This window comes from Nelusetta ayraudi, unplaced genomic scaffold (assembly GCF_046127955.1).
Source record: "Nelusetta ayraudi isolate G7.1 ecotype Tasmania unplaced genomic scaffold, CSIRO-AGI_Nayr_v1 ptg000017l, whole genome shotgun sequence".
NCBI lineage: Eukaryota > Metazoa > Chordata > Actinopteri > Tetraodontiformes > Monacanthidae > Nelusetta > Nelusetta ayraudi.
In genome coordinates this window covers 2,884,083-3,013,930 of record NW_027466067.1, presented here as the reverse complement: position 1 = coordinate 3,013,930, position 129,848 = coordinate 2,884,083, and the positions used below count along the sequence as shown (strand labels likewise).

The following is a 129,848-nucleotide window of genomic DNA, read 5'->3' as shown; positions in this document are numbered from 1 at the left end:
TGCTTGTTTTTTCACTACCCTGCAGATGTATTTCCAGATTCGAGATGAGCTGCATATGATATATCTATTTATTGTTTGACATTCTTCAGTATTGGGAACGTCTGCTGCCATCAGGCCGCGGTGCTATTTTCGCAGCCGTTTGAAGAATTTCAACTCTTAAAATGGCATTGTGTTGAAGAAAATGTTAGACACACAGGAAATGGCATGTTTTGGCATAGGGCGGACTTCCTGTCCCGGGAGGAGCTCTCTGACAACACTGATAGATGAAAGTCCATTGACAAAAAAAAAATAAAAAGACAAAAAAATCACAAAGTGATGCCCTGCTGGGCTGCATTCAAAACAGCCGCCCGACGACAACATGAAACATGTGCACCTGAGGAGATCCATCAGCCGCTCCGCGCACGGCGGCGGGGTTGGGAGTGCGTTTGTCTTTGTTAAATCAATAATCTCACTGTGACAGGCAGCCAGCCTGCATCTCCTGTCACTTTTTATTTAAATCTCTCAAACATTTCTATTAATGCCTCCCATACACACACACACACACATGCCGCAGCACAGCGCATCATCTGTCTGGCTTTTCTGTCCGAGTCGATTCCTCAGACCGTCAGCGTCGGACGTTCCTACTGGCCCCGTCCTGCTCTAACGAGACTCTTCATTACGTTGCGGTAAAACTTGATTAGCAGCACTGGAGCTCCCTCTCCGCCTAATGGATGCCTCGGCCGCCTCGCAACCATCCGTCTGACTTATTTGTCGCACGCCGTTCATTAGTCACAGAGCAAATAATGAAAAACGTCCCCGCTTCTTGTGCCGCATCATTGTTCATTTGTCTTTCGGCCGTCCTTCAAAGGTGGACGAGATGGCAGGAGCTTAAAAGGCACTGAGACGCCGGCGACTCAGTCAGTCAGTCAGTGTTAAATTATTCATGTGGCTTCAGACGTCTGGTGAGGAAACGGCTCACTGTCCTCTGAAACACACACACACACACCCACACACACACACACACACACACACACACACACACACACACACACACGCACACCTGTCTCTCTATCTCTCTGAGGTCTCACTGACGGACTTCTGTTCCCCTTCAATTCTTTTGTCCGGATTCAAATCCGTCCGTGCAGAGGGACTAAGACTGAGCGCAACCCGACCTTAAGCTTCATTCTGCTGAACTGAAACTCCGCATACCTACAATGTGACAAGGCTTAGAGAAAAAGTGAAGAGCGACCGAAATGTTCCCACTTTCAAGAAGTGAAGAAAAAAATGACTTCAAATATTTTGTTTCAAAAGAGGATTCTGAGGTTTCTGGGTCAGTTGAGACTCAATAAAGTCCTTGAATACAAAACATTACACACGAAACAACACTGCAGTACCACTCATTGTCATCAACTGGGGACAGTTTTCAAACTAGGCTGTGTTACCTTGAAGTTTTCAGATGAATATTTTCTCAGGCTGAAAAACTTCTAAATCAAATTGTAAACGTCTCCTGTGATTGAAAATCATTTTCACCTGTTCAGCCTCCGTTCATTTAATCTTCATTTAATCTTTGAGTCCTTTTTCCTGCCACTGACAGGTGTTGCAATTAAAAGTGCTAGGATCATAGTTTAACTTGGCCACTTTCTTTTTAATTGGAGTAATACTTAGCCGGGAGGATCTAGACCGGTGTACTTAGCACTGAAGGTGATTTCCTGGGGCTGAAAAGACTTCAATTCAATCATCAATTTCACACCTTCATAAATAATGAATAATTGAAGTCACTTTTAGTTTTTCTCCCTAAATATACAATATCTCTTGGTCAAGAAACCCCTGCATAACATTTTCATCGTTGGAAGAAAGTGACATTATCGTAACGCAAGCTCAGAGAGGATGAAGCCCTCTACTTGACAACACAGGTACTACAGGAGAGGACCATGCCACCTGACAATACATTTAAAAAGTTTTTCTTTTAAAGTACCTGTAAATTGCAACATAGTCAGACAGACAACTTTTTTGCCACTGCAACACTTTTACATGTTATTGATATCAAGGATTTCTTCTCTGCTCTTGGTGAAACATGTTTTTCATCACTTTGAAACGTCATGGATTCTGCCCAACCCTTTCACCAGCAAATTGGGTTGAGTGCTTTCATTTTGTGCTTCCCTTAAAGAAAACCAACAAGATTAGGAGAGAAAAGGAGATTTCTAAAAAACACTACTCAGAGAAAAATACCGTAATCCCTTTAATCTTGCAGGACCTTCGTCTCCACGGACGTGAAAGCTGCTCAGCGAGGCAAACTCTTTTCTTTATTTTTTTACCCCCCTCTGGTCAAAAATCTTCTGGCCTGCACTCACTGTGATGAGAAGAAAGAAGGGCTGGTGGTAGTGAATTAGCTGAGAAAATCTGTGATGAATCTTGAACGTGAACCTGAGCTCGGCAGCGCTCTTCCTCTGACGAGCCGCCATGAATCATGTTAACACTTTATTTTAGGCAGCAGGTTCGGTCTCCATGTCGTCCATCATCTTTAGCTCATTTTAAAGCCATCCATCTCTTTCAGCAGCTTTCTCTCCGTCAGGGATCAGCCTTTTCCCTCCCATTCATATGTATGTATTTTAAATTACACCAACAGGCTGCCACCCTCCTTTTGTTTTGCTGTTCTTCTCCTTGTCCACTATCCATCTGTTCCCTTCCTCTATCATCAGCCTCCTACCCTCCTCTGTATTTACATTTTCCATCTTCTTTTTTTTACACACTGTTGATGTGTCTTACATACATTAACATGCTAATTTTGGAAGGGAGGGGTTAATCCATGTGAACCCCCTCAACGTTTTTCACACTGCACACTGACAGAAAACTGCCCGTGATGAGGCACGTGTCACACGACCAGACGCACGCAGACATATATGTTGGTGTGTATGAAAGTGTGTGTGCATGGGTGAATGAGAGGCCAATGTAAAGTGCTTTGGGCTATTGTGAAGGTGCTGGAAAGCGCTATATAAGTGCAGTCAATTTACCATTTACCACGTAGAAAATAATAATATAGAGAGATTTTAAAAAGTGCTTTTTGAGCTCCTCATGACATGTCGCCATGATCTCTGCAAACAAAGTCTGTTAGTTAATCTATATTTGAATAAGAGGCACAAAAAGAACAAACAAAAAATAATTTCTTCTTGTATTTTCTCCTTTCAAATATGTGTTTAACATTCACAAGATAGAAGATGAATTAGTTGAACTGCCTGGCTCTTCTGAGTTTTTTATACAGTTAGAAGCCTGGATGTATCATTTTAGTCTACACAACAATATTCAAGTATATCTTTATATGGAAATAGTGTTCTGGGTTTGGCACAAAAAAATATATATATATTTGAAAAACTGTCTGCAACGAGCTACTCCATATTAAGTAACTGAGTCAACTTCGATCAAACTCAATTGTCCAAAATCGAAGTTGTTGCCGCAGGAACTGCAGTTTGACCAAAATCGAAGGCCTCCTCTGCAGGAGGAAGTGGCTCCAATTTGATGCGGCAGCCACTGAAGTGTGACGTGCACCTCCCCTGTGTGTCACCGCCTCCCTCCATCCCCTCCTGGGAGGTTACAGCAGTGACGTTTTAATGAGCTTCATGTACACACAGCAGCCAGATGCCAGCGGAGGGCCATTAGCTCATATCACAAGGAGACCACCACCCCTTTCCACAAATTAGCAAAAGCCATTACCCCCCACCCCCCAACCCAACACACACACACACACACACACACACACACACACACACACACACACACCTCCCCCCTTTGTCTCTTCCAGTCAGCGCACTCGACCTGACAGGAGTGAAGTCAGAGTCAATGTTTTCTCTCTCCAGAGTGAATGTGTACATTGTTGGTCCCGTCTCTGTTTTAAGGTGGACTTTGAGTCAATATTAAGACTGATTCAAAGTCCAAGCAGAAAAAAATCTGAATAGAATTAAAAACAAACAAGCGGGTGAGACATAAAGTGGCCACTCAGGGCCCTCAGGGGTCCTAACGGCAATTTTTTTGGAATGTTATAAATAAATAAATAAATAAATGAAGGAAGGAAGTAAATTATTCAGCTGTGGCACATTCTGGTTGTTGAAAAAAAGAGGAAGATTCCATTTAAAGTCCTGAATGTGGAATCCAAAGAGGTCCTCACTCAAGCAGCGCAATTATGAGGCCACGCAAAGGTTTTATGCAACTTAAAAACATCTCATTACAAAGTGACTGCTGCATAATTAGCACTATTTGAATTTTAGGGGCATTAAAGTGTCCAGATTGTGTCCTGTTCATCTCTTCTTCATCGTTAATAAGCGATAAGATGAAAATGAACTGCAAACAGTGTTTTTGCATTACAGGATTAAATATTATACTCAATAATCTAATGGGCCACTAAATAGCTACTCCAAGTTTTACTACATATTCAGCAATAAACAGTGATAGAAGCTCTTTAAGCCCAGGATGATGTACTTAGCAGCTTTAGTATGTGCTGTGACAGCTGATTTATTAGGCTCCACATTCAACCATTAAACCACCCTTTACAGTTTAATTAAAACTATTAGACAAGTCATAAAATTTTTTTAAAAAATTAAGTCAAGTGGATGGCAAAAGGGGAGTAGAGTGGTGTGGTGGGTGTGTAAGCTAAATCCATTTAAACCATTTTGAAATGTGTAACTTTTTGTTAAATAAATGCTAATAACATTTGCGTCATCTGAATTTTGCATTTTAAGAAACAAAGCATTTTACTCTCAATTAATTCAGTTTCAGAGAAAGCAAGCAGGGCGGAGCCAGGGGGCGCCGACTGCCTTAAAGTTTTGATAAAGAACACAGTTTTAATGGAAGCCAAGTTGAGATGGAGAATCAAATGAAGCAGTGCCTGTCCTCCCTGTAACAGTCGCAGTGACGCACACGTCCACCTTTTTCTGAGAAAAGACAAAAATCCAAATTTCATTTTTTTGCGACGATGTGTTGTCATACACAAGAAGTATTTTTGCGCGCCTCAGCCATTCTGTGTTGTCACAAACGCAGTATTTATTGAATAAACTTAAAGGGAAATTCTTGTAAGAAAACATTCTTAACACATGTAACTGCACCAGAATATGATTGTGCAGCTTATGAGACATCATTTTCATATTTGGCAGCTGAGAAATGGAGAATCTTGATTGCATTCCCAAAACTGCAGTTAATGAGCAAAAAAATAAATAAAAGGTTTCAATTTTTTTTGGGCTTGGCAGATGTTTTGTGTTATTTCCTCCAAAGGGCTCTGATGATGTTGCTTCATGTTCCGCTAATGATGCTGGTTCTTTTAGATTTTGCTTTTGCGTTTTGTACATAGTTTTATTTTATTTTTTATTTATCAACGGAGAATGACTGTTTATTTATTACAACGTTTAAAAGAAATAACTTGTACCTACATTTATCTGAGTGTTTCTGAGAACATAAAACCATTAGATTTAATAAAGCAAGACAAAGTATCAAACTTGAACAGTATTTGAGAAGAAACCTCACAATCTCTTTAATGTTTTTCCTTTTTCTTTTCTCGCAGTTGTAAATTTACATGTTGTATTTGTTGGATTAAAAAAAGACCCTGTCCATCCACTTGGCCCCACCATTTCCCCATTTTCCAAGGGATGAATACAGAACTTAATCCCTGCGTTCATATTCAACATGTAAATCGGCAGCCTGGCACCACCTCGGCGCCTCCTACATCCGTCTGCGGCGCTGCTCCGCGCCTCGCTGGGCAAGCGTCGCGCCACAACCTCCTAAATTCCCAGTGGGGGACTTCACGGTGTCCTGGCTGTCAGGCAGGGACAAGGCAGAAGTGTCTGGAGTGTTCCTTTGGGGGGTCAGGAGAAGGTGGGCATTAAAACAAACACATATTTTATTAATTGGGGGAGTCTTTTAGTGATCTTTATTAATCATTCAGACTGCACGTTTCACTGCAGCCGCTGTCAGTTTGGGGTTTGGTGTCAGGAGGGGCGGGAGGCTGTTACAGTAATTAACATGACTGACTTTGACCATGAGATCTTTTGTCCGTCGCTTCCGGCTTTAAAGCAGAAAAGAAAACTGAACTTGAAAAAAACTGTTAAAGATTACCAGCATCGTCTGCGGTTTCATACTTAATGACACAGCCATTAACCAAAACCTGCTGCTCACAGTTTGTTGGGAGGATAATGTGCTGCATTTAAAGCAAGGCAGATGGCGGCGGACAAAAAGCATCAATGCAGACAAATAAATTGCCCCGTTTAAATTTGATATTCAGGTAATCTGACTTCATCTCGACCAGTTTGCACATTCTCCTCTGGCTCCCGCCGTCGACAATTCATTTTCTCCCACAGAGCAGGGAGCGCGAAGCGACTCTTTGGATTTCCATTTATTCCCACTGTGGTATTGGACCATTTTCTGAACGCTGCAGAGATGAAAATGTGTGAAATTTCTAGCAAATCATCAGTTTGTGAAATTCTCAGAGAAGTGCCAACAAACATTTTCCTGCTCCACTCCCCCCCCCCCATTCAGACGTTTGGTTTGAACTTCAGCATGTCAGTAATATCTGTATGCCTCAGTGCACTGACTCGCTGGTAATTCATTTGCAAAGGTGGAGGTTCGTATTTTCCTTGGAGTGTTGTTCTCTGTCTCTTCCCACTGCTGGACCACTGACCCTGGGAGCGACGTCACTATAGCAAATGAAACTTCCCCAAACCCGACTGAAGCACTTTGAATGATTAAAAAACACAAAACACAAACCACTATTTCACTCCTAATGAAACTTAATGTTGTTACAGGAAGCTCAGATGAAATGAAATGACATAAAAAGGCCTTCAGTGTTTTGAGAAAGTGTAAACCAGGATGGACAGGAGCCACACAATCGTTCAGTTTATTGTGTTTTAACAAAAAGCTCCTGCTTCGGTGGGGTCCTCCCGGGAGGAATCCCCAGCAGGGGTCAAGAGGCTAACGGGATTAGCCGCTAGTTGGGAACTGTCACTCTGCAAATGAGTGAATGTATTTCGACGTACCTGACAGCAGACATGTGATTGATGATTTTCGGCCGGCCCTTTTAATTCCCGATGAAGATTGACTGTGAAAGCGGAGCTTGGACGGGTGTTTGCAGAGGGAACTTCTGGTGCTTCTTGGCGTTTTAATAGCTTTGAAATGCTCAGAATTTGCATCACAATCTGCTAACTGGCCAATGTTTTCTTTATTCACACAAGTCACACAAATGACCACCTGACTGCCTCCCTTTGCTGGTAGGGCAAAAATATAAAATTTGTCTGGCGGTGAAATTCACCATTGCTGGAGGTATTCTGCAGCAGAAGGTTCCTCCAATTGCTGCCCTTTATTTAAGAAAAGGGTTTGACTTTGTGTCAAGCTCTTCTTTTCACTCACTGGACAGATCTTTTGACAGAGGACAGGAATGCTTTGACAGGTTCAGTCACCTCCCTCCAGGTTCCTGTTGCACCACGACTGACAGAGAAAGTAAAATCATTTTTCTAACCTCAGTTTCACCCAAATTTATTCAATCTCTGCCTTGGAAAAGTTTCCCCCCCACATTCCCTTTGTCCACGAGGTCAACAAGATGTGCCGCACATAGTAACAATCATTGTCCTGGGCTGCGGAGTGCTGCTCATTACCAACCGGAAACAGTCGGAAACGTGCTGTCAGTTTATTTGATTGGCATTTATGAACACACAGGCGTGTCTATGATCACATTGCGGTTTTATGCTGTGTTCTTGGACCCAGAGTGCATTTGTAACACCGAGGTGATTTATATGCCCATCCACACACACATTAACTCCCGTTGCATGAGTGATACCCATTGTTGAGTTCTTTAAGATGGGAGATGTGCAGGCTTTTCTTGAATCAAGATTCAGTGAGTTGGATTCCATCATGGAATAAGAAAGTAGTTTCATTGCTGTTTGGCTTCATCACGATTCTTGATTCATAACAGTCAAAGTTTTTATTCCCTCTTTTGAGATTGTGATTATCTGCATCTGAAGACATAACAGGATGGTCCTGTGATGCTGTCACATTTATCTCATGTGTAAAGATACATTAAGAATCAGAATCAGCTGATCGTTCAATTGGCTGATTGATCAAGTTTGTACACACAAACGAAGACGATAGATAAAGAAAAAGTGTAAGCATAGAAAAACAAAACATGTTAATAAACTCAGAGTTGTTATCATTTTGCCTTCTTGTGGAGTCATTAATTTCATGCCAATTTTTTTTTAAGATCAAAACAGTTACATTGGGTTTATTGAAACGCTTCTCCAAACTCTTTAATGTGGCAGGTATGGAAAAAAAAAAAAATGGCAGCAGGAGATCCGAGCCCTCACTGTTTAATGAACACCATTAGAGGTGACTCACACAGCAATGTTCACAGGCCAACTCGTCGTGTCTCTGTGCCCTTTCATGTGTGGCTCACCTTCACCACGTCTTTCTTGGGGAACAAGCTAATTTCAACGTTCCAACACCGGAACCAAAAGGCATCTGGAATTTAATTTGAAATGCAACGACAGGGTGAGCAAATGTGCACGTTTTGGCCTTGATAGATCAGTAACTGATGCGCTCGCTCCATCTGATGCTGCCAGGCGGTCGGATCAATGCCTCCAGATAATGGACCCTAATGGGCGCCGCCCCCTGAGAGCCATCCACCAGGAGACTTTGCCACTCAACACACTCCGTGCGTGTGTGTTTTTTTTGGTGACATAAACTCTGTCACGATTTAATCAGCATGTTTGACCGACGGGGCCGCGGCACGGCCGTATTAATCAGAGTAAGGTTACACTGACGACCATCTGCACGCAGAGAGAGAGGGACTGAGGTCCTCACCTCCGTCACCCCATACAGGAAATCAATACACACTCTCCTGGTTGGACAGAGTGCGTGTGAGTGTGTTTAATCCTCAGACCTCTTCACTGAGGGAAAATGTAAGAGAATCTGCATTCAAGTGAAACAAACAAAAACAACAACAACAAAAACAAGAAGCATGATGTTAAGACTGTGCTGCAACAATGTCTTGATCCACTGAAATGCCCAGAAGACGGTGAGTGTTTTCTGCCTTCATTGCAGGGGAATGCAGAGATTTTTAACAACATATTCAAAATATCACAAAGTCAAACCTCATTTACGTTCCAAGGTGATTCCCCTGGAATTACTGCAGGGGTTGTTTGCCTCCACAACACTCTGTAACATGTAATCATAATCTAATTAGAGGTTTCACACTCTGTGTAACATTGTCAAGGCTCAGTGCGGCACTTGAACTGGATGTTGTTTTTGAACCAGAATGACTTTAAACCTTGGAAATGTTCAAACATTTTCAAGGTTTAAAATCCTTTGTGTCTGTTCCATGCTCTATTTTTCTATTCATGCTTTCACTTTATTGTGTCTTTGGCTCCATTGTTCATTTGCACTGAGTTTTCAGCAGACAGCGCATGACTCTGACAAAGCTCCCTCACCTAGCCCGCTCCTCTTTTATGTCAGTCTGTCACCGTCCCCACCTGAAGTTTGCCTTGAATAGACTTTATGTAAAACGTAAAGGTTGGACAAACACAAAGTGCGCCAGGAAGCAGTCGTGCTGTGAAACCCAATCACTCTGCCTCGCTTGCAGTGACTTTCCCGCTCCTCGTCTCTCCATGGAACTCTTCCGTTCTGGTTTGTGTACACTGAGTGCATTTGTAGCATCACTCTGGTCATCATGTGTCCGGCAAATCAGTGAAGTTGCCAGATTGACCACAACTGATAACCTTCCAAAGAGAACATTTGAAAGCATAAATAAAAGCAAGCTGACCATGGGGACGCACACACAATATAAAACCACTTAAAATGCTCCCTGTTGTTCGGTGGCAAGCTGGAGGATTTCAGCGTTGGAATCGATCCACCCGCCGTACAAACACGGAGACCTCTAGAAAACCTGGTGACCTTCAGTCTGGCATAGAGCTGTCAGCAACAAACATGAAGGAAGCCTCTGCGCTAAACCTTCCTGGCACCAAGGCCACAGGTGGGTGGATTTACACATATGCTCTGAATGCATGGGTGAAACTCTTTTACTTCATTTTGCAACTCTCTTCTCTCTTAAGACTTTATTTTTTTGGGTGCCACACACACACACGCACACACACACACACACACACGGAAAGCTGAGCCAAAAGTGACTCCAGCAGCTGTTTAATTAAATTGCTTCAGAATTAGTCAGGACAACTTCGCTGACTGCGCAGCAGAAGGCGATTCACCAGTCGCAATTTCAAACTAAAACCCACGGAACTGAGGATTTGTTATTTTAATCAAAGGCAGTTTCATTTCACAGCTCTTTCAGAGGAGCCAAAGTTGTCTTCAGAATCCAAAAAAGTAAGCGACTGAAAGTGCAGGTTGGCAGGAAGAACTCGAAACTGATCAATATTTAGCAGCAACAAAGAGGCACTCAAGGTTTTGGACGACTTACACATCTGGCAGCCTCCTTGACAGAGTAGAGGGAGAAATTTGACAAGTCATCGGGATTGTGGCCAAATGCAAATTCCACTTAGCCTGATTGTAAGGCAATGCCAAAAAAAAGGTGCACAGAAAAGTATTATGGCTGGGTTATTGGTAACAACATGAGGTATTTCACTTGGTGCAAACAGAGGAAGTTTATGGCGTACAGCGGAACAAACTGGGGATACCATGGACATCCACCACTGTGAATAAAGCAAATACAATACAATACAAAGCTAACAGTTTGTGAAATGAGATGACACCAACACCTAAAGAAACGTCTGTTTTACTGGCTTTTCATTGCATCTTTCAAAAAAATATTTTCTAACAACACCACGGATTAACAAAGACCACAAGCTGTAGAGTATGATGAGCAGAGACTTCATGGTTCCTGTTACGGGACACCTGCATTATAAAAACTGGCACATCTGTGTGTTGCAGCCAGGCCTGTAGACGAGGCCGACAGACGGTTCAGGCGGTGATGAAGTGCGTTAAAGCTTCTCTGGGGACCACGAGGACGACGTGTTTATGAAGACGTAGCAGCGCATCCCCCTGCTCCGGTGGCCAGTTCACAACACGCTGACACAGCAGGGAGCTGAGGCAGCGGGACTGCTGGTGGGTTTGGAGCGAGGACGTATTCAATCAGCAGGATTCAGCGTCTCTTCAGCACGGACGGTATTACAGTCAGAAAGGATGGAAAATAGAGAAAAATGGGATTTGCAGGTTTCCTCGTGGGCTTGGGCTCAAGTGAACAGGAGAGATTGTCTTTGTGTGACTGATGAGGCACATCTGTGTGTTTTGGAGGGGAAACTATCCTCGGCTGTTTCAGTGAAACAAATGTGTAGCAATGTGCACACCAGCAACAAAAATGATAGAAACTAAAGACCTGTGTCCATGGCGGGATGACCTGTGGGTTGGATGTCATGTTTCCCATATGCCTGTGATGATTTATTGCTCTATATGGGAGACGGACTTTATTTAGACCTCCTGTCTGTCGCACTGCAGGCCAGTCAGATCACTTTATTGGTAGTGGTGAAAATTTGGAATGCCCATCAGCAAAATGTGGATATGGATCTGTCTGAAGATCTGTGTCCTGCACTGAGCACTCTCTGTCTCCTCTGGGACCCTCATATATTTGCACATTGAGGAGGGATATGAAGGTTCTAACACGACCCTCGCTGCTGTTTTTGTTGCCAGTGACCATTGATCAAGAGATGATGATGATAATGATGATGATGATGAGTTTGTTTTTTTCCTGTTTGAGGAAATGAAGCTATCATTAGCATCAAACGACTTCCATCCACAGATATTCCCTGAAATCAGAGAGGAAGAGGAACCAATAAACCAGGAGCAGGAGGAGACACTGTGACGTTAACTGGCTCCATATAGTCAAATTTCTTTGGCCTGAAGTCTAATAAGCAACTGCGCTGGTCAAATAACAACAACATTTAAAAAAAAAAAAATCATATTTATTCATCACTATTCATACGTCTCATTTTGATTGTATACACGCATGAATGATTTACTGTCTTGGTCTTATAGGGTTCCCTCCTGAACGAGCCTCCGTTCCTCCACAAGGCTGTTTGTAAGAACAACATGTGCAAGCAAATAAGCACCCAGTCAAATCACAGTGGTGATTTCAAATTAATGTCCTCACTTATTTTCTCATTTTGTTTCTTCTGTTACTTGTCAGTGCAAGCTGTATTTTGTGTGTGTGTGTGTGTGTGTGTGTGTGTGTGTGTGTGTGTGGGGGGGGGGGGGTGAAGAAATACAGAAAATTGTCTTCCATCCTCCACACTCCAGCTTAATTGCATGTCTGCTCTTCCAGCTCTTTGCAGAATGCGGTCTTAATTCTGGCCGTGTTTTTGTTTGTGGTTTTCTGGCATCTCGCGGAGGATTTGGATTTTTTTTTTTTTCTTTTATACTTGGAAGTGAGTTGGACAAGTCCACTTTCACTGATGTCTTTTACTCATTCAAAACAGTTGCCTCTGAAAGGAGTGAACTGCAATGGGCTGCCCATAACTAGCTACACGGTGGTGGAATCTGCCCTGTGGGAAACAAAGGTCCGAAGCTTCACTGGATCTTTCAAAGTTTGTACGTGACAAATCTGTATTTCAGCTGATACGTCCTGTCTCAGTCTCTGACCTGACTTATTATTGAAGTAGGATGTGATTGCAAACAATACTGATCCACTGCCAACCCTCTTAGTTGGAGCCAGGTTGGACGGCTGACGGCCTCCGCGGTGACAGCTCCGGCCCCGGGCTGAGAGAGCCTCTCAGGTTTCTTTGCAGGCTTTTAGCCCGCATTAACATCGGCTGTATTGATTCTGTGAGTCTCGGACTGAGAGCAACAGATGGACGCAGCCTTGAGGGAGAGCACAGGTCCGGCCTTCCGGCATAGGAGATGCATGAGATGATGAGGTGGCACGGGGGACATAATGTCAGTCGTTGGCATGATGAAGGACTGTAAAGATATGCCATCGGAAATAAATTGTCAATGGATAGTAACTATTCATGCAGGCATTCAATGCATGGAAACTCAGACGATAGTTTTGATCTTTATGAAATTAAGTGAAGAGTTTTCATTATCCTGCAGAGACGCATATTCGGGTTCTGTGCATTACGCGGGTCTAACATTGATTTAAAGGCAAAATACTAACGGGAACTCAGTTTCTGTGGTGCGCTAATGTGTCACACGCAGTTTTCTTAATGCGTACAGACTGCTGGATGACAAATCAGAGTGGCCTGCCCGGCTGCAGTTAGCAGGGGCAGATGCTGAGGCTGAGGCTATGGATTGGTTTTCAAACTCAGAGTCTCCAGACCACCACTCGCTGCAAAATGATTTATTGTCGTTGATGTTCAGTGCAGCTGGCAGTGGTTTACATAAGATGGCCTGCTACGTTTTTTATTTTTCATTTTTTGGCTGAAAGGAAGAATGAGTGAGAACGCACCAGCATTGTCGAGGTGATGTTGTGCATAAAAACAATTTTTTTTCCCCTGGTACTGACACTCTGATGAAGACGGCTGCCAAAAGCTTCTTACATAATAAAGGTGTTGCACAGTTGCTGTTTTATTTTGTGTTTTGTTTTTATTTTATTTGCACTCAGTGGGAGAAAAACTCACCACACACACACACACACACACACATACATATTGATAGGATTTTGTCCATCATACTCATTTCAACCTATGACACGACATAACCTCTATTTAACTGAACTATAACCCCAATTAAAATAATATGAATAACCTTTTTGTCTGACTGCTCTTAGACAAACCAGTCAGCTAATTTTAAAGTTAAAACCACACTAAAAAGACTGAAAGAAGCCTTATCGGTGGTGTGCTTGTTTTGTTTTTTTACTTCAGTGTGACAGCGGAGGCCAATTTGTTCCACAGTCAGGGGAAGGATTCAACAGTGGCTCAAGGCAAGAATTTATCTTGTTGACAGAGTGAAGCTTAAGGAGTCCGTGGTCCAGCCTCACCGGACCGAGAGGCGTCTCTTCGATTCGGTCCCTGCACTCTCCTGCTACCAGCTTTAAGTCTGCCTATGCCTTGAAAAATGGGGATTGGCCATTGAACACAACGCAGAGCCAGTCAGATTTCGAAGTGAACACTCTTGACTCCTGCCATTCACAGTGACTTTCCACTTTTTGTTTTGCTACATGTCCTTATCTCAATCTTAAAATGACTCCGATGGATGAAAAATCTAATTTGTTAATGTGAATCAAATTGATTTATCCATTACGCCAAAAAGAAAAAGAAAAAGAAAATAAATAAAACAAAATAAAACACAACAGTACCAATACAAAAAATATCTAAAAATTCTAATCTAATAACAAAAATAATGGATTGAATTTCCACCACTAACCAGAAGCTACTTTTAAAGGAAATGAGCTGCAGTCACTCCAATATGATCACAATTTAGTTCTGCTCTCATTATACCAAGCAGAGATCAAAACACTCACAGGGGCAGTTATTTTCCTGCATGGTACAATGAAACAGCAGCCTTTTAATGACATTGATATGATACAGTCTTACACTGTTTCATTTCAGTGCGCGTACTGGCCTTGATGAACCTCACTAGGTAAACCTGACACCCCCTAGTGCACACACACACACACACACACACACACAAGTGACAGAAATGACATATGACAGTCTGTGGATGATTTGTGGACACTGCTGCCTGACTTGTGTGCATGTGGATCTCAAATGAAAATGAATCGGACACCAGGGAGCACAGCAGGCTGACGGTTGAGTGATGTCTCTCTGTGTCTATTTAAGTGTGTGTGTGTGTGTGGGTGTGTGTGGGTGTGTGTGTGTAGGTGGGTGTGTGTGTGCATGTGTCTGTGTGTGTGTCTGACAGGGCTAATGGGATAAGCTGGTAAGCCTGTCTGGGGAAACCAAATATCCAAAGAAGACCCAGTGAACTGAGCAGTTTTTTAAGGTAGTTATGCAAATTATACACCTATTTATGACTGTTATCATGATGCTTCAGTCATTATTGTTTGGCAGATAATGCTGTCATAGCATTAACTTCTTAATATGAGGCATTCGGGTCTTCCACAAAAAAAATATCTTAAATAATTGTTTCCCAAACAGGGAAGATGCTGTTGCCTGAATCATGTCTACTATTGTCCAACATTTTGGAAAGAAGTGGCAAATAGTTTCATTACATATTGTGTGTCCTATTAGTTAGTTAGCATACCAACCTAAATCAATATCATATGTAAGTGAATTTTGGTGAAAACATTATATTATTTATGAAAAAGCACAGCTGTAAAATCAACATATATGTGTGTGTGTGTGTGTGTGTGTGTGTGTGTGTGCGCGCGCGTGTTGGAATGATATCATGGTTTCATATATTCAGTGTTTTGGAAGTTGAGACACGGACAGTCGGTAAATGGAAGTCCTGGGAGGCTCAGGTGGGGTTCGGCTCAGAGGAGTAAAAGGCCCTCACATCAAACAGCAGTGAAAAAGGAGAAGTGGGCAAATTCCTGGAAGACAACCAAAGGAATTAATATGAGACCTTTCACGGCCACCACTCAGCTGATTGGATGTCGTCTGGAACATCATTTAACTTGATTCCATGTGACCTGATCTGAAAGAAGCACAGATAGGCAGCATTCGGTGACACCCGCCTCCCCGACTCTGCCTATCAAGTTATGTTTTTGTCTTTTCATACAATTAATGACGCTGTGTACGACTCCGGGCAAATGAAACCTCATTATTTAGCAATCTGAACACGAGTTATTTCTAGTATTGACAATGTGAGCTGACTCACAGCACCGCAAACCAGTTATTTCCTGATCATACTGGAGCAGTGCCGATGTTTTCCTCCGTCTTTGAATCTTTTTAATTGGTGGCACTTTAAATGCGGCCTGTGTTGCTCCGATGACCCCACGGTGAAATATGAAATAATAAAACCTCATCATAGACAACGATGCTGTCTGTCTGACTTGGTTCACTGCTATCGGGCCATTTCAATTTCCGCAGCAGGTTCAGTTGATGATTATTTATGTTGAACCAATACAGGGTCAGTCAAACAGTCAAAGATGTGAGTGAATTGTCTTCAAGACATTTTACATTTCTGTTTATATTTTAAGGAGTGATGCAACTAAATCAATCAGTAGTTCATGAAATGACATGCAAAATCTTTGCACTTTGTAGATATTCAATGTGTTTTAAATTGTCATAGCTAATTGCCCTCCAATTTCATTATATGTGTACTGCATGCATTTTGTATTTGTGTATGTTGGCCACGTTTCTTGTTTTACCAGTCTGTTATCTTGTCCTCTTGGCCAAATCATTCCTGAAAAAAGAGGGTTTTAACTCAATAGTTGGTGAAACTCAATGGTTAATGAAATTCTTGCATTGGAAATTGAAAATTGGAACTATATTAAACACAAAACAAAAAAACAACAAGCACAATAGAGTAATTTCATTCTTACGAAATTGCTCTATACATAAATTAAGAAATAAATATCCTTTGAGAGCGTTGGACATTTAACAATCCTGTCTATACAATCCCATTGTTATCAATAATTAATTAGTTTTGTGACTGCTTTTTTTTTTTTTTTTTTTTTTTTCAATCTTTCTCTCTTTCTTTCTTTCTTTCTATAAAAAACAGAACATTAGTCTCCATTATGAAGGCTGTAGGTGTGACATCTTAGTTCATCTCCATGCAGGCTTTAATTGGAGGGCCCTCTGTGGCCGCTGGTCCCCGGGGAGCAGCAGCACCTGCCGCCTCGCTGCTTCACGTCCAGCCGAGCAGCGCGCCCACAACAAAGGGAGGCGCAAAACCACCGCCGCTCCATCTGACGACGGACACGCTGCATCAAGTTCCAATGGGGGAGGGGTGAATTGGTCGGAAAGCAATCCTTCAAAATAAAAGCCTTTCGTTCTAATCACAATTGGGTTCACCCACGGCATTGCCAGCACAAATATGACATGTGTGTATGTATTACCTGAGAACTGAGCTATGTCAAACCTTTGATCCTGGCCTGGAGGATGTAGTGTACCTTCATTCTGAGAAAGGAGATAAAACAGAATGCAGAGCTGACGATAAACAACTGCTTACAGTTGCAAGCAAAATAAAAATGAGGCAATCAATGTCCTACATGATGAGAAACCACTGTGATGGTGCTTATGAGCTTTAATCTACTCAGTGTTTGTTCTGTTTCTCATACAGGGCCCAGCTAATCCAATACAGTACAAATATTGATTTGAAAATCCTAAATTGATTTACTCAGGATATATCCACCCCTTCTGAACACAGGGGGAAATCTGATTATCAGTTTTACAGAGCTACAGAACCGGTTTAAAAAGAGCTCAAAGTACTGGTTGCACAGTGAGTGTTTCAAAGTGACACATAATGGGTACTTTATGACCAGCTTGACCGCGACCTTTTGTCTCATTAGTGCAATTCACAGGCCCTTTTTTCCAGACGTTGCAAAGACACTGAAGCAATCACTTGAGAGTCAGTCTACATCAGCCCTACCAAAAAAAAAAAGCAGTTTCAGAACAGCTTCTGTGCAGCCTCCTCACTTCCAACCGGCTCACTGATGCACCATGATGCTGTGGTTACAACCTGTGGTTACAACCCATATAACCTCATGATTATCATGCAGTTCTCTCCTTATTGGGGGAATTTGAGGCTCCTACTTGTCGATTGACCGCGACATTTTGTCTCATTAGTTCAATTCACAGGCCCTTTTTTTTTCCAGACGTTGCAAGTGTGAATAGCATTTATCTAACCTCAGTGACATTATGTGCTGCATCAAGCCTGCATCCAAAATGTTTACTTTACAGCTTGTGCTACTTTAAAGGCCCAATGGAAATTGAAAGTGTTCTACATGCATAAAATTCAGTTTTATGGAAGTTACTTAGATATATACAACTGTAAACAACTATTGTTGTTGTTTTTTCTACTTATTTTCATAAAGGGCGTGTCTAGTTATTGCCCAGAACATGGATCTGCTTTGGGTTTTTCACAATTTTACTTAGATAACTCAATCAGTGATGTAGTGCAGGGTGTACACAGCACTTATTACCCACTTATTTTTCAGTCAGCATTGAGTAAACCTGCTTTTTATAAAAGGACATGAACAAAGAGCACACCTACTTCTCAAGAGACCAATACACCACTGACTCAGATGCTATTAAAAATGTGCAACTTCCTTTTTTGCATTAGGAATCTGTTAAGATAAGCCTTAGTGGATGAATCAATGATTTCAGAGCTTCCTTGTTGCCCCTTAAGAAGTTTTATAGGCAAGTGCATATACCGGAAGTGCAAGCGAGGTGCTTTTCCGCAGCTTGTCTAGCGGTGAGGAGGGACCAGAAGGTGATCGAAAGAAAGCGGGGATGCAGCAGAGGAGAGGAGGAAACTAGAGAGGGAGGGAGGGATAGGAGCTGAATGCGGTTCGAACCGAAAATCTCACACGTCGCACGGGAAAAAGGAGAGGAAGCGCAGGACACCCGGACGAGAAGGCGAAGGAAGGGGAAGGAGGGCTGACAGAAAGCAGCTCGGGCTTCACTAACGGCGTCGGTCCCGCCGACGTATCCGAGAGCATCACCCCGTTTCCTGCGCAGCATCCGCGGCTCTTCGTCGCCACCACCACCACCACTACCGCCACCATAAACGCCGGAAGGGACAAGGACCATCCGCGTCTGAGCGAGGTAAACAAAACCAAGCACCTTTCACCAGAACACCTCCTCTATCCTCTGCCGGGAATTCGACGTTTCACCCATCAGTCGTGAAATACACGCTGGTGATGGTTCTCTGGCGCGGGCGAGTCTCGGTTGTTTTCCTCGGGCAAAACGGCGGCTGTGATGCGAACTCGGGGTCCCGGTTATTTTAACGCGACATCGCACAAGTTTAGCTGGAAAACGAGAACGGGCTGCCCGGGGAGTAACTTCGCAATGGAAACCCGGTTATTTTACATCCCCCGCACCCGAAGGTGGTTCACCTCCTCACGCGTCGCACCTCGGAGCCTCCCGGAGGAACGCTCGGTTTCCGAGTGGACCGTGAGAACAGTGTTTCCCACCTTTCGGAACACTTCGGCGTGACCTTCAAACAACAAGAAGAGGTGGCGGCTGCTAAAAGCTCTGCTTCGTGCTGGAAGCAGCTCAGGATACTGTGGTAGCGGAGGGATGCGGAGTCGTTGCTCAGGTTCCGCGTCGAGTCGCTGAAGCCAATGCGAGGAACCTGAAGCAGCCGGAGAACTATTTTCTGAGAGAAAGAGGGCCTGAAGATTGCCGCTGTGGTTGTCTTGTACAGTGACACATCGGCGGAACTAGTCTGAACGATTATACTGCCAATGGTTTGGAGATGAAATCCTCCAGTAACCAACTGTCTGGTAGACAAACACATACTGTTGTTATGTTATCACACACACAATAGTTTATTAATTAATAGAACATAGGCTGTTTACTTGCTGCTGGTTAAATGAGGAGGTTTAAGTCGCTTTGTGTGACTTGTTGAAGTTGTTGTCATGTACTGTTTGACTACTGACAAGTCCCTCGTTATTAATGTTCATAACGGGTTAGACATTAAGATGCTCACTCCTTCTAGCCTATGGCAGCTGGCTGGTACTACTATTTGTATTATCAAATCCCCTCCATGGGACCCAATGATTTCACAACAAATACAGATAGACGTGTAAACTGAGAATACAACAGAACAGACAGACTTAAATTCTCTTAAATGGAAACAAAGAGAATGTTTATCAGGGGAGAACATTCCCAGGGGGTTGGTAACATTAAGGACCACTTGTATTTATCTGCTCAAAGTTTTCTTGGCCCCCTTATGAACAGTACAAACACACTGAAGCAATCGCTTGAGAGTCAGTCTACATCAGCCCTACCAACAACAAAAAAAAGAAGCAGTTTCAGAACAGCTTCTGTGCAGCAGATTCCCTCCTCACTTCCAACCGGCTCACTGATGCACCGTGATGCTGTGGTTACAACCCATATAACCTGATGATTATCATGCAGTTCTCCCCTTATTGGGGGAACTTGAGGCTCCTAGCAGTGAATATCTCCACTTCTAAAGATGTATTTCTCAACTTCCCCCTGCTGTGGCAGCGCTGCACTCAGAGGTCCACAGCAATCTTGCCAGGTTACATTCAAGCCCGGAGTGCTGACCATTTTCAAGCCAGACAATAACTGCAGTTGATGATACTGTTCTTTTTCTGATAGAAAAGTTATTTCTAAAATACTGCAAGTAAGCTTCACCCTTTAAAGGCACAGCTGAGTGTTGGTAGAGCAGGCATCGAAGTGATGATCGATGGGTTGGCGGTTCAAAACCCAGCTCCAACTGTCCACATGCTGAAGTGTCCTTGGGCAAGACACTGAACCCTAATTGCTCCCAATGGGACGAGGCATCACCTTGCATGGCAGCAGCCACCCATTGGTATATGAATGTGTGTGTGAATGGGTGAATGTAAAGAGCTTTGGGGTACCTGAAGGTGCTGAAGTGCTGAAGTGCAGTCCATTTACCATTTCCTCTGGAACAGTGGAGGAATCGTTGTCACTGATGTTAGGAAGTTTTCCAAAGACAGGTACTGGAATTTCATCACGGTGAGCAACAGGACGACTAGCTGATTCAAGATCAGGGTACTTGAGGCTGCTTTGGTTCTTTCCGGTGATCCCAGTCACATCAATAGTGCAGAAGTAGCAGTCAGTGACATGGATTGTCAGCTCCCTCCAAACCATGGGAATTCCAAACTTCAGACAGACTTCATGACTTGCATACTGTGTGTGGCGCCCAAACTTTATCTTGGTCACCAAATGTATTACCAAAATAAGCACGGTAAGCTTTAGGAAGCTTATTTAATGCTTTATGAAACTTGTGACTAGATTCCTGTGAGGAACAATGGTGTATTCACTGCAGATGTAGCAGAATATGTCAGGCTTATTTTGCAAGATCTTATAGTCAAAGCCATTTCATTCACTTGTAATATTAAAAAAAAAAAAAAAAAAGTTATAAGTTGACTCAAGCAAAATCTTCAGATTTCGTTGATTGCAAGAGATATCGAAGAATTTTGCATCATTTGACGACAAAATACCCGTACATGTAAATAAAAATGTCCAAAAACAAATACATAGCTTAGTTCAGAAAGTTGACCTGACTGAGCAAAACCAATGTCATTTTTGGATTCAGCACATCAAAATTATCCTAAATCAGCTAAAAAACAAAACAAAACATAAACAATAAATTTGTTGTTGACCAGTGTAATGAGTGCTTGAGAAAAGTTGCCAATATTGGTTCTTATAAAGTTTCTGAGGTTTTGCTGACAGAACTTCACTGAATGTTTCCACACTGAAGGAAATAGAGGGTATTAAAGCGCCATTTAACTTCCTTGAGTTGATTGCCTTGATCATTTCATGAGACACTTCTCTTGAAATAAAGAATCTGTGCAGCTACAATAGCTTTCAGCCTCCGAAGCGCCTTCTACTCCCACAGCTTTTACATCTACGCAGCTGTCTTTGCTGCTCCGCGTCTCCATATCAAGGCTGCCATCGATCTCTCAGTTTAAATGGAGCAGAGTCCTTCTGTGGTACGCAAGATGTGCTTTGAGCTGCAGTGGAACAGTAAAGCCTTTTCTCTCTCTCTGGAGAAGGTCCATGTCAGTGTGCCCAGCTCGCTCAACTGCCCTTTGTTCTCTAACAAGGGGTGAGAGCAGAGAGGTCAATCCCCTCCATCTCAGAGAGATGTGAACCCCAGAATCCTGCCGTGACCTCCATGCTTCTTCTGACAGATGTGGAGATATGTTGCTGGCAGGAAAAAGCGGAGTCCTGTGCCGCTCAGGGAAGTCCGTTGGGGGGAAAGTGCCTTTGCGTGAATTCCCAACATGAGTTTTACAATGAAAGTACAATAATTTAATTGTGGCAGTCTTTCAATGATGCCTGTGGGATTTAAAAGGCAAATTCAGGTTTTTAGGAAATCAGGGACCGGGATGGTTGCTGATTTAACTTACTGGGTGTTCACCTTGTGTGGCTTTAAATGGTACAAAATGTGGTCTACGTACCATCCATTTGTTGTTGCATTACCTAAAAATACCCAAATATCAGAATCATGTTATCATTTTTTAAAATTTGCTGCTCGTCCTAGCAATGTCTCATCACAACAAAACCTTTGTGTCACATCTCCACCAACCCCAGAGTCAATGTGCTGCATGCATCACTAGAGGATACTTGTTGTCTCAGCTTTCAGATAGATGAATATTTAATTGGCCTGATTGCTTGAAAGCTTTTGCTTCCACTGTCTTGTTTTTGCTCTTTTGGCTTATTACTTTTTTTTATTTATCTGCAAACACACAAACACACACAAGCCGGCATAAGCTGACACCGAGGCAAACATTTAGAGGCTGGGACACAATACATGGTGATATTTGCACTTTGAAACAAACCAGAACAGCATCGTGATTACTGTTACAGTTGTTTGTTTGTTTTTATTTCTGGACAAACAAGTAGTAACAAGATGCTCTCTGGTGTCAGAGGGTGTCCCTGGCATCACATTAAATATAATAATGAAAAGCAAAATCAATGAAATAAACAAATCCAAATGCTGAGAATTTTGTTGTGTTGCTAAGTGTGGACAACTCCTGGAATTTGCTGCCACATAGCAGCTCTCCAACAGCTAAATCAAAGCTCAGCCAAGCGCTGTGCTGTAGAACACGTTCCTCACACTGCAAACAGCAGCTCAGTGCTGCTAGGCTGTCACAGCGACAGTGTCACAGTGACAACTTACGGAATACACAGTTTAACACATAAGTGTTGGACTGTTAACACAGGTGGAGCGCCATCAATCAAATGTTGACACTTAAATACTTAAACATGAACATTTCCTTTTGGGAATCAACTATGGTTTCACAAAAGAATGAACAGACCAGAACACAAACACGTTCAAATGTCGAACATAACAACAACTGCTCTCTGATGTGTGTCCCACAATTTTACTTATCATGGAAAAAAAAATTCCAGACAGCTTTAACCATAACTTGAACTTTTCCCATAGGTTTATGTTACTACCCTTTCTAAAATGTCTTAAGCGTATGTCCTTCTCTGCTCAGAGAAAGATAAACTTCTGTTTCCCAGCTTGGCTGTTTTACAGACTCATGTACCTGTAAATTCATGAAGCATTAAGGTTTCAGCTGAATGTCCACATCAGGGATACTGTTAGGTTTTCCATACTTCCTCGGCATACATACGTTAACACATAATCCCCAAAACTTTGCTGAAGTTTGCACAGTTCAGTGTGCATAGTTTGCGTTAGTCCATATCTTTGCTGCATCAGATGACTTGCTTTCAGAATGTTTTGCAGACGTTTTCTATAGCCGTCATATAATATGTAGGAGCACGGCTGGAAGATGCGTTACAGAAATGTGCTGTGGTGACAACAGCAGCCACAAAGGGACCAAGTATACTTGCCTGGCTGGAGAGAAGTTAAGAGTGAGGAGTTTTCCAGTTGTAGAAGAAATTAATAGAAGTTGATAGCATAAGTGAGAAAGTGACAGTCGTCAACTTGACTGACTAACTGCTTTCTCCTTTAAAAGATACCACTGTTGATGGTTGTTATTGTTGTAGTTGTTTTAATCAATTGCATAAAATGTTGCTAGGTGTGTTGTGAGCTACAGTTGAACTTAAAAGTGTAATATTGTTTGTATATTGCACCTGTTTTAATACCAGAACAGTTCTTTCTTCAGGATGTAGCTGTGAGCCTCAACCAATCGCTTGTTGAAATCATCATTCATCGAAATCCAAAAATCCTGGCAAATCAAAAAAGCTGCCACTTTGTCTCGGTTTACCCCAGGCTAAGGGAAATACGAGCAAAGGTCTGGAACAAGTTCAATCCTCAGGGAAGTGAAAAAACTCTGGTGCACATTTTCATCCTCCTCAGTCGTGACAACACAGTTTGGCGGATCTGTTTCACTGTGATCGTGAGGCTCAAATTTCCATCCGTTAATGGCGCCGCTCAAGTCACTGATATCAATCTAAGAACTCTAATGTTTCCTTGAGAGTTGCCTCTTGGTTCTGCATGATATTTATCTTGTGTAGGGCTTCTGTATTTTCAAGTTGTACTTGCTTTACAGGCTAGTGTTAAGATCATTTTTCTTATCTTAGATAAGATGGTCTTCTGGATCCTCTGACCCTCTGACTCATTATTCAAAGCCTTATTATCATTTTTTTTTAATCCAATTGGTATATCTATATATTTTTTTCTCAAGAGTTATGTCTGCAATTCCATGATCGTGGAAAACCTGACCTCTCTGACATTTCCATATTTGATAATTAACATTGCCGACATCCATCCACCCACCCATGCATTCACCCTTTATTATGGCCTTTATTCATATTATAGCTTTTATATATGCATTCACACCTACATACAGTGTAGAGTTGACAATCCACCTAAAGTGCATGTTTTTGGACTGTGGAAAGAAGCCGGAGTATCTAGAGCGAACCTACACAGACACAGGGTGAACGCGCTAACTCCACCCAGAATGGCCTGTGGATCAAATCCAAAGCCTTCAAGCTGTGAGACGACAGTGCTGAACACTGCATAAATAAGAAAAAAAAAAACACAGAAAAATAGCAGAGAAAGAATGAAACCAACATGTCCTCTGCACTCATGGAATCCCTCCAGCTGTATCCCCTCCGATCTCCTTAAGTACTTTGTCTGATCAGCGGGTTACAGACAGAGTTCAGGGGTGATATATGGTGATCAAAGCTCGTTGCACCAGGCAGAAGGCCTCTGGCCATGTGTCTGTTGTTTGCAAGCAGAGATGTCAAGGTGGAACTGCTAAAGAAGACAAAATTGACATAGGGAGATTAATCGTTTCTCCCCTACAGGTTTTCGCAGGCCTAATTGTGCCCTGACTGCCAATAGGCAGTTGGACTGGGTGACGTTCAGACACCCAGTCTCTTCAATTTCTCCATGAAAATGCAGCTGCAGTGTGAAGCCTTTGCTATTTGAGTCGTGCTCGCACGGCGAGCGACTGTCTCGTCCGTGAGCCAACACTGTCTGACCTGAAATCTTTAATAACTCCACTTTATGTAAATATAGCCGCCCACGCCGGAGCCACACAGGCACTGAGCTAGATTAAAGCGAGGCGCCAAAGTGCCACCATGAGTGCAAGTATTGGATTCGAAAACCTCCACGCAACACTGAGCCAACGTCAGTGTCGCTCGTCCGTGGTGTTTGCTTCCAACGGCCCTCATCTAATTTCTCACTGCTGTGTCCACTGTGATAAAGTGAGATCAAATGTGGCGTTTTAATCGGCTGCTTTACAGTTTCTGTAGCTAAATCCCCCCAAAAAAGATTGTTCGGTAAGCAATATTCGTTTTTAACCATTTCATAAAAATCAGTACCTACGCTGTCTCAATGTAGAGCATTTTACAAAATGCTTTAATGGGTGTGCAATGTGCCATAATTTTTGGCCTGGTCTTTGACAACGCAATACATAACCTTTCAAGTGTTCCAACGCAGTATCCAGGCACCGGCCCATTTGGTGGTTTAAAAACAGATGATAAAATAGTAAAAAGCCATTCTAAAGTGGACAGGGAGCCAGTGGAGGATGTGTGGAGTAAACCGCATCGTCTGCAAATCTCTTTGTCTCGAGGTAAAACAGAACAAAGACAACAGACAAAACTCATCCACGCTTGGCTGAAGAATCTGAATTTTACATCAGAATTGCAAGTGACTGACTGACTGACTGTCGCACCTCTTCTCGTCTCAGTCCGTCTTGGTTGTGTCCACAGTGACAGATGAGCAGGGACACCATTACCACAGCTCTGCGGGGACCAAAGCGGCGCCGCTGCCTTGGCTCTGGTGGTCACGGTGTCTGCGTTGAACTCTCAGGAGAGCCTCTGAGCCTCCAGATGGAAAAGGTTCGGAGGAACTGGTCTTTTTTTCCCCCCTGCTGAGTGACACGGGGGATGAGATTGGCAGGATGGAGGAAAGTCCACAGTGGGAATATAGAATTTTCCCCCTGTGTGGTATTTAACCCTATATCAATAAAAGAGCTGCTGTTTCTTGCATGCGCACATTCATGTGTGTGTTAATGAGACGCCTCTATAATTTCTTTAAAGGAGTGATTAAACACACAGAAAATTAATTACTGGAAAATGAAAATCACATGAATAAGTGGCAACACACGCCGTCCACGGACATGCTGTGTACGGAGTGACAATGAGTCAGAGGGGCAGAACACAAAATTGGTTTTCATTCCAGCGTTGCGCTGTCTTCAAGGGAGTGTTTACTTTGGTTAATGGGGAGGAGGTGCAGTGGTCTGAACGTGACAGCGTCAAATAACTAGAAGCACTTCTTGCTTGCTCTGTAGGCGCTAATATAAGGTAATGTTAGCTTTCATTTAATACACTAATCTAATGTACTGGTTATTAAAGGTATAGTTTGTTCAAAATTGAAGTGCCATCCTTTTATTTGGTGTCAGTCGAGGCTCGGGGTAGCATTTTCTAAGAGATATACTGTAAAACCTTTGAGGATTTAATGTTGGCTAAGAATTCCAACAATAACCTCATAGAATAGAATAACGTTTTTGTCACTGTGCGTCTGTGCAGTGCCATATCAGTGCAAAATAAAAACAAGCCTGGATAGAACTGTTGCACAACAATGAGTAATAACTACATGGATGAATAATAAAAAGGAAAAGAAACATTTCACCTATTGCCATGGTGCTTGATATATCGATCAAATCATGTTTTGTTTTGTTTTTGTTTGTTTTTATACCAAAGTTCCCGCTGCATCTTCTGAGCTGGGGCTGGACAGACTTCCATTTGGACTAAACTATCGCTTTAAGTAAAAGGCCCGAGAGGAAACACAAAGACACTGTCATCCGTTCATGGCTTTGACTGCATGAACTGACCAGGCCAGGCAGGAGGTCAGTGATAACTACAGAGAAGCTGTGTTAATAGCTGAGGTCAGGAGTCACACTGCCCACGCTGCAAGAGGGACCTAACACTGTGTACTATGCACGCACACGCGCCATGTCCTTCCTCCAGGGTCGACGTAGGAAAACAGTGTGAGAAAAATAGTTCCACAATAATTGTCCAAGTATTTCTTCGTTGGTTTTAAATGAGTGTTGATTGACTTTCATAATTGAAAAATTCCAGTACAACAGAAGTCTTACAATAATGGTGTCATTTTTATTGATTTAGGAGAGCTAATGTGTTCCTGTAATGGACCAATAGGTTTAACACCAGGTCCAGGTATTTAACTACCTGCAGAACCTCTGGTTATTTGAGTCATGCGCAGCGAGCAATTAGTTCTTTCCCATTTAAATGTCAACCTGAAGTCAGGCTTGCGTATATCACCACTCCCCTGAGGTTCCACTCACATTTCCCTGTTCAGATACAGATTAAGCGTCGTCCATGGCACTAAATGGAAATACATTGCTGCTAGCGCTGACAAAGCACTGCTGTAAAAGCAAACTTTACCTGGCGAGTGGCAGTAACAGCGGTAGGAAATAAAGGTGGTTTGTTGTGTTTGCGCCGTTAAAAAAAAAACAACGGCAAAACGCTGTAAGTAAAATGGGATATTAAACACTTAATGTGTGATGGGCTTTCAGCCCGGCGCTAAAGCGATGGAGTGGCGATTAGTGCGCGAGCGCCACTTCGCGCGCATCTCTCGCTGTCGTGTTAATGGCACTTCAGTGAACGGATCTCCGCCCGGCAGAGGACAAAAAAGGGAGCCGCGATTGTTCCCTGATGATCAGAGGAACACACTCACGCAGAGAATAGACGCTTTTCTTTGCGCCCTGATGGAGTCAGTCACGATGTGCATGAAGTCACCCGCCTCTCAGGATCCACTCTCGGGGGGTGGGGGGACTCGTGGCACAGGCCTGTCGGAGGCTGATCTCTCAGAACAATGTTTTGACACTCCTCGCTCCCCTTGTTTTCACTCTTTGCTTGGTTTAGCACCGGCCTCCTGGTGATGGCTAATATCTTTGCCGTCAATTAAAGTTACATCAGTCATGTCGATTCACGTCTACGAGTCCCAAGTGGTGGCAGATACAGAGGTTTCCTCTGGAATGACGTTACCCTAAAGTGTGACAAGTTTAGCTCTGTGCCAGCTTTCTGAATTGATGCATCACTGTAAGGTGTTTTCTAGAAGCTTTGCTTTTGCTTGTCGTGATCCAGTGGAATGAACCCCTGAGTTCAGAGGAAACACAGGGGAAGTGATGTGCTGTGGCTAATGCGCTGATGATGACCAACAGGTTAGTACAATTGCTAGGGCAAAGCAGTTACGTAGAGGTGTTGGGGGCGGAGCCTGGAAACAATTTGAAAGACAAACTAAGTAAGGAAAAAAAAGTTCAAAAAAATGTTTTTTGAAACAGGGATTTTGTGAACATTAAGAAATCGACAGAAAGGGGAAATAAAGCTGAAGCAGGTCTCAAGCTGCTTTTTGCGGGCTGTCACACTGCCTTTTAAAGGGACTGCAGAAAAAATGTGGCAAGCCATCGTATCAGAAAACCTGCGAAGGTAGACGTTAGAAAAAAGAAAGAAGAAAGAGAAAGGATTAGAAAGATGAGGGCATTTAAAATCTAGAAACACGTCCAGCAAAACACGGCGTTCTTCATTGGAAACAGGCAGAGGAGGAGTCCCTGCTTCCTCCCTCTGACGCAGAATTTAAGCATTCGCACAGAGGCAGAATCCCCTGGGTGAGGTCAGCCGCACACTCGACCTCACCGACATTTGCTCTGAATGCTAAAGAATCCTTGGAGTCGTACTTTTCAAAGGTCACGTCTATCTTTTCTGACTTTCAAAAGTGCGACTCCACATGAGCGCCAGACAGGGGAGCTCGACCTCCGGCGGCCCCGCGGAACATTGCTAAACTCGTAATACAAGCACATCTCTGAGGCGAAAGTGCTGACCACTGCACCCACATGCACCAGCGTTAAATCCAACCGACCTAGTCAATTACGTAGTAGCGTGAGCTGGAGCTGTCAATCAGCAGAAACAGACTGAGTGTGTTTCTGCTGTGTGAAGTCACCCTCAGGAAGGGACCAGGAAGCAAGTCCAGCTTCAACCTCGGTCACAACGTTTTTCGAGTCAGCCTTTTATGTCACTTTTTATTTGCGGTTTAATTATTTACCATGCCTATGTGTGTGTGTGTGTGTGTGTGTGTGTGTGTGTGTGTGTGTGTGGTCGACAGGAAGTGCGTGCTGCATTAGCAGCTGTCCATACATCCCTGCAGCCTTGGGCAGTCCTCCTCTCTGGCAGAAGAAGAGAAAGGTGCATTGTGGATGGAGAGAGTGTGTCTCTCTGTTTAATTGCGAACGTGGGAAGCCATTTTGACCTTTACTGCATCTGTCTTTGTGTCCTCTTAAAGCCTCAGAGTCGCATTTTGACTGACGAGCACAAATGGCAGCAAAAAGAAAAGCTGGAACCGGAAACCTCATGTTTTGGGTGGGTTTTTTTTCAGTTCAAGTGAATATTTGGAAAGAGAGAACCAACCTGGGTTTGAAAAATTCTTGCAGACGTCCTAACTTTGGAACTTTTAAAAAAATTAATATTGGGAATTACCTTTAATTTGAAAACTTGCAAATTAGCCTGAAAAGAGGAATGTAAATGTATTATTGGAGTGTTAATAAAAAGTAACTAAAAATAAATAAATAAATGCTAGCTGGTAGATCTCTATCTATTGACAAGGACATTTACTATGGTGCTGTTTCTCCTGCACTCTACTAGCCAGTGTACTGTTTTCACCTGTGATTGGATGTCCTAGTCAGAAATATGAAATAACTTTAAAAGTGACATTTTTTTTATTAGTTTTCCTGAATCTATGTAGTATACGTTTAAATTTTTCTCATTATTATACACGTCCCTCTCACATTAAGTTTCTATAATAGGTTTCTAAAAAGTTTCTGTAAATTTAAAGATTTTCCGTCTCTTTAGTAGATTCTGAGCAAACTGGGTGATGGGGAGATGCCACCTTTTTAAGGCTTTTCTCTCCACCAAACAAAGTGTTATTAACCTTTTATCGACAGTGGAGGAGATGAAGAGCAGGGGTCAGTTTGCATCAAACACACCTGCTGCTGATGACCTTCCCGTTGCGCCCTGCTGTGTTTCCGCCTCCTACACACAAACAGAGACGGCAGACAGAGGGGTAGACAGTGAAATGACAAAAAACAAAAAACAAAATCCAGCTTAGTTGGAGGGAGCCTCAACCTCCGGGGAGGTCAGCGCAGATTCAATCTGCTATCAGAGAGAAATGCTCAGGCAGTTTGACAGGAATACAGATGGGAAACAGGTCTGTTTTTTTTTATTTATTTCTTGCCAGAAATGTTTCCGCAGAAACCCCCAAGTCCAGAAAAGTCCAAAGTGTTTATTTTTCTTGAAGGGCCTGCAAGTTGCATCATTTTTCTGGTGATCAATGTCTGATAAATGATGTATCAATAATAGGTTTATTTCATGCCTGAGGTTGAATAATATACTGCAACTGTATAATGAAAGTGTGTAATATGATGTAAAATGACGCCATGCTAGTTAATTTATTTATCAACAGTAATGAAAGGTATTTAAACAAATACAGTGTATCTTGTCATATTCCTTAATAGTGTTTTGGTAAACAAGCGGTGTGATTTTTGCCCGATCTCCCCGTCACAGCCGTTAATGTTCGGACCATCTTTCCTATTGTTGCACAGAGAAGCCGATCCGTCCTGCCTCCCGTGGCGCTCATGAACAGTTGCGGCTTGTTTGCTTCAGTCCTACGGAGAAGACGTTGACGCTCCCAGGCGGCCACAGCCGCGACGAGACTGGTTTGAATGCGTTAGCGCTCTTTAGAGGACGTCCGCGGGTCTGATGTCAGGGTGCCGTGCGTTTAGAATGAACGCGGATGCCGTCAAAAGGCTGTGACGCAACAGTAATGAAACATTTTTCGTGGATTCCCTCACTCGTCCTCCTGATGACCGTCCGCGGTTACAATCACCATACTGCAGAGATTAGAAAGCGTTGCATTAGTATGCACCACAGTGAAGGCAGTGAAAGAACAAGAGTTTTCACCACCCTGAAGACTCCTTGGAGAGAATGCTAAGAGACACTTATGATGAAAAGCTTTTAACAAACAAGCCAAACATCTTGGCACTGATAGTGACTTTGCGGTTTTGTTTTTATTTCCAACTTCACCTTTTAACGTCCGTCAAACCTTGCAGCAAACATCAACCTTGGAATTTAGCTCATCCGTCTTGCCAACCTCCAATGGACAGTGTTTTTGTATTAAGATGCTAATAGAAGTTGTAAGCAGTGTCTGCTGCTCTAAAGATTAGCGTGGATGCTGCTGCAGTGGCAGTGGTATTAATACAGTTTTAAATAACCGAAAGGAGATTGTGTGTTCTGCGGAATAGAGAATTAGCTGTCTGAATTTTTTTGTTTGTTTTTTTACCCCCTGGTGTCTGACAACAGCTTGATCAGCTGTGAACTGAGCGTGAATGCAAAGAACTCTCACAATTTCCTGGTTTGCTGCCTCCTCTCCTCCTCTCTTCTCTGCAAAAAGAAGCTTTGCCCAAATACTTTTTCTCGCCACAAAATTCATCAGTGAAAAAATACCTCCTGGCATCTCCTGGAAACGTCTGCTGCACAGGAAGTTACAGCGACAATCAGCAGAATCCCGGCAGCGTGCGCTCATCTGTCACAATTTCTCGACTTCCGTCGGAAGGAACTTGACGATCGAGCCTGTAATTTTCCCTCCCGCTCTTGTTTTTGCCTCTCCCATTCAGGTGCTTGCTGTGGATAAGGTGTCGTTGCGCTGTGATCCGATTTTGCTGCAGACGATGGAGCGTTTGCTGTGTCTGCTGTTCTTGAGCTCGCTCATCCTACAGGAAGCCGTCGGTAAGTTCCTCCATCGCACGCACAGATCAGATCAGATCAGATCTCAGAAGATGCATCCATCACAACAACCAGTACACGCTCACATCAATGGCTATCCATCATCACCGGCCTTTGGACCTGACTTTTTATGGCTATCTTTATGGTTGGAATATGCATATTGGTCAGAATAGAAAAGAATAAAATGCCTTTATTAATCCCACATTGGGGGAATTTGCAAAATTATGTCAACAATATAGTGCAAAGACAAGGAAAGTTATATTAATCAAAAAGAAAGAAAGAAAGAAAATATTTAAGAAAGAAAGGAAAAACATATTTACATCTTATGGACAGTTGGGTTATTACAAAACATATTAGAAAGAAGAAGAGCTCATTCAATCCTACCCCTCCTTTTTCATAGCACTTCCTAATACATCAGTTTACTTCCTGTATTTATATTATACTGCTGGCCAATCAGAAGAAAATATGCAATAACAGAGTCGACTGGTTGTTCGTAGCAATTTCATTGTTTAAGGTTGTTGCTCAAGTACATATAAACCGTGTAACTATTAAAAATAGATAAATAATAGGTACACAATACTTAATGCATAACATACACAGTCACATAATACGTAGTAATACACAATGAACAGATTGATATGGACATTTCGTACTGCCATGAGGAGTAAAAGGCTTCAAGATGTTAATAACAAACACTTTGGTTCAGAATTGTTCTTCCTTATACTTTGTGTCCTAAACTGACTCATGCTAGCACAATGTTTAAGGTCTTTGCTCAATCCATTCCCTACTTCAGTTCAGGGGTTGATCCACGCACACGGCTACTCCTCCTGCAGCTGTTTTACAACTGCAATTAACTACAAGTGATTTTCATAATTACAGAAAATATAATGAAATGGCTGTTGGTTTTTTGGCTGGTGGAATTGCCTCGGCACACATCGCACAGCTCGCACGACGGCGCGCGCGCGCACAAATAAGCAAGCCAAATACAAAACGCATTTGCGGCATTTGGTTGTGCGCACGGCGGCGCATTAACTAGCTCAGCGTGACGCCAGTAGCAAACGGTAAAAGACGCGTGACGACTAGCAAACACGCACAGATAGACATTTAAAATCTTTGCTACGTGCGCCTGCCTCTTCGCCGGCGTTCGAGTTTGCGGAGCGCTTCAGTCGCCGGGGCAACGCCAGCGGCATCGGGGAGAGGAGGGGATCATTCATTTTATCCTTAATCTACAGAGTTCGGATTAACTGGCGGTTTCTGCAGTCCACTCACAGCCATTGTTAGTCTACACACTGTTTGTTGTAGATCTTTATCTGGTCCTGCTTTACAGTACCACAATTGTGACCATGGCCAAGTGGTATAGCATCCAACTTCAGACTGAGGGTCCTGGGTTTGATTCATACCAATGTGCTTATCTCCAAGCCTGTATAAATCCAAACAGATTGTCTTAGAAGGGGCGCCCGACGTAAACTAGGATTTGCTTTGCCTTATTGAGAGAGAAAAAGGTGATAGACTTTCCCAATGTAACTAATTACAGCATAACAAATAAAATTACTTTGCTTTTTCAATTAGTACTTTAAACCACTGGCATGGGCAAGAGATCATCATCATCATCATCATCATCATCATCATCATCATCATCATCATCATCACTTTATCAGTCAGTCGAGTCAAAGATGTTTGCATGTGGACAAACTGAGTGAATGGAATGTGTAGGTGCAGTTTATCTGGGCGGCTGGTGGTGGAGGACATTTAAAGCCTGATTAAAATTTCATGATTGTTGTTTCAGACAGTGGGGGACAGAAGGGATTGAGTGTTCCCACAGAATTCCATTTTCTCTTTTCTTCCTCCCAGAATGCACCCATGTGATAAATGATAGATGGTGACGGGGCGAAACGCTCGTTTGTTTGAATTAATAAGATTTCCCAGCGCGTTGAAATGTGTCGCTGCATCTTGTTCCCTCTTCACACGCAATCAGAAAAAAAAAGTGTTGTTTTTTTTTTTTTTTCATTATTTCATTAATTATGTGCATACAGACGCGGGACAATGAGGTTTTGTTTTGTTTTGCTTTGACAAAGCAATGTTTTGATGCAGCACACAAATTTGGTTCCACTAAAAAGAAAAGCATTTTGAACTGAAACTCATTTCAAACTGTGGCTGCTGCCTTTTGAAAATCACATTTTAGGCAGAGTGTACAAACAAGCGCTGCCCGAGTCCCTGCAAACACAAAACAAACATCCAGGTAACTTAATATATACAATCAGAAAGTTTGCAAGCAAAAATGTTGTTTTTTTTAGGCGTCCACTGGTCCTTTGTTAAACCACAGCTGGACCATGATGTCGATATTGCATGAATACAGAAAAAAGGTCTGGTGGGGTTTTGTTAGGACTGCACTGTTAACAGCGAAAAAGCTGAGAGAAAAATATATAAATGGCACACACACATGCATGGGAGACAACGCAAGCACACACACGCATTTGACTGAGACACTTTGTGTGGATTTTGATATTTAAACCCACTCCAGCTTTAACACGACTGTAATGTCTGTTGTCCACCTCAAGTTTAAAATGTTGGATGGTTTCTTTTGCAGGTGGAGATGTGTGTGTTTCAGGCCACGACAGTGGGCCGCTGTTTGAGGAGCAGCCGAGCAGCGTCATTTACCCAGAAGGCCTGATTGAGGGGAAGGTGACCCTCAGCTGCCAGGCCAGAGCCAGTCCAGCGGCCTCCTATAGGTGTGTGACATGCACGCACACTCGCCTACACACACACACACACACACACACGCACACGCACCAACAATACAGTACCTGTACCAACCCAAACACCCACAGCAACTAATCTACTCCAGTAGTTGTAAGACAGATAATATTCAACTTGGTGTAAAACACGTTTTAGAGAGCTTGAGTCTTTGCTTCTGATTCCATTGCTGTTAGTTGCAACAACGCAATGAGTTCCTAATAAGAAGTAGCGAGCTTGTGTTGTTACAACGTAAGAACCTTGAGTGGTTACAAAGACAAGGTGGTTACAAAGATGTCTCACCTTTTCAATTTGTCCGCTTGGAGATGAGTTTAGAAGTTGAGAAGTATATGCCTCCATTTCTTCTTTTTCTTTTTCTCTTGAGTTTGTTTACATCAAGCAAGAGTTTAATTATCATACTTTGTGTCTTCTTCTCTGTTTTTGGTGCATTTTTGTGGGAGTGTTATAGTGCCACCTTCAGGCCTGGCATATTTACTACTTTTTCAGTGGTTTAATGTGGATAAACTGATTTCTCAATGCAATCTTTTTTTTTTTCCTCTTTCTCAGATGCTTCTGAGAAAGACTCAATAGGGTCTTTCTCAGAAGGGCATGTGCATTATATGACATTGATGTACAGTATGTCTCCAGCCATTACCTTTCTGAAAACCAAGGTAGTGACAGAACAAAGTAGAGCTGCTGCAGTGCGTCAAGCTTTATGGAACAGAGAAGGAAGCTTGCAGACGAGGGTACTGCGACTGTGATAAAGTGCGATAAACGTTGCTCTGCGTCGCCCACCCGGATCTGTTCTCCGCCCGCAGGTGGCTGGTGAACGGCACAGAGATCCCGCTGGGCATGGACCCACGCTACACCCTGGTCGCAGGCAGCCTGGTGATCAGCAACCCTCAGTCCGCTCGAGACACAGGCTCCTACCAGTGCCTGGCCATCAACCGCTGCGGCACCATCATCAGCCGAGCCGCCAACATCAAGTTTGGCTGTGAGTGTGATGAGGGAGCAAACTGCAGCGGAGATAAATCATCATTTACGGCGACTCCTGGCAGCTGCAGCGAGCTCACCACGATCCGTGCGTCGCCCGTTCTCTGCGCTGATCTCCAAACTTTGTGTTTCTCTTGTACGCAGATCTGGATGATTTCCCTACGGACAGCAGGAGTCCTTCGACAGCTTACGAAGGAGCGGGAACTTTCTTGGCCTGTCAGCCTCCTCCGCATTACCCAGGTGGGGGGAACTCCGCTACGCCTCCCCCATCTAAGAAAAACTTAAAACAGGTGATTAAAAAGCTAACCGGTGTTTCCGTCTGCAGCGCTGTCCTACCGCTGGTTCCTCAACGAGTTCCCCAACTTCCTCAAGAGGAGCGACGGCCGCTGGTTCGTATCGCAGGCGACGGGGAACTTGTACGTGGCCAAGGCGGAGCCCAACGACACGGGTAGCTACTTCTGCTTCACCACCATCAGCATGGACATCAGCACCAAGAGCACCTTCAGCCGAGCCAACCAACTCACCGTGCTGCCCAACGGTAGGGGGGCGTTGGAGGAGTCGCTGCATTTTCCCCCAGACGAGCCACTGAGAGACGGAAACGTCAACACAAGTTCATTTGGAAAGTTTAACTTTGAATTGGTTTTTGTTTTGTTTTTCCAGCCAATCCCAGGAAGTCAGCGCCCAGCATCAAGGTGCGCTTCCCGGCCGAGACGTACGCTCTGGCGGGTCACACGGCGCAGCTGGAGTGCTTCGCCTATGGAAAGTATGTTTCTCCCTTCGAGATCATTTAAATAATAGCTTCAGCGAGATAATGAAGCCTGAGAGGCTGCGCGCCGCTCTGCTTTAATGAGGTGTCCAAATGCTGTTTGCTTTCACTCGTCTTTCTTTCTCCCTGAATTCTCTTATTGCATCTTAACGGCATCTCTGAAACCTGGTCTGCGTCTCAAATGCCTTTCGCCTCTTCCTTCCTCGGCTTTTCTGTGTCGTAGCCCCGTCCCTAAACTGAGGTGGAGGAAGGTGGACGGTTTGATGCCCACCAAGGCCGGCCCCAGTGCCCAGAGTCCCACTTTGGTGCTGCCGGATCTCTCCTTCGATGACGAGGGCGTTTACGAGTGCGAGGCCTACAACTCGGAGGGAAGTGACACGTACCAGGGTCGCATCGTCGTGCAAGGTGGGCCGCTTTCATTTTTTCTCAGACACATAAGGCCAGAGCCACAAAGAATGGATTGCGCTCGTTAATAAGGCCGTGATTTACGAGGACATTGCGATATGCCCCACTCGAGCCGAAACCAAAACAAACCGTTGCAGTCACAAAGAAAATATGCAAACCTCACACAGAAAGACCATCCCCAAACTTCCGCTTACAGACAAACAGAAAATAGCATGTTGAGACTCCAAGCTGCACTGATTTACAAGGCAGGCTGCATGAATTTGGGTTTCTGTATTAGTGAGTTACAACGCAGTTTGAAATTCTGCAGCTGATTGGAAAGAATGCTTGAAAAATAAGTCAGGCAGCCTCGTGTGTTTTCCACGTTTGCTCTCCTGACTGTTTGTCTCCGCATGTGAACATCCTACTGGTTTCTAATCGCCTTATTTTCTTTCTGTACTCTTTTCTCCTGGGAACCCGCAGCTCAGCCGGAGTGGTTGCAGGTGATGAGCGACTCCGAAGTGGAGATCAGCTCAGAGCAGCACTGGAGCTGCATCGCTGCCGGCAAACCCAGACCCACCATACGCTGGCTACGCAACGGGCAGCCGCTCACCACACAGGTGACACCACGCACGCACACACACACACACACTGCTGCATTCATGAACCTCCTGAAAACAAGTATTGGTCCAAATGTACCTTGCATTTTTTTTATTCTGCTCACTTGGCTTGGAATTCCACTTGTCACGGCCACCATTTAAACTCACAATCTAAATCCAAATCTAAAAACCTCCTCAGGACCGGGTGGAGGTGAGCGGCTCCCGTCTGAAGATCAGTAGCCTGGCCCTGGTGGATTCTGGGATGTACCAGTGTGTGGCTGAGAACAAACATGGCACCGTCTACTCCACAGCTGAGCTCCGAGTCCAAGGTAGATGCTCGAATAGAACTGAGCTTTTATACTGTTGGTGAAAATGGGTTCTCCTCGTCCATCTTTGTGAAAAACGAGGTTTAAACTGACAATGTCCTTGCAGTTCACGCTCCAGACTTCAGGTTGAACCCAGTGAGGAGGCTGATCCCGGCAGCCCGAGGCGGACAGGTCATGATCGAGTGTCGGCCTCGAGCCGCCCCCAAGCCCAGTCTGTTCTGGAGCAGAGGGACGGAGCTACTGACCAACAGCAGCAGGTAGAGCACAGTCACATTGAATGCTCGTAAAATAGAGAAAGATTCCAATCATGACTCTCGACCAGTAGCTCTGGAGGAACTTTTCGTCCTAGTTTTGCATGAACTCAACTATAGTTCACATTGATTTTCTTGCAGCCTGCATTATGCAGAGCTACGACATCAAACACACTTTATCACAGATGTCCCTCAGTTGAATGCACAAGAGCGTTCAACCATTCTACAGACATGCATTGATTTTTTATTTATGTTATTTATAATTATAAGTTCAAGGGTTTTGTTTGTGTTTCCATGTTTTCCAGATACACCTTTACAACAAGTCACTTCAGAGTTCTGGAAATTGTGTTTAGCATTTTTTTTAAACAATTTTTTTTTAGAATTACATTGATTTAAAGATGGCTCCAGTCATGATTAGGATTTGCAGATTAACCAATCAAGTCATTCATCTCTACCTGCCCGTGCCCATGTTTTCTCAGAGTCACAGTAACTCGAGACGGGATCCTGTGGATCTACAACATCAGCAGGGCAGATGAAGGAAAATACACGTGCTTTGCTGAAAACTACCTGGGCAAAGCCAACAGCACCGGACACCTGTCTGTCCGAGGTACACACACACACACACACACACACACACACACACACAAAGTGACAAAGATCAACAGCAAAAAAAATTAAAGCTTAAAGTGTTCAGTCGGCTTTAAGTCGATGTTGTGTCAAATTTGTTTAGAATGAGACTCAGTTTCAGATTTCTTGGCCAAACAGGAAGTACAACTAGTCTCACCTAAAAGACCTAAAACACTTGTTTGAACTGTTCAGATTGGCATGTGTGACTTTTTTTTCCAAACAAACCAAAAAGTCTCTTGTCCCAAGGTCTGTATACAATAGCAGGGAGAATTAACTGTTGCGTGTTTTCTTTCTTCCATATTTTAAGATGTTTCCCCTGTTATTTACATTTCCTTGTACCTTCATGTCAAAACCACACAGATGCCACCAAGATCACGCTCGCTCCCTCCAACGCCGACATGAACCAGGGGGAGAATGTGACGCTGCAGTGCCACGCCTCGCACGACCCCACCATGGATCTGACCTTCACCTGGGCCCTCAATGGCGTCCTGCTGGACCTGGAGGACCCTGCCGGGCTGTACCACCGCGTGGAGGGGGTGAGAGAGACAACATTAATATCACATGTCAGGGCGGCGGTGTTTGTCAGACGGTGGCTGTCGATCGATGAGCCTCTGATCCCCCTTTTGAGCGGATGAAAGCAGCAATAGCAGCAAAACAACACACAGACCGACCATCTGCAGAACCCGTCGCAGCAGGAAGTGCCGTTAGTGAGTCATTCTCCAAAAATGAACGTGAGAAAATGCTGCAGCTGTTGCTGCCCTGAACAAAGTTTCTCCGTCTGGCTTTTACAAAGAAGAGCAGAAATTGCTTTGGCAGATTTGAATGTGACGCGCATTGTCTCCGTCAGCGAGAAGCAGGAGGCACTGCAGGAGTCTCTCAACCTGTCTGCAAGCTCGTCAGGACTGTCATAATCTGAATACAGAATCCACATTTTATTTTTCCGCAATATTTTTCACAGTGTTTTTTTGAGCCAATTCAATGAAAATCCAAGCATTTAATTCTGCTGTGTTTTTAGATATTGATGTATTTATTTTTTGCAGGGACCCGGTTTGTTTTGGTGTACGTGCAGTGCAAAACGTCTATTGGGTAATTTTGTACATAGCTTACCTTTTCACCTTTTCACAAGACCTTTTCCTTTCATCATAGATGTTCAAAGAAGCTGAAGCTTCTTCAAAGCACTAACCAGAGACTAGTTACCCGGGATTCACTCCTGACTGTGGCACCAGTGATATCATTCCTCCTGGTTTGTGAAATTAAACAAATCGTGTTTTCTTCTCTGAAAACTTCATCGGTGGCTGTCCTGAACAAAATACATATATTCGTATAAAAACGTTAAGCTGTCAGTATTAATGGTGGCTTCGGTGACTCATTAACATGCTATCTTTGCCTGCTCTATTCATTTTCCGGAGGCTGTCTGGAGCAGCTGCTCGGCCCGGCACCAATCAAGGGTCGTTATTAGCAGAAAAGGCGAGAACTTTCCCCGCTTCCTTTGAACGGCGGCAAGAAATCGACCGTCTTTTCGCACTCAGCTCGCTATTATTTCCCCAGCTATAATTGGTTCATTTCAGGTCAGCAAGGACGAGGCAAGGAAGAAAAAAAATCGACCATCGTTTTCCTGCTTCTTCTTTTTTTTTTTACGTCTCAGCGTTCAACGGATGCCGGTCTCTGTGATGCTTCTCTTTCTGCCGTTGCTGTGGCTTCAGATAATGTGATTGCAGTCGGTCGGCGCCGGTGTCTATTCACTGCAGCTAACAGCACCTCCATTCTCTACCGCTTTCTCTCTTCCTGCAGAAAGAGAACATTGGCGACTTGTTGATCGTCAACGCTCAGCTCAGCCAGGCGGGCATGTACACGTGCACGGCTCAGACCGTGGTGGACAGCGCCGCAGCTTCGGCCAAGCTGGTGGTTCGAGGTGAGACGTCCCAGCGTCACTCTAAGTAGAGTTTAGCCTGACTCTAAAGTATGATCCAGTTTTATATTTAACTACACATCAGCATAGTTCAAAAGGTTCCACTTCAAGCGACAACAACCATTGCAAATCTATCTTTTAAACACTTTTAAACCCAAAAGTAACTGGTATGTTTTTCCAATGTAAGGATTAGAAAGCACAGATATTTGTGTCCATATGTAGGGAGTGAAAGTTGAAAATGAAAGTAAGAAAAATAGTAAAGTACAGGTATTTGAAAATCTACTTAAGTACAGTAAGAGTAAGAAAGTATTTGTACTTTCTTACTTTCCACCTCTGCCCATATAGAAATGAATGCATCTCCATATCCTGAACTTCCAGATGCACCTCCAGCCACAAGCACAGTTTCGTAATTGATGACGTGTAGAGATATTTGCAAGATAGGTTCACATGTATCAGTGTGAAAAATTTTGTATTCATAGGTTGCGGCAATGTTATGGAAATTTCATGCAAGGTCATGGTGGAAAAGTCACGGAAGAGTTTTCAAATTTAATCAGTGAAAATGAGAATGAGCCCTGATATAACTCCAGGCTTTACTACAGAACTAGACTGCAGGAAGAGATGTGCGGTTGCTGCTACTGTGTGGATGTGACAAAAATAAAGAGTTTGAGGGAATAAAAACTGTCTAGGACCTGGTGTGACTTTTATTCGTGGTGCCCAGGCCCCCCGGGACCTCCTGGTGGTTTGCTGGTGAGGAACGTGGCCGAGACCTCGGTGGAGCTGAGGTGGAGTCGCGGCTACGACAACCACAGTCCCATCGGCAGATACGTCATCATGGGCCGATCGTCACTGTCGTCACAGTGGAAGACCATGAGGACGGGTGAGGGAATATGTGGGTGGATGATGATACCTTTGATCCTGCCCTCCCCCGAATCACTGAATAATCAATCACAACCTCTCCTCATCCAGATCCAGCTAACATCGAGGGCAACGCCGAGTCGGCCCGCGTGATCGGCCTGATGCCCTGGATGGATTACGAGTTCCAGGTCATCGCCAGCAACATCCTGGGCAGCGGAGAGCCCAGCATGCCGTCGCACACCATCCGCACGCAGCAAGCAGGTGATGGGAGGTCTCGTTTGCCAGTTCGCCACGGTTCGCTTGTGTCGTCGCACTGTCGAACCCAACTGTTGCAGGATAATCAGTTCACCCCTGACATTTGACAGAGCAGAATCAGTTGAAATATCATCCTCACCGTAGCGGAATTAATCACAGAGCAGGACACTGTTGCAACAAAGACCTCCCGACTGCGTGCCGTCTTTGAAAATGTCCTGTTGCTGCCTTTGTGTGCGAGTGTGGGTGTGTGAGTGAGTGTGTGTGTCATTATGTGAACTGGGCAGCGCTTCAGGGAGCGTTGTCCCGCTCCGAGTGCGCCAGGCTCACAATGAGACATTGTTGAAAGGATCAAAATGAGTGTCCCAGATGAAGAGAACTGTGTTTTGTAATGCTCTGGATCTTGTTAATCGTCTGATCCAGCGATTTGAGGCAACAAGCAGTAAAAAGGAAAAACTACAACAACAAAAGAGCACACAGCAGTTCACTAGGTGTGCTACTATTCATTCATGCTGTAAAATGCATCAATAAGCAAGATAATAACAGAAGCAGAGCGTAGGATGGCTCTTTTCATCCTCAGCCACTCCACACATCATCCAGAGACCAAACGCTAGCTCAGGTTCTTTATTTCCGCGTGTTGTTCGTCTCTTACTGTTTGTATTGACATGTTGTGTTGGTGTGTTTGGCCCTCAGCTCCCACAGTGGCCCCTAGTGGTCTTGGAGGAGGAGGAGGAAATCGGCATGAACTCATCATCACCTGGACAGTGAGCTGACCCAGATTTTATTTTTTTGTTTCTTTGGTTTTGATTTTTTTATCTTTTTGATTTTTTTTGTAGAAAAGAAATTGAAAATGATCTCACACACCAACTAATATACTGTCTCTCTGTCCCTTTACATACTGATTTCCACATTCACTAGAACAGGGTTCACCAACCTTTTTTAACCTGACAACTGCTTCATGGGTACTGAACCATATGAAGGACAACCAGTTTACTACACACTGTCCTGAAATAACGCATTTTCTAAGTTAGCCATCTGAAGACAGCACTCACCTTAATGAGTTCTCAATAATTATCAAAAATGACTTAACAAGGTTGGATAAAACTGAATTTACGAGACCCTTGTGCTATTTTTAGAACGGGCCTGCAGGATACTCATGTGGTCCTCGGGGGCCTGAGTTCACCGTGCTGGTGGCCCCTGCACTAGAACAAAGACAGTCAATCATGTTGTGTGACAAGTCTGTTATATCCTTGCAGTGGTTCACATTTGTTCGGCTGTTCATTTGTTTGTTTGCACCTGCCAGCCAATGGCCAGAGAATACCAGAATGGTGACGGCTTCGGCTACCACCTGGCCTTCAGGAGGAAGGACACTCACCCTTGGATGGCGGCACACGTGCCACACGTGGACTGGTCCCGCTACGTCTACTTCAACGACAGCCTGACTCCCTACACTCCCTTCGAGGTGAAGATCAAAGCCTACAACCGCAAGGGCGAAGGTCCGTTCAGCCAGATCGCCGTGGTTCACTCTGCAGAGGAAGGTGAGTCACTGCGAGCAGCTGCACTAGCCTCTGTCACCACTAGAGGACAACCACCGCTTGGTTTGACAGCAGGTCTTTTTCCTGGCTCTCCACAGAGCCCACAGCTGGACCCCTGAGCATCAACGCCACGGTGCTGACCGCCTCCGAGATCCGGGTGTCGTGGGATCCGGTGCAGCAGCTCAGCGCCAACGGCATCCTCAGGGGATACGAGGTTGGTCCAGCAAGGACGACTGAGACAGTCATTTTTGCTTTAATGTACTGACTGATTTTGTTGTCAATGTTGTTTTTTATTTATTATGATCATTATTATTATTACTTACTATAGCTCTGTTTGGCATCTTGAGAACTGCACTGTCGTTCTATTCTAGGTTGTTCTATTAAAAGTTAAAAAAAACAAAAAAACATTCTGTTGAAAAATGACAACAGGATTAGCATCCTTTTGAACTCATGTTGTGGTCCATCTGCACGTCCAGCTATTGTTGAATATTAATAATAATATGACTCCAGTCTGTCAGTGAATTCCTCCATAATCAGCATCTGAGCCTTTTCCCTCCGCGTCCCTCAGATCAGGTACTGGCGGCAGCACGAGCGGGAGGCAGCGGCGGACCGCGTGCGGACAGCGGGTCTGGAGACGTCCGCCAGGGTGTCGGGACTCCGGCCCAGCACCCGATACAACATCGCCGTCCTGGCGTACAACAGCGCCGGCACGGGGCCGCCCTCGCCTCGCACCACTGTCACCACCAGGAAGCCACGTAGGGACCCCGACACACACACACACACACACACACACACACACACACACACACACACACACACACTGAGCTTGGTGGAGGTTTTAGCCTTTGGGGACTCGCCACCAAGAGAAGAAAATAGGGGGCGGAGAAATTCTGCTTTTTAGGGCCTAATCCCTAAAAAGCACATTTCAAAGCAAAGCACCTCCTTTTGTCTCGTGTCTGGAAGAAAACAACAAAGGCAGATCTGGTTTCCACTCATGTTACATGACTATCGATGCCATCATGAAGCCCTCAACTGTATTCTGAGTTGGACAGGGAGGTGGTTTCAGGATATGACATGGGAGGGGTGGCATTCAGTGGATTCCATTATGCAAACAGCTTCTTTACATATTAAAAAGAAAGATATTTTGTGTATATTTTTTTGCGTTTGCATAATGCTATTTTAAGATGTTATTTTTGTGCCTTCACGCTTCAACGATAAAAGCAAAATGCTGATAATAATCCTCCATCCTTTCCTCACTCCGCAAAGTGCGCAGGGCCGTGGCTTCTAGTAACCCCCAACGTCACCCCCCGCACCCCCTTCCTCTTGCCCCCCTGTTTTGCGGACATGTTATCATGTTTAGACAAACAGCTGCAGAAATGCACACAGGAGTAACAACCTCGTTACTGCATGAGTGACGCAACCAGGTTGAAATGATCCGTCTGGTATCCACCCGCGGCCCTCCAGCCGGCACTGGTGGATTACCGCTGTGCCCCTGCCCGTATCGCTGCCGTAGCTCCGGGACGGTCGTCTCACTATCAGGGGAGGATAAGGAGGAGAACAGGTGCTTCACACCTCTTGTGGATGGAAATGTTTTGATAGGCAGGATGACACACAAGCTCTGTTCCGCTGCAGCCGCCCCCTCACTCCGCCTGCAGTCGCCCCGCGGCCTGATACCATAATCTGCACACTGACACTCTGACTGAACTGTGTGTAGGACTCAAGTGCTCATTTACAAAGTTCACTAATCCCTTTGTATTGTGCAGTGTTTTAATGTCAAAAGATTATTCAGTAATGTACTCCTGCATCGCCATCGAGACGGAGGAAAATATGACTGACACAGACAAACACACACACACACACACACACACACACACACACAATGGCCTTATGTGAAAATGTGCACCATTAACACAATCAAAATGATCCAAAACCTGAGCCAGTAGAAAAAGAACCATCACGTGAGCTGCGTTTCAATGACAGCCTTTCGCAAAATAAAAGCACTATTTCTAAAATTTCGACAAAGTACAATTGCAATTTGCAGGCGTTTCCATTGAATGATGCGAAGTGCACGAGACGTAATTCTCGTAAAAAATCTTGTCCTGCAAGACCCCACTTTGAGGAGGGTGGAGGTACAAAACATTTTGCGATGAATCTGCACTTTAATGTTGTTTCCTGTCAAGAATGGGCCGTCCAATCATAACGCGCCATTTTCACTTGAAGTGAACTGTACGTCACTTCCGCTGATGAGTAAATGCGGAGTGTTTCCATGAATCCATTGATCCCTCTTTTTTTTTTAGTTTTTTGTATGTTTCTTTGTTTGGCCTCTGCCATCCATTTTATTGTATCTTATATGAAGCATTGTTTTTGTGTGTTCTTTTTTTGTCATCACAGCACCCAATCGTCGCCCTGGCAACGTGTCGTGGAAGACTGATGGCTCATGGGTAATGCTGAGGTGGGACCATGTGAAGGCCATGCACAACGAGTCAGCTGTACTGGGCTACAAAGTGAGTGCTGTCTTTCCTTGTAAGCACAAGCGTGTGTGTGTGTGTGTGTGTGTGTGTGTGTGTGTGTGTGTGTGTGTGTGTGTGTGTGTGTGTGTGTGTGACAAATGTTTCCCTCAGTTTGTCAAACTATTGAATGCTAAATCTTCAACAACACACTGCATTATACCATCACGCTGTTATTACACAAGTTAATCATTGAATGATTTATTTATGAGGCTAAACAATAACCCTCATGAATGTACACATACTCTCACAGATCTCTTTGTTGTGATTATCTACATTTGTGTACATCACATTTAATCAAATCTGAGATATGAAAAGCTTTTCATATCTCAGATTTGATTAAATGTGATGTACACAAATGTAGATAATCACAACAAAGCTGTTTTTATAACAAAATGAAAACCGACGTGCATTGGATTCCTTCCAGCATACAGGTTGAACCTTCGAACATAAAAAAAATGATGGAGTTTAGTTTCCTGCAGTCATTTATGTGGCTCTGATCTGCGACAGGTTCTGTACAAGCACGAGGGCCAGACGTCGCTGAAGGTTCTGGACAAGTCCAAGTCGTCGGTGAACCTGCCTCTGCCCAAAGACAACGGTTATGCCGTGTTAGAGATCCGGTCCTGGGGAGAGGGCGGCGACGGACCGGCGCACGAGATCATCGTGTCCGGAGACTCTGGTACGAAAAAAGAAACAGTCAGGCTGAGGCAGCAGGAGAAGTGAAGTCATGGCTGCAGACCAGACTCCCCCTGACCGGCTCCAGTCTTGAGTCCTCTAATGGAAGTTCTGTATATTTTTCTATAGACATAGCTGTAACAATGCCTTTAAGCAGAGACACCTGCTTTTCTTTCATGGGTGTTCTCTGTCCCGTGATTGGCCAGAAGGCTCTTTGACTGCATTCAGCCAAAAGCACGTGCACCAGTTTCATGGAGCAAGCCGTGTGCCATTCCTGTGTGGTTCCCTTGGGAAAAGCTTTCTTCTTCTTCAAATCCCGGCTCCAACTGTCCACATGTTGGAAGTGTCCTTGCACAAGACACTGAACCCTAAATTGCTCCCAATGGGGCTGGCAGCAGCCACCCATTGGTGTATGAGTGTGTGAGTGAATGGGTGAATGAGAGGCCCATGTAAAGCGCTTTGGGGTACCGTGAAACCGAAAGCTCTTTACATTGAACCCATGAATCATTCACACCACATTCACACTGGTGGTGGTGCGCTACATGTGTAGCCACAGCTGCCCGTCCGACCACCATCCCAACATCCACTCGCATTCCTACAAGGCAATGTGGATTCACTTTCTTGCCCAAGGTCACAACAACAGACTGGGATGGAGCTGGATTTGAACCGCCAACCTTTCAGTCATTGGACAACCCGCTACAGCCACTCAGTCCAATAGATTTAATTGCCCCCGTCAGGCTGCAGACGCGCTGTTGCAGGTGTCAGTCCTGCATACAGATGTAAGGTCTCTAAAGTTCCTGTTTTTCTCCCAAACAGGGACTGGCATGATGGTGCAGAACGGTTCCTCCCCGACCCGGTCCGGCCTCCTCATCCTCCTCTTCCTCACCCTGGTGTCACTTTCAGGCCTGTGATGGAAGCCAGTCGGCGGACTCTCAGAAATCAAGCTCTCCTTGCTTGTCGGCTGGTGGGATGGGTGGGTGGGTTGGTGGTGTCCAGGTTGTAGCTCTGCAGGGTTGGGAGGGGGGAGGAGGGGGAGTGGAGTGGCTGGACTGGGAGGAAGGGTTTCAGTTTCCTTTTTTTTCTTTTTTTTTCCCCCCAGAAAACCAAGAAGGGTTGGATTCAGGTTGTTGACAGGACTGAGGAGTGTGTCTGTGTGTGCGTGCGTGCGTGTGTGTGTGTGTGTGCGACAACATGCCTTACGGACCATCCCATGTGTGGCTGACATAAACCCGTACAAACTCGTTCTTCGACCGAGATACACACACATACAGAGTTCAGGTGTAAGTTATTTATTTTTTTCCTCAGAATCGACTGCCCAGCCGTGCATGTGGTGGGTGACTGACCGCTTCACAGCGGGAGCAACTCTCCTGATAAAAAGCATCTGTACTCTGACCGGCTGCGGGTGGGCAGGCAGGCAAGGGGGGCGGGGGGGAAGTAAAGATCTGCCACTTAACAAATACCAATGTCATTTTTAGTTTATTTTATGAATTGATTCTCAGAAAAACAACAACACAGTATTCATGGAGACTCAGTATCTGTACTGATAATCAGTTGAGTCCAACTCAGTCCAACCTTTTTCTGAGAATGTTGCTACATCAGGGAGTGAGCTGTCACTCTGGTGTTTAGCTTAGAGAATAAAATCAGGTCTGTGAGGGTGAACATTTTTGGTTACTATCTGACAAGAGTCTCCAAAAACCTGAAAAAACATCAACCGAGAGGAAATGTCTTTAAAGTGTTATTACAAAAAAAAAAAAAACATATAGCAACATTGGCACCTATTGAACTCAAACAGTCTCAACACAACCTAATAACTGCTGTTACGCATCCTGTTCCGAACCTGCCGGTCTTGTCGCACACACGGTGAAGTCGTTTAAAAAGCCATTCAAATTTTCAGAGAGAAGAAAATCTTTTCGCATCAATTTCGAACCTCCGCTCGCGTCCTTGTGCTTGTTGATGTGTCCGTCTCGGCTGTAAACGTCTTGCAAACCATAGATCCAAATGAATGTTTACACATTTCTTTTACGACCATGTTCATATTTTGATCTTTTTCACATGGAACGGGATGAACGACGGACGCGCTCCGGCCATCTCTTCGTATGTGTCGTGCCTGTAACTCTTCTCACTGTCTTGCTGGGTGCGTGAGGATGCTTTAGTTTGCCCCCTCTGTCGGTTCTGTTTTATCGCAGTCGTGTTTTCAACCCGTGAGAGGCGGCAGGGATGAATCGCTGCCGGGGATGAAAGTGTGCTGGCCGCCAAAGTTATCGCGGAGTACAGTTCACGGTGTCGTATATCGCTGCCATTGTATTCCTGTCAGCGTCTATCAGCTCTTATGTAACGTGCGGGAAGGATGTAAAGTTCTGTTGTTTTGTCTGAGTGGTGGGACACAAGCGCTTCAGTTGCCTTATGCTTTTACTTTTAAAGGGTGAACGTTGAGCGTCGGTCGTTCCCGTTCGTCCTCCTCAGATCACAGCCATGTTTTTATGTTTGATGGTTTTTTTTTTTTTTCTTCATTTATTTATTGAATCTGCTTTATCCGAAGCCAAAGCATCGGTGTTGGGTGAACCACCCGACGTTTTCTCCTATTTTACTTTCAGTTCTAAAGATTTGCCCTCGACTTGCCTTTGTTCTTCATACTTTTGGAAGCAGTGCCAGCAAAACAATTTGTAAAAAACAACCTTTGGACTCAAAAGAAGGATTTAAAAGGGTTTTCAAATAGTTATTGATTTCTTTGTTTGTTTGTTTTAAAAACTTGTATTTAAATATGACAATGGTCTGGACAACCAAAAGTATTCTGTTTTCCTTTGTCACTTCAGTATTACGCTGTGTTCCTGTGGTTGAATGATGGACCACCTGATTGTACCATAACGTGCTTTATTTTGTTGGGGTGTTGTCGTTTTTCACCACATTTTGCTCTTCCTTCTTCTTTACCTAAAGAAAAGTTGCCATAAATGAATCATGTGTTTTTGTTTTTGTTTTTTCTGGTGCAACAAAACCAGTGTTGGGGATTTGGGGGGTGGGGGAGGGGTATATCACAATTCCAGTGTTAATACTGAAAAAACACTTGTGTCACGCACTGAATCTCACCCTGTAGAATCATAGCTGTAAAACTTCATTCATACCAGAGTTGTAGGGACACACTGGGATTGAACTGTTGGTGAGTTAAATTAATACATTGAAATTCAAAAACATGTCAGAACTCTTGACCCAGATACCTTGAGTTGATCTCTGCTACAGGACGGTGGCAGATTCCTGTTTTGGTGTCTTATTGCTTTGTATTAAATGCTTGTTGTTGTTTTTTGTTAAATCTCATTGCCTTTTTGTATTCACTGATGAGCCATGAAGTCACGTCACTGGATGTCTCTGGGTGCCCAGTCACTGAATGTTAAGTGGGCTGACTGGTTCTGTCACCGGCTCCCGCTGTTGGAGCCCGGGAGCACTGGGGGATGGGGGGGGGGGGGGGGCACGGGGTGGCGATGTTGCCTGAAACTTTTACATTGTCAGGTGGTAATGTGAAGGAGGTGGTGGGCGGGCTGGGTTGTCTTCTGCTTGTAAATATGACTGGAAATAAACACCATGGGATTGTATTTCAACACGGCTGTCCTTCGATTCGTTCATAAATACGTATTTTTTTTACCGGGTCACAGAAGTGAACTTAACACACAGAAAATAACAGTTATGATTGTCTCTGCCTTATTGGCCTCACTAGAAACTAATCCTGTTAATGTGACATACACAACCAGTCAAAGGTTTGGACACATCCTATGAATTTAATGTCTTTTCTTTCATTCTCATGACTGTTGATATTGCAGTTTCTCACTGAAGGCATCAAAACTCAACACATGGAATTACGAAGGAAACAATAAAAGTGTAAAATAACTTTTTATGTTTAAATTCTTCAAAATAGCCACCTTGCATAAAAAGCATATTTAGAGTTATTTAACGTGTTTTTCTTTGCTGCATAATTACATATATCTTGCTCATATATTTGATGTCTTTAGTACCTATCGGCAGTGTAGACAGTTGTAAAGAAAAAAAAATTGCATGAGAAGGTGTGTCCAAACTTTTGACTGTTAGTGAACAACTGCAATTTTCATTTCCTCACTTTGACATTGATGTTTAAAAAAAAAAAGGGGAATCTGTGTTACAGCACAGTCCAACTTGCAGCACAATGATGAGTAAATGGTGCATAACGCGCGCACGTCTGGTGACCCCAGATGCAATCTGTGTATTGAACAGACACTTATTCAGCTCTCAGCCATATATTATCTCGCTGATATGATTTCACTATCTGGAACATTTCAGTCCTGCTTATCATTTATGCTGATGTCGATTTTTCTTGGATTTTTACCTTTTTCCTTTATTAGCGTCAACTGAATCTGAACCACCTTCAAGCCTTTATCAGCTGCTGTACTTTGTCACCAGCTACTAGTAATTAAAGTGCGACATGTATAAATATATGCCGACTCGGAGCTCTGCACACTGACCGGGGTGTCTCATCTGGAGGACAGGTAACGAGAAGATCATCACTATCAGCTGTCAGTCTGACCTGCTTAATTTGGTGCTGGGGTGTTTTAGAGGGAGATACTGTGCAGTTAGTTTAGTTACACCTCACTATATGTAATGAGCTCTCCCTACTCAGCAGTGCTTTAATGCATTATTTTGATCATCATTTCATTGCATTCTAATCCACCAGACTGAACTCTACCAAGGAACACGATGGCAAGACTCCTGCAAGGTAATCTTGTGCTTGTCATTTTGTTAAAGAACAAATTCCATGTATGCACAGAGTAAGATTTGCTTAAAGTTTGAATGTGTGCTTCGAAGTTATCAGAGTTTGCAAACTTTTGTGCGTTTCCGTGTTGAATTGTCATCCACAAGTCCAGGTTTTAGCCTTGATTCACAGAACCTACAGGGTTATGGAATAACATAAAAACCATTTTAGCTCATAAAAACACCACACAAATGTAATTTGCCCACAGAAAAAGAAATTTAATATTGCCTAGAAATAAGATCTGTTTTGGGGAGGGGAGACTGTTTCTAACATACAGTGTTGTTTGATTTGCCTGCTTGATATCTAGGATATGCACTGATTTGAAAGAAAATTAAAGAAATGTAATTTTTTTTATTGTACGTTATTTTTTTTTATTTTTTTTTTCCAGCGTTGGCCGTTCTGCTCGTTTTCCACTTCGGTAAGAACAACGTTCACCCTGGAAACAAAAGACTCCTTCTGTTTGACACTGACACAGTGGACGACTTGACCAACGTTTCCTTCAAGTCCTGTTCTTAAGACCTCCCCTCAATCTGCTTTTTTTCTCAGTCTCGTCCAGTAAACTGGTATGTCACGTGACAAACTGGGCCCAGTTCAGGCCCAACGCTGGCAAATTCACACCGGACAACGTCGACCCCTTCCTGTGTACGCACGTCATCTACTCGCTGGCCACCATCAACAGCTTCAACCAGCTCACCTCCATCGAGTGGAACGACAAGGAGATGTACGCCCGGCTCAACAACCTCAAGACTGTGTAAGGGTGCACGCACGAACACGCACACACACAAACACAGTTGCAAATTCTTCCATTTTACCCTCAAAAGGGGCAAAATTAAAAATTTCAGTCCACTCTGATGTAAATCGAAGCAGCAGTTTTGTTTGAGTGCGCTGGCCCCTTAAATGATTTATCATGACAACTTACATGACAAAGTACATTTTGTTAATTGTTGTTAAAACATAACTTTTGTTTTTCTGTGAAACAATGTTGGTTATTAAGCCAGACTACAATTAAATAGATATGCTGCAATGTTTCAGAGTTATATGTCCACGTCGAACACAACCAACAGGTTGAAACTGCGTCAATTGATTGTCAATTGTCCTTTAATTGTCCTTTTAAATTCCTCTCAGTTCTGTAGGTAGTGATGAAAGCCTATGGTGATAAACAAGCAGTTAAAGGCAGGTTGAGGGCAGGTCAGGAATACTAGGACTGGCGTCCTGAGTGAAGGCCGTCGCTTAACATATAGATCCCAGCGGTGTAACGCACGCACTGCCTATAGACGACCTATCGTGAACCCTGAGACGAGGTGACGTGCGACCAGCTACGAACGTCTGCAATCGTTTCACCTGCAACCTTCTCACGGCTGCCGCGGGAGCAGAAAAACAGCCAGAGATAACCTGGCTAAGAGGCTCAAGGACGCACACTCGGAGGAACACTAGAACAACATCCCAGTCTGGATGTCAGTCAGGGAGAAACAGGTCAACTAATCACTCAATCTGAGACCTGCTGTGTGGAGTCAGTGCTGCGTGTGGTCATGGCAAAAGAAGTGGCAAAAGAAGTTGCTCAGCAAGATTTCATAATGAACAAGGAGAACTGGGAGGTCTCTCACTTTGTCTGCCTGCACTGCAACAATTTCTAATAGTGATGATAATATATAGTGTAATATAATGTATGATTCAAAATTAACATTTCTGCTGATTATAGAAACATCCTTTGTACAACTACTATTACTACTACGACTACTACGACTACTACTACTGTTATTTTTTTTATCGTTATTGTTGTTATTACTACCTAATAATATATAATATTCATTCATTCATCTTCTATACCCACTTATTCCTATTCAGGGTCACGGGGGTCTGCTGGAGCCTATCCCAGCTGTCTTAGGGCGAAGGCAGGGTGACACCCTGGACAAGTCGCCAGTTCATCGCAGGAATATATAATATAAATAAGTTTAGATAAACTGTGACATCCATCCTTCATACAAATATTGCTTGTTATACTAAAACTTTATATCGTTTTTTTCAATTAATTTGCCTTTACTACTGCATGGCTCACGATTCTTCCTCCTTTTCTCGTTTTTTAATCTGTCCATACAGCAATCCTGCTCTGAGGACCCTTCTCTCAGTCGGAGGCACCGTTAATGGGATTAGCCCGTAAGTCATGGCCAGAGTGTCCACAGCTTTCCTCCACCCCTGTAAAGTGACACTGGTGACCTGGTGACAGCAGGCTTCTCGCTATTTCCTCTGAACTCCCAAAGATTCATCGCCATGTCCGCCAAGGCCGAGAGCCGCGCCATCTTCATCAAGTCAGCCATCAGCTTCCTGCGGGAACACATGTTCGACGGGCTCAATCTGGACTGGCAATATCCCGGGAACAGCGGCAGTCCAGAGGAGAAGGAGAGGTTCACCCTGCTGATCACGGTTAGCAGGAAGCTCATCTATATTATTATTTATCTTTATTTGCTTTTTCAACAAATACTGTGCAGCAACATTTGTACAAACGTTATTGCGAAATATTAAAGATTTGATGACACATCTTGCCACAAGTAAAAAACGGGCCCTTGAGAATCAAGAATAAATATTCCTGGCCATTTTTTACGTCAAAAATCTCCTAAAGCTCTATTGAAGGCTTCAGGGGAAGATTAACTAATCAACAATATTTGTTCATCTGTCCTTCAGGAGCTGTCTGAAGCCTTCGACAGCGAGGCCAAGGACACCAGGAAGTCCCGGCTCCAGCTCACAGCTAACGTGTCTGGCCTTCGCTCCATTATTGACAAGGCTTACGAGGTGGAGAAGATCGTCCCGTGAGTTTGTCTCCTCTGAGTGATTGACCGTACTGCTCGTTCTTCAACTTGCTCGCCCTGCGTTCGGCCTCCTACCTCCGCTGATTGAAACAATGATGTCGTCAACAGTCACCTGGAATTCCTCAATGTCCTGACCTACGACTTCCACGGCCACTGGGATCCAGTAACAGGACACAACAGCCCACTGTACCGCGGCTCTGAGGACTCTGCCTCTTACTATCACCACAACATTGTAGGTTCCGAGATTTCAAGGTCGTCTGCTCGCACATTGAATTATATTCAATGATATATTTGATATATTTTTCTCAGAACTCCTCTCTGTCCTACTGGATGGAACTGGGAGCGCCAGCTGAGCTGCTGCTGATGGGTTTCCCAACCTACGGACGAACATTCCGCCTCAGCGGTACATCCAGCGGCCTCGGAGCGCCAGCCAGCGGCGCTGCGGACCTTGGACTCTACACCGGCACTGCCGGCTTCTGGGCCTACTATGAGGTGAAGCAGATGAGCATTTTACCCTATCGAGTCAATACGCCGATATGTTAAGGTGGTAAGAGAAAAGTGTAGCTTTCTCAAAACGAGTGTTGTTTTTTTCCGCAACTCCAGATCTGCGACTTCATCCAAAGTGCCACCGTCAGCCGAATCATCGATCAGAAAGTTCCTTTCGCCACCTTTGCGAGTGCCTGGGTCGGCTACGATGACATGGAGAGCATTTTACACAAGGTGAAAGAGTACAACCTGTTTTTCCAAAAGTGTCCTCCCCCAGACATTTGGAGCCAGCGATCATTAAACTTCAAAACTGTTGATGTGCTGGTGCTGTAGGTCCAGTGGATGACAAACAACAATCTTGGAGGAGCCCATGTCTGGACTCTGGACATGGACGACTTCAGTGGATCCTTCTGCTCGGCTGGCTCTTATCCTCTCGTCAACCACCTGAGAGTGTCGATGGGTGACTACTGCTCCTGTCTTCTCTCAGAGGTTCTCCTTTTTGCATCTATCAGCCTCTGTTGATGGTGTTTTTCTGTTCTGTTTCTGCAGGTTTCCCTCCAAAGCCAACCATCCCGCCTGCACCTACCACCACCAGGGACCCCCTGGCTGACTTTTGCCGTGGTCGCCCCGATGGCCTGTATGAGAATGCGGCCGATAAGACCACATTTCTCCAGTGCTTCAATGGAATCACCTACCTCCAACGCTGCCAGCCCGGCCTCATCTACTGGGACAGCTGCAAGTGCTGCAACTGGCCTTGAGTCACAGAACCGTGAACAGAGGACAGTGAATTTGGTGTAATGCTGCAAAACACAGTGGCAGATTTGTATCATTCACGACATAGTTCCCAGGTGACGCTGGCACTCAGTGGTCCAAAAGCTCACAGATTATAGTATTTTCAAAAAGGTCTTCAGGAAATGTAAATTCATTTGAATCTGCCATTTCTGATTCTGAAATATTGTCCAAATACTTTTCCTATTTAATAAATCTTTAATCAAAGGCAATTGATGCATGAAGACAACAACAACACTGCTTTTTGTAATAATGTCAAGCTGTACAGAAACCTTATGACTGTCTTCTTGATGAGGAGACTTTTGTGAATAAAGTTTTGTGTGACGAACTCAAATGTATTGACTCCGATGACTGGAATTCACACAAGACCAAATACACAAAACGCTCATCTTTCTCCTTTAGCATGAGTCTGAAGCATGCTGCTTTTGGTGTCCACACAAATGATTACCATTCAATTTAAATATTTTTCTTTCAATTGCTATTTCCTAACTGAATTATAACTGGTGTAAATATGGTGTAATTTTATTTAGAAACATGTCAATGACAAATTTTAACGATCAGGTTTATGGTTGTTGTCGTTTTGGCCCCATGTCACTAGGCACTGGCTCCTCCTCCTCTAGGTTGTTTCACCGTCAACATATTTCCAAACAACATTACACGTGTCATTTGCAAAGCTAATGGCAATGAATAGATGGCAATACAGTAACAGTAAAAGAACAAACCAGAAGCAACTAAAAGGGCCAAAGACAAAACCGTGATGGACATCTGCGGGGCACAAGATCAGAGAGGACAATATTTGGTTGGTGATCAAGAAAATTTTCTGTCTGCTGATTTAGAAAGTCAATTATTCATGTATTTATGGAAGTAAAATTAATCAAGCATGTTACTGTAAGTTAACATCACAAAGAGGAAATCTAAACAGGGAGGCTTCCAGTTTTATGCTGCTGTAGTTAAGATAAGTGTGAGTGAAGTAAGAGCTGCTCCTTCAGCAGCTCTGATAAGCCAACGGTTTATTGTGAAATACCTTTAGAAAAAAAAGTCATCTTGTTTAAGTTGGCAACTGCAATAGAAAGGTGACCATGCCAAAAACAGAGTGTGACTTATGCTGTGCCAACCATGGCGTTGGTCTCTGATAGGCTACAGCACCCACCCCACCCCATGCACAAGACTGTGTCTCACCTCGATGGACTGTTTCTGCCAACAGTGTTTCGGTGAGTTCTTTGTACAGGTTAACTGTGTACTTGGCTCTCAGGTATGACTTTATCACATAGCAGCAGGCTGTTGCCTCCGCCAGTGTCTCAACACAACATTTTTATAAATGTTATAAATTTCACAAATAAAAGCATGCCATATCAAATGAGACTCAAAGAACGTCAAACTAAAACTATTCCTTTCAATGACAGTCCACAGCTAAGCTCAAGGTCGTCTGCTTCCTCAGCTCATAGATGTACTGGCACAAAGCAGCTCAATGGTGAAAGGAAATGACATCTTGAAGTGGGTGAACACATGATACAATTTCTAATTATTAGTCTTTCAACAATTCATTCATGTTCTGTTTTTGCAATAATTAATTTTCTCTGTAAAACCCAATACCATATGTATGACTCTTCCTGGAGTTTGACTTCCAGTTGAGCAGGTTAGGCCTCTGTCAGTTCAGCTGTTACTCAGCTTATCTTATCTGTACTAACGAAATAGCACTTCCTTTTTTTTATGTATAGTACTTTTCCGCAACGTGTAATAACAGCTTTGATCCAACTCAGTGGTAAGGTTTATATAAAGGTTTGATCATCTCAATCACATTGGCTCCTTTTTGTGATCCTAAGGTAAGCTGCCACTAAAAAATGGATTTTAAAGATTTCTTCTTTATTATTTTGATTTTATTCTATCTTTGGGAGTTAGTTACAGTAGTATTGATGGCAGAGAGAAGAACTGTATGAACATTTTTCAATACAAAGGCACTATTAAACCTAAATACGACCTCTAACTTGCAGTGCATAGGTAAAAAGAAGAATGGACAAATTGGTTGAGGAGATATTCTTTTTATTATTACTGTTGTTTAATTTGTCTACAGTCAACAGATCAATGATACGGACACATGATCAATTGAGTATGATTTATTTATATTTTCTATTTGATTTTGTTTTTCATGACAAATCTGTAGAATTCTTTTGGAAAAAGGAAGTCGTGACAGTAAAAGCTACATTTAAGTAAGGTTAGAGGGTTCTTCCTAAAAAGCATTACGTCAACACAGTCTGCTCTCTTTTCCAGATATGACCAAACTTTGTCAGTTCAGCTGTGACTCGGCTTATCTTATCCAATTTGTACCAAACAAAATACTACAGTTTTTCCCACATCCATTTCACAGGACACATTGACTGGTGGGGTGAATATAAGGGACAGGAAATTTCAACCACATTGGCTCCATTTGATGTGCCAGGGTAAGCTGCTACTTCAGAATGGATTGTCAGAACTGGAATCTAAAATTATTAGTTATTACCCAAACACTGAGTCTGAGAGGCAGTGCATGGGGGGGAAATTATTAATAATATATCTCATATTGGGAAAAATGCAACTTTCTGTTTGTGCTGCTGTTATGTATTGCTGAAACAATATGATGTTGAAAATAGAATGGAATGGCTTCTGGTCATGGCCTAATTATCAAATAAAATCCGATGTATCCGGTTCAACATTTATGTAAACAGTACTTTTAATGAACTACTGATGTGAACACGTGATCAGCCTAAAATAAAATCATACTATGCTGTCTTTTTAATGATTTCATTAATTTCCATGACAAATGTGTAGAGTACGTTTGCAAGCTGTGTCCTCGAAGACCAAGATGACCAGGGTAACCATCTTAGCAGGTAAAGTTTTGGGTGTTATGACGATGGGTCATTAAATATTATGTTGTGTGTGTATTGATACAATTCAATTTGCAGTTTAAACAATCACCTGTTCTGTCTTTAGGCTTGTGCCTGCTGATGTGCCAGCTAGGTAAGTCACACTACAGCAAGACATTCACAATATCTCAGAATTGTACACATGGCTTACCATAAATTGCCTTTCCCTGTTCACCAGCCACTGCCTCTGAGATGATTTGCTACTTCACCAACTGGTCCCAGTACAGACCTGGCTCAGGGAGATACACTCCACAAAATGTGGATCCTTTCCTGTGCACCCATTTGATCTACGCTTTCTCCATCATCAACAACAAAAATGAGTTGGTCACCTATGAATGGAATGACGAGACTCTGTACAAGGACTTTAATGGCCTGAAGAGCAAGTACGAACTTTACTCTTGCCAGGGTTATTCACTTTGTGGTGATTACAGCCAGAATATAATAAACAAGTGAAGAAGACTTCTCTCTTCAGCACTGTGTCAAGACATATGTGTGTTCTGTTTTACAGGAACCCCAGCCTGAAGACTTTACTGGCTGTTGGTGGATGGAACTTTGGCTCCACTCAGTAAGTTGAGCAATGGAGAATATGGCTCAGGTTGGAAAAAAAAAGGCGATATATTGATAACACTCAAGTGTACTTTGTGAACATTTTTCTAATTTAATGACAAACACATCTCCTCAGGTTCTCCATCATGGTGTCCACCGCAGCCAACAGGCAGACATTCATCCAGTCGTCCATCAGGTTTTTGAGGACTCATGGGTTTGATGGTCTGGACCTGGACTGGGAATACCCTGGATCTCGTGGAAGTCCCCCTGAGGACAAAGCAAGGTTCACTCTTCTCTGCAAGGTGGGTCACAACATTTTGATCGCATAAAAGAATAAATCAATTGTACAAACATATTTATACTTCATAAATTGCTGGTAGGAACTTGTTGATGCCTATGCAGCTGAGGCCAAGACCACTGGCAAGCCCCAACTCATGCTGACCGCTGCAGTATCTGCAGGAAAGGGAACCATTGATGCTGGATATGAAATTGCTGAGATTGCCAAGTACAATTTTGTCCAGTCATTTAATAGCTGTCTTTGACTTTAATTAATAAAAGCTTGATTTAGTTTCTCACGATAAATTTTACTTGTGTACCCATAGGTATCTGGACTTTATCAATGTGATGACCTATGACTTCCATGGAACCTGGGAGAGAGTCACTGGACACAACAGCCCACTGTACCGTGGCTCCGAAGACAGCGGTGATCTTATCTACTTCAACACTGTAAGAGCCTTTAAGTGTCAGCCTCAAACCTCGTTGCGGGTCAATATTGTGGCCTGTTATGAAAAACTACCACATCTCAGTGCTGTCACTCATTGTATCTGTTTCAGGACTTTGCCATGAAATACTGGAGAGACAATGGAACCCCATCTCACAAGCTCAGACTGGGCTTTGCCACTTATGGTCGTACCTTCCGCCTGTCGTCATCCAACACTGCCATTGGAGCTCCTGCTAGCGGTGCTGCTTCAGCTGGTGCTTACACACGTGAAGCTGGCTTCTGGGCGTACTATGAGGTAAAGTTTAAATCAGTACACATTGACATATCTACGGGGTCACAATGGCATCAGTCTGACTCCAGTTGAATCTTTTCAGATCTGTGGCTTCCTGAAAGGAGCAAATATCCAGTGGATTGAAGACCAGCAGGTGCCTTATGCCAGTAAGAACAGTGAGTGGGTGGGATATGACAATAGGAGGAGCTTTGAGGTCAAAGTAAGTTGTGTAATAATGATGCACATTAACTGTAGTTGGAGGACTTTGTGCTGATCAGAGTCATCACTGAATTACAGGTCCAGTACATGAAGGACATGAACTTTGGTGGAGGCTTTGTGTGGGCCTTGGATCTGGATGACTTTAAAGGAGAGTTTTGTAATGAGGGAGTCCATCCTCTGTTGTCTCATCTCCGCAAACTCATCGATTCTGGTTGGTCTTATTATTCATACTAGCAACCAATTCACCAAGGCAACAATGTAAATCAACCTAATTAATACTTGTTGGTGTCTTCCCCTTTTTTGTTGCTACTCTACAGGCGTGTCTCCAATTCCCACCACTCCATTTCCAACCACGGTCACAACCATCATCACACCTGAATGTGATACCAGCCCATTAACCACTCCTGAAACCACTCCTGTCACCACTCCTGAAGCCACCACCCCATCTCCCCCTGGGCCCGATTTCTGCAAAGGAAAGCCTGATGGCATTTACGCGCACCCTTCAGACAGAGCAAAGTTCTACCAGTGCGCCGGTGGAAAGACCTATCTGAAGTCGTGCGGAGCGGGCACCATCTTCAATGACAGCTGCAAGTGTTGTGTGTGGCCTTGAAAAGCCTGACTTCCAGAATTTGCAGACAGGGTGATCTGTTTTTTATTCTCACAGAATAAATACATTTTCTGAGTAAAATAAATGTTTTGTTTGTGAGCATTTTTGACATTTACAGAAAAATAATGAAGTATTTAAATTTTGGCGGTCACACAGATAGAAGATGAGATGTTGTTTGACACCTCAGGTGAAGGGGTTTAACTTAGACGCTTCTTGAATGTGTCCAAAAATATCACAGACACAGTATTTTTTTCCCCCCTTCCAGTAACACTTTGACACTTCTTAGAAAATAGTCTCCCCTTCTGCCTGGAGACCTATTTCATTTACACCTTAGAAAGGTGATAGGGGAGTGACAGCATCGACACCTCAGTTTCCTTTGGCCGAAAGTGATGAGGACAGAAAATCTCAGATGTTGACCTGCTACGGTGTATTACCACGTATTCTATCTCTCCCATCTCCATATCATACACGCCCTTCAGCGTAACCGTATGGACTCCCACGACTATTTGCATGATTTTGTCTTTCTATTTATAGGGTGTTCAATAGGATGTTCCAATAGCCCAACACACATTGCAGCCTAATAATAAACTGGCAGCTCTTCTAAAAGCCATGTGGACTAATTAATCTAGTTCTTATTTGACTGCTTTTGATGCAGTCAAATAACATATACTACAGATACAGTATAGTTCACTTTAATTTTGGTTGATTTATGAAGAGACTTTCACATATCAAATGTGAGGTTTTTTCTTCATGTTTTTTTCCTGCCCTAATAGCAACTCAAAGGTGACAGGAAATGGCATGTGGAGAGGTCCTACTGTATTTCTTCTAAGTGGTGCACTACCTCTCAGAGCCGAGGTTTGGTGGTGCATTTGCCTTTTCCATTCATGCCTCATAATTTGCCGCACTGTGCCAACCTGCCAGTGAATCCTCTCTGCCTGCCACTGATTCAGCTGGGCCACAGTCACATGCCGCTTTCTCCTGCTGGGTTTTCAAATAAACAAAGTGGGTTTGTCGTGGTTGCTTCTTTGTATTTTGCTTCATGTGCGGTCATCTACACTTTTTTTTAACAATTCAAAATAGTCTGGCAACTGATGTAAAAAGCACTAACTTTATATTTTGGGCATTTATTCCAGTTTTAGTTGACCTCTCCATGACACAACAACTCAAACGTTTATTCTGTTGTATTTTTGGAAAACTGTCCCTTAAAATTCCCAGCAATTTAACACCTCAGAAAGTACACCAGGGGTTTACCAGGGCTCTTCTTCACACAAAAGGAATCTATTCATTTCAGTTGTAAGTTAAGACATCAAGCTAGCAACAACATACCATCATTCTAAGGACTTTGTTTTGGATTGAGTTTCCAATACAGGTTTTCTGGCCTCTGTTCAGGAGGTATTGTTTGTTTGTTTGTTTGTTTGTTTGTTTGTTTGTTTGTTTGTTTGTTTGTTTGTTTTAAGAGCTATAAGTAAAAACCTGTAAGTGGGTCACATTGTATCCTGATCCAGTCTACAGAGGGAAGAAAACATTAGCTGTTACTAATTTTACTCTTGCCATACCTGACACTGTAATTATTCATGAAATCATTCAAAAGCTTTTAAGCTTTTAGGTGTTGCAACAGGCTCATTCATTTTAAGAAAGGTGTGGTAACGGCTATATCAAGTTATTAGTTAGTTTAAATAGCCCCCAAAAAATTAAATATATGATATGTTTTAGATATTGTTGTTGTTGTTGTCAGTAGTAGTAGTAGTAGTATACCAAAGAAAATAGTTATTTTGATTGTGGAATTTTAAAGTAATCCCTCTAGCAAGGTAGCTATTATTTTCAATTTCTGTGCTCCACCCAGAGTAACATGAGCTGTTGGCATGATGTTACACTATGAGTGTAATTTTGCTCTTCCTGTTGTTTTCAAGCATGTGAGAGCAAGGCAATGGGAGACTGTGGAATTGGAGAGTCGGTTGAAATGCGAACATCACAGACATTGAACATGAACACAGGGATTGTAAGCATTTTTGGTAAGGAGTTCTGATTTATTTATTCAATTGTATATTTATGTTCATTTCAGAGAATCTTTTTGCATTAAAATGTGATTTGTTGCTTCTTGTAGTTGTTCTGCAGCTTCACTCTCAGATGGGTGAGTGATGTTTTGAAAGCAGGGATATTGTGATTACAGAGAAACAAGGGGATTTGTTTTTGTGCATAAATGGGACTCTCGGTCATTGTATTTTGTTCAAAATGTATACATATACATACATATTCCTGTTGCAGCAACAACGGCCAAAGTGGTCTGTTACTTCACCAACTGGTCCCGCTACAGGACTGGCTGGGGGAAATTCCTCCCAGAGAATATAGAACCTTTTCTCTGCACCCACCTGGTGTATGCATTCGCTGTCATCGACCATGCATACGACATCACTGAACATGAGCAAAATGAGAAAAGTCTGTACAAATCTTTTACGGAGCTGAAAAAAAGGTAAAAAGGGGAGCTTCAGGATGTGCACCACTCTCTTGTTGGACGGTTCTGTACTTCATGTGTTTTTCATGTCTTTTATGCTCCTGAACAGGAACCCCATGCTGAAGACGTTACTGTCGGTCAGAGAGGACAGCGAAGAATCTCAGTGAGCATTTCCGTTCCTATTTCCTAATGAAACTCTTCCATCTGCTGACAGACAGCAAGAATGGCAGTAAAGTCATATTTTTCTTAATATTATGATCCCCCCCCCCCACCCTGAAAACGGCCATAGTGGCAACACAGAATTGCTATATTTCGCAATTTGCTTTGCATAATTACAATTTTGAGGTGCATTTCTGTGTCTTGACAATGCATAAGAAAACATTTCAACCCATTTTAACAATGAAGACTGACAGTCGTGGCTGCATGTAAACGCTGTGAAAATAAGAGCGGCACAGGAAATCTGGACTTTTTTTTAATTATTATTATTATGTGCAGGTTCTCTGCCATGATGTCCTCTCCAGACAGCCGTCACACCTTCATCCAGTCCTCCATCAGATTCCTGAGGATTCATGGATTCGACGGTTTGGATCTGGATTTGAAGCGAGAAGCTGACGGAGTTCCTGCAGAAGACAAGAAGATATTCACTCAGCTTTGCAAGGTAAACTGCGGGCAGAGACGGGACCAGCGATGCTTTCTCATACTTGGTTGGTAATAGCGTAAGGTGTTCCCGTGCCAGCAAGGAGACAATAGGGCCAGATGCACAAAGCAATCGCGCAGTATTTGTGGTGGGGAAAAAAAACTGTAGGAGTTTTAACAAGGACAAAAATATGCACCATATCCACAGAACCTACGCAAAGGAAAAAAAAAAAGTGTCACAGCTGCGATAATAGATGTTAATTATCATTTACATGCATTTCACAAAATGTCACCCTCTTCCATGCAATTAAGGCTCATTAGAAATCACATTAGGTGCCTTATTTATTCACAAAGACTTTGATGACTTCCACACACAGTTAGACAGACACAAACACCACCTGTGCAAAACAAGCGGTCTTTCTGGCACAGTCAGAGTGGACTCTAATGCTTATGGAGTGTGATTTTTTTTATTTTAAATGTCAGAAGGTGTGTAAGGGCTAAAATTAAAGTTGTGTTAAATAAAGAAGAACACTGAAAGAGCTCGTAGAAAGAGAAGGATGCATTATTCGAAAACATTTTGCCACATAAACCTGAAATCACTGTGTCTGTTAGATTCACTTACTCAATCAGGCAGCACATATATAATAACTTCAAAACCCAGCTTTAAAAACATGCTGATATAATTATTTCAGACATTTGTCAGAACTGCAGCATTGATTGCAATTAATATTTTTTTAGCAGGTGTTCCAAAAAGAATCAGGTCATTTTTATACTTTTGCACAACTTAATTATATCCCTAAAAACGCAGATGATCTTCAGAAGCAGTAGCAAAGACTATTTTTGAAAGGTTGCTAAATAAAGACAGTGGTACATTTGTTCTATTTTAGTCTTTTGATGTTGAAAGAATGTCCTTTCAAAAATGCATTTGCTCACAGTGGTATCGGTAAAAATGGCAGCAGGACATGCAGAGGTCAATAATAAGATCAAATAATCAAGATTTTGAATACTCAGAGTCCCATTTGATTAATTTGGTCAATTTTTTTTTTTTTTTTTTTTTTTAAACCTGTTTTTTCTGAAAACCTGAAACTGTCTCAACTTTTCTTTGTTTCTTAATTTGGACATGAAGTTTAAGCAAACAGTATGAGGTTGACTTTCGGTTTTAAAGGACACTTTTTTGTCTGTAAATGCTCAGATAAACTGAAGTTGCCAGTGGAGATGGGGTGGGGAATAAAAGCAGTCATTAAAAATATTACATGCTTGGCCAATTCAACTGATTGATGGGCCTGCAACCAACGTGTTTGTGTCTCTGCTGTTTGCAGGAGCTCTCAGAGGCCTTTGAGTCTGAGACTAAAGATGGAACAAACACAAGACTGATTCTGTCTGCAGCAGTGGCAGCACAAACAGATGTCACTGACAGTGGATATGATGCCGCTGAGCTGTCAAAGTAACATTTTCCCCTTTTTTTTCTACCTGGATTCGGTCACAATAGGCTGCTATCCCGTGTGAGTCGTTGTTGAGAATGGTGTATTTTGTATGTCTTGTGCATTAAGGTACCTGGACTTCATCAGTGTAAAAACCTTTCACTTTGGAAGTGGTGAAGATGGAATGACGGCCCACCACAGTCCACTGTACAGTGGAAACAATGCCAGTATAGTAAGCATGAAAATGTTGCTACACTCGAAAAAAAAACAAAATCAAAGGTGTAAATTAACTTGTATTCTGCATATTTCATTTAAAACCACAAGCTGGACGCAGTTTGAAGGTCTAAGGAAATTAAAACAGTTCCGTCATTTGGCCAGCAGGTGTCGGCAAATCTGGTTGTAGAGAGAGTGTGTGTGTGTGTGTGTGTGTGTGTGTGTGTGTGTGTGTGTGTGTGTGTGTGTGTCACCCGTGCGTGTGACACAATGATTTCTTTTCTTGCCTCTCAGGATCATGTGATGCGTTCCTGGACTGAGCGCGGCGCTGCAGCAGAGAAACTGTTGCTGGGTTTTCCCACCGACGTCCGTGCCTTCACCTTATCAACCTCAGCAGGAGGCCTCGGGGCCAAAATTAAGGGCCCTGCCAACCCCGGCCCCTACACCCAGCAGATTGGTGTCTGGTCTTACTATGAGGTAACAAGACGTTGTTAAGCTACGCTATCAAACAGCTGAAAGCCTTTATTCCCTGGATTACAAGTTTTCTTAAGGACATAAGGGGGGGGGGGAGTCATCACCATTACTGGTCATTCAGACATTCTTGCAATACCATTAGCATATCAGCTTCCGGTATTGCAAAAGAATTACCACTATTTCATGGACTCACTTGTTTATTTGCCAGACCTGCTCCTTCCTGAACGGCGCCTCAGTAGAGTGGATTGAGGATCAGAAAGTCCCCTACGCAGTCAAAGGAGACCAGTGGGTGGGATTTGATAACGACAGAAGCATCGATGCGAAGGTGCGGTGCCGCGTTGTGGGATATTTTTCTGCCTTGGTCTGGACCGTCTGAAGCTTTGTTCCGTGTGACCGGCTGACAGGTGGATTATTTGACGAGCAGGCAGCTTGGAGGGGCCGCCGTGTGGACTCTGGATATGGATGACTTCTCTGGGCGGTTCTGTGGACATGGCAAATACCCACTAATATCACATTTGAGACAAAAACTCAGTCAAGGTGACAGCTTAGCATGTATTCATTTAAATGTATTTGACTTCAACAAATAACACAGCTCTTAAAATGCAATTTCTGTTGTGTATTAAGAACTGAAGGGTCTACTGACATATAGGAATGATGATCTGAGCTTTCATATCTTAAAAATGGGTTTCTTTCCCGTTAAAATATTGTATTCACTCTGACTTTGTTTTTCTTCCCAGACTTGCCAACACTGAAAACCACCTCGGCTGCTCCTCTCCCCACAACAACTCCTGAAAACACACAGTCCACGCACGAACACGTCATCACTGCGCAACCGCCTGACAGCTGCTCCCAGAACATTACCGTTGTGTATCCCACCAGCAGCTTCTGCACAAACAGAAGAGATGGAATCTATGAGAAGTCGCGTAGCCCAAAGGCATTCTACATGTGTCTGCAGAGAAAAACATTTTTAACTAAGTGTCACATCCTGGTACCACAACACAGCGGCGCAGTGACAATCACATCACCAAAGGACTTAAATATAGCAAGATGTGTGTTAGTCACCCTGTTCCATCTGTTAAGGGTGTGGATTAACAGGTAATTTCACCTTTGGTTCCAAATTATGAAGGTGCTTCAATCATGTCTCCTTTTAGAGGCATGAAATCATGATGGTAAATAATATTGTAATATAACTTCATTTCTAGCATAAAATCCCACTAAACCTCTGGCATTTTAATGGAAGAAAGTGGAAATTAAGTACGTTTTTTTGTACTTGACCATCCTTTGTAGTAATATGGCTTGTAGCAACAATGCTTTATTTACGGTTATCAGCTTCAAGGAGTTTTAATCACATTACATCACTAATTCATTTCTTGCAATTCTTGTATGTGCAGGCAGCAGTCAAAATAAAATTTGAAATCTCTTCTGACATACTTTTGTTTTGAATTAAAACAGGTAAGTTTAACTATAGCTATTACTATAACACTTAACTATATATATATATAAAAAAATCTAAATCAAATTCATTTGACTGATATTACAAGGTATACTGAATGATTAAAGTTAAAGTTGGAGTAAATAAAAGCAAAGCTGTATTTAAGTCCCACTAATACATGATTGATTGTCCATATAGGTGGAAATACAATTTTCATTTTGAAAGATAAACGTAATGACAATAACATGCAATACTTTCGACTTGATTTCTGAGAACATCGACAAAAGAACCCTCCAGCACACCAGATGGCAGTAATGCGCCTCATAGCTGATGGGTAGTTGCCGTAACACAATATGCCATTAGACATTATGCAAAGCCTGTGTTATTTACAGTGCATCAGTCTGGGTCGCAGACTCCGAGGTTTGAGGCTAAACTCCGCCTTCTTCCTACAACTTCCTATTTAACCCTAACTATGGATGTGTATGCTAAATGCAATATATACGTTTAAAATGAGCGACTACTCATTTTCCATACGAGGGTATATGTATGCATGAAAGGATTACACTTGATATATTATGAACACGGAGTTTTGTTTTTGTTTTGTTTTTTAAGTTTATCTATAAAAAAATAAATAAATAAATAAAATTGCAAACTGTACGTAAGTGAGAAATAGTGGCATTCCTATGACTGCAATTGATTTAATAGGAACATGGACATCCAAAAAGCTCGAATTTATAAACCCCTACGTACTGACGACGGCATCCGCGATAGGCCATCGCAGGCAAAGATGAAGAATATAAAAAGAAGCGCACATCATTTCCCACAATGCCCTGCGTCGCACTCCTTGATGTTCCGCACATATCGAAGCTGCTGTGTGTTGTGGAGTTAAAAGTCAGGACGGCAGCTACGAACGACGACTATTTTTCACGTAGTATATCCGCATGACAGTTTCAAGAAACGCATGCTCACAACTGCTCGTAGACATGTCCGTTTACTGCGGTTAAAATTGCGTCTGAGCGGCGAGTATCGCTGTGTTTTGGCGTCTCTTACAGGCTAAGCTATGCGAGCAAGCTAACACCTACAAGACTGGTGTGGAGGACTTCAGTTGTTGACAAACCGGAGCCAAAATGTATACCTTATTATCTGGACTATACAAGTACATGTTCCAGAAGGATGAATACTGCGTTCTGATCCTGGGACTGGATAACGCTGGGAAAACGGTACACGAAACCACGATTTGAATTTGGACCCGCCGGATGACGTTGTTAACAGTGGTGCAGTCATCTCCGTTTGTTTACATGCAATTGCTCTGTCGTTGTGATCAGAAAGTTGTGATTTTCAAGTCGGACTCGTCAGAAAACCAATTCAACTACAAAATACATTATATTACACTTCTTTAAAACTAAGATGTGTCTCCTGTATTGGTTAATGTCAAACACTAGTGTTTGATTGAAGGATGTTACATTATGAGATATATGCATGAGGTCAACTGGTGCCATTTAACCTCCTATGTATGCTTACGTGTCCTTTAGCCTCGGCCATGCCGTTTGTCACTAAACAAATGAACGTGTCCTCTTTAAATTGTTAGTACATTTTATGGTTTTCTTGTTTTTTGCAGACCTTCCTGGAACAAACAAAAACAAAGTTCAGTAAAAACTATAAGGGAATGAATCTGTCCAAGATCACAACCACAGTTGGACTAAACAGTGAGTTCAGGTTCTCCTTCTGTACTGTTGTTTTCTGTAGTATTCACTCTTAAATCATTGCATAAAAGCAGTTGGTTTTGCTTATCAAAGACATTCAATTCCGTGCCCTCCATCCAATTCTCCTTTGTCTTGTTTTTTGCTTCCCAGTTGGAACAATAGATGTGGGCAAAGCTCGTCTAATGTTCTGGGATCTGGGTGGCCAGGAGGAGCTGCAGTCTCTCTGGGACAAGGTACGTTTTAAATATCTTATTTATCCACTGAGACTTGTGGACCAGAGATTGTTTGATTGCTTGACGCAGACCTAAAACCCCAATTGTAAGTTATTTCACAAGGCTGGCTCACAGCTCATGCTTTTTTCTGTGTCTTTCTGCCAGACATCAGAGACATTGTGAGAAGTTGTTTCAGTGTCATAGTGTTTTTGTTTTGTTTTTTCCAATGTTTGTATCCAGTACTATGCCGAATCCCATGGAGTCATCTATGTGATAGATTCAACAGATGAAGAGCGACTTTCTGAGTCGAAGGAAGCATTTGGTCAGTCAGTGTATTTGTATTTTTGTATGAATTGTATAACAATTTGTTGCTGTATTATTTACCCCCTCTTAATGTTGAGACATTATTTATACATAGAGATATTTGTTTCTTAGTTAATTGAGTAAAATGTACCAACTTCTTTCTTTTAGAGAAAATGATCAGCAGTGAGTCGCTGGAAGGCGTCCCTCTGCTCGTACTGGCTAACAAACAGGATGTACCGGTACTGTATCATCTTTACTTCTCAACTGGAATGATCCTCACATTTAGACAACCACATGAACTTTAGGACTCTTAAGAATGTGTGTAACCGTCGAAAGTGAATGCCAGCAGCATAAGGAGAGGGTTCATTGATTTAATCTTAGCTGAAACAAAGCTCTGACTTTCACAGAGCAGGACATTTGACTGTCACAGTGTTGAACTAGTTTGCCAAACAAATGTAAGTGCACAATCGATCATTGGAGTGAAGAGATGAGTAATCTTAGAAAACAACATTGGAAAAAAAATATTTTGAACTGCTTCCTGTAGAGCTGAAATCTGCTTTCCAGTCCCCCATTAAACGTATTCACTAAACTTATTGTCCTGACAAAAAAAAAAATTGCTCTCATTCTTTTTGCCGTTGCAACCCTTATCAGTGTGATGTGTCTGCCATCTTCCCAGAACTGTTTATCAGTGCCGGACATTAAGACGGCGTTCAGTGACTCCGCCTCAAAGATCGGCAGGAGAGACTGTCTGGTCCAGCCGTGCACCGCCCTCACAGGGTAAGACTGCTGCTCAGTGTCACAGGAATTAAGACAAATCACTATTTTCCGCTTAAGCTGGCAAAGTTGAAGTGGCCCAATGTTGGAAGGAAAAGAAAAGAATCATATTAATCAGAAATGGATTTGAATTTTGTATAACCGTATACATATACAGGTACTACCCAGAAAATTAGAATATCTATACATATATATACGTATATATATATATATACATACGTGTATGTATGTATGTATGTATGTATGTATATAGATATATATATAGATATATAGATATAGATATATATATATATAATAAGCTGGTGGTGAGGAGTTTGAATTAACTTCCCAACAACGTCTCATGTGCTTTCTCTACAGGGACGGGGTAGACGAGGGTATAGAGTGGATGGTGAAGTGTGTGATCAGAAACATACACAGGCCGCCCAGACAGAAGGACATCACCTAACGAGTCACCAGAACTCTTAGGTTTTTCTCCCCTGAGGACATTCCATGTTTACCCCCGGTGCTCTTCTTCCTGACTGCTCTGACCGAATTCCTGCTGGCCAGTGTTCAATACAGAATGAAAGACAGTGTGGCTGCCATCTTTTTAATCTGATGGAATTTAGTCAGATACAAGCTTTAAATTGATGTCTGTTTATCCCCCCCACCCCCCCGGCCCCCGGCCCCCTTCTAGCAATTTCCTCAAAGTCCGACAAAACAGAATCCAAACAAACAAAAAAACCAACGCACAGCTTTGAGCTTTGATTGCTGCCACACTGTCACGCAACCAGGAGGCTTTTTTCTTTTCCTTTGTTAGTGGTGAACAACAACAACCTCTGCTACTGTCAACTCTTATTTCATCTGCTGCTGCAGCTGCAGACTGTGAAGAGAATGAGTATAAGGAGAAAAAACTTTTCTTCACTTTACTCCCTTTCAGCTGTTCTTTTTTTTGGGGGGGTGGGGGGGGGGGGGGGTTGTGTGTCCACCTCCTCAGTCTGGTAAAAAAAAAAAAAAATGGGGCAGATTGAGAAGCTGCACTCAGTTATGTAACAAAAGTGTATGAACTAAAGGCTCAATGAGCTCCAGGAACTCTGTGACCTGCCAAATCTGTTTCCCTTGGAACGTGTGAAGCTATGAAAAACAAAGCTAGAATGTCTCTTGTAAGGAGATGGTAAGACAAAAGTTCTGATTGCAAAGTGAGAAACTGGAGTGGGCAAATTATCTGGAAAGCTAATTATGTTTTAAAAATAATAATAATAATAATAATTATTATTATTATTATTATCATTATTATTATTATTATTATTATTATTATTACATTATATTATAATATTGTTATCCACTCCGTTTTTGTTTTCTTTATCTTTTGAATGAGTATTTCAACTTTGAATAGAATATAACAGAGTTTACTCCCCGGACTGTTGTCAAGGCACAGTTGTTCTGTCCTGTGTGGCGTTCTACTGTGCAGTGTATATTTTGACACTACAGTAAAAAAATAAATAAAAGTTGAACAATCTTTGGTCGTTTTGTTAAAGGGTGAAATGCCAACATCATACATAAAGATTGCTCCAAAATGAATGATACATTTCTTTAGTTCTTCTCTTTTAACCACCGCCAAACTAGAGTTAATGGCCAAGAGTTGTTCTTTTGTTTTCCTCTCTTAGTGTGTAAGACTCATGTCACTTTTTGAAAGTATTAACGGGATGTCACATTTTGTGGGTTTAGATGAAACTAATGGCGAATCAATTTTAAAAGGAGTCTTTTACTGAGCATCTTCATACGGGCCAATACATGATTGTATCTCGACCAGTGATCAAAAACTGCATTTGAAAAGTAAATGCTGTTGTTATTATATTTTTTAAATCACATTCAATTCAATGTGAAACTCAGACCTGAAACTATTAACTGTTTGTTCCCCAGATTTACCTTTGCCAAACTGGTAATAACAGTGCTGTTTGTGTTAGGCATAAAACAGTGGGATTGTATGCCCTGTTTCTTGGGTTACATGGTTCCAGCAGTTTGTGTCCCTCCCTTGTGTTTGTTCAGCCTGCAGAAATCGATGGTCCATTTGAAATGCCCACACTTCACATCCCCCATGAGATCAGCAGAGTGGTAGTAAATCTTGTGTCTTGCAATATTAGACAGCAACTAGTTAGTAGGATCAAAGTTTCCAACAAAGCCATCAAATGGTGTGTGTGTGTGTGTGTGTGTGTGTGTGTGCGTGTGTGTGTGAGAGAGAGAGACAGGATGAAGACTGAGAGGGAAAATTACCGGACGACAGGAGGAAGCGATTGATAGCAGGGTCACGCCTTGACCTCTGACCCCCCAGAGTTCTTCCTGGAATAGGAATCCTCAGCTTCATTACTGGTTCCAACTGTTTCATGAAACAGACAAATAGATAGAAAGCACAAACCGAGCCTGAATGTGACATGTCTGATATCACTAAAAGTCTTCACCAAAACAAACCGACTCCTTGCACCTGCTCTGCTCCTTTAAAAAGACTTTCATGAAGAAAAAAATCATCAGCAGGCATGATTTTGTGAGCATACATTGCAATCAGAGGATGGACCCCCGTCTTTTCTTAATTTTTTTCAGAGTTGTTACAGTTTATAGAGATGGAATTCATTTGTGAATTTATTTGTGACTCATGAATTTCAATTTAGCCTGGATCAGATGGATTGATGGTTATGTTGTGTATCTTGAGGTCATCTTGTTGAAACTGACCTCAAATGTAACGACATACACACACAGACAGGTGTTAAGATCTTAACAGCACGATTCAGGCTACAGTCACATGTCCAAACCCTCGCCTCCTCCCCACCATCACAACCGCTCTCTCTCTCTCACTCTCTCTCTCTCCCTCCCAGTTTCCTCACACTCTCTCCTCCTCTTCATCCGGCAGCAGCATCCTCTTCACGTTCCTCTCTCTCTCTCTCTACGTCTCCGGCTTCGGCTCCACTACAAGTGGCAACAATGACCAGCACATTATCCGGTAAGACATGTTTGCTCAGCTTGACGGCTATTTTGGAATCTTTTGGTCCCATGTTGTGTGTGTTTGAATCTGAGTGTGTCAGGTTCAGGGGTGGGGCTTCGCTTGGACAGACGGTGTGTGTGTGTGTGTGTGTGCGTGTGCCTGGGCTTTATTCTCTCATCGTGTGGCTCCTCCGGCTGCCTGAGCCTCATCAGGAAACAGCAGGTTGTTGGTTTGTTCGCAGTGACATGGAAACGACAGCTGACAGCTCAGCTGTGCTCGACACGCACGTCGAAAGCGGCATTTGTTGTTGGATTCCCTGCTGGTTAGTTTGTGTAACAAGCCATAGATGGCAAAAATAAAAAATAAATGAAAAAAAATCGCACATATTCGTACCAGCATCATAATCATAGATCTTGGGTTGGTGGCAGGATGAAATTATTAAAGGAAATCATGGTAGCCATATTAAGTATGTTACACAAAATACACATGTAAAAAAAAGTGCAAGTTTATGCAATGATATTTAATTTATACTGCATCAATAATATCAATAATAAGGTGACACCAAGAGATTATTTAACAATTATCTAAACAGGAAGAAAAAATATTACCTTAAATATCTTGTATTATCATCCTCCAAATTAGGATTTGCCTACCAAGACATAGCTATGGGCTTGGGCTCTTTGCAGGTATGTGAACTCAATGAACCAAATTCATGTGCGGTGCATGCAAGCCGAGTCGAGTTAAAGATGCCAGAGACAATGACTGAGTAGAAGCTCTCAACTCAGAAAAGTATATGATTGGGAAAAAACAAATCATCAATTTGCAAATAATCAAATCCAATCGTCCCTCAATCAATTGCATTGTGCACACTGGGACTCAGGAACACACACACACACACACACACACACACACACACACACACACACACACATTTATATGTGTATATATATATATATATATATATATGTGTATATATATATATATGTATATATATATATATGTATATATATATATATATATATATATATATATATATATCATCAAAGATGCATTACAATCATCGACTTTGTTCCACATTGTTTTGAGAACTACAGGTGAAATCCATCACAAAGCCTTTATTTCTAATGGCACTGGTGTTAAATATCTCAAAACATTTCAACCCGAGATTGCCTTGTCATGGAGGTTTAGTCCATGCACTCCTCAGTGGCTGCAGCAACTATTCAGATCAACTGACTGGCTCGATTTTGTCACCCTTGTCATCTTGGATCTTTGTCTGGTGTCAGAGACCCCCCCACCCCACCCCACCACACCACACCCCACCCTCACACCTCCTACCGATCTCACTCCAATGACTTTGTATCAAACTCTTGAGTCATGGCTCTGACAGTGCTCTATCTTTCCCCGCATCCTCGTTTCTCTGCCGCGATTCTCTTGTTTTCACCTTCTCTGCGGCCGCTGCAGGAAACTCTCCGCAGGAAGTTGGCCATCGGGAGAATAAATGAGACAAGGCAGGCAGGGCTGGTGAATTCACAGCAGAGGTAGTGCCACACTGGCAACTCACAGTGACAAGGCTGAACGTAAAATACGAACACGCAGAGAATTAGGACGCCTCAGTTTCATAGCTGATTTTTAAATACAAATCTAGATTTAAAACGTTGTGCTGAGCACAATTACAAACAATGTGGTTTATTAATCCCAGCAGTGCTCTGAGCTGCCCACTCAACAGAATGACTCACTGTGTGCAGATCAGTGGGGGAGTGGAGACTGTGACAGCTTTTAAAGAAACAGTTCTAGGCAAAAATGAGGCTGCTGTCCTTGTTGTTGCTGTTGTTTTTGCTGTTGTTTGTTCAGTGGAAGGTTTATTGGCACAACAGTGTAAACAATGAAAAAATAAGAAAAATGAAACAAACTGAGTTTATTTGGTAAAAATGTACTGGATCTAAAATAAATGCAGTGCTTAGTTTTAGCAGAACATGGAGCTGACAAACATTTGAAGCCTGTTTGTCTTCAGCTTCCTTCTTCCGACCAAAGAAACTCGGCTAAAGGCCACTTCCCTCTTCCTGACGCACTCTACTTCTTTTATTTGGCTTTTATCTAACCTACAATTACTTTTCTATTGTTTGGAGGGTTGGACTGTTTTTCTTTTCTTTTGTCACATTCTATTTTCAGCACGCAGTATTATTTTTGATACCTTTGATGTGTGACTACAGGGAGGCTTAGGAAGGAAAGGAAAAGAAACGCACCCTTCCCATCCGCCGCTGCTTTATTACACGGCAAGACCATTACCTGGCTGCAACTGCTATTTTAAACTTTTATGATAATTTTTTTTAAGTCTAGTACAAGATTTAGTTTTCTCTGGATAAATATACAAAAAGAAAGTTGATTCAACTTCTCAATCCACAAAAAAAAAAAATCATTTGTGTGCAATTAGAAGTAGCTATTACCCTCATGCCAAGCTCATAGAGCCCTGTGTGTCTAATAATGTGACGTTAAAGTCAAGTAGCAATCAGCCCAGCTCATAAAAACCTCCCCGTTTCTTCCTCATCCGCTCCTTTTAATGGCCAATAAGAAGAGATGAGCCACTAAGAGGCTGCATCTCTGACTTCAGCTGGATTTTAATGGAGACAACTAGGTTTACAGCGCCACACGACTATAATAAAATGATCATTGTTATTGTTCATATCAGTTTCACTAAGAGGCGCAAACACCCGGGGAACTGTTTCACTAAATGACTGTTTTGCTTCTGTGGCTGCTGAACGGCAGCAAAGCGGATTTTTTTTTTTGCGCATCTGTGTAATTTCACAGAGGCTGATTAATGTGTTGTTGCCGCACTGCAAACAGGACGGGAGCTGAGCTGCTGCAGTTTTGCCCACATTAAAGACGACACGCAGTTCTTAGAGAGCAGCGTTCACCAGCGTTCACCACACGCGGCTGAGTGGATACGTGGTGACTGCGGAGCCTTCAAAATGTGTTTGACCACAGGGACAGAGTGGCAGGCTGGTGATCACTGCAGCAGTGGCAGGTGGGAGACGAAGGCATCGAAAGACAAGACATCAAAGTATATATATATATGATGGGTTAATATATTACCCCGTCCAATATTATTATTTTTTAAATATTATAAAGGGGAAAGGGACCTGGTTTATACCTCACAGAAGAATGAATAAAATGTGGTGTTACTGGCTCAGATGCCAAATAGCTACAAAGATGCAACTATGGCATACTGTAAGGTTATTAAAGGCCGCCTGCATGTTAAGGAAAGTTAGATTGGTATCAGTAGCAATCCAGGAGGATGGGGACGCCCCCGGAATATTGACGGGTATTTCGCACACTGCTGTTATTATAGCTCCAACTATTATCCACACTGTGAGCTTTGTTAATCAAGATCTGGCTCAGTGCTGACTGGCAGATCAAGATGACGGACAACACTTGGTGCTAAAATGCAGCACAGCCACAGTTGTGATCGAGGGAATCATCTCATTCTCATTTTGACTTTCTGCGGATGACTTCGTTTGACGCAGTGGCTTTTCCAACGACAGCGAGAGTTCGCTGGTGCATCACGCTGGAAGAGCGTGTGCGTGTGGAAAGATGGGACTAAAAGGTCCCCTCAATAATAAATGACCCTGTGGCAGCAGCCCCCACTGTGGAAGCAGCAGGGCCAATAAAAGCAACATCCAGCTTTTTGGAAGGACTTTTATCCCAGAGGATGCCTTTTTAACTCTGGCAACGGCAGCGTATTGGTCTGAACACACACACACACACACACACACACACACACACAAACACACACGCACACGGCGTATAGTTTTTTTTAGACTGAATGATCATCTCTGTCACTACCTGCCACCATGTGAATATACCTTTCTGAACAGCAGGGGGCGTGTTTCAACATTTAATAAGGCGCAAATAAACGCCAGCAATGTTGGTGAATCCCTCCAGGTTATGAGGTGTCAACATATCACGTGGAAGGCATGCAGTCGGTCCTGTTGTCCGGCTGTGTGGGCGATAAAGTACAGCCGACTGTCAGATTCTCCTGCAGAACTGGAGACTGTTAATGTTGCCATGTTGTTTCCGGCAGCGCAGATTGGCTGTGGGTGTGCAGCAGTGCAGGAGCGTCGTCATGGATTTTCTCTGCACTCCCGTTCTGATTTAAACATTTCGATGCGTGCGACCTTTATACTGACCAACACAAAAATTGCAGACTGGGTGTAAAGTTTCCGGCAGATTTTTGGCCTCGAATCAAACCTTGTGTACTTTTTTTGTTTGTTTGTTTTGTTTGGCATGATGCCTTTATTGAGTCTGTGGTGAAATTTTGTTTGTGGTCAAGGTTTGGACAGAGTTGGTGAGGAAATCTTTAGCATGGCGAAGTGATTGCGTATTATATTGTTTCTAAATGTTTTGTACGTAAATTGAATCCAAGTCTTGGTAAAGGTACAGCTCAACCTCAAACCTTGAAGTTATGATGAGCTCAGTTTTTGTTTTGTTGGTTTTATAGTGCCAAAGAAACATTAACAAATCAAGTTTTGCTACTTGGCTTAGAAATTTAATCATGACGTCACCATGGCAACATCCGTTGCGTTTAAGAGTCTCTGGTCTGGATCTCTTATTTCAGGCCTAACGACACGCATTGAAATAATGTTGCTTCCTAAACACATGCACACAAAAAACATACACACAGAGAGAGTGAGACAGTCCTTCCTGTGGGACTTGTGCCTTGTAGCCATGGTGCACAGTGATAACAAAAAAAATAAAAAATAAAAAAAAGAGACTTGCAATGTCACATAAGGACACACATCCTTCCAACTAGGTTAAGGACACTTGTCTCCCGCATGAAAGCCGTGTGGGAGCTTCTCATTGAAGAAGTCTACACAGTACATTAATTGCTCTTCATTGCACAATACTGTAAGTCAAGTATTCTCTTCTTCAGGGACTCTTCTTTCTTTCTCTAACAGTTCATGAGTCATGTGCAGATGGGCTTCCCCTCCTTCCTGGTGTCACGATCCACTGTGGCTAAAAAAAATCATCAAGCCTGAATACCAACTGAATTATTCGTCCCTGATCAGCGTGCACAAAGCCTTTGGTCTTTATTTCAAATGTTCCTGGTGTCTGTAACCCTGCGGCCTTTGTTTGTTGCTCACGCAGTGATTCCTCACCTTGCAACTATGCAGCCGTTAAGCTCAGACAACTTGGCAAGTCCGGTCATCCCTGTGCATAAAATGGTATCAGGCGCACCTAGCAGTTGCACGGCCAGCGTGTAGAAACCTGATATTCCAGTCTTCTAATGGTTGACAGGTCACATGCCGACTGCAATGTCTCTCTGGTTTTCCCTCAAATGATGAGATGTTTTGGAGTCCATTCCAGGCAACCAGTCACACACACACACACACACACACACACACACACACACACACACACACACGGTGGTTTACTGGAAGCCAGAGCAGGAAACTAAAACAGACACGGCAAGAACATCAGAACACCAAAAAGAACTGTCATGGCTGCCACAAACAGCCGCCTGTGGCAAATTATTAAAAGGTGGAAAAGAGAATTAAAAGCAAACACACATGCAAAAGTGCTGCCATCTTGGACGACACTTCTGAGTGGGAAGTTTTAATCGAGAGCAGCTCTGTGGAGACCAGCAGAGCTTCCCTGTCCATGCCGGCAGTCGAACCTGAGTCATCTCTTGCCTCTCAAGACTGAACGCCGTGCTGTGGAATTAAAACCAACACGTCACGTTAAGAACAGACTTTTTTTTAATCACCACAAAGATCTGGATGAAATTCGACAACGCCTTTTCCCTCTTTTCAATCATTTCCGCTCTTCTGAAGCTGACGTGTGAGGCCTGTTTGCATGCAGATCAGCCATATGCCCCCAGGCACAGAAGAAAAAATGAACAAAGAGCACCAGATTCCTACAGTATGTGATTTATGTGCATTTGGCCAAAACTTTAAAACAAAACACAGTTCCAGACCAACACTAAACCAGACATTAAAAAAATATATGTTTAAGCTTCCTTCCCTTTGTTTCCTTCTTCATTTGTGTGAACCACCAGGGCCTCATCTATTCTACCCTCGAGTTGTTTTGTGGGCAAAGGGACACATTGGTTTGATTATTGCCTTCACCACTGTGACCTCTTGGAGTAGTAGTAGTAGTTGGTGACGCTTTCAGTGTTATTTTCTCTCTATTACTGAAATAATACAAGCTTTGTAGCTGTGTTGATGAGATGTAATGAAGATTTAAGTTACATTACGTGCTGAAATCTATTGGCACTGTTATTATCACTGTGGGATTTCAACCTAAGAAGAGCTGAGATAGTTTATTATGAGTAGTTTATTGGTGACAACATGATGAACAGTCTGTTTCCTTCTTGGTTTTAGCGAAGACCTCACCAGGTTTGCAGGCAAATATTGAAAGAGGAAATGTGTCAGAGACAAGAAAGACACTTCTGTCATTTGGAAAGACACCAAGTGCTCTTCCTGTCTTCATCGACTGAGACATTTGTTTGTTCACACATTTGACTTTACTTCCTCACTTACACACACACCCGCACGCACACAGTATGTATTTTATATAAAACATGTTTTACATACATTTTTATGTTTTCCAGTTTGATCGATTAATTTGATTTATTTATTGGATCTTTACTACTGATTTTGTTGACTTTAGTGAGCACTTATTTTGTAATTGATTATGATGTGCCCATGCACTTATTATTTCCATGGCTTTTTTTGTTTATTTGACTGACTGATTGTGTACAGGGTTGTTCTGAAAAAAAGAGATTCAACATCCAAACTGGTCTGCGTTGAGTTTATTTTAGCAGATCCGGGCTCCACACACACACCCGAATGGTGTCTGTAGGAGTGCAAAGAGGAAAGGAGTGCAAAGAGTTTTACACGGAAGTTGTTGACATCACAGGATTCCACAGCTGTGGCTGCGACTGTTGATAAGAGACGGCTAAAACTGAAGAAGTTCTCAAATTGAAGATAAAGAAACTAGAAGCAACACCTTGAACGGACAAAGACATAACCCTGCATGGGAAAAGGAAAAACAAGTCCAAAAAAACGCAGTTGCTCACAAAGTCACTCGCAGCAGTATTTTTCCATTACAGGGTTCATGTGGAAAAGCTGCAAATGAATTGCACTTTTGGTTTAGATAAAGTTCTCTGAATTGAAATCTTAATATGTATGTATGTCAAGGCTGCAACCATATTTCTTTTCTGCAGCACAGCAGCAAGATCAACCCATGCCCACGCTGGCCTCAAACATTGGAAGCTTTGAGAGCATGTCAATTATTTACAGTCCGTCTGAAACTAACAGCTCCTCCTGAAATGCACAGCAGTGTGCCGCAGTCTCAGTCACGCAACCCAAAAAAAGCTCTCAAACCGAGGGCCTCACGTTGTGGTACCTCAGCTCTTTTACTTGATGGGTGTGTGCTAAACTTGCAGCACAAAGTTGCCCAGTCATCTGCAAAGATGCTGCCAAAGGGATTGTGATGGCAATCGTGGTGATGCTACATCTGTCCTTGTATGGTGCACCAACTAATCCCAGACCTCCATGTTGCCTTACATTCGGGAAACAAGTTTGAGGAATGCTTTAAGATGGCTTTCGTGAAAGGTGGTCAAGCTGGTTGAATACTATAGCATTTATGTAGATAAATAGATAGATAGATAGATAGATAGATAGATAGATAGATAGATGTTTGTTGTTTGTATTGTATGCGTTTTAATTTGTTTATATTTACTTTTTCTTGGGAAGGCTTTACAAAAAAGGCTTTCAGATTCTGAATGTCTTGTTTTAATCTCTCTTTAACAGCATACAAAGACAAGATCAAGGAAATGTCTGTGCTGTCTGTGCTCTGCTCGTGCTTCTACACACGGCCACACCCCAAAAGCATCTTTCAGTATGGAGGTCAGTTGTTTGCTTTTCTGTCTTTCTGTCATTATTATTATTTTTTTCAATGTGTCTCATTTGGGAACGTTCATCTTTGAGAATGCTCAGACTTGTGTCTTGTGGTTTCTGTATTAACTGCAACTCTGTCAGACCTTGAGGTGAAGGACCTGAACAAGCGGATGTCCGGCCAGTCCTTTGAGGTGATCCTGAAGCCGAGCGATGTCTCTCAGGAAACAGGCCATCCTCAGCCGCTGCCCTCACCCCCAAAGAGGGAGATATCCCTGGATGAACTTCAGAAGAGGCTGGAGGCAGCTGAGGAGAGGAGGAAGGTAAGAAGATGTGTCATGTCAGCACTGAAGTGCCATCTCTTTATTTTACCAGGTTTACAATTATACAAAGTTGAGCAAAGTCAAACTTGGTGTTATTGTTAGGGCTACACGTCCTCGTCCAAAAGATTGCATTACACTGCAGTTACATCACAATATGCTTTCCTGACATTGCATATCTTAGTTCAGCTCCCACTCATGAGCTTGTGCTGGCAGTTTAGCAGGGGTTCCTGTGCATGGTTGGCACCGGTAAGTCAGTATTGGACCCGTGGCCGCTCTAGGGAGGGCTTTAGTGAAGGATCAGTCACACACTAGAAGGATAATTGTAGCATTCTGTTACTGATTGTCTATCTTAGCCTTTCCCTAATCCATGTTACAGGACTTCACAGGAAATGATACTGGACTAAGTCAGCAAAGGAGAGAGTCCAGTATGTGCCAATAAGACTAAATTCCAAAAGGAAGGCAAGGCCTGCAGCAGTCGGTCAACACAGTTGCACCACTTTTCAGCAAGGCTGCCAACTCACGTTAGGTGTGAGTCACTGATACAAAGATGTGACCCAGTTTGTTTTGGATGAGGATTTGAAAAAGCACTGAGATGGCAGAGCAAAGGTCACAGAACCTCGTTGTACAGTCCAAGAGTATGTCTGCTTTTTGGAGAGCATTCACTGTGCAAATGCAAAGCTGAAATAAACTGTCGATCCACCTATTCATTGACGGACCATGTTGCATTTTAGGTTTAGTCAAAGGGACAATAATGTCCACAGGGTAGCTTTATTTACAAAGAGCTGGTGGGCTTAGTGCAGCAAGTCCTGCAGCAGGTTTTATGCAGCAAGATCGATTGCGCAATTTTGTCTTAAAATAGTTTTTGGAATCAAACTGCGACACCCACGGTGCCGCTTCATATTTTGGGGACCTCTGATTAATAATAACCCACTCCCTTTGTCTGCCTCCCTCAACCGACTGTAGTCCCAGGAGGCCCTGATGTTAAAGCAGCTGGCTGAGAAGAGGGAGTACATGCAGGAGGTTCTCCACAAGGCTCGCGAGGAGAACAACTTCTTCAGTAAGAGGACGGAGGAGAAGCTCTTCCAAAAGATGGAAGTCAACAAAGAGAATCGCGAGGCGCACCTGAACGCCCTAAAGCAACGGCTGCGTGAGAAAGCAAGTGCCCGCCTTGACTGCCCCGAATCCTCTGATCATCTGTGGCTTGCCATGTTGTTTAATCAGTCTAAGAAAACAAGAGGATTCTTTCCATGCAAACGCAATGCCGCAGAGCAGTATGCAAGCAGCTCCTCCGAAGGAGATTGGTGAAACTCAGGGAAAGCATTTGTTGTATTTGTATATTTTTTTATTTAGTAGCCAGAACAGTTTTTTTTAATATATATATATATATATATATATATATATATATATATATATATATATATATATATATATATATATATATAGACATATATATATATATATACATACACATACACACTACTTTTTTACTTTAAGTTTCCACACATGAAGATTTATATAGTTTTTTTGGAAGTCACAAGGCAGTTAGTTGATATTTTCCATATGCTCTGTGTTGTCAGCATGTATCTCACATGGACCCTAAAATGCATGATTTAATTATGTATAAGGGGTTATGTAAGACAGACTCAAGGATTATGTAAACTTTAGTCATCCCTGAATGAACAAAATAATGTTAGCCTTTCCCACAGACTCCCCTTTTAATATTAATGCAGCTAGTTGTTGAAAACCAGTCATATCAAAACTATATATAAGATAATATATATGCTGAAGTCTAGTATTTAAAGTTAATCATGCTCTTTTTTGTGGGGAAAAATAAAGTACAAGCTTGAGTTTAGTGGGTCAGACGCCAACATCGTGACAGACATCACTGCTCAGCACATTTCCTCTGTCTGTTACACTGACAGCAGGTTCAGTTGCCTTATTCAAAAAATGCAACTCTGCTTTACAGCTTTACACCCTGAGTCTTATCAGTTATGATTAGTAATAGAAAAAACTCACAATCTAAATGCATATCATTTTGGTTCACCTTTGTAACACATGCTGACTGATTAAAAGTCATTCGAAATGCATTTGAACACAGATAATAATTTCCACAGATGCTTGCAATCATTTCCTGTTAATAATTGAAAGAAGTCTGACAGTTTCATGTATCTTTTTCACAGGAAATCCACGCTGCCGAGGTGCGCAGGAACAAGGAGCATCAGGCCAATCTCTCCGGCTGAAAACTGTTTTCTACACCAGGGCAATGGACGCCTCTCCTGTGATGCTCCTGCAGAGTTTTCCTGTCATTTGAAATTTACCTGTTTACACCCACAGTGCACTTTCCAGAACTGAAACTACTTGTTGCTCGGCACCTTCTAATATTCAATCATCTTTTTCGTTTTCTGTATACCAGTCTTATTCAGGAGCTCGGCAACATTTGCTATGAGTAAACCCACACAGAACAGAAGAAATAAAGTTTAATTGTGAGCCGAACAAAGCTTGCGTTGCCTTGTGCTTCACATGAGATTACGTAGATGCTGAGCTGCACATATGATATGTGTCGCATGACGACATATGACAGAGCTAGTGACGCCAATCCTGTCTCAAAATATCACATTATATTTACGCATTATTTTTTTTTCACATTACATTATCTAGAAACACACACACACACACACACACACACACACACACACACACACACACACACACACCAACAACAACAACAACAACAACAACAACAACAACAACAACAACAGATTCATTCTTGGACTAATTTAATGTGATAGTCGCCTGTTTTATGACTACTGCTGCTGGCAGCCTAACTGTCAACACGTGCAATAATAATTAGCAGGCAAGTATCATCACGTTCTATTCTCCGGAGAAAACGACTGGAGAACTCGAGGACTTGTGTAACCGTTTGAGATGAGTTTGATTACTGACGCACTGGGTGTCCTTGGCATGATGGCAGCCTGGCAGGGTCAACATCACGATGTTGCCAGACATGCACTCATATGGGCAAAAGGAAGAAGAAGGAGCTCTTTTCCAGAATATGTAAACAAGTCCGGTCAAGAAATCACAATACGAGTTCGATGCGGTCGAGACATGGAGTTGTAGGTTTTTGTGTATACTAAGGTCCTCGACGCCGAAGATCGGTTTCGTTTCAGCCTCGCGACTTCAACTCAAATTCCAAGTAAAGGCAAGTATAAATGGGGGCGATGGGGGTTGGGGGTAGAAGAACCGAAATGACGAGCGTCGAGTGACGTTGTGTGTGTGTGTGTGTGTGTGTGTGTGTGTGCGTGTGTGTGTGTGCAATCGCGCGCGCGCGCGCGCGCGATTGCATTGCCTGTGGTTTTAATTCTCATCTTCGCCGACGCCCCACATGAGAAACGAAACTTAAGCAGCAGGTCACTTCCCGGTTACGGTGCTAGTCAGCAAAGCAAGCGAGACTTCGTGACAAGGAGTGGTAAGGGCTGAGCTCCGCCGGCGTTATAGTCCTCCTGTTCCTCAAGACGGCATCCGGATATAGGGCAGACATCTGGGAGGCGAGGTGAGTTCATTTCGTTTCAAGGGGTCGTATTAGGGGATGGGGGGTGGGGGTGGAGAGGCGAGTGCATTAAAGCTCCGCGAGATTTCTCCACTCGAGAACCGAGGCGGTTTGAACGGTAACGGTGCTAATAAATGCGTTGGTCGGTTGTTGTTGTCGTTGTTGTTGTTGTTGGCATTGTTGTCCTTCCGTTTTACCTCTTGGTAGTAATAATAATTATTATTATTATAAGAATAGTTATATTTTTTTTCCCCCATCTTGTGAGAAATAGACAGATTGAAGAAGACTCGACTTCTAAAATGTCTTGTTAGTTTGCGCAGTCGAGGGTGATTTGACTCTCAAAACCCCCAGTTGAGACATCCGCCGTCACTGCGTACCGGCTGATGATGCTGCTGCGCGTCTCCTCCAACTTGACTTGCCATGAAAAACCGTCCGGCTGCGCCATCTGGTGGATTTAGGTTGTAACCCCACAATCCGTAGTCTTCCACGCTCACTCGGGCTCGCTGCGAATACCGGGGGGGGGAGGGGGGCCGCAGCGATTAGATGGAAAGGTTTGCCAGTCTGTCAGCCAGGGCCAGCATAGGGAGTCAGTTGTTAAAATGCTTCGGTTCGGAGTTTCCGACAAAATAACCCAAGCATTAACAGACATTTCTTCATTCACTTTATTCATTTTCACTTAATTTGTTAGGTTTGGTAATGACATAGATTTTCTCTATCTACGCATACATACCCATGAATATTTCTCTTTTTACATGTTTACTAGTACTGCTATATTGCAGCAATAATAGTCACTTTTAATGAAAGCATAGGAAACAAAATAAAACGCATACATAAGAACATGGTAAAATTGTCAAAAGTTAATTCTGTAGGTAAACTATTGGCTGAAATAAAGATGAATAAATGGAAATCAAACCTGCACCAAATGTGCTAACACTTGCTAACTTAAAAAAGGAAGCTGTTAATGTTGTTTAAAGATTCTTTCACCACCTGATTTCAATGTACTGCATCTACTGCAGATGTGTTGGCAACCCATTAAAGGTTGCCAACACATCTGCGGATGTCACATCCCGAAGGATGCAACATTTGTTGTCTACAAATCTCACCTTAGTGGGGTGTTCATTGAGTTTCTCTTTCAACCTCCTTTTTGCCCAATTCTTATATCTGATCAGGTGGATTCACCTTCAGTTTGCAAACATTGATGTGTGCCCTAAAAAAAAAAAAAAAAAACTTTGTCCATCCACTTTAAAAAAATTAAAAAATTAAAAAAATTAATAAAAAAAAGTCTTTCAAGTATGGCTACAATTCTAAATCTGCAGCCAAATTCAGCAGTTCTTCACAAAATGTCAGATGAGGAAAAAAGGCATGCACTTCCGAGTTACCATAAATTTAAAGAGTTTACAAACATTTCAACACAACACTTATTTAAATGTAACTATTTATTTGCTCGTATCGTTTTTTACAGTGTGGTTGTCTGTTCTCTTTTCCTTTGCAGACACAAAGGTGAAACCCTCACACGCCTGTGAGACTGAATCTTAGTTCACTGTGACTGACAGCAGCATAACAACAAACTGTCATAGACTCACAGACGCCGTGCACGTTCTGCAGGGCCAGACGTGATTTCCTGCAACCAGGTTCTGACTGAAGAGTCAGCAATGCACCACAATGTCTGTTAATGGGCCCACACTGACTCCTCTTTTGTCAACACATGACCTCAAACGTAAGTGCCGACAGTGCTGTAAAAAGGAGAAAGAAATTACCTACTCTTTGAAATCCGTCCAGCATCAGTGTGCACGCACTCTCCTGCTGTGCAGGGCCAAAGGTGGCAGTAAGTGGAGGCCTGTTGACCAGCGACCCACATTTGTTAACCCCAGGCAATATGAGGTGTGTCACTTTTTCGAGGAGGGCAGAGGCTGCACTCAGCACAAGAACCGGTGCAGTTTTGCCCGGAGTTCAGAGGAAGCTGCCGTGTGGAATTTTGAAAAGCGCTACCGATTAGACCACGCTTTTCTCTGTCTTCTCGTGGATCAGTTTGACGAAGGTTGTGATCGGCTCAACGGCCATGAACCTCATGGCAATATCTTGGACACTCTGGAGCTGAGGGTTGCATGTGACATTTGTTTGGTCAAAGAGCGAGAAACAACGTGCATCGTCCGATCACTTAACCATGCTTGTCACAGAAAGCTGCTCTTGGTCAAAACTAGGACCTCTAACAAGTGGAGGCCAGTCTCCAAGCGGCCAACACATGGACATTTTGGTTCAAAGGTTCAATATCAAAAGTGCACCTACTTTGTTGAGGGCCTCGTCTGTGAGAGACATGGACAGACTTGTAACTTTGCTAGGAGCCACGAGGAAGCAGCCATCTGGAACTATATGAGAGACAACAACATTGACAAAGAGGAACTAATCAGATATGTGATTAAGGCCGAGTCTGAATTAAAAACACCCACGCGTAGAGCCGAAAGCATCCTGAAGATGTTCCCTGGGGAATTCCTTGAACTGTGTAAGGGCTGTTTTCTTGGAAAACCTCAAAAACTGACCAGCCAAAGGTGTAACGCACACCACCACTGGGATCCCATTCTCGTCCACCGTCTATCAGAGAAGAGTGATAAGCAGGTCTACAGCCAGATTCGTCCTCTCCCCCAAAACTGCCGGTTTGACTACTGCAGCCATGTTCTTCAAGGCAAGCTCTGCTGGCATCAGCCTGGCAGCTGCACGTCTGCCCAGAGTCAGGTGGAGATGGCAGTGTGGAAGGCAGAGTACAGCGGATTCTTCATCAGGCCTCTTCTACAGTCGAGTCAGAGCAAGCCGACTGAGTCCTCACAGACTTTGATGTACTGCAAGGTTTGCCTCTTGGAACTGCCCTCCCCCGAGAGTTTCTTCCTGCACTGCTCTTCCGTGGAGCATGCCCAGTTGCTCTCCGCAGACACCGCCACACAGTGGACAGGGCGACCACCTCCACACAATCGTCATGCAGATTTTGTGATGTGTCAGAGGTAAATCACACTATTACAACAGGAATGCTTTACATGTAGATGTTTGAAAAGGCTCCTTACTTTTTATGAATGGCCCATAGCTTTATTTTGTAAGTACTAGAAATTCCAATTATTTTTTTTTTAACGGAAAAGTTGTGAACTTTATAGTTCTTTATAATTCTTATGTACTTCGATTCATCATGAGACTGATTTATCAGCTCTAGTGTGATATGATTCTGTCAGAGTGACTTTTTGACTGGGCCTTTAATTCTTTCTTGATTAATCAGTGATGATGCTATAGGTTTGGTTTAGTGGTTTGGGTAACAGCTCAAGACATGTTATTTTTACCTGTAAAGAAAAACCTCAGGACACACAACCAAAACTAATTTCTCTCTCATCTTATAGACCTCAAACATGTGAGTATGGTGACAACTGCCCCAGAGCTCATTGTGAAGAGGAACTGCAGGAGTGGATAATGCGTGCTGCTGAAAAAAAGCAAATCATACAGAACATCGAAGCCCAGGGTCTAATGACGTACAATGAGAAGCTCCTGGAGGAGTATAGACACAGCAGTGCAGAGGAGAATATTGTGAGTGTGAAATATTTGTGTTGGCTACTTCCTCATTCTGTCATTGATTCTGGTCACTATAGATTTCAACATTGCACTGCATTTGTATCAGCATATTTACATGTAGTGCAAGTACAAACCTGCAAAACCTGTCATGAATAAAATTGTTGCTTTGTTTTGAATTTCAGTTATCTGAGCAAGTTGACGATGTCAGAATCTCATGTGATGAAAACCTAACGTTGGAGAGTCAGCAGATCAATGAAGCACTGAAGTGGAACTTTAAAGTGGAAACAGAGGTGAGATTTTACACTCAGATCTGTGGTTGGTGAATTTTCCCAAATGGCCAAAATTACAGCTGCTAAATATCTAACTGTAAATGTCTATACAGATGCAACAGAGCTGCCAATGTACTGTCCGCCCAACATGAAAGGTTTTCTGTGTGAGCATGTTTGTGTGTAGAACCACCTTAAGATTTTTTTCACTGCCATAAAAGATGTATTATATAGATGTTATATAGTAAACCGATATCTGCCAGCTGTTTAGAATTACTGGATACATGCCCAGGCCTACTGAAAGGGGGGGGGGGGGGGCACATTGCAAGCACAGCATCAGCCTGCAACTAAAATTATAGGTCATAAAAATGAAGTGCATTGATGAGGCTTACACCTCTTTACTTTCTAATTGTTACCAATGCATTTTGGATACTAACAGCTTGTGTTTGAAATGCTCCTAAGATAAGTGAAGTCTGTGTTTAACCTTTAACTCAACTGAGAATTTTTATTTTGCTATACATGCCCCTTTTCTCTTCACACAGAGGCAGCTTGTGCACGTGGCCCTTCTCAAACAAGAACCTGGCGCGCTTTTCACCATTGGTGAAAATTTTGCGGCAGATGAATGTCCTGTGCTATGCATCTATTCTGAAGGGCAACCGTTTCTCAGTGAAGACGGCAACTATGACATCACCATTTCCTTTACATCCGTCCACCCGGGTCTGTATAAACAGTGGTTAGTGCTCGATTTCGGCATGAGGCCTCTGCTCTTGAAGAAGCTCAAAGTGAGAATTGGCCAGCCAACAGTGGAAGACAAGGGCGAAGAACAAGCCTTCAACCTCGGAGCGACCTTTCAAAGTGCTGAGCGATGGCATTCGGAGAACAGGGTGATCGTTCCGTGTTTGTTCAGGACAGAGGTAGATCTTGAGCTGTTAAAGAAATACAAGCCACCTCAGAATGGCTCTCTGCCTTTACCTCGCCACAACAGCAGAACACCTCTGAATCATGAGAACTATAAAGAGAGAATGCACATTTTCCTCCACACAGAAGAACAAGCAAAAGACAAGGTCGTTTCAGGGTAATGTGTTTTCTGCATCCTTTTCACCACATGAACATTACTAATTAAAGCAGACAAGAATAAATATTAATTGCACCCTATTCTGACAAAACATTGAGCTATTCAATACATAATGCACTGAACTATGTTGCGGTCAAAACAAATATATTGACATGAATAGCCGAGCAAAGTCAAATGAAGATCTTTTTTTTTTTTTTTTACATCAAATTGTTTCCACTTCATGCTGAATGGTGGGTATGGAAATTAAGGGGTAACATTAAGCCAAAAGTCATTGAACTGCTCCTCATCTTTATTAAAAAATAAAAATTACAAATTACAAATACAACTCAGGGCCGAAATTACGAGTAGACTCATACTAACAGGATTCTCTGTGACCTTTTTTCCCCTCCCTGACCTTGTTGGTCCCTTGTCCAACTTGACTTGAGATAAAAGTAGCATTTGGGTTATTACATGACAAACTCTCTGTCAACATATAATCTGAAGAACTGATATGCTTGGCTTTACCTTTTGGCTGTCCCTTGTTATTAATTATATATTAGTCAATAAATGTCACTGTTACACACAATCATTTAGCAGAACAAAAGCATTGATTTAGTTATTAAGGGTAACATGTTTTCTGTTTCTGTCTTTGAATTTGTAATTGCTGACATCCTTTCTTTATTTTTTTTTACTACTCTAGGCTCAATGTTTGTGGAGAAATGACCGCTGAGGACACACTGTACAGTATACAGTTTGGACTGAAGAAAGCCCCCAGTGGGCAAGTCTTCCTTGCTGTTTCTGTTCCATGCAGTCTAACACCAGACACGCCAGAGGGACAAGTTCTAAAACGAAGCATCCAATCAGCACTGGTGGCTCCTTTATCTCCAGATGGTCCAAACCCTAAAGTCTATGAAGCCACAATTCTTAAGGACACAATAAGTGAAAACAAAATGTATCTGCAGTTGTCCAAAAACTGTTGCTCTGATCTTGCACTTGAAAGCAATGAGTCGTATCAGATGGAAGTGCAGTTTGTGATGTATCGTCTCAGCTTTTGCACTATGCACAAGGCTGTAGATGGTCTTACAGATATGAAGTGCGTACTTCCAGACCTCAAAATCTGTGGAGTCCCTGTAAATGGCATTCATTGCGAGAAGTTGAATACAAAGCAAAGGATGGCTCTTGACTTCATAACGGGAAATTCCAATGACAAAAAATCTGTGGCACCACTGCTTATATACGGACCGTTTGGAACCGGAAAAACATTCACCCTCGCTACAGCGGCCAGAGAGCTTTGTAAGCAGCCCAAAAACAAAGTGCTAATTTGCACTCACACAAACAGGTAATATATTAATTGGACACCCAGCTAATTAAATAATATTTGTAAACTTGTATCAAACTTATATTAAAATGCTAATCTAAATGTTTTTAACAGTTTGGCTCTGAGATGAACATCCATCAGTTTGTATATGAAAACTGACTATAGTTTTCTTCTTTTAGTTCTGCAGATTTGTATGTTAGAGATCACCTTCATCCATTCATCAACAACAGCAACAACGTTTTGAGGCCAATTCGTATAAAAGCAAACAAGGACGGGATAAAGATGTCTACCACAGATGAGATTACCTTGGAATACTGTCACCTATCTGCTGATGGACAGGCTTTTTTAGAGCCAACCGAAGCTGCTCTGGATCAGCACAATATTGTCATAACAACTGCAACAATGGCCGTATATTTCCAGGACCTTAACCTTCCAGAAGGATATTTCACCCACATACTAATTGATGAAGCCTCTCAGATGCTGGAATGTGAAGCCTTGATTGCTCTTTGCCTTTCAGGCCCAAACACAAAAATTGTTTTGGCTGGCGATCACATGCAAATGGGACCCAAGCTTTTCTCAATTGATGATCATCACCGTTCCAATCACACACTCCTTAATCGCTTGTTTCACTACTATCAGGAGCAAAAGTGTGATGCTGCCAAGAACAGTAGAATCATATTCAGTGAAAATTATCGCTCCACCAAAGAGATTGTGGATTTTGTGTCCACACATTTCTATGTTGGTAAAAATGATGTAATCCAAGCTGTTGGAAATATTCCCACCCCCTCAAATGGCAGTGCACTAAAGTTTCACCATATCAGAGGCCAGTGTTTGTTTGACACTGAGTCTATGACTTGGTTTAACAAAGAAGAGGTTAACAAAGTGGTTGAAGAGGTAAGGGAGATTCTATTACAGTGGCCATCAACCTGGGGACTCAAGGATCCAAGCTTAATCTGCGTCCTATCCGAGGGAGTTCAGGTCAGATTGACACTTTTGAGATTACCAAAAGAAACTTGTGGTCAGAGTTTTAATGACTGATTATGCTTTGGTTTGTAGGTCCGGTCTATAAGGTCAGCACTTAAAAAAGTATTCCTCGGAAAAGTGACGGTGGAAAACACTGCTAATGTGCAAGGTATTGAACAATCATGCTTGCAAATGTGTATAGCTTTTTTAATATCTGCTATTAACATTTTGCATAACCGTTATTGTCTTTATATTTTATCAGGTAAACAGTTCCGAGTAATCATTCTGACAACTGTGCACACACGTGACAGCCTAAAGATTTCCCATTTGCCTGGTCTGGAGTTGTTCAATGACGCCCGTGTGCTAAACACTGCAATGACAAGAGCTCAGTCCTGCGTTGTTGTTGTCGGAGACGCCTCGGCCCTTTGCTGCTTTGGTAAATGCTCAGGAATCTGGAAAAGATATGTTGACCATTGCATCAGCAACAACAGCGTCGCACCGCAGCATTTCACAAAAGGTTACTTTGAAAAAGACGTCATGGAAATTGCAAAGTTTCAGAAATCTGAACAAGAGGATGACAGCAACAAGCTTGATGATGCAATTCTTCAAGAGATGACAGAAGAGTATGAGCGACACATAACAGAATACATGTCAGACAAAGAAGAAATGGAACGACCCAATCGCCACATTTCAGAATCCTATCAATCATACAATAGCAGTGATTTTGACACAGGCCTTCTTGAGTTGTGTAAGAGACAGCCAGACATTTACAAACGAGGAAAGTTGATCAAGGAGTCTTACAATAAAGGATATGTCATACCATTCCTAAACCCCTCGCGAATTATAAGCATAAAGGGCCAGCAGAACCTGGGTCAGGCCTTCACAGGAGATGAAGTGGTCTTGCAAACAACGAACCCCACCAAAGTGATCAGCATCACCAAGCAAGAAGAGTCATCCCGTATACTTGAGTGCCAGCTTGAAGATGAGGATCACAGTAAAAAAGAATATTCTGAATCCATCTTTGTAAAGAGGACAATGATTCCCATTACCAAATCTGCACCCAAAATACGCATACTGTTGTTAAAGACGAGACGCAACTTTCTTCCAATTTGGAGGAAAATCGATGGGCGCTGGGAAATTATCGACAGAAGACCTCTGAATGAAAATCTCAAACAGACAAATGTATTTGTGGTGCAAGTCATCTCTTGGAGAGAACAATACTATTACCCTCTTGGCTACGTCATTGAGATTCTACCCGTTGGGAAATCTTTGGATGATGGACTACGGATCCTAAACAAAGAATTTAAGCTTTCATTCAATAGACGCAAATCACGTGAGGGATTTTCTTTGCACGATGAAGATGGGGCAAACAGAAAGGACATTTGTGACATTCACACATTTACAGTTGATCCAAAAGGTGCTCAAGACCTAGATGATGCCGTCAGTGTCCGGGAAGTTGGTGACAAATACGAATTGGGAATCCACATTGCTGATGTGGTGAGCTTTGTGAGGAAAGACAGTCAATTAGATGAGGATGCAAAACAGCAAGGCATTACGTACTATAACAGTGGAAAGAAACACTGTCACATGTTCCCTGAAGAGTTGTGCACTGTACACTTCAGTCTTCTGCAAAATAAAGTCCGCAACGTGGTTTCACTAATGATCATGGTGGACAGGCAAACAAACAAGATTCATGGGAAACCCATTTTTCAGCTGTCAAAGATCAAGTCCAATAGACAGTTTACATATGAAGAAGCAGAGGAAATTATCTCAAAGAGATATGGAAACATACATAGACTGGACACAATAGAAGACTGTGTCAGAGTGGCTTACGGTTTTGCAAAAGTTCAAAGGAAGGAAAGACTGTTGGATTGGGCCTATTGTCAGACAGATGATGACAGACTACCCGGCAAGCGGAAAGCCCATCTTATGATTGAAGAGCTGAGTGTGCTATTCAACAAACTTGCATCTGAGAACTTAACCAAGTCAGTTGAATCCCGTAGTTGCACCCCCCTTCGCTGTCAGGCAAGACCAGATCCTGAAAAGCTAGAAGAATTTAAAGAGAGCAATTTTGCTGAATTGATCCCATTGTCGTTTAAAGTGCGGTACAGAGTGGAGCACAATGACCAGACCCCTGACTGCGACAGTTTCCACATACTCACAAACGTGTGGAAAGACATTCAGTCTGCTGCCATAACGGGCGATGTAGATAAAATGGTGGACATAATCGCTGCAGATGACATCCACCCACTGCTCCAGCCAATGGCAAATGAGTTCAGACGATGCTTAAGTAAAGCATATATCATTTGTTCCAATTCCTGTTTAAAAGCAACAGTTGGGCATTATTCTCTAAATGTTAAATCTTACACGCATGCCTCTTCACCAATACGGCGATACATGGATGTAATCTTGCAGAGACTCTTGCACGCATTCATTTGCAAAAGGAATGTCCAGTACGGTGCAAGAGAGATTTCAGAATTGTGCCAGAAATTTGAAAGAGATATGAAGAAGGCTAAAGAATACGAAGAAAAGTCTGAGCAGATTAATTATGCAGTGACCACAAAACAACAAAGTGCCCCAAAGTTGACATTTGTCATAAATGCAGATCCCAACAGAGATCATTTTGCTGTGACATTTCCATTCAACAAAAACGTATTTACAGAACGTTTACAAATAATGTACAAACACTTGCAGCTGTGGGACCAACCATTGTACAATGAAAAAAATAACAGCATCACTCTTAGCTGGAAAAGGCGAATTTACGAAGTTGACTCCACGCACAGGTCTCTCATGGTCAAACAGCCCCTCGTTGAGGTTCCAATTAATTTGTGGAGAGAGGTTATCAGTGCCATTGAGACAAAGGACTTTGACATGGCAACGTCTCTTATTGTGGGATTTAAGGAAAACCCGAAGGACAAAAGCAATAATCTGCAACAGGCAGCCAAAAATGCCACAAACCAGGCTTTTGGAATGCATGAGCTGAAGCTGAGACATGAGGTTGGCATAAACATTACGCTGAAACCTGGTGACACACTTAACGTCCAGATGACATCAGAGATAATTAGAGGTTATCACATGCCAGCTCTGCAGTTGGTGTGCATCAAACCAAATTTTGAGATTTGTGTTGAGCACATCAACAACGATGTCACCTGCTTCTGCAGATCTGCAGAACGTCCATCAAGGATTCAATACAGTGACACCAATGAGTATACGCGCATCTGGAGACCAATATGTGAGATGGAATCGGTGACCACAGCCATTAAGGAAGGTGACAGCATAGTTATAGAGAACCTGGTGGTCGAGTTCCAAAGGAAGAAAGAGTTATTAAACGGGAGCTTCTTCCTAGCGCAGGCATTGATAGACGAATGGGAACTTGAATTCGAACTCTTAAAGTGCCTGCTGTGCATCCGGAAAAGAGGTCTGAAGCTGGAAAAAACCCTAAATCATGCTGCTGTAATAGACCCAGAAGAGTTCACATGGGTAGCGCATGGTGCCACAAGTGCAGTAAAAAAAAAGAAAGGACCCCCCAAGGGCAGTAGTGTTCAGTTCAACATTCATCACCTGCCCATGGACAAGATTCCTGATGGTATATTTCAGGAAAAAACTCCTTTCACAGTTGAAATAATCCCAAAGAAACTTCCGAACACGTAAGTTGAATGCAGTTTAAATATCACAATTTAACTTTTCCTGATTAATCTCCGATTGTTCAAACCTGTATGGTGAAAGACCGTTTCTGTTTTATTTAAACCTTTTTGTGTTGTTTTTTTTAGCCGAATGGAATCTGCTGTCATCAGTGTTCCAACTGCATGTACACTTGTCAAGACCATCGCACTTGGACAGGGCCTCCCAAGAGAGGGTATGTACCATGTGCAGTTTAAAATGTTGTTGGAAATAAAAATTTAAAAAAACAATCCACATATCTGTTGAATTTAATTTTTTTTTTTTTTTTTACAGTTCAGATTGAGATGAATATTCCAAGGACAAACCAATTTACCAATGACCTGCCACATCTAAACCTGAGTCAACGACAGGCTGTGATTAAAGCGCTAAATGAAAACTTCACTCTTGTTTGGGGCCCACCAGGTAACTATCACTCCACAAGGTTGCCATTTGGGAAAAATAAAATAAAATAAATAAATAAATTTAAGGGTTTCCCCAATGTTTCCACTTTTCTTTTAGGAACTGGGAAAACAATAGTTGGTGTGTACATAGTGTGCGCTTTCTTTGTCTCAAACTCTGAGAAACCAAGAAGATTTAAAGAAGAAAAGGATAAAAACAAGCAGGACGTGATACTTTACTGTGGTCCATCCAACAAGTCGGTGGATGTTGTTGCTGGCAAGTTGTTTGCTTCTTTTATTTTCCTTTCTGAAGAAAAAAAAAAGATTTTCTATTTCTGTCTGTTGCAATAATTACCCTTGGTGTGCCCACTTTGTGGGACACAGAGTACCTGTTAAAGGTTGGGAGCAGCCTGAGGACCCTCAGGGCCTACAGCCAACATGTGGAGATGCTTGATTATCCTTATCCAGAATCTACCCTCCAGTTTTCCCGGAAGGCTTTCCGCCAAGAACGTGCCAAGGAAAAGCTCAGGTATGGCAGTCATATTTAATAGGACTCTATTTGAAGACTTGCCCTTGAACACAAACTAAATAATGTATGTATTAAATGGTTTTCAGGAACATCACACTGCATCACCGCATGAGACAGGAAACAAACCCCTTCTCAGCCAGAATTAATGCGTTTGACCAACGCATTCAAGATGTTCTTGACAAAAAACAAAAGCTCCTAAGCATTGAGGAAGCCCTAACTGAAAAAGAAAAGCTCAGTCCCACTCTAGCCGTGCTTGAGGAAATCAGAGAGCTCCACAGTCAGAAACTTGCCCTCGGGAGCATTCGGGACCTGACTGAACAGGAGGTGAAAGAGTAAGTTCAGATGCATGGATTTTGATCAGCCTCAAGAAAATGAACCAATTCAAAATTGTTTTTAACCACCATATTAGCTTTGACACTCTCAGTCTCATGATTTTAAAAGATACTAAAAGATAAATGCACTGCTTGTTCACCCAATTCTAGGTGACTAATGTAATGCAATTCAGATCAACTTTGATAAGCTAGTGAGATAATTGTTTATTACAAATGTTTATGCATGTGTTTCTGTAAATGATTAAAAGGTTTGTGAGTTGGATAAATATTTCTGGTGGGATTTTAAAACACCAGTTAAATTCAAGATCATTTGTATTTCTAATTTTCTGATTTTATATTGTTCTGTTTTCTCTTAGTTATAAAGAGCTCCTCAAAGAAGCTCGGATATATGAGTATAAACAACATGACATTATACTGTGCACATGTACTCAGTCTTCCAACCCAAGTTTGACAAAAACAGTCAGTGCACGTCAAATCATCATCGATGAGTGTGGAATGGCCACTGAACCTCAGGCCCTCGTTCCATTGGTCTTCAACAGTCCAGAAAGGGTGATTGTCTCTCTCTTTCGTGTGTGTGTGTGTGTGTGTGTGTGTGTGTGTGTGTGTGTGTGTGTGTGTGTGTGTGTGTTTCCCCTCTCACCCTCTCACAGTAGGAAAGTGTTGGTGGCTGTTTTTAGGGTCTGGTTTTTCGTAAAAGGGGGAATTTCAAACCTTTAGTGTTGACAAACGCATTGTGATGACTTCTTACGAAGTTTTGATGGTGGAATGACCTTTTCGTGTTCCTTCATCTGTTTATCTACAGCAGCGTAAAATCAATGGCTGTTGTGCTGAGTATAATGTCACTTTGCAGATTGTCCTGATTGGTGATCCCAAGCAATTACGACCTGTCGTGATTAATGTGCGTGCCAAGAAGCTCGGTCTGGCTAAATCCCTTTTTGAACGTTACTTTGAAACGCACCGGAAAAGGGTGATGATGCTGAACGAGCAGTACAGGATGGTAAGCACTATAATATATCAAACTCAGAATCTGATTTCATTGTCATAGATGTGTAAACATACTAGGAATTTGACACCAATGTTTCTGTGGCAGAAAGGCAAGGAAATAGAAAAATAGAAAATATTTATACATACATATATTTCGACACAATACACATGCAATAACTTGTAACAGCTATGAACGCACATATGTAGTCCGGGTAATGTGAACCATGTGAGCCATGTGCATTTCCGTGTGCTTACAGAAGTGGTTGTACAATAGAATAGACCTGCCTTCGTGGAATCTTTACTTGTGAAATAATAACCAATGACTGTGTGTGCAGCACAAGGACATATGTGAGTTTCCATCGCAAGAATTTTATGAGGACAGACTAAAGACGGCAGTGGAGCAACCAAGGAGTATCCTGTGTGTCGACAGCAGGTTGATGCCAGTTGTTTTTGGGCACATCGAAGGAAAGGCTATCAGTCTGATGGTCAACACGGCCAAAGGCAACGAGAACTCCAAGGCAAACATGGCGGAGCGAGACAAAGTGGTATTGTACTATAAAACATTGTGCTATTGTGTTGATTCCACGTGGAAAACAACGATGAGTTTTAGGACATTTAATTTTAAAAAAATTATTATGGTAGGGCTTTTTTTTTTTTTTTTTTTTTTTTTTTTCCAGGGCTTGGTTTTGTTACCAGCCCTCTGTAAAGCTGTCATTGCAAAAGGTTTAAAGCTTAAACTGCTTTATCCTTATTTGTTGAGCAGGTCATTTATGGAAATGTACTGATTTATTTGTTTCTTAAAGGTCAAGTGTGTAATATTTTGAGATTCTGAAGAAGAAACAGCGACATCAAGTGTAACCATTTTAGATTGCAGTGTCTTCCTTTGACTCCCCAGAGCATAGTCTAAAAACTGTTGTGAGTTTTTACCACTGGCTGATATTGGCAGTTAGAAAAAAGACCAATGTTACAAGCAACTAGCCCCTCACTTCTTACAGTGGGCCAGTGGACCAACTCTGGTTATCTCTGAACGCCATAGTTTTAATACTCAGCAGCTTGCAGGTTGTTTGGTTTTTGGTGTAAATTGTCCCCAAAGAAGGCCATTAATGACTGTTTGTTGTTTTGCAGATTGACATTGCTGAGAAGTTGGTGAGTGCCAAAATTGAACAGCAGAGTATCGTGATTCTGTCGCCATACAATGCCCAAGTGGCGGAAATCAAAGAAGAGCTAAAGAAGAGGAAAATGGATCAAATCAATGTGACCACCATCAGCAAAAGCCAAGGTGACAGTAACTTTTTTGTTGCACAATGAAAAAGCTTGATTTAGTTGCATCACAGCAAAGGAAAAAAAGAATACAGGCATTAATTATGGGTTCTAGAAAAGCTGACACCAAAATCCGCTGCCTACTTGTCAGTCAAGACCCATGTTTGGGTGTCGCATTCTCATAACAACAAGGGGCAAGACAAAATCATGCATGATTTTTCCTTGTATTTATTGTTATCTTAAGTATGAAAATTTCCCTGTCTCTTATAGAGAAACAACAACAATAACACAATTCTGTCGTGATGACCTGTTTGCTGATTTTTTTTTTTTAATTTTTTTTTTAAACACACTGTTTAATCCATCACTTTATCTTCCAGGGAGTGAGTGGCGCTATGTCATCATATCCACAGTGTGCTCTCTGCCAAGTGACCAGATTGAAGAAGAACCGGACGGAGCTTTCTTGTCTAAACATCTGGGCTTCGTGGGCGACCCCAATCAAATCAATGTGGCCATCACCAGGGCCAAGGAGGGACTGTGTATCTTTGGTGAGTCTCTTCAGCTCATTGTCATAGATCTGCTTGCTTCTGTTTCTAATGTGCCTGTCCTCTCACAGGAAACCAAAAGCTGCTCTACTGCAACAAAACTTGGAGAAGCCTTCTGCAGCATTACAGTTCTAAGCAGGCACTGACAGATGCGGAGAACATTTCAGTTTTTGGAGCCAGATAGCAGAGTCACATATTAATTTTTCAGCACTCTGAGTGCAGGTGTAGCGGTGAGAGAAGATGAATGGTTGGATTTATTGCAATGTCAGTAACAGATTTCTTCTATATTTATAAACAATATATTTTCCAATTTTTAAAACCTGATTCTAATGTTGTCAATGCTGTTGTCAATGCAATTGTATATGCATTTTTAAATTCAGAAAATTAAATCATGAATGTTTTTTACAAAAACTTTAGAGTCTGTTAAAAAAGAAGTTTTCATTTTGTATCTGGTAGTTAAAGTGTTGTATATGAGAATAATGTCAGGCAAATTGTGTTTCTCCCACTGTTTGGATTCTATATGTTGTTATTTGATGCTGCTCAAGTTTAGGGTACCAACACTGGGGAAAAAAACAAAAAAAACAGTTAGCTCTATGAGGCATTCTTCATGTTTACAGTGGCCGTGGCCATGCAGTGACCAAATTCTTATGTATTCAGTCTTACTTTTTTTATTTCATTAATCATGCGTCAGGTATTTTCTGTAGCCCAATATTTTGCGTGTGAAATATTTGTGAAGACTTTGATCATTTTATGTTTTTTGCTCAATAGTTGTGTATGTATTTTGAATATATATATATGTATTAAAAAGATGGAGAGAGGATTTTAGATTGTGTCAGACCTCATTAATTTAGAGTTATAGTGAAAGTCCCACTATATTAACCAGATGGTTTTTTTTGTTTTTTGTTGTTTTTATAGCTCACTAGTGTAATGGAAAATAAGTATTCTTGGCATCCCGTGTAATCTGTTATGTCTCACTGTATAACCGTATCGAGACATTCTCCTCGTGGCCCGCCAGGGTGAGGCCACTGTATGTCTCCTCGAGACATTCTCCTCGTCGCCCGCCAGGGTGATGTATTCGTTGTTTTGTCTCCTCTCATCCTCCCCTCCTCTTTCCTTATCTTATCCTCTCCCGGTCCACTGTATAAGAGACCTTCTTCTCCCTTCCATTTTTGCACTTGCACGCGCATTCATTTGAGCTGTTGCACTTGTTGCATCTGTTCTGTTGGTTGTACTGTGTTTGTGCCTCGGAGCTCCGATCTTTTATTTTCTGTTCATTAAATTACTTATTCTCTCAGTATTCCTGCATCGGCATCTTCGCTCTTTTCTACAACACTAGTCAAATAACAACAAAAATGTGACACTTTACTTATAAAGTATAAATATATATGTATATATATGTATATACACACATATATATATATATATATATATACACACACACACACACACACACACAACGTCAACGTAAAAATGACATAATCTAAACAAAAGTTTCGTACCCGTTGAGTGACCAGCTGTGCATTCTTTACGCCATCGGGTGTTCCTTCAATGCAGCATGCCCGACACGTGAGTCTGAAATGCTGGGACGCGCGCACGTGAATTGCCATGCGGGAGAAGAGCCATGTGAGTCGAGACCATCTATGTAAAATGGAGGGGTGGGTGGGAGAGAACGTCGGTTGGAAACAGTGAAAACAGCGGAACCAACTACAGCGACGCAGGCGTCCCCCGTGTAATTTCACATTAGAATACTTCCAAAAATATCGAAACGTGTCAACGCAACCAATACACTGTTCGAAACCAAAGGCCCCATTCTGCACTGTTTCGATGCTTCCCAATGCTGGAATGAATGACATTTCCACCCTCCTCGTCAACGGGATCGATAGCTAACTTTTTGGAATTTTACTCACTACAATTAAAGTTTCACTTTGATTTTACGTACCATTGAAACTTTTTTTTTTAATCAATCCACATAAATTGCGATTTCAGCAATTCGATACCCCATGTTCTTTTATAATGGTACATTTGCACCCGGTGAACTCCCCTTGGTTGGCATCAAGCTGAAATGAAGACACCGGAAGTAGTACTTTTTCCACTCTCGGCAATAAAACTACCGCAGGTAAACGTGAGGAAATGTGGAGTCAATGGGACATAATGATTTTTGCAATTGTAGAGAACGGGGATATTCTATTACACTAATTCAGTCTGTGTCTGAAATGTGTAAAGTAAATACATCTCCACTATTCCATCCATGAATTTTAGTTAGAGTTGACAGATTCTAATTAAACCCATTTCAGGGTGATGGTAGTGTACAAGCTACAGAATTCATTAACAAGCACATACTGGCAATGTATAGTAAGCTGCCTGTCAACTCGAGTGCCCAGATCCTAGCGTACCCAAGAATCTGAGCTGGGACAGAGAGGGAGAAAAACACGACACTCAAACACAAGAGTTAAAATCAAACCCACTTTCTTGCTCACTAACTACAGTATCACCGCCCGGCCATTCAAGTAGAGTAAAACATAACGAAGCGTGTAAAACCACGTATTAATGACTGTTGTTTTTTCTTCGTTAAACAATGGACCGGAAACGAGTCTATGCATCGTACGAAGCTTTACGACAACGTCAACTCCGAACAACAGTCCCTTCCTCTGTTAGTTAACCCGTTTTGAAGATGCAGCCACTCGTCTCATTGTTTACTTCGCTCAATTGATTAAAGTTAGGAACGGTGCCATCACGGTACGTTAAAAGCATGCGGATATTTCTCCGCTAAAAAAAAAAAAAAAAAAAAGAATTGACAAAAAAAAAAAAAACCTCAGCCACGATGGGTGAAGCCGACGGTGGCGGCAAGTGGCGACGGCGAACCAGGAGCGCGCCAGCGGACGAGGCGAACGTGCTGCGGTGCCTCAGCGTGGGAAACACGGAAGAGGACCATGACATGAAGGGGGACGCCGCGGTCCGCAAGCAAGACGAACTCGGCTCCAGGGTCATGGCACCGCGCTACAGCCTGCTGCGGGAGGTCGGACGGGGCACCTACGGCGTGGTGTACGAAGCCGTGGCCCGGCGCTCCGGCGCCACCGTCGCTGTCAAGAAGCTGCGGTGCGACGCGCCGGAAAATGTGGAGCTAGCTCTGCAAGAGTTCTGGGCGCTGGCGAGCCTCGAGAGACGGCACCAGAATGTGGTGCACCTCGAGGAGTGTGTGCTCCAGAAGAACGGCATGGCCCAGAAGATGAGTCACGGGAACAAGCGGTCCAAGCAGTACCTCCGTCTGGTGGAGACTTCGCTCAAAGGTTAGCCGCTTTAGCCCCAAACGGCGTTAGCCGCTTGAGCTGAGTCACTAAATGTAACTTTGGAGAGAGCGTCATAATGCGTATCTTAAATCACCTTGAATTCGTACCGTGTTGAAAATACGCCAGTTATACACTGGACGGCGTGAAACTATAGCAAATAATTAGGGCATTTGATTCATCCCCTCGGTAAAAATGAAAGTTCTGGAACGTAGCTTTAACATGTGTCCGCGGCAGTTGTAGTGCTTCTGGTTTACCGGTAGTGGTGGCCCTCAAGAAACTGAAACGACTGTCGGTGTGCCTGTCTGACAGTTCTATCGTTTACTGGCCGTTTCAGCTCGTCCAGATGGAAAGACGCCGTGTTGTTCTTGTGTTTTGTCATGTCATGCCATGCGTTTGGCTTGTTAGCCCCAACACAAGTTGGTTCCGCCCGGCGGAACGTGCCTGTAGGTCGAACCCTGTTCGCCTCGGCGTTGCGTTGCTAAATTTACCTACTAGGAGAGACGTTGTTGTCGCCATGACACAGACTCGCTGGGGGGGATGGTGGGTACTTGGACTCACTAAAATGGTGTCTGCTGAGTTGTCCTTTCGTCACGCAGCTTGGTTTTAGTCGTATCAATATGTCTGTGACGGCCAGTGATTTGTAAAGAACGGTTGCATGCTGTGGACGGACAGAACCTCTGTGACAAGAGTTTTATTCACTGACGGTTCTGTACAAGCAGGTCCTCCTCCTGTCTCAGTTGAATATGTCTGGATCTACCTATGATGCCTGTCACTCAGAGCCTTTTGTATTTTTCATTAAACCGTCCCTCGTTCTGTTTGTATGAGAACAAAGTTGTAATGATGACAAGTGGAGAAAGGGGAAATAATTGCTCGCTTTAATCGCTTTCATCCAATGTCACCTGTAGTTGTCAAAGCCGGTGTTTCCAGAGTGTCTCAGACTCCAGAGTGTCGAACTTTTCTTGCATTAGCTGTGTAATTCTTTGTAATCTTGTCAAAAGGTGCATCGTGATGTGAACAACTGTTGTGCCCCCCCTATCAGGCGAGAGGGTCCTCGGCCCGCCAGAGGAGCCGTGCTACCTGTGGTTCGTCATGGAGTTCTGCGAAGGCGGCGATCTGAACCAGTTCATCCTGTCCCGGCGGCCCGACTCGCACACGAAAAACAGCTTCATGCTCCAGCTGACCAGTGCCGTCGCTTTCCTGCACGAGAACAACATCGTCCACCGGGACCTTAAACCCGACAATATCCTCATCTCTGAGAAATCAGGTACGCCGGTCCTCAAGGTAGCCGACTTCGGCCTGAGCAAAGTGTGCGCTGGGTTGGGAGACACCAGCGACGCCAAAGAAGGCGAGGACAAGAACAAAACTGTGAACGTCAACAAGTTTTGGTTGTCGTCGGCCTGCGGTTCGGACTTCTTCATGGCTCCTGAGGTGTGGGAGGGCCACTACACAGCCAAGGCTGACATTTTTGCCCTGGGCATAATAATCTGGGCCATGTTGGAAAGAATCACCTTCATCGACGCCGAGTCTAAACGGGAGCTCCTGGGTACGTACGTGAGACAAGGAACTGAAATTGTCCCGCTGGGCGAGGCGCTGTTGGAGAACCCAAAGATGGTACTGAATATTCCGCAGAAACGCAGGACATGCATGTCTGATGGAGTTAGGAAGCTGCTGCAGGACATGCTCGCTGTTAACCCTCAGGACCGACCCAATGCTTTGGAGCTCCAGGCTCGAATGGACCAGATTATGTGCCCTACATAACACCTGCTCTGTTGTGCAGGTATGTATGGCTCATTCCTTCATATACTCCACTCCATAAGCAAAAATCTGTTAACCAACGGTTTAGCTGGACTTTTTTTTTCTTAAGAGTTATTTTAGAGTTGGCCTGCGACCAGAAGTGCCGCAGCAGGAACGCAAATGGTCTTGTTGAAATAAATGGGCAGCTCTGTGTTTCCGCCACAGCCCCCTGATGATCCTCACTCAAAATATCTACACCCCCACCCCCCCTGTTTTATAAAGTATTTACATTTAGAGTTTGCACGGAGCCACTGAATACAAAGTACAAAGGGGTTTTGTAAGTACACAGTAGCTGCATTTCCATTACAGTTTTTCGCGATATTTAGGGGTATTGGAAACACAGGTATTGACAATTTTAAGCAGTGGTGGGGGGGGTCCAAAATTGAAATGCAAGGAGGAACGACATCTTCAAAAACAATTACAGCAAGTTTACGTTGTGCAGATTTGTGTTTTTGTTCTGCTGCAAGCTTTTGTGGCTGAAGCTGTAATAAGCTGGTGAAACGTGATGTGTTGTGACATGTTGCACGCATGTTACTTTTGTATGCGTGTGAAAGGCTTAGCGCAGGTGATGGGGTGGGGTAGCTGTTGGTACCTTTCCCAGGGCTTCTCCAGTGTGATGGGCGACATTTAGTTTTAATGCCAGAATCTAAACTTTAATGCGTCACTATTAAACAGACTCAATCTACCTGCCTTTCTATTTATCTGCACAGCCTGTATTCCAATCTAGAACATTTTAGTGTCATTACAGTATCATAGTAGCATCAGACTGAAGACTCCATTGGTGCTGAGTTTACCAGAGATGAACGTGAAGCCTGTAACTAAGTGTCACCTTTATCAGACGGGCATTTCATCAATGACCAACAATCACTCAAATAGCAGTTTGATGGGCACTACAACAACAGTTTTGTTGCAGCGCCACTTGCTCTAATGTAAATCAGGAAATGCCTTTGGTCTCTGCCCTCTTGTTAAGTAAGGCCTGAAAAGCTCATGCCTGTTGTGACAATGGAACTTTGCAGGGAAGCTCTTAAGAAACTAAAACCCAGAGCAAACACTCACTCCTGCACCACGGATCAATCATCACAACGATATGATGTGTTGTTGTAGAAAGGATAAACTCATTTCACGGGCTCCCTCACTGGTTCTGTTGCAACGTGTTCTTTGTTAATAGTAGGGTTTCTTTCCTTTTTTCTCTCCTCAGCTGATTGAATAATTTTATTGGACATGTTGAAGACATTATGTCACCCCCTTGCCTTTGTCTGTTGTTGTACTTCATGTGTGTGGCTATTGTTGGGGGATGGTGAGCAGTGCATGCTATGTCTGCAAGGGGGGGAGCTAATGTCGCTGCTACGCCCGCTCTCTCAAACCCTCCTCGTAGACAGAACCCACGTGTGACGGTCCGCCAATTACCCGCCTGTGTTGTTTCTCGTGGAATCTAACGAAGGCCTCCGACTGCTGCACCTGTGCGTGTGTGTGACCTCACTCGGCGAGCTGTCCTCACTGATTCAGATGCAGGACAATACCAACAACAGCATCTGCGGTGATACGGAAGAAGCACATCGCTATCGGTTTACTGCAGCTCGTGGCGGCGGGTCACTTACACAAGGGTCATCGGTCGTCACACCTCTGAGCCAATGAGCCAGTTCCCCCATTCGGGCGGATGTCACTCTCCCTCTGAAGGCTGCTGATTGGTCATTTGTACAGAATGAGACTGCAACGGGACTTAAAGGCCACGCTGAGCAGCCCCGTGTGCAGGGAGCTTCAGTCACCTTCCAGCCAGTCATAAGATAAGATGAGTGATGGACAGTCGTCCCATCTCACCCAATCATTGGAGTGTTTGACCTCTGCCGTTTAATGACGGCTGTGATAAGAAGATCAAACTGAGAGGATCAATGTCCACCATGAGCTGCCTAGTAGTTTCCATTGCCCCTGGAATTGTTGCAAAGCCTAAATATCGCAATGAAAAACTGAGAATGGAAACAACTGAATGAAACCAGTGACCGATAACATTATTGATATATTTCAAGATCAGATCGGGAATTTTGAACGCAGATCGGCCGATCGCCGATCTAATAAAATATGCTAAATCGGCAAGCAAAGTCATTTGGATTGGATCGGGACATCCGTAGTGTTAAAAAAAAAAAAAAAAAGTCTAAAAAAAGTGTTTCCATGACATTTTGCGATATACCTCTGTAGCAGGGGTGGGCAATTATTTTTTGCAAAGGGCCACATGACAAACCTGAATCGTGTCGGTGGGCCACGGAAGTTTTGTCGACGGACCCGGGGGTTGAAATCGCGCTTTCATTGATGGGGACTGGGGAAACGCGCTATCGTGCTATCGTGCTATCGTGCTATCGTGCTATCGTGCTATCGTGCTATCGTGCTATCGTGCTATCGTGCTATCGTGCTATCGTGCTGACAAGCTTTCGGTGACGGTGGCGGCAGGGGGGGGGTGGGTGATCAGCCTCACGCGGGCCGGACAGAGACATGCAGCGGGCCAGATGTGGCCCGTGGGCCGTACTTTGCCCAGGTCTGCTCCATAGTGATACGGCCCATGAGAGCGTAAAAACCCTTTAGCAATATTTGAGAAGTTTACGTGTGTCCATGACCAGTTTTTATTGTGCAATTCTAGGAGGAACGAAAACACAGTGAGTAAGATGTCAGTGAAATGCGATATGCTCATTTTTAATTGTTTGTTCAAATCCAGTTTTCTTTTCTGGAAGAAAAGAAGAAGAAAATCCACAATGCAAAGATTTGTCAGGAGTCAAAAGTCACAATGTGTATTGCAGGACATCCAGGATATCCAGTAATAATGTATCATCATCTAATCGTCACAATGATACTGTAGTGTGGGCCTTGATGCTTTTCCCCCTGCGTGTCTTTTTTTTCTTTTTTTGAGGCGCTTTACAAAACCAGTTTGCGTGGGACATGAAAACACGCCTCAGTTGGCGGCACAATGAAATCCCTGCCTGGAAAAAAAAAAAAACAATCCGAGGAATCACAGCGGTTACATAACAGAGTGCATTGGCACAGACAGAGTTTGGCCGTACCCAGCCGAGCGGGTGCACATCTTTAAACACACCGATCCCACGGCACGTCTGCCACAGGCCACCCCCCCCCCCCACCCCCCCACAAAGGCTCTTTTGTTCCGCGGGACTTCACAGAGACTCCGACCTCTGGCCGCACCGGCGCCGCGGCACAGTTGAGCTGTGCCGGTGTCACGCGGTGGCAACCAGAACCTCGGGTCTCGCTTTGAACGGGTGCGATTCAGTCGTTGACTTCTGTCACCCTGCGCATCACGCATGAATGAGCTGCGCAGCGGCCATCGCCCTGATAGCCGCTGTTGTTGTGCTGACTCGCATCACTGGTGGCTTGAACGTTCAGTTGGCCTCCGAGGGAGCTCGCATTCATTTGCATGCTCGTCATTAAGAGGGAATCTCGTGCAACCAGAAATGCTCTGCCTTGCTGATTCTGCGAATATCGACACATCATTCCTTGTTGATGCCTGTGTGTGGGCGTGTGTAAGTGTGTGAGTGGTTGTTTTAGTTCTGGTTATTAGTTATATTACTAAATATAATTGGTTACTAGTAAATGGGGGAGCTTTGCAAAAGCTTTTAGTGTTTTAGTGTTGACCAAAGTGTTGTCGTGACTTCTAACCAAGTTTTGTGTTCCCTTTGTCTGTTTATCTGATGGTTACACATTTAAAAGGTAATTACTGGTTAATAAAAGGTTAATAACTGCCTAGTTTCTGACTTAAGTATTATTTTATGCTTCTTTATGCTATGTTTCAGTTCAACAGTTCTGTCTTCCTTGATGCAGAATATACCATTTTCTTTCCTCCTCTTTCCCCACAGGCCTGCCTTTCATCCCTGGAGCTGCAGCCACTCTCTCCCTGTTCGAACCCGAAGACTGTGAAGATGAGGCGGGGGGAGTCGCGCAGCGAATCGCAGCTCCTCTTGACGTCTGGATGCTAAAATGGAACCTTTTGTTCATGAACTTGTTTACAGTGGTGCCAGTGGTGAAAGAGAATGTTTCTTTCTTTTGTTTTTTGTTTTTGTTTTTCTTGCGTTGCCCTGAATATTTGTGATTGAGCAAGAAATATTTCACTTGCTCTGCGGCGGGAAGCCGTGATTGAGTTCAGGACGGAGGTCTGGAGAAATTCCCAGCAGTCTGCCGCTTTGTTCCGCACACAGTTCAAAGGTTCCCCACTCTCGTTTAAGTTGAGCTGCTGTTTACCCCGACCTACGATTTGGGTCCTGATTCAGGCACTTTGATAATCAAATGCGAGGAACACTGTGACATTGGATCACATTTGCTGCTTTATGTGTCCAGGTTTGAGACATTTCTATCTAAAAGAGATCAGATTCTGATGGGTATTGACAGTTGTGATTGTGCCCAGCACACTAGCCTGCCTTGTTTTTGGGTGAATTTCCCTCTTGAGATTTTAGCACCTGTAAAAAAAAAAAAAAAGCAATGATTGCCGCCTTATTTCTGCCGACAGCTCCGCCTTTCTCCAGACATCTGAATGTGCGCACCGACTTATGCAAGTAGAAACTGTTACTGGTAACTCAACTTCACAGTGTTTGACAAATCCTCAGTGTGTGTCTCTTCTTCCCCTCTCTGCTTGTCGTGTTGTTTCACCCCTGAGGATTGTTTGTCACGGTGCACCCGCTCTACTGTAAGGAAACGCTCATCAAAAAAAAATCTTCCAAAACCTGTTTTCTTGGCTTGCTTGGTACTGTCCCAAATGGAAGCACTCTGCTGCTGCTAACGCACTTGATGATGTCATCGCTCGTGCATATCCTGCACATCCTGTAAAACTTCCAGGTAACTAACGCTCTAATATGAAAGTTGGACTGATGTCCCGCACCTCAGTGTAACTTCATACACGTTTTCTCCTCAGCCATTATTTTAACCTTTATTTTGTGTGAAAGTAAAGTCCAGCTTAACATTTAAAAGAACAACGGCTTGTTCCCAACCCATTAATTACAGTTTTAAAAATTATTCCTTTTACATTTTTCGGTTATTACAGTTGTCTGTACTTGTCCTGCTCTGATCTTAAGGCTTATGACAAAAGATGCTGTTATACCTCCGAGGCCGAAATTCCCTGTCACACCTGCCATACTACCAGCACAAATTCCCACATAATGATTATTTCACTTTGGACCATTTGTTTTTAGTAGCATAGGAAATGCTTTATTTAATTGTTTGATTTTTGTTTTGTTTTGTTTTGTTTTGTTTGAAAACTCACGCTAAAGTTTCAGTTCTGCATTTGTTACGAAACTCTAAAGGGGGCGCTGTGACACCAAGACTGTGAGAAGCAGCTTTGTTTTTTTGCCACATTGAAAAAATAATAATAGTCTGGCCGCTGTTATTTGTGAGGAGTAACTGATCCCAAACTTTGGATGAATTTGCTGAGCGAGCCAGGGCTGCTTCTCTTTTCTTTTTTGTATCGTTCTACCTCATGAACCTGCACATTTTCACCTTCGCTACGCAGCGGTTGTCTGGTTTTTTCCATCAACGACATTCCTCTGAGAAAAACTTGCAGAGTTTATTTTTTTTTTGTTATTTTAGTGGGGTTTCTTTTTATTTCTGTTTTGTTTTTTGTTATCTTATTTTTTTTGTGTCCACCAAATTGTGAACGCATCTCTTGAGTTTTGGGTGTGCGCTGGTGACAGACACAGCCGGGGGTGGTTTTACTTTTCGTGCAGATGTTTACACGCCTTAAACTCAATCTCCACTCTCTGTGGTCCAGTGTGTTTCTTTACCCCGTTGTTTTGCGACGCTCCTCGGCCGCATCACGTCCCTCTCCCGGCGGGCTGGAGGCGGTCGTGCTCGACCGCGGTGCGACCGCCAAACTTTGAGATTGCCCACGTACGAGCAGTATTTCGCCCTGTATTTTTTTTTTTTTTTTAATATAATGTGAGGGAGATTTTGGAGGAGTTGCTCATCTTGTGCTTCATAGGAATCTATTTAAAGCGTGGTGAGATTTGAGGGCTCGCTTTGCTGCCTCTCCGCGGTTGTCCTTGGATGTTGGAGTGACTGTGCCTGTACACAGATGATCAGGTCAGACCTGCGCTACACTCTCTTCTATGCAACTGAGCCTCCCTTATTAACTGGAACAGCCCCTGTCAGGCTGCTTCTCATCTCATCCGCAGCTTTTAGTCCTCCACCAAACGGGACCTTCCACTTTGCATCTTCCACTTAATAGGAATATCCGACTAAAACCTGTTGGCTGGAATATTCTGGGTTGTTTTTTTGTTTGTTTGTTTGTTTTTTTATTTTGGGAGTTTGTACATTTCAGGGCTCTGTTTCAATAAAGGTTAGAAATACCTTTTGATCTCTGACAGTGTTTTATCATTTCTGAGGTGGTGAATGAAGGGATCGAGTTTTAAAGGGAAAACACATTGGTGTTGTTTCCACAGCGGTTGGCGAGGTGCGTCCGCTGCCTGCGCACGTGGATTCCACAGCAGCTGCAGGTTGGTAAGTAACACTTGTGTGTTTGCTGAGACTTCCGGCCGACTCTTTGGTTCTTCAGAGGCAAACATTTCTGGAATGAAGGAACCTTTTTTTGCTTATTTACAGTCACAAGGAGGCCATTTTACTACTTCCAGCAAGTGAAAAGACACTCTGTCTTCCTCCTATGGAGTTCTTGTGTTGTCTACGTTGCGATGAACTGGCCACTTGTCCATGGTTTCACCCTGCCTCCGCCCTATGACAGCTGTGATAGGCTCCAGCAGAGAAAGGTAGATTTGAGAGCTCATATACTGATTATTAATAAACAAAACAGGAATTCACCTTATTCAAGGAAGATGTGAAAATGTTGTTCCAAAACACTACTACTGAGCTCATTAGTTTATGTGACTGGGACTGTTTGTATTATAACCTCATAAGGTAAAAAAAAATATTTACTGATTCTCTTCAGTCAAAGATAATCGGTGATCTTTCAAGAAGTCTGTCAAGGCAGAGAGATCAAGTTTCACTCTGTCTCGCAGGACATTTTTAGAAAACAGTTTCCCTCTCAGGGCCAGCAGCACTTTCAGTCTAATAGCTTTTGCAAATATGTAAAGGAGATCTTCTGGGGACTTTTGGTTCTGGTATGGATAGAATGAAGCTGTATGTTCACAAGAGTTTTTCAGTCTCAGCATCAAACCTGTCAAAACGTTCATTAACAGCAGACCAAGAGACAGACAGCTCAAGCAAAATATTTTTTTTAATTTCATCATTCATAAATTTAATACTTTGAAACTAAAATACGTTTAGGCATTGTAGAATAGAGTAGAATATATTTCAACCATAACCATTAACAATACAGGCAACCACCAGGCTTCCCTGGCCCTGATAGCATTCTCATTTGGAGCATTAGAGTAGAGCCTCACTGTCGGTGAATCTAGAGCACAGATGTTAAGAGAAGCAGTGAGTTTTTATTTCTCAGGAAAGCGAAAGCAACAGCAGTAATCCTGCTGCCTTTCTAGTCATACCAGGAAGATCTCTCCAGGCCTTCTGCCGTCTACACCAGAGCTCCTTCCTGACATCCATCAAATGTTCACTAAATCCTACTATTGAGAGACTTTGATTGGAGAGGATATGTTTTCTCCCAATGTGGAGATGTTGAGTTGGACCAAAGCTGCAGCTTGAAAATGTAGATTCATACCAGGTTTATTTTACTGTTACAATCCGTGCATCTTTTAAATCCACTCATGCTAAATATATTCAAATATCTTATCAACGCTATCACCAAAAGAAAAATTCTACTTTTTTCTTTTTTTTTTAAGAGACACTTTGTGCACTTTGAGATTTGACTGCAGATGTAAAGTGTGTTATAAATAAAATATATAATAATAATAATAATAATAATTATTATTATTATTATTATTATTATTATTATTATTATTATTATTATGAATGATGATAATAATAATAAACATGTTCAATTGACACATTTGATTGTAGAATTGTGTCAGCACATGGGAATTTAAAGTAAAGTGAACCCAAAATGTCAGATTGGATTTTGAGAAGTTCAGCAGTGCTACCAGGGGGCTCTATTGGTGTACTACATACAATAAAGTAGTCTGTTTTTAGAAATTAGACTATTAGATGTGTATTTAAATATCTCACTTTTCGAGAATCCCAACCTTTATGTGTCCTGAGTTGAGTATCCATTGTACTTTAAAGCAACAGTTAGTTGCCTATTCATTTTTAAGACCTTGCAAAACTGTTTTCATACCACATTTTGAATTTCATTAAGCAAATGCGCAAGTGTCTATTATGATCGGGGCGAGGGTAGTATTTTATTGTATTATTTTTTTTGAAGAATTGTACAACTAAACAACAGGGGGCGTATTTCTCTTTGGGAAGGGGAAGGGATGTGTGAGAATGTGAACTACAGCGAGAAATGAATGTATTTATCTTTTTAAGCCACAAGGTGGCGGGAATGGGCTTCCATAAACAACTGTCTCTGCCTGTCCTACATTTTTTTTCTATCGTGTTTGGTTAAATGCCTACAGAAGTGTTCACTCTTTCATTTAAGGATGCATGCAATTACTTTAAATAATAATTGAATATTGACACCCTGATATATCGCCCTCTTCTGCGTCATCACTGTAACAGGAATTTGACAAGTGACTGAGATTTCACAGTGAAAGTTCCCATTTATTACTCAGCTGCACTCCAAAGTATCCTGGCAACAGACTGAATTTTCACACAAAATAATCTACTTTACACACTCGATGTTAAATGACTGATCTTTTTGAAATCAACATGGGATGATCTGGCCCCTTATAAAGTAAGAATGAAAAAGCAGGAGAGATCAGGTGGAACTTGGTTTAACTCCTCTACTTAAAACAAAATTTGCAAAGGCTGGAGAGAATTTGGCATTCGTCAAAAACAGCTTCATCCTTCACAGCTTGGCAGGAATGTTTTAGGTCCTATAAAAAGGCCCTGCGTATGAGTAGAACTTCCTACTATTCTGCTCTTATTGATTCCAACAAAAATAACCCCAAATTTCTATTTAGCACAGTTGCTACGCTGACGAGGAGCCATAATTGTGTTGAGCCTTGTGTCCCTATTGGTCTGTCAAGCAATGACTTCATGAATTTTTTAAGAATTCTTTGTCTTCCACTGGTCGCATAGCAGATCTTTCTCAACATAGCAACCCCAGTATTTACTTTGAGAGTTTTCAGCAAATTGGACTCTCTAAACTTGATTCTCTTGTCTCCTCTGCTAAGTCGACCACTAGTCTGTTGGACCCAATTCCAGCCAGGCTTTTAAAGGAGGTTTCCCCATTGCTTAATTGTGTCATTCTTAGAATAATCAATCATTCTCTATCAACAGGTTTTGTCCCTCAAGCTTTCAAGGTGGCTGTAATCAAGCCTCTGATTAAAAAACTCAACTTGGACTCGAGTGCCCTTTCAAATTATAGGCCAATCTCGAACCTTCCGTTTCTCTCTAAGATCTTAGAAAAAGTTGTTGCCAGGCAGCTTATTGACTTCTTAAATGACAACAATCTGCTTGAGTCATTTCAGTCAGGCTTCAGAGTTGGTCACAGCACTGAAACCTCACTGCTTAAAGTGAGTGATGATCTCTTGTGTGCATCTGACAGAGGTCTTCTCTCTGTTCTTGTCCTCCTAGACCTCAGTGCAGCATTTGATACAGTCGACCACATCATTCTTCTTAGGAGATTAGAAGATGCTATTGGCATCAAAGATCAAGCCTTAAACTGGTTTGGATCTTACTTGTCTGACCGTTTTCAGTTTGTTTGTGTTCATAATCATTCATCAGAATGTAGGAGGGTTAGTCATGGTGTCCCTCAAGGGTCTGTACTTCGGCCACTCCTTTTTAACATCTACATGTCACCTCTTGGTGACATCATTAGAAAGCATCATTATTATTATTATTATTATTATTATTATTATTATTATTATTATTATTATTATTATTATTATCATTATTATTATTATTATCATATGCTTCAAATAATTATGCTGCTTGGAGCCAATACAGACAAAAAACCAAAGCAAAAAAACTTGAGTTGGTTTTATTCCAGGGGTGTCCCCAAACAGACTTGTGTTGTTCTGTGTTCTGACCACCAATAATACAGTCAGTTGCGGCTCACCCCCTGCGGTCCATGTCATACAATCTCATCCGCAATGTGTTTTTATATGTATATATATATATATATATATATATATATATATATATATATATATATATGTATATATGTATATATATATATATGTATATATGTATATATATATATATGTATATGTATATATGTATATATATGTATATATGTATATATGTATATGTATATATGTATATATATATATATGTATATGTATATGTATATATATATATATGTATATGTATATATATATATATATGTATATATGTATATATGTATATGTATATATGTATATATATATATATGTATATGTATATGTATATATATATATATGTATATATGTATATATGTATATGTATATATGTATATATATATATATGTATATATGTATATATATATATATATGTATATATGTATATATATATATATGTATATATATATATATATATACATATATATATATATATATATATATATGTATATATATATATATATATATATATATGTATATATATATATATGTATGTATATATATATATATGTATATATATATATATATATATATATATGTGTATATATATATATATATGTATATATATATATATATATGTATGTATATATATATATATATATATATATGTATATATACACATATATATGTGTGTGTGTGTGTGTGTGTCGATTGGATCGGATATCAAGAGCAAAAAGAAACAGGGTTCCTCGGGGAGTGGTATTGCGGTTGGGAACTTCCTGCTGCACGGCTGAATGTCATAGCTGCTAGAGTACCTTAGAGCAGAAGTGAAAGTGTCTTCAGGTGCACTGCACTAGTGAAAAAATGTGTCAGAAGCAGCGAGACAACATTCTCAGAAGACAGAGGCCTGTATCTGTCTGCAGTAGCAGGGCAGAAGATTTACAGTAGGAATGTGGAGACGGCCCAGATGTCTGTCTCTCTCTCTCTCTCTCTCTCTCTCTCCCTCTCTCTCTCTCTCCATTCAGTTAACTGTTTATATTGACGCCTGCTGCCCGTGACATGACAACTTTAGACTATACGAGTGAAAGGGGGGTGTGACAATGACTTTTAAGGCAAGAGGTGGAAGCCTGAGGGTGGGAAAGAGGTACCAGAGACTGAGGCAATGAAAGGAGACGGACGGCTTCTTTGGTCCTTGCTACTGGGCATCGTCACTCAGGTGAGATGATCGCATCTTCCATGGTCAGCCTCTGACGCATTTTGCCGAAATGAGACGGCGTATGGGGATTCCCCAGTGACATATATGATTCATCATTCACGAGATGTCTCGGAGGGAATCACCAGCAGCTACAACCATGTCACTGGACATTCCTCAGAACTGTCAACCGTAATGAAGGTTATGACAATATATATATATATATTTGAGAGAGAGAGAGAGAGAGAGATCTATATATATATATCTTTGTGTGTAGATATATATACACACACAGATATGTATATATGTACATACTATGTGTGTAAATATATATATATATACGTATATATATATATATACATATGTGTGTGTGTGTATATATATATGTTGATTTACAGGCATTTTGAATACATTTTACAAAAGGATATAAGACATATGCAGTTTTGGTTCTAAAAAAAATACGTTAGGTACGTTCATTTGAAATATCTGAAAGTAAAGTATCAGGGCTGGCAAAATAAATATGTGCCATTAACATAGCGAATCCCCAGTTTGGGCCATTTTTCCGTTGTTCTCTTGTTATCATCGAAACCTTCTGCATGTTTTTTTTTTCCTCGCTCTACATATACGCCCCTTCATGGACCTCTTCCTGTGCATTTCACAGAACAGTATATTCACTTATGCATGCAAATACAAGCCAAGCTCATGCTTATCAAACAAGCGATTTGCCTGCTTTGCCGCAACCTCTGAAGCTGCAGTGACAGAACTGTGGTCCGCTGTAGTGGAAACAGTTCAACAAAAATAGCCGTGTTGCTTTTGTTGACTATTTTCTCCCGGTCGAAAGACAGCAGTTCTATTGTGTAAACTGCCAGGACAATTTGTGATTTCAGAGAAGCCTTGCGGGACTTCTTTCCAGGTTTCATGGTAACTCCGACTGAAAGTAGTTCTTCTACAAACTCTCCACAGTGATGAAGGTTTTGCTTTCCTGTCTTACGTCCTGGACTGGCTAGGGGTAACCAGGACTAACATCGTGAATTTAAAACGGGTTATAGAAAGAATAGAGCATGGCAGGTATATACAAATAAAGTATATTTTTAATAAGGCTAAAACAACACAAGGCGATTCTGGCAAAAACCAAGAACGATGTAAATACGTTAATGAAAGCAAAACAATCCTTCACTTACAAGGACGGCTACTAATAACAAATAAAAGTCCAAAAGTCAACTTAACAGCTCACCACTGGGCATTCATAAGAACAAACTAAATGCTGAACACCAAAACAGAGCACATTAGGCAAAAACACTGCTGGCTGGTCAAGCTGTGGCTGTGGCCGAGTTGGAGACAGAGGAGACAGAGTGAGTTGCAGATCCTCTGCCTCCTTTTATACTCCCAGCGCTCTCCAGGTGATGCTGATCCCGCAATTAGACACAGCACACTCCACACAGACACACGGACACACCCACTCACACACAGCACACTCTCTGACAACTCAGCTCACAATCACTCTTATCGCTCTCACTCAGGCGTGCAGCCAGCTGTGCAGAGGACCATGTCGGTGTCCTCCCGACACGCCGCCCTGCCCCGTCGCGGTTCCGCTAGTGCCCCACACCTGCGGGTGCTGCCAGGCGTGTGCCCGGCAGGAGGGCGAGGCCTGCAGCTGGCGCCTGCCCTGCGACACCCAGCGAGGGCTGCAGTGCGACTACAGCGCCAGCTTCCCTGGAGGACCGGGACTGTGTGTCGGTGTGAACGCATCACACAACTCATCAAGTTGAAAACACGCTCGCTTAGGTTAAAGAGACACCGGCCAAACACACCATCTTTCACACCACACATATTCAGTTGTAAAGCATTTATAATATGGCTGCTGCAACATGATGAAATTAATTGCAGACAAAAGAAAATCTGTTCCCTGTTTTTTATTTGTGGGTGTTCAGTAACTGTTGATGTGACAGGAAGTGCACTACATAATGGACGCATCAGACGCTGCCTCTTCAATTTTTTTTTTTTTTTTAAATCCCAAGATTCAGATCATGCAATTATAAGGCACCAACAAATATCAGAAACTGGTGTGCACGTCTGGAAGAAACTGAAGAAGAATTGACTGTTGAAAAATCTCTCTCGTTAGATATAAATACTGGCCCAAATATGAAATTCACTTTACAAAAAAAGACCTCTTTCCATTTAGAAAACAAAAAAATCTGTCACACATTCAGGTTTCCTGAATTTCATAAGTAATGATAAACTCTTTTGACATTTTGCTTAACTACATGTATACATACATTATCAGTCAAAAGTTTGGACACACCTTCTCAAGCAATTTTTTTTTTTTTATCTTTACAACTTTCTACACTGCAAATAGATACTGAAGACATCAAATATTTGGGCAAGATAAAAGTAATCATGCAGCAAAGAAAAACCCGATAAATAACTAAATATGCTTTTATGAGAGGTGGCTATTTTGAATAATTTTTAAATTTATATAATTGTACATATATATATGTACAATATATGTACATATATATATATATAAACAGTATATCTTTTTTACTGCCACTAACTTCTGCTACATGTCTGTGAAATGTAAATCTTTTGCAGTCCCTCGTCCCATCTCATCAGCCCACGACATCCAACAATTAGGTCTTTGCTCTCACTGTGCTCTCACTGTGCTCTCACTTGTTCCTGTGCGCAGGCCAGAACGAGCTGGGCTGCGAGGTGGAGGGCAGGAGGCTGGAGGAAGGCCAGCTGTTCCAGCCCTCCTGCGCCCAGCTGTGCCGCTGCCTCGGCGGAGGGCTGACCTGCGTACCGCTGTGCAGCGACGACCTGCAGAATCCCGCCGAGGACTGCGGCAACCCTCAGCTGGTGAGGTTGCCCGGGCGATGCTGCAAGGAGTGGCTGTGTGACAGCCCGGACAACAGCATTTCCCCGTATCCATCGGCAGGTGATGGCTTCCAACTGCATGCGGTCACATGTTGATCCCTCGGTCCATTTACAGTCTATAACAAAAACACGTCAGTAGAGCTTTATGTGAACATCAGGACAGCAGAGAAACACCAAACATAGAGACAAAGCATTCAAATGGTCAGTTTTCTTTTAGGACCCTTTTAAGGGAAACCATGAAGGCCAACTGGATCATATTAAATCTTGCAGATTTATCTTTAAAAAGTTCCCCTCTAAATCACTTTTGATAGCTGAGAATGTTTCAGGGCCAGTCGCCTCTGTCATTATCACTGCATCTTAAAGGAGGACAAAAACATAGAGTGCTGTGGAAAAGAACTGCAGTGCTGATGATTATCTGGAAGGAAAACATTAATTCAGACTCAAAAAAACAACGTAAAACAAAAGGAGCTGGTGGAGCCAGTTGATTGAGACAGAAATACGGGAACTAAGCCAGCCCACACAGGAGCAGCAGTTCCTGGTACATTCCCACCATCCCCCTATTTATAGGGAAGAGGGGGAAAAATCTAACTAAAGTCAAACAAATTAAAGAAACAGAAAACAAAAAAATGAAAACAAATAACATTTGCGCATAACAAGTTTTCTCTCTCTCTCTTTCCTCACACTGGAAGGAGCTGTTTCTGAGATGTTGATGTGAAACGTATACGCTTCAAATATTAAATATTACATTGAAGGAACGTCACCTCTAAAATTCTAAGGTATATTTTCCAACAAAGGTGCAGCTGCCTCCTTCTTACTTTAGTTAGTTCAGAATTTTACTTGTTTCTACCAGGAAACAGCAGTGCACAGAGTGCTGGGTTGCTCGCCAAGGCTTCTGAAAGGTAAACAGTTCAATACCAGGGAAGTGTCAAAGGGTTTAGATATGTGTGAGACATCTGCGAGCTCTATTATTAGACACAATCGCGCCTGACCCGAGCCGTTGTTTACAACATGTCACACAGTGTTTGCGGTAAATTCTCTGCCATGTAAGCTCTCATCAAAGCTCCTCACTTCAAACAACTTTCAGCTTCGTGCACACAGCCAATATTTTTCTCCTCCACTGCACTTCTCTCCAGCTGAGCATCTGCGTCAGGACCTTTTGGGCAGCCCGTCCGGCCCGCCGTCCAGTGGTGCCCGCTCCTACTGCATCGACTGGGCCTCGGACTGGAGCCCCTGCTCCCGCAGCTGTGGCCCAGGTGTCTCCACCCGCTCCACTAACAGAAACCGGGCCTGTCGCCTGCAGACTGAGACCAGGCTGTGCCAAGTCAGGCCGTGCAGGGCTCTGGCGCCGGGACTCTGGAGGCTGCAGCTGGTCGGTGCACAGTCGACACGTTTTAGTTGCAATCAAGAATCTGTTGTTTGCGAGTACTCCTTAAAAAGTAATATAATTACTTATTTAATTACCTTGTTTCATAAGTAATCAATTACTAATTACTTTAGTTTAAAAAAGATAAAGTAACAGTTGAGAACACCTTGTTTCCTGCTGTTTTGCATCATCTTCATCATTGTTTTCGGTTGTTTTTCTAAATTTCAGACATTTTGTGGATAATAAAACATTTTAGCAAAATATATCAGTAAAATAATGGAATTGTTACTGGATAAAGTAATTATGATATAATTACCATTTTTGCCACAGTGAACCCGTTACATTACTCTGTTACTAAAAAAGTTGTTTAATTACAGTAGTGGATTACTTAGTAATAGATTACTCGCCAACGCTGCCCATCAGTTTCTGTTTCATTGCAATGGCAGAGTTTGTCCTGTGGCAACAGTTTGAACAACAAAACCAGCCAACTGACCAACATGTGTTTATATAGCTCTAGAAAACAGATGTAAAGATCTATATAAACCCACCACAGGTTAATTTAAATTAATTTAAAATAACTTGTAACAGAGTTATAAGAAGAGCATTTCACTACAAAACTGACTATACACCAGTTCTATTCTGAGAATTAGAGGTGGGTGCAACAGAAACGGTCCAGTCATTAGCACTTTGACACTGGGATTTCCAACAGAAGTTGGTTTGATAACTTTAACGCCCTGCTTTGCTAATGAAGAGATCAAATCTCTTGGCTGGGGTCAAACTGGGAAACACCGGCATCAAATGTGTTACAGTAATCAAGTCTTGCCCGTATAAAAGCATGGGTGTTCTTTTCCATTTGTGATGACAAAGAAAACATTTTACTCATCCTCAAAATAGGAAAGCAGCAGTCTAAACAACAAGTCTAAACAAAGCCCGGAATGATGACTCCCTCTCGTCGAAATCACGCTTAATTTAAGCCCTCACTGGATTATTTTCCACAGAACTCTCCCAGGTGCATCCTCCACAAGAAATAAATCGAGCAGAAGAAGATTTCCCAGCCACCACAACAACTTAGTTGGAACAACAGCGAGATTGTGACTGGCCAAGTGACAAATCAGTCAAGTTAAATGATGCTTCAGTTATTTTTCTTTGAAGTCAACCATTAAAAATGAAGAGTGTACTTACATCACAAAATGCTCATTTTCATTAAACGCACCCCTGCTGTCTCTGCAGCCAGTAGCCTTGTTATTAGTGGCTAAATTCATTGTTCCGTGGCTATAAAGGGAGATTTATGTGTCAAAACCTACAGAGATGCAGACATTGTTGTCTGCAATCGGTGCAGCCTGTCGGTCATTACTCCTGTCGTCTTGTGTTCCCCAGGGCTCAGGGGTGTGTGAGAGCAGCTACACCTCACCTCAGTCCGTGCTGCTGGAACACCAGGGCTGCTGGAGCACCAGAGCCTTCCGGCCCAGGTTCTGCGCCCTGGCCTGTCCGGACAGATTCTGCTGCAGCCCCTCCCACACTGGGACGGCGCCGGTGGTGTTCCGCTGCCCCCGTGGTCGACTCATCCTGCATCAGGTGATGGTGATCGAGTCGTGCTCCTGCAGCCCCGCATCCTGCCGCACCCCTCCGCTCACGTCCCCGCCGTCCTCGGCCAGGTATTGAGGAACGTTTGCCGCTGCAGGTGACAGGCAGGTCCTGTCTGAAGGAAATGATCCAAATTTATATAGCGTTGCAAAATCAACCGGCTGTAGAGAGCTGTGTACACATGTGGTCTTGTAGCTATGCAAGCACAATTTGGAAGCATGACATGTTCTGTATCCATTTGGAAATAAAGACTCACCCTCTCTTTGATCTTTAATTCTCATGTTATTGTTCATTGCTCGACATGAGAAACGCACACGTGCCTAACCTAGTTTATGCACAGCCTTTGCAGGAAACTGAAAACCTAAAAGTGTTCCACTAAGATTTCTGTGTCAGACCTGGCCTGCCAAGTTGAATGGTTGAGGTCTTAACACGCTCTTATACGGTTTCCAAAATATATATGAATCAAGGTATTTACCCAGAAATGTCAAATCGTGTACAAGAGGATTTTTATTTTTTTTGCCTTTCTTATTGACTTCTAATAATAATAATAATAATAAAACTTTATTTGTACAGCGCTAAATAACAACCAAAGGCGTCTCAAAGCACTTTATACAATCAGCGAGAACCAACCGGGCCCCCGGAGCAAGCAAGATGCGACAGTGCCTGGGAAAAACTCCCCTGTGGGAAGAAACCTAGGGCAGAAGCTGAGCGGCGTGTTCTTTTCAGTTTGTGATGACAAAGAAAACATTTTACTCATCCTCAAAATAGGAAGCAGCAGCCTCAGAATGATCAAACAAATCCCGGAATGATGACTCCCCCTCGTCGAAATCACGCTTGATTTGATTTGAGCCCTCACGGGATTATTTTCCTCGGAACTCTCCGAGTTGCGAGGAATATGAAAACCTAAAAGTGTCCCACTAAGATTTCTGTGTCAGACCTGGCCTGCCAAGTTGAATGGCTGAGGTCTTTACACGCTCTTATACGGTTTCCAAAAAATTTATGAATCAGAAATGTCAAATCGTGTACAAGAGGATTTTTTTTTTTTTTTTTTTTTTTTTTGCCTTTCTTATTCACTTGAAACATCTTCTATTTGATCAATGCAATGACTTGCATTTCTTTGCTTGTTTAACTAAAAGGATTTATGTCACATCACAGGTGGCAAAAGTATTCACATTCTGTGATTAAGTAAAAGTATGAATATGAGTTAAAGAACAACTACTCTGGTAAAAGTACAAGAACTGCTTCAACTTTAACTTTAGTAAAAGTAAGAAATTACAGGTTTTGAGACGTACTTTGGTAAAAGGTAAAAGTGTATGTTTGTTGTTTTTTTTTTTGCAGTTAGTTAAACACTGCATTCGTTAATAATTAGCCAAAATGTTGATAGCTCTACTACAAGCTACAACTACTGTAATAAGTTAATTACTTTTTAAGAAATGTGTGTCTTTTGAGCTATTTTAAACACAAAAGTAACAAACATTTCTAATGTGAGAAGTACAAAGTACAGATATTTTCGTATTAAAGTAAAAGTAAAAAGTGGTCAGAAAATGAAATACTGAAAAATCTACTTGAGCACAAGTACAGCATTTTGTACTTTGTTGCTTTCCACGTCAAAGTGTCAAAGTAACAGAACTGCATGCTTACTTGTGTTTTCACTCCTCCGCATGGGTAAGTTGATCAAAAGGTAATTCAGGATACCTCAAACTCTCTTGAGGTGACTGACAACGTGTGAAAGAGTGACTGCACTTACACAGACTCGCAGTTGAAAAACCCTTTGAGGGCAGTTGAAACAAACAATGTGGTTCTCGGCCAAATTAAGCTCGTCACCCGTGCTCCGATCATCAGGTGACTGGCTGTACGCTGAAATTCACTCGTGTCTTTTGCGCGCTTCGACACGACCGCGGTTTACCTGCGCTGCTTCACTTTCCACGTCCTGGCTTGCACGTTTCCTTTTAAAAAAAAAAAAAAAAAAAAAACCCCGCTCAAACCTCCTTTCATTGTGCAGAGGGTTAGTGTAAATCGGTGCAGCCTGTCGGTCACAAGAACGCGTTTGGTTGGAATGTTTATACAGGCCACTTGAGTTTTAAGAAGCGATTACATAAGAATTGTCTGCTTCTTAGACGTGGGAAGGTGTGGGTGTTTACGCACGTAGGGAATTTAGTGATTGTAGTGATTCATTGACTTGTGACATTTGAGCTGCCCGTATGAATAAAACCCCTCGCGGGTGAATAATAAGAAAGCAAAGCGTTGTTTCCCTTGGTACTTTTTTTTTTTTTTTTTTTTTACGTGGACTTTCGTTTCAGCCTTGATATGACTTTCCCAGCATGTGTCGACTGATCGCAGCCCAGTGGGCGGCGTTATCTGGATCCTCAAGTCGCTTTTGCTTTGCACGTACGCACAACTGCTTGCACCGCCGTGGAGATGTTTCTCCCGGAGCCTAACTGACTGACTGGCTGGCTGGCTGACTGACTGACTGGCTGGCTGACCGACTTGATCGAAAAATCAGCTTTCATTTTGAAGGAACAATAATCGAAACGATGTCTGTCAATGCGTCGAACTCGAACGCCACCTGCGTGAGTACTATCGACGTGAGCTTTACGCACACCGTCCTGCCTTCGGTCTTCGCCACCGTGTTCATCGTGGGCATGCTTTCCAACCTGTGGGGGCTGAGGAGCGTGTGCCACAGCTGGAACAACATCGGAAACATCAACATCTTCATGTTTAACCTGGGCGTGGCCGACCTGCTCTACCTCTTCACGCTGCCCTTCCTGGTGGACTACTACATAGCGTCCAGCCGCTGGCGCTTCGGCGTGTTCTTCTGCAAGGTGACGCGCTTCTGCTTCAACCTCAACCTGTACTGCAGCATCGGCTTCCTCACCTGCATAAGCCTCTACAGGTACTTCGGCATCGTGCACCCTATGTGGGCGATGGGCAAGATCACCAGCTGCCACTCGCTGGCCCTGAGCGCCCTGGTGTGGCTGCTGGTCTTCGTGGAGATCCTGCCCGACATGTTCTTCGACAAGAACGACCCGGGGGCGGGCAAGGAAGAGTCGTGCTTCGACACCACCTCGGACAAGTTCGTCGCCCGCTACCTGCCCTACAGCATCGCCTGGACCGTCACGGGCTTCGTCGTGCCGCTCGTCGTCATCCTGGTGTGTTACGGCCACGTGCTGGTGGTGCTGGCCACCAAGGCCAACGTCAACCCGGTGCTGAGGCACCGCTGCCTGACGCTGGTGGCCACCCTCGTCATCCTCTTCTCCGTGTGCTTCGTGCCCTACCACGTGCTGCGCATCGTCAACCTGCGCACCAGGATGCTCAAGCTGGACGGCGTGTGTCGCGCCAGCTTCGCCGACGTCTACGTGGCGCACCAGGTGGGCAGGTGTCTGGCGTGCCTCAACAGCGTGCTCAACCCGCTCATTTACATCGTCGGCAACGACGATTTCCTCTCCAGGCTGCATCGGCTGGGCCAGCGGGCCCGGCTGTCCGCGTCGGGCCTGAGAAACACCGTGCTGTATCGCAAGACGATGGACGAAGAGGTGTCGCTGCCCGAGACGCACGATAACTCGTGCTGACTGAGCGCGCCGTTTTTTTGTTTTTTTTTAAGCGCCCGATCGCTGGAGCGCGACATTTCCGGGAACAAAGTACTCAACAGTGACAATTTAGCAAGTTAACGATGCGCGATGTGGACGACGTTGACCGCAGTTTCCGAGATTCTTTTCAGCGTGCGAAGATCTTCCGCCAAATCTGATGATCTTCAGTGGAGACGTCTGCGACCTTCTGTGGCCTTCCCCTGCTAACGCTGCACTTTTCTGTCCGTACGCATGCAGGTCTACCCCCCACCCCCCTTTTCTTTTTTTTTTCTTTTTTTTTTCGAAAAAGGCTGTTCAGGCGGGTTTTTTTTCGTGACTCTCACAAATGAGCATTTACATCTCTGCATCGCAAAGCAACTTCAACCTTAATCTGGCTCTGCAAACCATCAACCAGTTTTCGTGTTTATTTATGCAAGTTCATCCTCAGCCGGCTGATAGGCCTGTTGAAGCCTCTCCATGTCCCCATGGGACCAGAAAAAATAAAACTTTAAGTTCCTCTGAGGTTACAGAAACAATGTGACTGTGCACTTGTGCCGATGGAAACGAATATGCAGTGCATGGTTAGTCACTGCAGGTGCAGGTGTAATGGGGACTGTGCGTCACTGTTCACCGAATGCTCCTGATGAGAAAATGTCAAATGTTTGTGTCCTACTTAGATCGGAAAAGAATCAAATCAAAATACAAAGTTTACATGAGTCCTGCCAGATTCAGAATACTGTTATACTGAACAATAGCGATGGTATTGTGTGTCGTCTGCGTGTTTGATCGTCGTATGTATTCAACGTCACACCAAGCTGATGTCTCTGTTTTTGCACTATGGTTGTATGTCTTTACTGTGTAATGTGACTGCCGCTCCACATGTCTGCTACAGTGCTGTGAAGGTGTGGTGGTGGAGGATATATTGCACAACCTTTGCACTGTTACAAGCGAGCCATTAAATATGCTTGACTATGGATTGTACTTTTTTATTTAAACCCCTGTGGGCCTGATACATGAGGTATTATTTTATTTTTGCAAGTGCCTGTATATATATATTTTTTTTGCTCCATAGCCCCACGTTTTGTAGCATTAGTGGCATAAACTATAAACAAACAAATGATGTATTTGTTGTGAGTTTGTCGAACAACCTAATGGTATAAGATCCCTTGTTTTTGCTGTCATTGAATATGAATGTCTATCGAGAGCTCTCTAAATAGCTGCATGTTAAACTTGCAGCTGTGTCAGGAAACAGAATCCTGTTGTGTACATGTCGGCAGCAAAAATGTCAGATTGTGTGTACTGCTTTGAATATTGCAAGTTGTGAAATAAAGTCAACCAGCTCTGCACCGCATGTCGCATTTGCTAAGACAAGGTGTGAAGGTGTGGCAAGATTAGGGCTGCAAGTTTTACATGTTGGCGATTTGACAACAGATTTGAGAAAAGAAATCAACAAAAGAACTGATGGAATGCAGATGCCTATTTGCTTTTGCTTTGCTAGCAATGTAGAGTGCGCAGAGTGAGAGTAAGTTGACTTGAACTGTTATTTACACGAGGGCCAAAATAACTAGAAAAGAGGGAAGAAAAAAGCTGATAAATTCAACACAGACTGAGGGAAGTGAGAGTTGTTGAGTTTTACTGCGAGGGCTATGCATATACTTTGAAACAATCAACAACTGAGTATGTATTGTCTGCATCTAAAGCAGTTTTAGCTCCATTTTGATACAGAGAGAACAGACTTCCTTAAGGAGGCAAGTGGCTGATATGAAGGCTGAGACAACAAAGGAAGATGTGTGGTGCATGCACTTATTCATCCTTCATTCACCTGTTTATCACATGGAATATTACTAAGATGTCAATATTCACCTGTGGAGTGGGATTCAGATTGGGGGAGAGCCAGATGTTTAAAGTACAGGAGGTTAAAAAAAAAAAAGGTGGTGCGGGGGGGGGGGGGGGGGGGGGGGATTTGGTCATAAAAGGGTTGCTCTCATTTAGAAGCTTTCGCTCTTGAATTAAAAGTACTTGTGGCTGTTACATGTGTGACTGTGTGAAGGAAGTGCCTGAACAGAAAGCATTGACTTAATGTCTTCCTGTTGATTTTCCGCAGTCTGATTTAAAAGACTGATTCCCAGCATCTTCTCATTATTCCTGAGCTGGAACTGAACTATGTGGGCAGAGCCGGTCACACATTTAATGAATCATTCTGTCCCTGCTACATGCCATTCCTTTGCTCTTTTGTAAACCCAGTTTTGTTTAATTTCTAGATAAGCCAGCGGATGTCTGTTCTTTCACCCTAAATGGTCATGTCAACTGACAGTGTCAAGTGTTAAAGTGATTTACACAAACAACTCCACTATTGCTAGGGTTGAGTAGGAAGCAGGAGACCTGCTTGAAACCTGCAAGTTTGTGGTTTCCTGAATTTTGCACATTACAAGGAGCAAAATGTAGAAGGAAGAGAGCTTGAAAATGCAGCACATGATTAACTCTGATCACTTCTGCACTGATGGTCAATGGGATCAACTCCTTAGCATTGCTGAGTTGTTTAGCTTCCCCACACTCTGATGCATACATTGCTCTGTACATTGCTACATGACTCACTTCTGTAAAAAAAAAAAAATGAATAAATAAATAAAAATCTCACTTGAGAAAAATCCCTACTTTGCATAAAGAGCTCACGTTTGACACCAGTGACTAAAAAACCGTTTGGTATGATAAAAGTCAAATACAAAGAGTATTTTTCTTCTTGATGCTCTGTTAGAACTTCAATGCTGCTGTCGCTCTCCTCAGAGCTATTACACAGCCTCTTTCCGACTTCATTGAAAGTGACTGCAAAACTGTATTTTACATTAAAGAAGTAAAGGATGCAAAATAATGCATGCAAACTGAAATGCAGCTTCACTGTTTTCTAACGAAATTCAATGTCAAAACTCATTGTTTCTCAGTACTCTAATGAGCATAAGCCTTGTTATATCAAAGGCAAAATTTTGCAGTGAAGAGGCAATCATACTCATGAGAATGATCATCACTGCGATTTACTGTGGTTTGCCTGAAACTAAATGAGCAGCATTAAACTCTGTTAGTCTGACAAAACATCCTAATTTCTAAGTGAATTAATTCATTATCTGCGCTGATCTGCTCCCCTATGGCTGTGCGGGGCATGGTTTTTTGAAAAATCTAATTGGCTGCACCATCTTTCTGGTAATAACTCCTTCACCTCATGTCCATCACAGCGCCACCCACCAACAAAGTCATTAGGGCGATGGTTCTGAAGATATGGGTTTTAAAGGTCCAGTGTGTAAAAAGGAAGCCCAGTATTTAAGGAAGCCCGCCTCATTTTTTCGACACCATCAGACAGGCTGCCTTTCATAACAGGCTTCCTGAAAAACAGCGGCACAAGATGGCAGCTAACCTAAGTGCCCTTGTCTATGTATATTCTTAGCGCCGCCACTGTTCTAAGCGTAGGAAAACCAAATTATTTTTATGGTACTGCGAGTAATCAGTTTTATTCATCTATTTATGGGCAGTATGTTAAACTTTTACTAATTTAAAAATCATAAATCAAGCCAAATTTTACACACTGGACCTTTGGAGGTACAATAGTAATATATATCTCTATTCTGCTATTGGATTTGTCTGAAAATGAGAAAATCCACTCTTTATTTCTTTTTTTGTTCCGCTGGTCAAAAAGATTATGTTGAAACACAAAGTTCTGGAATTCACACATAACATTACTTTGCAATGCCACTCTTGCAGCACTTGTAGATTAGCTGCTGTTCATTCAGCCCTGAGATGGTCTTGCTTTTCTTTAAAACATGTGGAATGTCAAAACAATCAGAATCATCCGAATCAGTTTTAGCTCAAATTGCAATTTTCACTGAGAACTCTAAACACAGGGCTAAATATGTTGCTTCTAGTGAGGATATCTGGATATTTAATGAATTCTATGAAGCTGCTGCGATGAAGTCTTGCATGATGTGTGTTATATGGGCACTTCCTGTCACAATAATCATTGGCAAACCTCCAACGTAGTTAATTATTAAACAACGAAATGAGAGTTTAGCAAACAGGGAAAACCATAAATGTAACTGTGTCAGTGATCAACAAATCTAACAGACGCTGCATGATAGAGGAAATTACAGGCGGTTCATCAGCCAGCATCCGATGTGATTTCTCTGTCTCGCTCCCTGTGTGTGGGTGTGTGTGTGTGGGTGTGTGTGGGTGTGTGTGTGTGTGTGTGTGTGTGTGTGTGTGTGTGTGTGTGTTCTAACAGAGCTAAAAAGTTGGCATAATGACAAGATGTGGCACCTGCAGCAGCATTAAGTGTAAATAAATAAAATAACATGTCAACGGATAAACCAATATCTTTTCTCAAGATTTTAATCCATCTCATAAAAGTTTCAAATTGATATGCAGTCCAACCAGTAAATATATATCTCTCTCACAATTGCCATGTGACTGCTTTCAAGGCCACAGCTGCTCTCTGGCTGCTGTATTCTGCTGTATTGGACCATAAAACAATCATTTCTACAATCAGCCTGTGATCCCTGCCCTCTAACCACCTGGTGCCTCATGAAAAACGAACTACGGTTGTCAG

At 42.7% G+C, this 129,848-nt stretch overlaps 10 protein-coding genes across 14 annotated transcripts; all 10 read left to right on the top strand.

Annotated features, from left to right (window-relative positions):
* Positions 1–31,709: 31,709 nt before the first annotated feature.
* Positions 31,710–47,166, top strand: cntn2 (contactin 2). Its single transcript, XM_076024732.1, has 22 exons — positions 31,710–31,796; positions 34,381–34,522; positions 35,345–35,520; positions 35,664–35,759; positions 35,845–36,057; positions 36,180–36,282; positions 36,509–36,690; positions 37,150–37,286; positions 37,465–37,594; positions 37,698–37,848; positions 38,322–38,449; positions 38,830–39,005; positions 40,261–40,381; positions 41,097–41,255; positions 41,345–41,494; positions 42,179–42,249; positions 42,789–43,023; positions 43,119–43,234; positions 43,589–43,775; positions 45,412–45,524; positions 46,038–46,206; positions 47,019–47,166. Exons 1-22 carry the CDS (start codon positions 31,739–31,741, stop codon positions 47,111–47,113), a joined length of 3,108 nt encoding a protein of 1,035 aa, XP_075880847.1. The 5' UTR covers positions 31,710–31,738; the 3' UTR covers positions 47,114–47,166.
* A 3,657-nt stretch (positions 47,167–50,823) lies between these two features.
* LOC142887249 (acidic mammalian chitinase-like) lies at positions 50,824–55,363 on the top strand. The gene is made up of 11 exons (XM_076024733.1): positions 50,824–50,937; positions 51,362–51,391; positions 51,520–51,724; positions 53,071–53,127; positions 53,232–53,394; positions 53,653–53,777; positions 53,886–54,009; positions 54,087–54,269; positions 54,381–54,497; positions 54,597–54,723; positions 54,813–55,363. Exons 1-11 carry the CDS (start codon positions 50,919–50,921, stop codon positions 55,019–55,021), a joined length of 1,359 nt encoding a protein of 452 aa, XP_075880848.1. The 5' UTR covers positions 50,824–50,918; the 3' UTR covers positions 55,022–55,363.
* A 2,438-nt stretch (positions 55,364–57,801) lies between these two features.
* LOC142887246 (acidic mammalian chitinase-like) lies at positions 57,802–110,918 on the top strand. Of its 3 annotated transcripts, XM_076024728.1 has the most exons (11): positions 57,802–57,916; positions 58,020–58,046; positions 58,131–58,335; positions 58,461–58,517; positions 58,635–58,800; positions 58,879–59,003; positions 59,101–59,224; positions 59,332–59,514; positions 59,594–59,710; positions 59,788–59,920; positions 60,027–60,401. In XM_076024728.1, exons 1-11 carry the CDS (start codon positions 57,850–57,852, stop codon positions 60,317–60,319), a joined length of 1,497 nt encoding a protein of 498 aa, XP_075880843.1. In that variant the 5' UTR covers positions 57,802–57,849; the 3' UTR covers positions 60,320–60,401. The 3 variants fall into 3 exon arrangements, with proteins under 3 accessions (XP_075880843.1, XP_075880845.1, XP_075880844.1); XM_076024730.1 differs by lacking the exons at positions 59,788–59,920; positions 60,027–60,401 and adding an exon at positions 109,519–110,918 and having other exon boundaries at positions 59,594–59,706; XM_076024729.1 differs by lacking the exon at positions 58,020–58,046 and having other exon boundaries at positions 57,819–57,943.
* Positions 62,237–66,905, top strand: LOC142887244 (chitinase-3-like protein 1). 2 transcript variants are annotated; one of them, XR_012926512.1, is made up of 11 exons: positions 62,237–62,328; positions 62,421–62,447; positions 62,582–62,786; positions 62,878–62,931; positions 63,264–63,426; positions 64,724–64,848; positions 64,955–65,057; positions 65,333–65,515; positions 65,721–65,837; positions 65,937–66,049; positions 66,250–66,388. XR_012926512.1 is itself a non-coding variant. In XM_076024727.1 (11 exons), the coding sequence occupies exons 1-11, from the start codon at positions 62,244–62,246 to the stop codon at positions 66,609–66,611; spliced, it is 1,557 nt and encodes a 518-aa protein (XP_075880842.1). In that variant the 5' UTR covers positions 62,237–62,243; the 3' UTR covers positions 66,612–66,905. The 2 variants fall into 2 exon arrangements, 1 of the variants encoding a protein (XP_075880842.1); XM_076024727.1 differs by having other exon boundaries at positions 65,917–66,049; positions 66,250–66,905.
* arfrp1 (ADP-ribosylation factor related protein 1) lies at positions 67,765–71,431 on the top strand. 2 transcript variants are annotated; one of them, XM_076024726.1, is made up of 7 exons: positions 67,765–68,100; positions 68,563–68,650; positions 68,798–68,880; positions 69,100–69,181; positions 69,331–69,401; positions 69,839–69,939; positions 70,294–71,431. In XM_076024726.1, the coding sequence occupies exons 2-7, from the start codon at positions 68,611–68,613 to the stop codon at positions 70,379–70,381; spliced, it is 465 nt and encodes a 154-aa protein (XP_075880841.1). In that variant the 5' UTR covers positions 67,765–68,100; positions 68,563–68,610; the 3' UTR covers positions 70,382–71,431. The 2 variants fall into 2 exon arrangements, with proteins under 2 accessions (XP_075880841.1, XP_075880840.1); XM_076024725.1 differs by having other exon boundaries at positions 67,766–68,164.
* Positions 72,761–83,604, top strand: LOC142887242 (stathmin-3-like). Its single transcript, XM_076024724.1, has 5 exons — positions 72,761–72,907; positions 80,701–80,796; positions 80,929–81,107; positions 82,071–82,262; positions 83,288–83,604. Exons 1-5 carry the CDS (start codon positions 72,889–72,891, stop codon positions 83,345–83,347), a joined length of 546 nt encoding a protein of 181 aa, XP_075880839.1. The 5' UTR covers positions 72,761–72,888; the 3' UTR covers positions 83,348–83,604.
* LOC142887241 (3'-5' exoribonuclease HELZ2-like) lies at positions 84,446–100,331 on the top strand. The gene is made up of 20 exons (XM_076024723.1): positions 84,446–84,657; positions 86,147–87,647; positions 88,032–88,215; positions 88,383–88,490; positions 89,009–89,541; positions 90,221–90,859; positions 91,018–91,816; positions 91,895–91,970; positions 92,064–95,448; positions 95,572–95,657; positions 95,756–95,884; positions 95,981–96,136; positions 96,244–96,388; positions 96,475–96,720; positions 97,077–97,269; positions 97,571–97,717; positions 98,040–98,249; positions 98,830–98,983; positions 99,342–99,509; positions 99,578–100,331. The coding sequence occupies exons 2-20, from the start codon at positions 86,317–86,319 to the stop codon at positions 99,688–99,690; spliced, it is 8,802 nt and encodes a 2,933-aa protein (XP_075880838.1). The 5' UTR covers positions 84,446–84,657; positions 86,147–86,316; the 3' UTR covers positions 99,691–100,331.
* On the top strand, positions 102,111–109,512 carry LOC142887247 (serine/threonine-protein kinase 35-like). Its single transcript, XM_076024731.1, has 3 exons — positions 102,111–102,793; positions 103,833–104,570; positions 108,439–109,512. Exons 1-2 carry the CDS (start codon positions 102,328–102,330, stop codon positions 104,549–104,551), a joined length of 1,185 nt encoding a protein of 394 aa, XP_075880846.1. The 5' UTR covers positions 102,111–102,327; the 3' UTR covers positions 104,552–104,570; positions 108,439–109,512.
* Positions 110,919–115,557: 4,639 nt separating the features above from the next.
* Positions 115,558–121,776, top strand: LOC142887237 (CCN family member 5-like). The gene is made up of 5 exons (XM_076024721.1): positions 115,558–115,894; positions 117,391–117,607; positions 118,557–118,805; positions 119,878–120,113; positions 121,485–121,776. The coding sequence occupies exons 1-5, from the start codon at positions 115,841–115,843 to the stop codon at positions 121,767–121,769; spliced, it is 1,041 nt and encodes a 346-aa protein (XP_075880836.1). The 5' UTR covers positions 115,558–115,840; the 3' UTR covers positions 121,770–121,776.
* Positions 121,777–123,682: 1,906 nt separating this feature from the next.
* LOC142887240 (P2Y purinoceptor 1-like) lies at positions 123,683–126,603 on the top strand. The gene has a single exon (XM_076024722.1). It carries the CDS (start codon positions 124,226–124,228, stop codon positions 125,258–125,260), a length of 1,035 nt encoding a protein of 344 aa, XP_075880837.1. The 5' UTR covers positions 123,683–124,225; the 3' UTR covers positions 125,261–126,603.
* Positions 126,604–129,848: the final 3,245 nt, after the last annotated feature.

Coding starts and splice junctions, on each gene's coding strand:
- LOC142887240 (XM_076024722.1), top strand. CDS start 124,226: ATGTCTGTCAATGCGTCGAACTCGAACGCCACCTGCGTGAGTACTATC.
- LOC142887242 (XM_076024724.1), top strand. Junction 80,797..80,928: donor AAGCATCTTTCAGTATGGAG/GTCAGTTGTTTG, acceptor CAACTCTGTCAG/ACCTTGAGGTGAAGGACCTG. Junction 81,108..82,070: donor CAGCTGAGGAGAGGAGGAAG/GTAAGAAGATGT, acceptor AACCGACTGTAG/TCCCAGGAGGCCCTGATGTT.
- arfrp1 (XM_076024725.1), top strand. CDS start 68,072: ATGTATACCTTATTATCTGGACTATACAAGTACATGTTCCAGAAGGAT. Junction 69,402..69,838: donor CTAACAAACAGGATGTACCG/GTACTGTATCAT, acceptor CCATCTTCCCAG/AACTGTTTATCAGTGCCGGA. Junction 69,940..70,293: donor CCGTGCACCGCCCTCACAGG/GTAAGACTGCTG, acceptor CTTTCTCTACAG/GGACGGGGTAGACGAGGGTA.
- LOC142887241 (XM_076024723.1), top strand. CDS start 86,317: ATGTCTGTTAATGGGCCCACACTGACTCCTCTTTTGTCAACACATGAC. Junction 87,648..88,031: donor GATTTTGTGATGTGTCAGAG/GTAAATCACACT, acceptor CTCATCTTATAG/ACCTCAAACATGTGAGTATG. Junction 91,817..91,894: donor TCCTATCCGAGGGAGTTCAG/GTCAGATTGACA, acceptor TTTGGTTTGTAG/GTCCGGTCTATAAGGTCAGC.
- LOC142887249 (XM_076024733.1), top strand. Junction 51,392..51,519: donor TCTGCTCGTTTTCCACTTCG/GTAAGAACAACG, acceptor TTTTTTTCTCAG/TCTCGTCCAGTAAACTGGTA. Junction 53,128..53,231: donor ACCGTTAATGGGATTAGCCC/GTAAGTCATGGC, acceptor GAACTCCCAAAG/ATTCATCGCCATGTCCGCCA.
- LOC142887247 (XM_076024731.1), top strand. CDS start 102,328: ATGGGTGAAGCCGACGGTGGCGGCAAGTGGCGACGGCGAACCAGGAGC. Junction 102,794..103,832: donor GGTGGAGACTTCGCTCAAAG/GTTAGCCGCTTT, acceptor CCCCCCTATCAG/GCGAGAGGGTCCTCGGCCCG.
- cntn2 (XM_076024732.1), top strand. CDS start 31,739: ATGGAGCGTTTGCTGTGTCTGCTGTTCTTGAGCTCGCTCATCCTACAG. Junction 36,058..36,179: donor ACTCACCGTGCTGCCCAACG/GTAGGGGGGCGT, acceptor TTGTTTTTCCAG/CCAATCCCAGGAAGTCAGCG. Junction 46,207..47,018: donor CATCGTGTCCGGAGACTCTG/GTACGAAAAAAG, acceptor TCTCCCAAACAG/GGACTGGCATGATGGTGCAG.
- LOC142887244 (XM_076024727.1), top strand. CDS start 62,244: ATGGGAGACTGTGGAATTGGAGAGTCGGTTGAAATGCGAACATCACAG. Junction 62,787..62,877: donor TTTACGGAGCTGAAAAAAAG/GTAAAAAGGGGA, acceptor GCTCCTGAACAG/GAACCCCATGCTGAAGACGT. Junction 65,516..65,720: donor GTGTCTGGTCTTACTATGAG/GTAACAAGACGT, acceptor TTTATTTGCCAG/ACCTGCTCCTTCCTGAACGG.
- LOC142887237 (XM_076024721.1), top strand. CDS start 115,841: ATGAAAGGAGACGGACGGCTTCTTTGGTCCTTGCTACTGGGCATCGTC. Junction 115,895..117,390: donor TACTGGGCATCGTCACTCAG/GTGAGATGATCG, acceptor GCTCTCACTCAG/GCGTGCAGCCAGCTGTGCAG. Junction 120,114..121,484: donor GACTCTGGAGGCTGCAGCTG/GTCGGTGCACAG, acceptor TGTGTTCCCCAG/GGCTCAGGGGTGTGTGAGAG.
- LOC142887246 (XM_076024728.1), top strand. CDS start 57,850: ATGTGTAGAGTACGTTTGCAAGCTGTGTCCTCGAAGACCAAGATGACC. Junction 57,917..58,019: donor CAGGGTAACCATCTTAGCAG/GTAAAGTTTTGG, acceptor TTCTGTCTTTAG/GCTTGTGCCTGCTGATGTGC. Junction 59,225..59,331: donor ATCTTATCTACTTCAACACT/GTAAGAGCCTTT, acceptor TATCTGTTTCAG/GACTTTGCCATGAAATACTG.